This window comes from Psittacula echo (genome assembly GCF_963264785.1).
Source record: "Psittacula echo genome assembly, chromosome: 2".
Lineage (NCBI taxonomy): Eukaryota > Metazoa > Chordata > Aves > Psittaciformes > Psittacidae > Psittacula > Psittacula echo.
Genome location: NC_137737.1, coordinates 43,613,520 through 43,757,698, shown reverse-complemented (window position 1 = coordinate 43,757,698; position 144,179 = coordinate 43,613,520). Strand labels below are relative to the sequence as shown.

General features: G+C 41.6%; 3 protein-coding genes across 9 annotated transcripts; 1 reads left to right on the top strand and 2 right to left on the bottom strand.

Moving 5' to 3' along the window:
• Nucleotides 1-27,459: 27,459 nt before the first annotated feature.
• On the bottom strand, nt 27,460-32,356 carry BAMBI (BMP and activin membrane bound inhibitor). Its single transcript, XM_080610676.1, has 3 exons — nt 32,032-32,356; nt 28,665-28,955; nt 27,460-28,204 (listed from the first exon to the last, which is right to left on the bottom strand). The coding sequence occupies exons 1-3, from the start codon at nt 32,105-32,107 to the stop codon at nt 27,786-27,788; spliced, it is 786 nt and encodes a 261-aa protein (XP_080466802.1). The 5' UTR covers nt 32,108-32,356; the 3' UTR covers nt 27,460-27,785.
• A 17,709-nt stretch (nt 32,357-50,065) lies between these two features.
• On the bottom strand, nt 50,066-117,090 carry WAC (WW domain containing adaptor with coiled-coil). Of its 4 annotated transcripts, none has more exons than XM_080611951.1 (14): nt 116,956-117,090; nt 116,780-116,816; nt 115,147-115,342; nt 91,780-91,886; nt 91,150-91,265; nt 90,544-90,656; nt 88,762-89,070; nt 78,305-78,550; nt 76,213-76,335; nt 75,064-75,212; nt 69,957-70,075; nt 64,385-64,571; nt 61,049-61,176; nt 50,066-58,943 (listed from the first exon to the last, which is right to left on the bottom strand). In XM_080611951.1, exons 1-14 carry the CDS (start codon nt 116,994-116,996, stop codon nt 58,874-58,876), a joined length of 1,941 nt encoding a protein of 646 aa, XP_080468077.1. In that variant the 5' UTR covers nt 116,997-117,090; the 3' UTR covers nt 50,066-58,873. The 4 variants fall into 4 exon arrangements, with proteins under 4 accessions (XP_080468077.1, XP_080468078.1, XP_080468079.1 ...); XM_080611952.1 differs by having other exon boundaries at nt 64,385-64,568; XM_080611953.1 differs by lacking the exons at nt 116,780-116,816; nt 116,956-117,090 and adding an exon at nt 116,426-116,712.
• A 558-nt stretch (nt 117,091-117,648) lies between these two features.
• LOC308218202 (microtubule nucleation factor SSNA1-like) lies at nt 117,649-130,926 on the top strand. Of its 4 annotated transcripts, XR_013956322.1 has the most exons (4): nt 117,649-117,898; nt 118,864-119,323; nt 124,811-124,887; nt 127,613-130,926. XR_013956322.1 is itself a non-coding variant. In XM_080611959.1 (3 exons), exons 1-2 carry the CDS (start codon nt 117,653-117,655, stop codon nt 119,278-119,280), a joined length of 663 nt encoding a protein of 220 aa, XP_080468085.1. In that variant the 5' UTR covers nt 117,649-117,652; the 3' UTR covers nt 119,281-119,323; nt 127,613-130,926. The 4 variants fall into 4 exon arrangements, 3 of the variants coding, with proteins under 3 accessions (XP_080468085.1, XP_080468084.1, XP_080468086.1); XM_080611959.1 differs by lacking the exon at nt 124,811-124,887; XM_080611958.1 differs by lacking the exon at nt 127,613-130,926 and having other exon boundaries at nt 124,811-127,606.
• The last annotated feature ends 13,253 nt before the right edge of the window (nt 130,927-144,179 follow it).

The following is a 144,179-nucleotide window of genomic DNA, read 5'->3' as shown; positions in this document are numbered from 1 at the left end:
CCACTTTCTGAAAACAAGCCACAAACGAGGCTAAAGAAACTCCCCTGACATGCGACTCTAAGAGCCTTGGCTTTTTTGGTAAACCCTTAACCCTGACCCGTCTCAGCTGGTGAGCACAGGCTGTTTGGAACTGCCTGAGCTGGCATGAGGTGAGACACAGGATGAAGGGCAATTGCTCAGCTACGCTGGCTCAAGACAATGAAGGACTTTATGCATCATTCGGTTACACAAAGCCAGGATCCTGGAGTCTTTTTAAAGACCTGGCATTTAGCCCATCTGTCACACAGTTTCAGGACCTATTGGAAAGCCTAGCACTATGATGAGAGATTCTTCAGATAAAATAAGACATTTAGAAAAATGGAACTGAAAATTCAATAGAACAGAAAATGTTGCAGAGGTTTGGAAAAGTTCCATCTGCTTCATGGTCTTTCCTAAATTTTCATGCAGCTCTACCTTATTTGCCAGATTCAGAAGCAGAACCTCCCTAAAAAGGCTGGTTAATTACCAGGAATATTACAAAGAAATCTGTTCTTTCCCAGCCAGTTTCCAGGTAGTAAAAGTAAATTTCTAAATTTAGTTAGAAATTTATTTAAATTTATTTGATAAATTCATTATGCCTAATTTTGCTTCTCTTTTGAACTAAATCATTTCCTTCCTTAGAGTAGCACTTGCCTGCACCCAGATCTAGCCAGATACAACAGTTTCAGCTGAGTCTTAAAATTAATTTAAAGCTGATGTCCAATACCAGAAATGTAGATAAACAGGGATTGAAAGAATTAAAGAGCTAATGCTCTTTTCAAGGTAGCAGCTTCATGTTGCATCCAAAGACTGAGGTTCCCCAGTCTCTACTAGTTACACAATCTGGTTTGAAGAAACAGACAGAGGCTTGGAGGAAGGGGGTATAAATAAAGCAGCTCTCCACTTACAGTTGTTAGTTCTTCCTGTTCATGTTTAGCATTCTTATTTCTCAGAGGAAAAGATGGATTTCCCTGCTGGTGAAACAAAAAGCCCAGGCAGTGCCAAATCCAGTCCCAGCAGGATCTGGAGCAGGTGGCCCCAGGTTAATGCAAGGTTCCTGGGTAGAGGCAACCAGGGTAAAACAGTAGGAGACTCCACTGCCAGGAGATAGCAAGTTGCTCTCTTCACCTCCTGTACACAGCTCCTCATATTCCTTATTCACTTTCACCCTGACTGTCCAGAACCAAACATTTCCACTCTGGATAGTCTGGAAAACCTAATCCTCCCTTGTACCCCGCTAGCTCAGCATCTCAGCAATTGCCTAGAGCACTGAGCTACATGAGGCTATCCTTTCTGTGCTAAAGTTTTTCCTGTGTTCATTTTATGGCGGTTGCCCTTCAATTTGAGTGACATTGGTCTAGTGCTAAGAAGCAAATGTGAGGGAAGTAAGGAAGGCTCTCAGATGGTCTAGTCTGCAAATTCAGTCTAGTCAACTTTTTTTCTTGTCCTCATTCTTCCATTTCATTTACAAGCAGAACAAGCAGAAAATGTGAAAGCCCATCTGTTCTTTCATCCTCTAGTCACATTTAGAAACAGCACTCTTCGTAATGCTTTGTGAAGTGATCATATCCCTCTTTTTTAACTTTCCCCCCACCCCACAATTGCTTTCTCAGAGGTGCATTATACATTCAGGTAATTCGATTACCTTTTTCCTGACTGCCTGTTACAGCAGCTGTAAACCTAAGCTGTAAAGAGGCACTCTCCAGATACAGAGATTCAGCCTACTTTGGAGGTGCCATGGACTGAGATCTCCGCTCCAGGCAGTAGGGAGCCAAGCTGAAGTGAGTGTGGGGCCAGGGCTGGACAGGCCCATCTGCACCAGCTTCTCAGCTGAGGGCAGCTGGCTGAGATTAATAAGCACTGTACATTCAAAAAATGTTGTAAGGGGAACGTTTCATCTCAGATGCCTGTTTACTGATGGTTTACTTCAATCTTTTGCTGACATTACCTCTCTTTTATTTAGCAAATCAATTAATGAATGAATCTTTCCCCTGTGTAGCCCCATCAGCTCATTACACAGCATATACCCCAGTTATGTTTATCCAGCTTTCTCTTCCTGTCCCGTTTGTACTGATACTTTCGTTCTTGGAATAACAATTATTAAACCACTTGGTGCCTTTCATGGTTAATTATTTCCTTTCTTTAACACAGTCTGCCTTCAGACTGTAGGCTAGGTCTTGAACACTTCAGCACCCCCATTTTCATTTCCTGAGAGAAATAATGTTGAAAAGTCCGTATTATTAATTATGAAACTCTGTTATATGCATTTCTTCTGCGAAGTTTCATCATCTAGCAATTTTTAAAGACCACTATAAGAACAGTTTCTGTCTTTTTGACCTGCCTTTCATGCAGTTGATTTCCTCAGTTTTGCTGTGCTTCTCACACAGAAGTTAGCATGTTACTGGACTGAGTTCCCTATCTGAAACTGAAGCAGGTAGGATAATAGTATTAAAGAAAAAACAGCTAAGAAAGGTTAAAAAATTGAATATGTTCTTCGGCCTATATTTCATTACTTTTGCATAAGAATAGCATTGAAAACTAGCTTATATTTACCACCACCACCCCCTTAAAAGAAAAAGATTACTCTTTCAGAAATTCTTTACTGTATACATTTTTGTCTACTTCAGCTCCAAATATTACAAAGAAAAAAACCCAAATCCTATCTTAAGTTATCTCTGTGTGATACAGTGCAACAGCAGATTCCTTAATTTCATAGAATAACATTGGTAAGTATGGAGATGGTGTACCTATTTTGCAGTTACGCCTAAGGATTTGTTCCATTTTAGTTAGATAAAGTGTGTTATTACACTAATGTGCTTAAACCAACAAAGCCTGTTTACACTTCCAAGCTTTAGGGAAAGAATTTCAGTAGTGCAGAGCACGTTTTTATAACTGCAGTCATATTAGCCCCAGACACACACACAGCACACTTGAACTGGTGTAAAAACTTGAGTAGATGTGACCCAAGTGATTGCTACTACAAAATTTTGACACCAGCATCGCTCTGTGTCATAGGAATAACAGGACACACACAGTGCTGACACACAGCCTCTGACCCACTGGCCAAGGTATAGTCCACAATGGGAAAAGAAGACACACTTGTAAACCCACCTGACCAAAATCAAACAGGAAAGGAAAAATAGGGATGAGTTTTTCAGCATTTGGAAATAACTCTAAATTCTACTCTAAGTTAGCAAGGATGATGTGCGTATGTTTACTTGACATTCTTCACCTGTTACATGTTCCCCTACTGTGTGCTAATATTAGGCTTTCTTCTGTAGGAGTTTCATTTATCACGTAAGCCAAGAGATAATAAGAGAGGAGAAAAAAAAGTGTCCCAATAGTCTATAGCCTCTTCAGCAAGACTTCAAGAGACACCATTTCTCGTTACCTTTACAAAGAGGAACATAATGTTATGCTACATCCTTCCCACGGGATAATCCCATGCCAAGGGCAAAGCTGAAGGCTGAAGAACGTCACACCCACCTCTACTTCTCTGAACAGCAGCTCTGTGTACCAGCACTTTTCAAAAGCGGATTGCCTCACATTTGCACTTCTCACCACCACATTTCTCCAGCTTCTCCATATCAGAATTTCCAAATAGGACTTTCAACTAAAGACTCTCTCAATAGCTACTTCACTTGTCTCCAGGCATTCACTTAGAAGGTGCTTAGCACCTTTGGGTTACAGGATCCTTCTTACAATGGATTCTTTTTACTTTTATTTCATAGACCATCTCACCAAAAACAGAAAGGGGGGAGGGGGAGGGCGCTGGTGAGAACCGAATAAAATAAAATAAATAGATAAATAAATAAGCACACAAACAAACAAATAAATTACTGCACAAAGGACAATGGGTCAGGTCAACACACCAGCAGAAAATTCAGCTTTCTTTTCTGAGAGCGGTCAGCTCAAAGAGGTGCCATGTACCGGAGAGGTCATTGCAAAGGAAGGATAAATCTGGCGGCCGGTGTTTGCAGTCTCCACAGGCAAGAGGATGTCTGTCCTTCAAAGAGGGAGTTGTTTGTAAGGAATCCTGCTAATGACACCTAGGATAATCAGTGCAAACAGGTCTTTCTACTTCTAGGCTCCATGCCATGCACTCATTCAGAGGTCGGGTAGCTGAAGGCAGGGCACTTGAGGGCTTTGCTGCTTTGGGAGGCTCAGTGGGAATATACCTCAGGGATGGGTGGGTTTATGCTTAGGGAGAATGATCCAACCTCTCATTTGAGAAGTGTGAATTTAGCAAATCTGGACTCTTTGCAGTAATGTGTGTTAAGTAATGACAGGCTCTAATCCTGAATTTCTTAGGAAGTTTTCCCTCAGACCTCTCTCAATGAGAGTGTTCCTGTGTGATAAAGAGGTGAAAACTGAATGATGGTCCATTTCCGCTGCTGAGCTTGTAAAGGACCAGTGCAATGGAGTCATGAGCTGCTTGATCAGTGTTTCCACAATATATGTTCCTGAAAACAGCCTCCCTTGTCCACGTCCAGTGAGCAGGGTACTGTACACGTTAGTCAAGCTGCTCTCAGTGATACGGCGTGCTCGCGTGTCTCCAGGGACAGTATTGCCTACTGGTGTTCAGAGCCATGGACTGCTCTCCCGTATCACTCCATTATCACTTACCTGGCACCATTTTCTGCTAAATGGTGTATCTGTACTGCAGAGTTCGAGTGCTGCTAGTGGCCTCACATCAAAGAACTGTATTTGGGCACCCAAATAAAGGCTCAGAAGACTGACTGGGGATGCTGGTTGTGAGACTCTTGAGTCTTTGATGTCAGGCTATTAAGGCTGAAGCTGAATAACTTTGTTTTCAGAATCAGTAAAGCATTTTGGAGCAAAAAGTGCATGGAGCAAATCCCCAATAATGGAGTATAAAGCATCCAAGATATTGTGATATCTAGAAAGACAAAAGAATATCTTCACTAAGATCACAGTTTTAGGCCCAAATACCAAAATCCTTTGGGAAAGAACTAAAAAAAAAAAACCAAAACAAACAAAAAAAAAAACCCGAAACAAAACAAACAAAAAACAAACCAAGCACCATAGCTGCTCTTTGGAACTTCTGGAAGTGTTTTACTAGTGAGAGCAATTCCAGACTCCGGGCTACATCAGAAAATCCTGGCCCTTCAACTAAGCTAATTGACTTAGTATTTTTGGCAATGTGTTTACTCCCCCCTTCCCCTTTTTTACTACCTTTTCTATTTCTATGCCGTAAAACTCAACTAACTTCTAAAAAACAAATTCAGGGTTTTTTTTTTTCCAGTGTTTGTTAAACCTTCTCCACCTAGTTAATGACTGGCTGGAACAGCAGCAAAGCCAGGAATGCTTCATGCTCTGGGCACTCACTAATTGGGTTGTTAGCAAACTAGAGAGATGGGAGGAGATGGGGAAAAGCACTGCTATTATAAGCCAGTGAGTGTAAAGAAAAGAAAGTGAAATAAATACGGAATTGTTATGTTAGGGAAATTACTGTTCTTAACGCCCTATTTTTCTAAAAACAAAAAAAACCCAAAAAAACCCCAAAAAATAACCCCAAAATAGCTCCCTCAGGACATTTTGCAAGCACTAAGAACAAAATAGACCAGAAATATAACTGGCTGTATTTTTATAGCAAACTGAAAAAAAAAAAAAGAAAGACATTTCTTTTTATAAAGCAAATTGTCAGCCCCAGCCCTCCCACCACTTGGCAATGTCTAAGGTGGAGGTCGTGAAGAACCTCCTTACAGCATTCAGGCTTGGTTTGGGTTGACTGGGAACGCTGACCTGCAGATACCTTATAGATGCAAGGCAGCCATCAGGTGGTCTGTACACTCTTGCTTGTAGTTCTTGCAGGCTAAGTGACCCAAAGCATGGTCCAGCTTCTAGGATTTAGCAGCTTGTTGCAGACCAAGGAGCCATGCTCCTGCATGCCAGCCAGGGCTGCAGCAGCATCTTTGTGTGCCATTGACGGAGAAGAAGTTTAAACTTTTTGGTGAAGGGACCGCAAGAACCAGCAAAATAGCAAGAGCTGGTGGTGCAGGGAATGAATGGATGATACAGGTGCAGATCTGCCCTATTTGCAAGCTGCCTGCACAGTCGCTGTGAAAGCACATCAGCTCCAAACAGAAGCCATGGGGTCTCCCCTGGCACTGCTGGGGAGACACCAGACAGGACACATAAAATTTTGGGAGTAAGATGTAGTGACAGATGCCACAAGAAGAGCACAGCATCACAGCACTGCTGGGCCAACGGCTGGAGGCGTCAAACCCCTTTCACCACTGTGCCCTGCGAACTGTGTCCTACAACCCAAGGGAGCCAGTCTTGGGCAAGCCATGCATGGCTGCCAAAGCAAAGGCTTTGTCTTTTTCTCTCCTCCTTGCCACCCAGCATGGGGAGGGCAGCAGGGATCAGGACTTGTCCCATCTGGTCCCATCGGTTTGCCCCAGCCTTCCTAGAGGAGCTGCACAACAGGCTTTGTGTGCATGTGTCTGTAGGCTAGTGTGTCTATAGGCATGTGTGTGTATAGGCTCATGCCTGTATAGGTGCACGTGTTTATTGCCAGCCCTCCCCAGCCCCTCTACGAGGTGTGAATTTCACCTCAGGTGAATTATTTCTCCGGGGATTACATAACAAAGTGATTGTGAAAATACCATCGTCTGTGTTATAGAAACTTAACAGAGCCCCTGGAGTCTTTAAATTAAAACATTGCACTCAAGTGCTTTTTGCCATGTATCTCCTCCTACACACGGCTCATTCTAGTCTGAAAAATAAAGAGGCAGGACAGCTTCCTACAGGCTTTCAAAGAGAAGATCCTACCCTAATTAACTATAATCTTGTTCAGACGGCATTTTCCTTCAAGATTCAAAGGCTAGCAGGGGGCTGGGGCTAGGCAGAAAAGGAGATTATTAAAACTTTAATAACATGAGCCTTTGAACCTTCCCAAATTCTTTACAATTTTCTCACATCTCTAACCCAGATGTCTGCATTTAAAAACTGTGCCAACAAACATGAACTTTTTGTTTATGCTTTTATATCTTTCAATGAACAGTCTCTTTTAAAATGATAGCAAACATCATGCTTGCAGCTTGCAAAGCAGGATGACAAGGCTAAAGATTAAAAAAAGGGGGGGGAAAGACAAAGAGAGTTTCACAGGCAATGTTTCCAGAGGATGAAGCCGTTCCGGAAGGCACAAGCAATGCCTCCTCAGAGCTCCAGGCGAAATTGGAATCAGGTAAGAAATGGTTTTCCTGCTCAGCACACAATTTTAAGAGCTAAAAAATGTTCTCATGCAGCATCAGAGAATAGCTGAGGCCTTGGGAAATCTTTCTGAGAGAAAAAGGGAAAAAAAAAACCAAACCAAACTAACAAACCTCAAACCTCTACACAAGCCTGTAAAAAAGTGCTTGTAGAAGTCAGGGCAGTGCACCTTTAAATGAGGTGTTTCACCGGAGTCACGGAAAGCCCTGAGATGTGATATGGGCAAGTTTCCTTCTCTGTGAGACTTTTATTGCTTATCGAGGGAGGAATAGCTTTAACAGCAGAGCCATAGAGAGGAACCTCCAGTGGCACAAGGAGCAGGGTCGCAGCCCCATCCCACCAGGCAGCCATCAGACCCACCCTATCAGTGGCATTTCAGCCGGGTTACTTTAGCCCAGGCTGGATCTGAGATATTTCCCCAAGCAGAATCTGGCCAAAACTGGGACGTTGCCATCTAAAAACTTCTATACAAGGAATAAAAGAGCCCTTCCGTCCAAATACTCCGCACCAGATCTGATTGAGGTTCAAGGGAAGGACCAGACTCTCACTCCAGTTTTAAGATCCCAAACCTGACCTAATGCTGCAAGATTTCATCAAACCTTATAGCAGAAGAATAAAAATGGCAGCTATTCTGGCAGGCATTGCACTCCCAGCTTGTCCAAAAACTAGGAGGGAAAAAAAACCTTTCCCTTCCAAAAGGATTGCCCTGACATCCACTAGCCAACAGATTCAAGTCATAATTGCTCCAGCTTTTGAAACTGAATGGTTGTTAAACACACATATTTGTTATGACTTGCTTCCTGATCCGGCAGTAAGAGCAAGGGAATGAACTATTCAATAGCCGAAAACTCCGGGAAGCCTCTTAACACCATTAGAGCCCTACCTGATGGTCTGGTTCCAGGTGGCCAGGGTCTGCAGGGCTTTTCCAAGAACATAGCCAACACCTTCAAACATGGAAAACATCTTTTTTGGGGGGCAGGGATGGGAAGTATAGGTGAGGACTCTCAAACAAGCTCTAAGGACACATCATGCTGTAAATCCTTCATGCTTCCCCATGGCCACAGTGGGATGAGCATGGACACGCACCCCCTCCAAACTCCCGACTGGTCACCACACTGCCTCTGTCAGAAACATTTATTGCTTTACCTTTGGCTTCTGTTTCTTGTTGCTTGAGGGACAATGTTTTTAAAAACCAAAAGGACCTGAATGAAAGGACTCCTTGGCAGAGCACATGCCCTGCAGTCACAGCCTAATGCCTTTTTTTGGCCCAGAGAAAGCTGGAAATGGCAGAACTCACCAATATTGTCAAGCAATAAGCTTCAAATGGGCTTTGAAAAGACAACGACCACATCCAGACAAACTGTGTATTCATATATCTCCAAACTGATAATCGGTCTTCCCTCACAATCATTTCCCAATTGTCTCTCTAAATCTGAAGAAAGAGGGGAAATAGATTCTTTTAACTGTTTGCTTCAGAATATGGTTGGTAAAATACATCTGCCTGTAAAAATACCTCTTTTTGGTTTCTATGCCAGATAAACCAATCACACTCAAGGCTAATCAATGAGCAAGACTGAGGTGGGGGAAGAAAGGCCACAGGTGCCAAGTATGTCCTTTCTGATTTCTGTGAGCAGGTTTTATTGAATTGCACATGCACCAGCACCCAGCACTGCAGCAAGGTCTGAAAAAAAAGTGTTGTGACTCACATGTCTGCAGACCATTCGGAGTTCAAATCCCAACATGAATGCAATAACTCTGCCAGCTGGGTGCCAGCTCTAATGTGGAAACACATTTACTAAATGCATTTCCAGCTACAGCCAGGGTCCCCAAACCCTGCAGCTCAGCTTCTGGCTTCTCTGTGCTGTCCCTAAATTCCTCCTCCTCAAACGAGGGATAATAGCACTTCTGTCCTTACGACAGGTCTACAAGGGTAAAGAAGTTCAAGATCCTGGTGAAGTGTTTGGTTGCCACAGTGATGGGGCTGTATATATCCCCAAGAGATCATTCTTTCTTTCATGTGCAAGACAAAATATGTTGAGAACTGCCGAACCACCCAGGAGGTCACGGCTGATGAAACAGTGCTTTATTTATCCAATTACTGCAGAGCCAGGTAGCTGGAGCACGTGAGGCACAGGATCCTCACCACTCACAGCACTGGCTGCTGAGGTCAGTGGCAGAAGCAGTGTTAAGGTGACCTGAATGATGGGTTGGAGCCAGCTTGTGAATCAGAGTTGGCCCTTGAGCACAGCAGGGATGTCAGCATTTACTCCTGCCATAGCTTCCCACTTTCCTTTTCACACCCTGCAGCTCCTCTGAATTAAAAGGAGGGAGAAAACACCTCTGTGCCCATGACAGGGATGCCAGGCCCTGCTGTCAGCAAGGGAGGTGAAGGGCTGGGAAAGCCACAGTACAAGAATCCAACTGAGAGCAGGAGCAGAGCATTGAAGCAGCCCCTTGTATGGAGCACCCACTCAGGCAGCAGGAGCACTCACAGGCCTTAAACCATAGGGATTTTAATCTGGGTTTGCTGAAGATAAGCAACTGCCCAAGAAGCCTTGCTAGAAAGAAGTCACTTGGCTCCTGTGGCTCTGAGGACATTGTATGTGTTTTAATGAATTCATGGCTGGTGGAGAAAGAAACATTTTTCCTCCTTCTTTTTCCTTTTTTTTTTGTATGTTGCTGCTGGATATTACACAACTTGGTCCTGAATTCCTTATCTCTGGCTCTCACTGTAAGTGACTCTTCCAGTCAACCTCCCAGAAAAAGGAAAGCTCATTTCTCAGATGAAATGCATGACCTGCTTACACCAGCCTACCCCATTTCATACCGTATCCCCCTTCGTGTGAGACATTAAGGCAAGGACAAGCAATCCAGTCCAAGATTTATTCTCCTCTAATCAGCCCAGGCTTTGAGAATCTCCTTGTGGATTTGAGCCTGTGTTCAGTAGCACATTGACTGCTGTTTTAATACCAAAACCTTTCCAACCCAGCTGCAGTAATTACCCCCATGGAGCATGAGGAATCTCAGTTATAAACTAGCTGGCAGTCTTGCAAGAATATGTCTCCTAGAGGACTTCAGGATATTTCTTTCTGAAGTTAACCCTGTTAAATCGTTCTTAAGCTGTCTTCAAATAAAGAATGAACCTTCAGTGTAACCCTTGGTTTGGTTGTAAATACTCTCTTTTTCCTGTAAAAGTCAGCTGATTTTTGGAGCCTTCAAATCTCTCAATGCTATTTCAGTTAAATAATCTCTAATGTTCTCCTAAAATGATTCAAACATTCAACAGGAATGCTTAGGAGAGACATTAAGAGCTGTTAGACTCTAACGCAAAGCTTAACACAGCTTGTGCAGAGAACATGTCCTGTTATACTCAGCCAAGCATGATACTTTCACTTGGTTTATATCAGAGAAGCTTTATTGCACAGTAAACATTACATCAAAGCCTTGGCCAGCAGATCCAAATTCAGCTATTGGCATTCATGTTAGGCCAAAGCTGGTGAAGGTCTGCCCCTGGGTAGAAATGGGACTGAGCTGTGGAGCCTCTCTGCTTTAGCTGTGTAAGTCCAGCCTGGCTCAGAAGTGACTGTGCCCCATTTGATGACAACCTAGAAGTAGCTGTGGAAAGGTGTGATGCCTGGAGGGCAAGCAGCCAAGCAACAAAAGCCATGATATAGCTGATACACTTGTTCTCACTCAAAGGAGAGAAGGGATGGGTGGGGATAAAACCTGTGTGATAGTGTGAGTCCTGCAGTCCTGGAGGCAGCTCCCTCCAGGTGAACACTGAAGCCCCAACAGCAAGCTACCCAAACCTGCGTTGTTCTTTCTCTGCAGAAACAGAGCTGTTGGAGGCAAACGCTACTTGGAAATGTGCAGCAAAGGGCAGCCTGCTGCAGAGATGCAGCACGTAAAATAAAAGCACAGGACTTCCTTCAGCGGCAATTCATATTAATAGAAAAACATTCTGAAAGGTGATAAAACTCTTATTTTGTGGGGTGTCCAACAGCTGCCACCAAAACTGTGTAGTAGGCAGTGCTGCTGAGTCTGAACTGGGGAGACAAGTCACCAAATCAGCCCAGTTAATTACCTTGGCCCCGCGGTTGCTTTTCATCAAAATCAAGTCTGTTTAATATAATATGCCAAAACCCCCTTTTTATGTCAAATAACATCTATCCTGACCTGGATGGATGGTAGGGAGGTGAAAGATATTTTTCAATTAAAAAACCCTATATTTAAGAAACAAACAAACAAAAAAAAAACAACCCACAACATCTACACAAATCAAAATACCTTCTCTGTGAATTGAGTAGCTCCTAATAGACATCTTGAAGCAGCAAGAGAGCTGGGCAACCTTTAATAAGGGAATTCTTCAGAGACTGGATCTTTGCTTTGGTTGCTGGTTGCCTCCTGGGGAGAGAAAACACTACAGAAATGAAATATGACCTTGCACCATTGTGGCAGAGTATTTCTAGTCCTTCCCCTTGCCTGTGTGAGTGACCCTTCCTTGTGTAAGGAAACCCGTTTAACAGTTACCTGCATGGCAGTGCTTCACCACACATGATATTGATGCATTCTTTCACCTAATACACAAACAGCTGGATGCTCTAAACAAACTATTTATTTCCTCCAAGATATGAAGGATGTAACCAACATACAGCTTTCACTCAGGGCACCAAAAGTTCTTGCAACCCTGGGTTTTGAGGCAAGGCTCTGCTCCCTCTCCCTGCTCAACCATGCCCTTACCAACCGCTCCTGCACAGCATGTCCTCCCAGAGCAAGCACACACGTGGAGAAGGGGGTCATCGCAGCCAGCACATGCCTGTGCCGCAGAGCTGAGCCCAGCACTGCAGTGTGCCCCTGCCCATCTCCCACCACGGCATGGGAACCACAGCACCCAGCCCCTAGAAACAGCTTGGTGTGGACAGAAACCCCCACCAGCACACCTCCGCATCCTTCCCCCCAGTGCAGTCATTTCCAGCAATCCGGTTTTCTTTTTCTGTATTTTTTTTTAATCATGTTTTCTAAAATAATTAAAGAGGAAAACCGTTCCCCAAATAAAAATATCAACACCAGCTGAGTGAGCTTCCACACTTTAGTCTGCACCTCTCTGCCAGCGGAGACCCTCCTATTAGCACTGTGTCGGTGTGTGATTTCATTAAATGAATAGCTAATCATAGAGTAATTACAACCTTCCCTGCGCTGCTGCTTATTTTTTTTTCCCCTGATTGTTTTAATTTCAATTTCCACAAATGGTGGGAAGCCCCTTCTTTGTTCTGCCTTGCTCCACCATGGTCTGTTAATTCCCAGTCACAGACTTTTCTGCCAGTGAAGGGAGGGCTGGATAACACTTGGCTGTAATTCCTGCCCCAGTCATATGTAATTTGGTACAGAATGAGTAAATGTGCCTGTAATTTCGTCTTCATTGCCGTGCAGCTGTCTACCGTCTGGATGGCGGCACCGTGATACCGTTACCTGTTTATCTCCTGGAGGTACACGTACTGCTGGCAAGCCCCTGCCCATCGCTGTTTATGTGTAAGGAGTTAATATCATAGCATTACAGTGCCCCTTGGTGAAACTATAATTAGGAAACGGTTTTATTTTACTGCTTGTGAGCACTCCCAACAGCACAGCCACTGGGTGCTTTCCAAACTGCTACAGTTTCAGGCCCCAACCTGAAATTCTCATTTAGAGGAGGACTTACACTGATGCTAATCCCCCAAGTACCTCTTCGAGGCCCCCAGCTTGCACAGGGGTGCTGGGACATGGGGCTGGACTGATCAGGGTTGCTAAGTGCCAGGGTGAGCTTCTCTGCTCCACTGGCTGTGTGACGGCAGGGCAAGGCACCAGTGGCATACAGCAATGCTGATGGGGTGAATAGGTGCCCCAGCAGCAGAGGTTCAAGCAGCCTGCTAGCCCCAGGACCCATGGGTGCAGAAGCTTGGAGTCTGGCAGCACCAGTGCTCACAGGTAAGGGTTGTAGGAAAGGAGGAACAGCAGAACAGCAATGCTTTTTTTGTCAGGGGAGCTATTTTAAACCATCTTCTTTGTGGGTAGCCCTTTTGGCTCCCAAGTCTGTCTGAGGCAGAGCTGTAGAAAGTGTTGGAGGGCAGAACATCAGAGCAGCACTCCAGGAGGACAAAGACAGTCTGTCTGTGCCCAAGAGCAGCCTTTCACAGGACTAAGAGGCAAGGGAATAAACATCCAAGGCTTGTGTAGCTACCTCAGAGCTCCTGTTATTAAGGCATTTATTTGGGAATTTTCTTCTCCCTCCAACACCAGACACCCCTCTTCTTGTACAATATCCATGCAAGTCATTGAAAGCTGCATGGCCCTGGAGGATGCCAGCTCACAGGACCCTAATAAAACTGGACTGACTACTCCAAAGCACTGCTTTTAGGACTAGTCAGATGACAGACATGAGCAGAACATAAGCATCTAGGGAGAACAGTTACTGGCAAGAAGAAAGTCACTAAGTCTGTTCTCTACAGTGATAGGGAGGAGGAAAGCCAAGAGCAAGGCAAGAAGCGACTGCAACCCCTGGGATATGGACAACCCTTTAGTCACAGGGGTTGCCTAGTCTTGTTGAAGCACCTTCACCACCTTACTGAGGCTCATGTCACCAGCTGGGCACCTAGCAGCTGGTGGCCAGGGCCTGGAGGTCTCTCCTGGGTGGGAACAAGGACTGGAAGCTGGAGGGGAAGGGAAGACCTGAGCCCTTGAAGGGTGGGAGGGCTGCAACCCCACAGCACAGCCCAGGGAGCCCAGTCCCCCTCTCCCAGGGTATGCACACACCAGTGGAACATCTGCTTCCCTGTGGCCACACTGGCCTGGGACCTGGCCACACTGACACAGGGCATAGGACCTTCATACATGTTGTAGTCCAGCTGCAGCCTCAGCTGACCTCATGGCAAGCTAATTCCTAGCTTTCAAAAGCCTGCCAGATTGTGTTTCCTTTGAGCATTCACTCGTAACAGTGACTTACATTTCTGGCATATGGGCAACATGCCTGGCTGTCCCGATAAAATATGTCTATGCCTTCCCATCTTCAGCAGAGACGGAAGGCATTTCCAGTGCAAGGCAAAGCTGCAGTAACTTCTGGCTAAACTAACATTTCATTTCCTTGCTACAGCTCACTTCTATTGTCATCACTTTCATGCCTCTAATTAACTTGCATCTGTTTTGTGTTTGAAGTTTATAACACTTGCCCACTTTGGCTACAGTAGTTTATAACCCAACACTAAACATATGTTTATGTTTACTGCACACTAGCTCTGAATCCTTTGACTTAGCATTGTATCAGTTCATTATGCCATTAATGGAGAGCCTCTGAGACAGAGCTAAAGGCTTTAGTGGCAATAAACTCAGGAATCATTTGGAGATGGTTGAAGAGAGATGGCCAGTGAGGACATGCCTGGCCTGACATCCAGAGGTGTTGAGCACTTGCCACCCACCCTGTAACCACTGGGATTTTTAGCACCTCCAGACATGAAACCACAACAGCATTCAGCAAAGCTGTCATGTGGATCTCTAAGAGGAGACTTAAATCCTGTGCCATCTTGGCTCTGGAGGCCCCCAGCATGTCCTACCTGCATTTAAACTAAGTGCCTGTTGACTTTGCATTAGGGCTAATGAGATATTCGAAAGGATTACAGATGGCCAGGAGGGAGAGAAGTTGCATAAAGTACCATATTGCATATATAATGTATAGCGTATTGCCAAGTAATACTTAACACCTGCCATAGCTGTAAGGCAACAGGCTGGTGTCCTGGCAAGAGCTGAGGTGAATATTAAGGTCCAGTTGGCCATTCAGACCTCGTTTATATTCATTAGCATCATGGAGCTTCTTCTATTTTCCACCAGACGTGATAAATCATGCCAACATCTGGATGAAGTAAGCACATCACCTCTTCATAGCTTGGGCCATTAAGGTGATGCCTAGATAAATGTGTTTATTTTTCATACAGATAACAGGATGCTGCTTAGAGCTAATAAGTATTTACTCCCTCTTGCATTGCTATTATCTCCCTCTTTTGAGAACTGTAATTAGCTTCATTGATCATTCGTGTAGTTTGCCTTCCAATTTTTTTTTTTGTGCTATGGTTGACTGAAACTCCAATGTGCATTATGTCAATGCAGGAAAAGTTATGTTTGATCCCACTGTTTGACTGATATACCTGGGAGATGTGCATAAGCTGTTCCTATCAAATGCCACAATACTTTACATTGCACATCCAGTTCAAAAGGGACAACTATACATTTTCTATGCAACAAAAACACCCACCCTGCTAATGTTATCACCAAACACTTGAATTAGCTTCTCCCACTTCTTTCGTGGTTTCTTGATGGACATAAACAGCCAAATCCTAAGATTCTTGCTGGGGCAAGTTTCTATCACTAAACCAAAGGGTAGGTGGCACGCAGCTCCTGCCTGGGGACCCAGAGGACCTTCCTCCCACTCTCCTTCTGCACAGGCACTGCTTTCAAGACATGATTTCACACAGGACATTTTCTGCAAGCATATGATCTCTTGCTGCCAATTAGAAATGTCACAAGAGTTTTCCTGTTATTGACTATGTACAGCAAGGATTAAATAAAACCACAACCACGACGCATAAGGAAATGCCCACTCCTAGAGCCTGAGATGCCGAGATCAGTGTTGTCTTGCTGAAGTCGATGCCACAAAGCCGGTCTGCAGCAACAGGTATCTGAAAAAGCATCATCAGGACTACTGTTCTTCCTGTTCAGGAGAAAACATCACTTTACATCCATCTCAGTCATCCACTTTCTTTCAGATAGCAAGAACTACACAGATAATCGATTTACAATAATAAATCTGCACAGCCAATTGGCCTGCTGTGCACACAGGAAAACAAAATCCTTTGCACAGCTTGGTTTTTTTTTCGCTGCTGTCCATACACCCATACAGGGGTGAGCACACCCTTACAGAGGCACTTGTGAAGAGCCTCTGCTTTCCAAACAACCTCTGGGGGGAAAAACCATCTGCAGCACCAAAGCCATTACAGAAGGAACTCAGCGCCCTCGGACTGTGGCTGTAAGGGACATCAGCTCCTTCAGCATTCCCCTGCAAAAATGGCCATCACTAACAGCAGATCAGGCCTGCCATGGCATCCCCTAGCCAGTGATGATCCAACCGAAAGCAGTTAAGCTTTGCTTCCTTTCTCTACCTGGTGTGCCTTACACCTGGACTGCTTCGCAGTAAGAAGCAAGCTGGAAGACAGTCACCCTGTTTTTTGCCACATTCACTTGCAACACCTCGTAACCTATTAGAAATCTGGAATACGAAAAGACTCCTTAATTCTTTTGTTTTGCTTTTCTCTCATTTTGTTGGATAGGAAATGCCCAGACTCTTCCCTAATCTGGCAGAAATTCAATTCACCTAGTCTCAAACCTCCAGAGCAGAGAAGAATCCATTAAGCTTATTTCCATTTGTCCTAGCAATGAATCGGTGTATGGAGACATGAAGAAAATAATTTTGAATTACTTTTTCCATTATCTACTTCTCACTTGCTGCCATTTCCCATTTGCTTAGCCTGGCTTCTTTATTCTTCTTGTGTCCAGCCCACAGCAATTATCTCAATATCTAGGAAAAAGCATTAGGTTTTAAGATCTCAGGCTCCATTTTGACAAAGGCTTTGCAATCCAGAGACACTAAGGGGAGAGGATTAAACTTCCATCTGTTTGCCTTGAGGGGGCACAGCCGAGAAATCAGACAGAAGTTTCAAAAGATGCTCGTATGGTAACATTGCACACTCACTAGGCAGGAAAATCTCAGGTAATAGATATCTGCTTGGGAGTCATCCCAGTCACCAACTGGAACAGGTTCTAAAAACACACCTTATAGACAGCAGGCTGGAAAGATTCCTTCAGATCCCTTCCTCTGGAGTGCCTGGCTGCCTATCTAGGCCTGCACCATCTGCAGCTATAATTTTTTGGACAGGAATAAGGAAGTGGCCTGATCCTCCATGCAGATGAAGCATGAACTGGAACACCAGCACAACATTGCCCAGGCAGAGTAGAAAGATCCTGTGGACAAGCAATCCCATCCTTTCATACGGGTGAGTATTTCATAGTCCAGCCAGGCAGCAAGGGTGGTAGGACCATCACTTGGTTCCCTTCAGCACCCCAACCCTGGGGCCGCTGTCCCCAGGGAGAGGGGGTGCAGGAGCCACTCTGGTCTGGACCCTGCACCAGGCACTGGTACTGACCTCTCTGGGGACAAAGCTGAGTGCGGCCATGACTCATCAGCCTTCACTCCCCCACCAGGGGCTGGTGACTAATTGTACTTACTCTCATTCTTCGTGTTTTGGGGAGAACAAACATAAACAGGCTTAGCAGTAATGTTGCTATGTCTCTACTGTTTCCTCCCTTGGCCAAGTAGGGGCTTTCCCCTGCACACAAGGTTTTAGAGCAGCGTTCTAAGCATTTTTATTATATTTAAGAAACAGTGTGAACGCTTCTTGGCTGGTGGGAAAAGAAGGAAGGAAACTCCAAGGAGTCATTTCTAATTTGGTGTGAATTCTGGGGAAGTTTCTGTAACCTGTTTCCAGAAGGTTACAGAACCTTCTGGGCAGCAAGCCCTTTTGGGCAGCAAGCATTGCCACGACACAAAGTAGATTGCTTCCCAGTGTCCTAGAGAAGTCCCCATCAGCTCTGGAAAGATCATCTGTAAGGATGACATCTCTAAGTACACGGTCCAGAAACACAGCACCCTTGGAAACAGGTCTCTGGGCAGGAACATCAAGCATCTCAAAGGCTGGTCTGGAGAGTCAGCTGCTGTTACACCTCCTTGCCTGGGAAAGCACTTATGTTTGTACATAACCACACACCCCTAGTCCCTTGCACACACTTGTACATATGCAGCTATCATTGCACATAGATATATTTAGTGGGGACCTGCAGCTGATTTCTGGAATGAAACTGAAAAATCCTGGAGAAGTGAAGTCTTCTTCCTACCTGGAGAACATAAACATTGGCCAGAGGAAGCAAGGAGAAGAGCAAAGTATGAGTGTGCAGTCAACTGGGCAGGACACTCAAATACCTCAGGTTCTCTTGAATATGTTATGAATTACATAAAACCATTACACTATGATAAAACAAATCATACGGTACTGATACATAAATTAATTACCCAATTCCAGCCTCAGCCAGAAGACTCAGATTATTTTATTTTTAAGTTTTATAAACACATATTTTTATGTATTTTAGTATATGTGTAACCCAAAGGTCAGCAAATAGGACGCTTTCCTGAGAGACAGGAGACCTTTGGTCAAGCTGCCACTTACACAAAACCCAGGGGACTGTTTAGTGACAGTGATGGTGACAGTGCCCCAGCAAGCCAACCTGATCCAGGCTGGCCGTGAGCACAGGCTGCCAGCCTCTGCAGCCTTAAGTTAGGCATTTCATTCCAGGTTTAAGCTCATCTCTGTGCTCTGACTACAAGCTGGCCTGTTTTAGAAGCTGAAATCCTGCTGGGAGAAACCTGCCCTTGCTGGGCACCCAGCAGCTCCCATCACCATGAAGCCAGCTCTGGTCTTCGTTTTCCCTTCTCCAGAAGCTGTGAGTTTCAGAGGGGTGGTGCCTGCTGCAGCATCATGAAGCACTAAGCACCCTGTGTCCCAAACTCACCCGATCCACAGACATTATGGACATAGAATACAGCATCACAGAAGAGCTGCAGGTAATTGAGTTGAACCCCATACACTTCCTAACACTGGTTGCAGCCATCTCGTTGGACCCTTATCCAGTGCAGCCACCCAAAGGCTGTGACCAAAGCTGGAAACTATACCTGTATATTGTGCTTCTAATTAATTTTCACTGGCTCATATAGGTAGCAGATCCCTGTAATCTTACTGTTGGGTATATCTATCAAATGGTGCTAAGGCAAAAATCCACTGAAAGCATGCCCTGCTGGGATCAAGCAGACACCAGGCCGTCTGTCCTGATGCAGCTCTCTCCTCAAGAGTAGACGACTCAGGAATCCCAATACTGGCAACTACTTACTTATGAATTTGTCACATATAATAAAATACTCTGGAAACTATTAGCAAGCAAACAGTTCCCAGGGTATTTCATCACTCATTACAAATTCGCAAATTGTTCATGAATTACCAAATACTAACATGTAGATAGGGATGCAGTATCGGAACAGATCCACTGTTGGGATAAGAGGTTAGCTGCATCCAACAGGCACCTGCTCAGTGCTGTCCTCAGCACTGTTACGTCAGGCTCATCAATTGCCATTTAGAAACAGGAAATGTCATTGAATATTTGGCCATGCACTGACGATTACTGGGCCATTATAATTTGCTTGCTAAGGCACTGATAGGAGAAAGTCAAATGCCTCCCTCATGTGAGGAAACTGCTTTGGAGTACAAAGAGCTCCTGAAGCCCTCGGGGCGGTGGGTGCGCTGGCTCCAGCACGCGTGCAGCCCCAAGGTGGAGCAGACTGTTCCTCTGATACCATGTACATAACACTCCACCCAAGCCTCCCTGTGTAAATAGAAAATAAAGTCAAATTATGCCAGTAAAGAGTGGATTACACTGGTCACTGGGAGTGCTTGTGTATGCTCAGCCATAATCTACGATAAGGTGCTTGCCATAAAATGCCTCCTGGAGGCAGCTCTCCTGGAAGCTGCAAGATGCCAGCAGAACCACCAGCATTTTGCTTCACCCAGTGGGGACAACAAGGGAAGGGACTTAGGAAGAGGCTGGAGCTTCATGGGACTGCAAAAGTCCCTGCGGCTGAGGGGACTCCCTTTCTCTTGCAGAAGACAGAGAGGAGCATTGATTGCCACCAGCAGATATACAGGGACAAAGTTCATTTCAATGAGGTAAAGGGTGACAACCTTTCTACAGACAAAAATGTCCCTCAGTCAGTAAAGCACAGCAGTAATCGGGCTGCAGATAACAGAGCATATAATGAAGGCAGAGATTAAAGAACCCCACAATCAATCCATCCTGCAGCAAAAAGCTGCTGTAAAGCAGTCTTACCACTAGCCTATAAACACATTTAGAAATGCAATGCTTTGGTATAGGATGTTTTTAAAAACAAAAGGCTATGTCAAATTTCATTGGCATTATGATAGATAAAATAATGCCTGAGCAGGTCCCAGATTTGGTGCATTTCTTGCAAACAAAAATAAGATGGATTTATTTCTGTCAACTGTTCATGGAAAAAAAAAATGAAAAAACTATGTTGTCAGCTTCTAATATAAAAGCTACACAAAAAAAAAAAACAACAAACCACTTCCAAGAGAGCTGGGTTTATACTTTTAATTTATGAAAAAGACCTCTGCATTTGGACCTGTCCCATCCTGAGGTGAGGCTGCTCATCAATGGAGGCTGGCAGAGGTTAGGTCTTCTCACCCACCCCAAAGCCCGTTTTGGAGGGACCATGCTCCCATCTGTCCTCCCACCAGTGAGCAGGCAGGTGGAATTGGGTTGGAGAAACATAGTTGTGGCTGTCCCTTACGGTCCCCCTAGGGGAAAAAAATCAAATAAGGGAAAGGTTATTGCAGACTGATAACAGCTAGGGAGGCTGGGAACGGTACCTGTTGCCAGGGAGAGTTTGCTCCAGCGCAGGCAGGGCCCCCTGTGCCTCCGGCCCCTCTGGGAGAGGTCGGGGAAAGGCATCCAGGGGAGGGAGGGAGCTGGAGAGGAGCACCAGTGCTAGATGAGGAGCTGAGGAGAGATTGCAGCCAGCCAGACCAGGGGCCCAGGTGGTCAGGGAGTGAGGTCTGAGGAGGGGGATTTGTGGGAAAACCATTGCACGTGTTCATGGAATTATAACCTTCGGTATCATGCATGTGTGAGAATGAGGTTGATTACAACTAAAGACACAGTTTTGGACACTTGGTAGCCTTTGAGAACTCGTCTTTTATGGGCTTAGCAATCACATTGTGATTTCTTGTGTGCAGAATGAAAAAAGGACATAGGTGATGGAAACTTTTTGCAGAGGGAAATGAAAAAGAGCAAATCTGCCAGCAGTGAGACTGCCGCAGAACCATCCATGCTTCTGCATTTGCTGCTTTATGCTGCTCTTGCTTGCACCAGGAGCACACTCAGGAGAGAGCACAGGGCTCTTGCCTGGAGGGGTGGGAGGATGGAAACACATTACCCCATGGCTGGAAATCACTCACATAAAGATGCAGCTTGACCTGAGCATCACATGCCAGTGATGTGCCATAAGGGCAGAGCAGGGATGGTGTGGATTTGCCGGGCGACATTGCTTTGGCTTTGGGAAGCTAAACCAGGTTTGATTTCAAAACCTTTAAAACATGCACCCTCCTGAGCACAGTCTCACCATGCAGAGGGGCCAGACCAGAACCCCATGAGCACAGCCCTCCTTTCCTTTGCACTGTTGGGGTGCTCCTCCCCAAACCACCTGTGGGTAGAACCAGCTGCAGCCCAGGACAAGGCTCCTGAGCGGGCGAAAGGCTGCCCCTGATAAACATGCATCCATATTAATTATTACCCCAAATCATGTCCAGTGGGCCTTCGCTCCCCATCACCACCTCCAGTCATGGCAGCCAGGCCACAACTGTGGGGAAAACACCAATCCAGTGGCCACCAGTAGCATGATTGAACGCCAGTTTTGCAGCATTAACTCTCAAATCCACACACGAGGCTCTAACAAAGCAAAAGGCACGGCAGGAGGGAATCCTCCCTAGCCTACTGCAGCCTCAACAACGGGCCTTCTACCACTGCAGGTGCCCAGAATGGAGCTCAGCAAAACCCTGCCAGCCACCGTGACAAAACAACCCCCCTGGGACCAGCATGAATTATGCACATCCTTAAGTATTTGCAGGATAGAGGCCCTAGTTCACTGGGTTAAAATACAAGAACAATTTAACCACCTCTGCCTCTGGAACCCCCTGTACTTCATAAAAATGCTGGAGACCCTGCTGAAGCTAAGGCATTGTTGATAGCCATAAAAAATCGGTTAATAAATCTTCTTCCACCAATGCAATAGCTACTTCACAGCCAGAACTAAACAAATTGAGCATTTCAAAGCAACCTGCTTGACACAAGCCCTGATTTGCACACAAATCCAGGCATGTCCACCACCCAGCCTGGGCAGGATCCTGAGCCTGCACTGCTTGTCCCTCCCCGTTGTCACAGCCAAGTGCCAGGAGGAGATTTACTGCACCAATATTTTCCTCCCGGGTGACAGGAAGGAGATTTAGCTCTGCAACCCACAGACCATTAGGATGAAACCAGTCTGGTGCTCAGTGGCCATGCTGGCTACTTCGGCACTTTCTGGCCAGTGTTTCCCCACCAGCCAAGTTTCAGTCACAGACAGACACTGAAAGTACATCATAATGCCACTTTTACCTCTTTTTTTTTTTTTTGGTTGCCCTCCTTTTAAAAATGGAAATGTACTTAAAAGAAAGGCAAGCACTCATCTCCCTGCTGTTCCACTATCCTAGAAGTTTAATAGGTAAAAAAGCAATTAAAGATGGGGTTCCCTTCTTAAGCTGTCTCAAGTCACTATATTTTAAATGCAGCTGATAGCTAAGGGGAGGGAAAGAATATACTTCACTAGTTTTTCCCAACTGCACGGCCATAGATGTGTTAGAATAGTTTGATAACTAGCAAGAGAAAAATACTTTACCATTCCAGTTTTTATTAAAACTTCTTACAAAAGGTCTCACCCTAAATTAATGCCTTTTTTACTGTCTTTTTTATGACATCAGGGCTGACTTGCTCTCTTTCCTCCTGCATACAGGGAAGAGAGCAGGATCTGTTTCTAGGCAGAAATACTCCATGAAAAGTTGAATCTAAATATTGATGTTTCAACAGAACTCACTATTTGCTTAACTGGATGTTATATATTTGTATCAAGAATCACACTGGGAAAGCAAGAGCACATTTTCATGCCCTTTTAGCAGCAAGGGATGACTCGAGAACAGTGATGAGCAAATCCTAGATTTTTCAAAGCCGTTTGATTTGGGGCTCAGCTGTCCTGATAACTTGTTAGGATTTGGGTTTGCGAGACAGGTGTTTGGCATTTCTAACTCCCTGTAGGAGACATCAAACCGAGCTCTAAACTCCCAGCCTTGAAAGTTCAAGTCGAGGTGGTTTTTGTTTTGCTTTTCCCCCTGAAGGTCAGTTCAGGATTGAATCCTTTTGTCAAGGTTGGCTGGAGAGCAGGAGGCTCTGTTAATCTGCAGGCACAGCGGCTCCCTCCTGGCTTCCTTCCCTTGCAGTTTGTTTTACTTCAGGATTCACCCCCTGGGATTGTAAAGGCTGCAGACAAGGGTTAGAGGTGAAACAAAGAAAAGGAGGTTGGTTGTTTATTTAGAGGGAGCCAGAATTCATAATGTTGGAGACACTGGGGCCCTCCCAAGAGATAACTGCAATTTTACAGCACCTCTCCACAACTTCTTTCCAGAAATACAATACAGTGACAGATCCAAAATATCATTTCCCCAAGTAACTCCTAGAGCCAAAACAAGGAAGAGTTTTTTCCTGCAAAGTGACCAGCCACTGGAACAAAACAAACATGCCTCCATTGATCTCCACCTGGGAAAGCAGCTGAAAAAAAGAAACAGACAACTTTGCCTCCCTCAGATACCACCTTCTTTTATTCACTCAACTTGTGCCTTATTATGGAGGTCTTTTCTTGACCATAGATCTTCTTTTGCTTGGGAAATAATCTTCTTATCTCCCTCTTTTTTAAAGGGAAGGCCAAATTCTGCTTTCATTTATTCACTGTGGAACCCCACTGACCTGCAGCTAACAGATACATCCCATACCACACAAGCAGCCTGGCAATGTACTTTCCCTGTTCATACCTTGAAATGGCCACGCTAGCAGCAAGAGAAGGTGCCAATACTCCCATTACACCTAAGGAAAAACCTTTCTCTCTCTCCCCAGGCTTTTCTGGGTATTTGCTCTTCAGGGCAGCATCCTGCAGTGAGATTGCTGGATTTACAACACAGCAAGTAGCTGTACAACACAAACTGGATGCCAGGGAGCTGATAAGAGAAGGTAAACCATCCGTCTGTCCAGCAACTGCTAATCCAGGGTGAATCTGCTGACGTCAGTGGCTTTATGCTAGACACACACTGGGGTGAAAAATGAGAGTTGCAGCTCAGCACAGGCAGCCCAGCTCCAGCACTCTGCTACCAGAAGTGGCTGCTTACTTTCAAGCTCTCTACACAGCCTGTAATCACCCAATATTGAAACCAGATTTACAAGCTCTTTAGAGGAGGAGAAGTTTGTGATTTCCAAAGCAGACGCATTTGGTATTTCAGAAAAAGGTCAAGCCCCCTATGGAGTAAGGGGGTTTTAATAGAATCAGTTCAGCAGGAGTTAAGAGGAGACATACCAAGCCAGCGGTTCTCAAAGCAGGGAAAAGCAGAGACATATGAAAACCACAACCATTACTGTTTTGAGGAAAGAATCAAGGAAAGAGAGGCAAGGGAAACACTAAATTACATCTTGGACATTTGATTTTATTTATTCCAATCCAAGAGACTGTTTCAGTCAGAAATAGAGAGGGCTGTCCTTCTTACGTTCCAGGGCTTGCAGGGGTTTCAAAGAAAGGAGTGTTTGCTATTGTCTGCAGGGGAAATCTGAGAGTGCATAGCACAATGACAAATCCTAAATCAAATGCATTTTAACAGGATAGCCATCACTTACTGTCTCACCTCTTTGGCCTCCAGCCTCTGCCCAGGCCCTTCAGCTTTTAGTATTTGCTCCCTCCTTCACTGAGTTGCATGCAGTGGGTGTCTAGGACTGCCTTGTTTTGCCCAGGTTCAGCACCTAGCAGCTGGGAGACCCATAGACCATCACTAAGGTCCCCCCCCTTGTCACGGGAACACAAACTTCCTAAAAAGTGTAAGGGAAAGCTGGTATTGCTGAGCTCGGCAGGCAATATAAGCAGCCACAACAGAAAACTAGCTATGCAGATGGCTACTGCTCTCTCTGACACTCCTTGGATTCTACAATTGGTAATTTTAGTGAAAAGATTTGGGGCTCATTCCATAACTCGCATGGCTGCTGCCAGACAGACACCAGAACTCAACACCATACTTTCCTGAATATGGGTTTCAAAATAAATTGGAAATCCAGATTTCATCCTTAGAAAACTGGCAGCCCAGAAACTTCCAGGCCGTATCAGCTGCCACACCTAAACCACACATCGCAGAGCAACCCCAGCAACCACTAACTTGGGTGCTGTCCCCAGCAACTCGGGTGGCCCTGCTCCCAGGACTGCAGGGGAAGGCAAACAATCTCTTTTCTTCTTTAAAACATCTCCACAGCAAGGGACCAATTAGAGCATCCCGGTCTTACTGGCCTTTTAATGGCAAGCATAAATAGGGCCTTATACATTCAAATCAGCAGCAAATGAGTGGTGAAGGTCACAGGATGCTTAAATGACTACACAACCCGCTCCCTCAGATTTCTGGAGACAGCACTTGAAAGTTTTAGCAATCAGATCTTCTAACTTGTCTAGTCATCATAACTATGATGAGCTACATCTGACAGACAGTATTTCAGGTTTGTCTCTTTCAGCACAAACTCCCCAGCCAGTCATTCCCAAATATAATACACTTGGCAGAGCAAAAAACTACCCTAGACTTTCAGATCAGTGCAAAGGAAGGGCAGAGCGCGTATAGAAAAGCAGCGCTTCAAAAGGTCAGCCAGAAGAGCACAGGCCAGTTTCCAACAGCAGTTACAACCACATAATTTCTTAAAACTTCAGCAGCAGAAAAAAGGTAGGAACCAGAGAGCACAGTTCCCTGCATTAAAAGCAACTCTCCAGGCACTTCGACGAGATAAAAGGAGTCAGCAGCTTGAGGAACACAGATGAAACTAATCCTTCTAAACCACATTTTTACAGTGCACCATAGGCATGTGGGACCTTGGCTTTCCCAAGGCTCTCATCACACTCAACCAGTATCAGTGTTTAACTGTAGGGGTAAGTTTGCAGTATCCATGCCTCTGTTTGCAAAGCCAAGTGACCAACTTCTCTCCAACAAGCCTACCAGACAGTTTATGCGTGCGTTCAGGAACACCAGCTTGTGACTCAAGAGAGGCTGGTTCCCCTTGCTCACATCCCAGCAAATCGTAAAGCGGCACAAGAGACCAAAGCATTGCTGCAATGATGTTGTAACCCCATTTGTGCCACTCCCTTTTTACTGATGGCAGCAGTAGAGGCTCAGCTTTACAACCAAGAGACAAAACAGTTTCTAAAGCTATTTAAAACACAGATGAATACTAGACTTTTGCCAGGTTTTATCTTCTGCAGCAGCAGTTTGAACTCTTCTTTCACCACGATGTGGAATCTGCCTTTTAAGCAAGTCTACTTCAATTACTTCAGCAAAGTCTAATAAAACAAGAAAAATAAATGCAATAAGCTCCTTGGATAATCCGGAGGTTTTGTTTGTTTTTAGCAACCAGGCACCGAATAAATGAAATTATCAACTGAAGCCAGCTAGCTGAAGGAGTAAAACAACTAAGTGCGCAAATACTGGCAGGGAAAAAAAGCCTATGCAAGAATAGCATACAGGATGAGCCAGAGATTAAATATTCTTCAGTCCCACACAAAAGTAGCAGAATGCAATATGAGTTACACTATAGAAGAACAAGGTAGATGTTTTCCACTGGGCCCACAGGGGTTATCAGTAGAAAAAAAAAAAACCACCAAACATATCTATATACACATACACACAGCAGAATAGGTGTTAATTTTGCAAGTAAAAGATGAAAAAGAAAAAAATATCTCAGAAAACAGAATTAAAATGAAGGGAGGAAAAACATTTATGAAGAATTAAGAGCCACTTTGATACACTTTGCACAGAGAATAGAAGCGCTTCTTCTTTAACAGAGAGGATGAAACAGTTATCACAACACTACAGGAGAGTTTACCGAGGTTATGAGTAAAATGCAATAGCCAAGATTTGAGGATGTGGGTTCACTGCTACTTGAAGTATAAAACAATAAAGCTGCCACCTTCGCCCTGGAATAACCACTTAATTTCCCCTCACAAGAGTAAGAAAACTCTGCTTTCAGAATCTAATTGTTATGCAGAGCATTACCATGCATACCACCTTGATTTGTTTCCCACCACCATCCCAAAAGGAACTGTTTTCCAAAACAAAAGTCAGAAGCAAGTTTCAGACAAAATATATATATTTAAAAAATCTTTACAATAAGTCAGGAAACATAGGAGCTTTGCATACAGTTTATTATAATAACTCAGTTCTCAGCTCCCTACAGTTCAGATAACCCTGGTGACAGTGTTTACAACTTCTAATTTTTGCTTTCATAACTTTAAAGCAAACAATACATTTGAGTGTATTTTACTCTGTGCAAATAAGACAACTTTTGGAATCCTTCAGAAGAAATATCCAAGATTCTGTTTGCAGAGGTCCTTTGTTTCTCAAAGATGATTTATGCTAGTTTTTGTTTTAAGATAAAGTGCTCCTGTCCAGCAGAACCCAAAGGCCTTCAAGAGTTCAGAGAGTAAGTTTAGCTCAGATCAAAAAACAAATAATTGGTCATACAAATTCCAGCTTCCCATGTCCGCTGTACATTCCCCAGTGGACTAGCGAAAGAATTTTATCATTGCTGAGGTCTGAATGTCTCATTTTATCACAGGTCATGCAGCAGTTCTCATGACCAGTCACAGGCACCATGCATTCCAAGTCCAGTTTTGCCACCTGCCCTTTTTTTGAATGATGTCCATGAAAACTATAGTGCAAACGGGAGAGCATTTGCTGTCGTTGATCTTGTAGTCTCTTATTTTCACTCCTGAGCATTCGCAAGGCCAGCATGATAAGGAGCACCAAGATTAGCCCACCAGCTATAGGAACAGCAATTACTGCTGCCCTGAACCATAACTCTTTCGAAGAGGTCAATTCCTGCACCTTGGTGATGAGATTCCTGCTGCTGTCATGTTGATATCTGCTCCCTTGTCCTGCAAAGGGAAAAAAGTTGAAGCTTATTTCAGTATCAACAACTGGTTTATATATAAGCAACTCCATTAAATGCCACAGTGATAAGTTCAAGGAGCAACAGCTACACACTCTGCAGTATCTACTGAAAATACTCTTATAAAATAAAAAGATGAGTTTAAGGCTATTTATAACATGGAATTTCTTATCCTGATAGCCAATTTAGCTAGGAATATCATTGCCATTGCTTCTTAAAAGCAAACAATAACAAGTTGTCAAGACAGATCTTTACCATTAATGCAGGCAAAAAAAAAAATAAAAGCTATTCAGCTGAAATGTTGCTCCCCAGCATCCAACCACCCGCTCCCCCCTCTGGTGTCTCTACTTACAGCAACAACTAAACCAACAGCAGACATACAAGGTTTTCACTGTCACCAGCCTAACAGCCAGAAGAGAGATTTCACTGAAGCTTCCTTGCCCTACCTGAAGTATCACCCCTGGAAGGAGACAAAACATCATGTAGTCCTCTGTAATTGCACATATCTTCATGACAGCATTCCAATGTGGACATGGCAGTGGTGCCAGAGTGGTTTTGTGCTTGTTTGGCTTGGCAGATATCAGCTGTGCTTGCAATAGAGTCCAAGCAGCCATGAGTTAGTGGGGAATGTGTATTCTGAGGATCAAGCAGTCTGGAGAAGCAGGCACTAAGCTCAGATTTGCACATATAGCCAGTTGCAACACAATGTGCAGCATCACAGTAGCATCTGATTTCACCTAAAAAATAAAAATTGTGCAATAAAGGTCAGAATTTAGCTCATTAACGACACCTCACCAGGCACTCTTACTAGCCACAAGCATCACAAAATTCAAACTCAGTGCCAGTTTTGGGGTACTCCTCTAGACTGTAAATCCATGAGAGCAGGGTTTTCCTTCTCATCGCTGTACAGTGCTTACCTGCTGTAACCTTAACCCCTGCAAATGCCTTAGGGCACTTGTTTTAATTACTAGTACCATAGTCCTTTGAATTAAAGCAAGACCATTTCACTAAAAGAGGGACTGGGGGAGGAAGGTCATAGTGGCTTTTTTTCCCCCCAAGATAAATAACTAACAAGACCATTTTATAGCTACTTCCACTCGCTGTCAGCAGTTGCATTAAACTGCATTTAAAGTGAAACCCCAATTTTAAAAGCAGTACACACCTTCAGCCCTATAGGAAGTCACATCTATGTTTTAAACCATTACTACAGGAACAGCAGTGTATTTTTATAAAGGTAATGCATTTTCAACTGGGCGTAAGTACACAACAAAAATACTGGGTTTAAATATTTGTGTGGCAAATGAAAAAAAAGAAAAAAAAAGTCGGAAATGCTGAATTGTTTATTACCTCTCAGTACTGTGCCAAAATTTAAAAGGTTTAACTAACACCTTATAAAGCTATTAGCTAGAACCATTACCATCCAAGTCTCCCAGTCATGAAGGTTTTTACTGCGTGAAACTAGGCAAGTATTTGTAATTTCTCCAGAAAAAATAAATTCTTTAAGTAGCCATTCATGCAAAAAGGCCTTTTTTATCAGTATTCTAAAACAGAAACAGTGCAGGTTCATAATTAACATGTTCACCACAGTCAATGTCTTTCAAGCCAAATGTAAATTTACTAAATGGGGAGAAATTACAAGGCTCAAAGCTCCCCCTCACTCCTCCCCAGTCTTGCATGCCATCCAACATGCAGTCAAAAGGGGAAACACTTAAGACTGAAAATCCTCTACCAGCTCTACAAAAAAATCTCTCAGGAAACCTCAAAAATTCCTGAAGGAAGCGATAAAAAAAGTTCCCTTCATAAAACTCTTCATTTTGTGCTCTCTAAACTGCTCTGGTACGAATTGTACATGTCCTGCACTGTAGGGAAAACTTACTCTTTCTAGGCAAGTTGCAACTCAAACATAATTCAATGTGCCATTGATCCAAGGTTTAGGAGAAGGCCAGATTTTAGAGCCATCCTTAGAAGAGTGGATTTAAAACTACTTCCAAGGTGCTTGCTTGGTGTACTTGTAATCACAGCAGCACCAAGGCTTTCGGAGTCAACTGAATTGTTGGATGTCTTACTTTACAGTCTGCACTTAAAAATCAGTCTACAGGCTTCCCTGCTGCCACCCCTTCTCAGGATGCTTTCTAGCACCCCATACCTAAAAAGTATTCCAAAAGACGTTTAAAATCATCCCAATCAGGTTAGCTTCCCCTCTCCAGCCTACTTCAACACTTTCCCAAAATGCTACTGCAGGCTCCAGGCCTTGAAGTTCCCACTGCTCTTTAATAATTCTGCTTAATAGAAGCCAAATGATGGAGTGTCTCAGTGTCTCCAGTTCAATTCCCTTGGGCTTTTAGACCAAGTAACCTAATTTTTTGTGCATTCACACACGCTGTCATCCAGCATGCTATGGAAAAAAAAGACTCAACCATTTTCTAAGCATTCTATGTGAGGTCTTCCCCTAACCTCTCTGGAAAAAAAAAACAAAAACAAAAACAAAACACCAAAAACCAAACAAAACCAAACAACCAAACAAAAAACAAAAACAAAAGCTCCAACTTTTCATCATTTTGTAATTTTAAGAGTTAAAAAAAAGATGCAAACAAGGAACAGCACCAGGGCTGACAGTCCTTTCATTGAGTCTCAGTACAGCACGAGAAGAAAATGAAACAACACACATACTTCCATTTTAAGTGTTTATATAATCACGCTTAAAATTCTACATTTTATTGACTTAAGACAATCTTATAAACAACATCTGACAGGCTAGTCATCAGGTTAATTCAACTGCTTTTTAATTAAAGCCACGTTCTCGGTGAAACAGAATGGACTTTGTATTACTGTATTAAAACTGTATTGCTGTCAATTCATAAAGTTTCTTCCTGTGCTATGCAAAAAGCCAGAAAGGGTATTTAGTATTTTGAAACAGTGAACAATGCCCTTCTGTTCCCTCCTCTTTCTTGTTACTGTATGTAGCTATTAAAGAAAAATGTCTGCTTTTAGTCAAGATGGCTACAGGAGAGACTGCAGGCTTCTCTTAAAGCTTTTGAAGTCAGCAGCAGCCAGAAGTCTGTGATCCCCTAATTATATCATTATCAGGCACATAGTTTCAGTATCTGCGACTTCACATCACTCAGTCACTCCCTGTTCTGCCCGCTTTGATGGGGCCAGCCGGCTCCCCCCTGCACGCTGCAAGGGCTGTTATTTAGGGTTAATTACACCCTGCCTTCCAAAATAAATAAATACCGTCGCACATCATCACCGCGCTAACCTATCCCTTAACCTCCTCCCCGCAGCAAGGCGATTACAAGCAGCCAGAGGGTCGCCTCTTCCCAGAGGCGCTCCCCGGGCGGCCAGACCCCGGCTCCGGCTCCAGCCCCGCGGCTGGCGGTGACAGGGCAGGGCTCGCCCGCGGCCGGGCGCCGCTCCCGCTTCGACAACCACGGGCCCCCGCTCTCCGACTGACCGGCACCGGCGGCCAGGTTGGACGGGACGGGACAGGAGGGCGCAGACCTAGCGGCTCCCCGCCACCGCCCGTCAACAACGGCTTAGCAAGGGGCTCCCGACACAGCGCAGGCCCCGCCGCGACCAGCGCCCTCCCCTCGCCGTGGGGTGGCCGCGGCATCGGCCCCTCCGCACTGACACCCTCGCCGTCTGATAGACTCCCCCGGCCCGGTCGCCGCTCCTCGCCCCGCTCCCCTTCTGGCACCAGGCCTCCTCAGACGTCCCGTTTCCCCCGGAGCGCCTCCCCGCAGGCGCCGGGTTCCCGCAACCCCCGGGTCCTCTCCGGCTCCTCCGGGGCCAGACACCTCATCGCGGCCTCACCTCTGGTGAGCAGGACGGCCATGGCGCACAGCTCCAGTTGCAGCCAGATGAAGATGTAGCTGGAATGGCGATCCATTTACCCGACCGCCCGCCTCGCGGAGCGGCGCCGCTCGCCACAGCCCGCAGCGCAGGCACGGCCGAGCCGCCGCCGCCCGCCCCTACCCCGCCGGAGCACGGAGGAGGAGCCGCTCGCCCGCGGGCAGAGCCGTTGCGCGGCCACCGCTGCGGTATGCAGGGGCGACGGCCGCGGCTCCCTGCCTTCCCTTCCTTTCTCTGTCGCGGCGGAGCCCCCGTCCCCAGGAGCGGCAGCAGCAGCGATGGCGCACGCTCCCCGGCCGGGCGGGCTCTGCCTCACTGACACGGCGGCGCCGCTTCCCGCCCCGTAAATACCGCCGGCGTCGGGCGCGGGCCGGGCCGCTTCGCCCCGCCCCCTGCCCCGCCCCGCCCCATTGGCTGTGCCGCGGGCAGGGCCGCCACGCCTCCCCCCCCCTCCCCACCGGCGGCGGGCGCGGCCTCGACGTGCGCTCCCGCCCGCGGCGCCCCCGGGCGGCGGCGGCGGCGGCTCCGGCTCCGGGCGGGCCGGCTGGGCGGGCCATTAACCCCGCTTAATTCAATGACGGGCACTAAGTGCAGGTCCCCGGGCTCCCCGGGGCTCTGGCGAGATAGAGATCGCTGACGGCAAGGAGCGCCCTAGCCCGCTGCGTTAGTTTCGGGGTTCTCCCAAGCGAGCTCCGCCGGGATCACTCGGAATAACCCCCTTCCGGAGGCAGCAAGGTTGAGCTTCACAAGCAAATGTAGTGGCTCTGGCTGCAGGTTTGGCGGAGACGTGTTTAATCAATAAACAGCGCTGACAACCCCGTGCTCGCTGGGAACGGCGAAAGGGAACGAGGCTGAACCTGTCCCGGCTGTGCCCGACGGCCCGCGCTGCCACCGGGGCTTCGGCGGGTCCCCGCTGCCAGTCCGGCCCCGCCGCCTCTCTCCAGACATTGCGGCCAGGCCGGGATGCACAAGTGTTGCGACACCGGGGGTGCCGCAAGTTTCGCTGCAGCCGGGTTTAAGTTTTGAACTGCCCCGTCGGTTTTTGAACCGCCGCCTGGGCTGCCGCGGAGCTGACAGCGGCTCGGCTGACGGCGGGCGGCGGCGGCGGTCTCTGTCCCGGGTACCGGGGCGCACCATGCGGCGCAGGGGTTTCCGCGGCTCCCGTTCATCCGCGGGGTTTTCCACGCTGGTGTCACGTCCACGCAACAAGGGCAGGCCCGTGGGTCGGTGTCACCCCCGGTAACTATTCTCCTGCCAACATTTGCTACGGAAGAACAGTCGTTGAGGAGGGAAGCAGGAGGCGATGCCCCACCACCCGGCATCCTGTGGGTCGTGTTTACCTTGGACAGTTTTCCTTTACGTCTGAGTCCTGAAAAGAGTGTGCCCCATAGTTAAAATTTCTTTGCTAACCTAGTTTTCTCTTTTCTGTTCCCATTACAGTTTACAAGCCTTGATTTCTACTCACACACTGACTGTTTCCCATTTATGGGCAAAATGCTTTAAATATTTGGGTCCACAGCTAGTATTAAAGCTGTTGGATGATGTGTAGATAGTAAGGTAATAGCAAAAATTACGTTAGAATTTTAATTTGAGATGTTTTGTGAGTCTTTAAAGACATTTTCTATTCAGGACATAATACCTTGTGACAGAGACATTCCTCCCCTGAAAGAGAAAGGAGGAAATATGAAATCTGAGATTGAGATAACTCCGGTTTACTTTGGCAGAGAGGAGCAGACTGGATCTCCAGCTAATTAGTGCTGATGCCATCACACCTTATAATGGTTTTACTGTGAGTCTTGCGATTTGCATATGTATAAGATAGATACACGTGTGCTGCACCGCAGTCTTTACACTTATGTTATACATATTTGCACTCCACCACAAAGTAATTTTCTAATTCTTGTTTCTGTTTAGAAGTTACAAAAGCAGCGAGATCAGCCAAGCCCTATCTCCCACTCTGGCACCGGCGATCAGACACTCATTTGCAAACACATGAAAATATCATTCATTACAAGTTAGAATCATTACAGCGACGTGTGCGATTCTGGTTCCTCTGTTCTTACCACTGGTGACAAGCACATTTTGCAGATCTCATTTGTTACATGAGATACCGACAGACTGGAAATGGCTTTTATTCGTGGAGCCACATTACTGCACTAAGTAACATGAGAGACTCCCTGAGTATTATAAACATCCTGGCTGAGGGAGCATGGACAGGCAATGTGCTCCAGATCAGTTTTGAGCAGTAAATTTCATCGACAGTTGTCAAGTTTGAATTATGTGGTACAGTTTACTGTAAAAAATTGCTAATTCTGCATGCTACAGGCATTCTTGAAGTACCACAAGTGATGAAGGGGCAGCAGGGATCACCTTCAGCCTTAGTTTCCCTCAAAGTAACTACTTTAAAGAACCTTTTGGGGAACCTGTGCATGAAGCTAGGTTCAGGAGTTTCTGACTGACTGATTGACAGTGTCTCCTCACTCACTGGTACTCTGCTCAGTGAGCTGCCTGCACAAGGATCGTGTTGGGTCTTCGGAGAGGACATAACATAAACAAAGTAATTCAGCTTCTGCAGTGCTGATTTGCTTTTGTTTCAGAGGCAGGAGCAAGCAGGGCCAGACTGGCCTGTAAAAAAGGGACAGGAGACAGATCCAGCACAAAGCAGTAATAACAACATGTTCTGCAACCAGAAGGAATGTGGGATAATGACTACAAGGAACCATCAAGGAAAGCGTCAGGAGCCTGAGGGCACATGATGTGTCTCCAGCAGCCATGGGAGAGCAGCCTGGAGACTCCACTCAAGGGACTAGGCAGCCCCACAGAGCACAGGGCTGCTCCCTCACACCAGATATGGCAAAGCCCTTTGAAACTAACACCAATGAAGGACTTCTTAGTTGCAAAATTAGCCTCCAGGCACCTCAGGGAAAGGAACTGCATTGGGAAGCATCTCACAGAAGCACATTCCCCTCTGCATCAGCTCTGAACTGTCATGAAATTTTGATGCAAAACTTTTGTCTCTAAGAAGATGAAGTTAAATATCTTTTCCAACCTAAACAATTATATGACTCTATGAAATTGCCAACCAAAAGAAAAGATCAATCCAAAGAGGCTTTGCAGGCCACTCAAATGCCTGTTTGGCTCTCTTACTTCATATCAGAAGCCGATAGTTGAAGTGCCAAGTTTCTGTCAAAAGGACTTAGGAACTGATGAGTCAATCTTAAAGACCAATTCAAATGAGCATCCAAGGTCCTGAACTCCTCCAGACCAGGACTTCTCCTACAAGGCAAGCAGCTGCTCAGCACAGAGCCTGCTTTCTCTTACAATCACATTCATGCTCCTATTTTCCACAAGGAGCATGTGAGCAGTGCAGCCATGCAAGAGCCTCCTTCCCAGTGTCAGCTGGTGAAATACACCCCATGAAATCCCAAACCACATCCACCACCTCCTCCAGAAGTTTCTTGTGCTTGAAAGCCCCAGCACAGGCATGAGAAGATGACTGCCACAAGAGTTTTAAGTCTTTCCTCGATCCAGGAGGAAATTAAGACAAGCCAAGACAGAGGTCAGCCTGGCAGCACTTTCTGAGTATGTAACTTTGAACAAGAGAAAAGCTCCTTTCTGGGAACCCAGCTTAAAAAAATTCAGCCGTCTCCTTTTGTATTGCTTCTTTCATATGTTCCCTTCCTCTTTTTTTACATTAACTGGCATTAATGTCTCTCCACACTGCTCCTGCCTAATGTATATGTGCCACCAGCAGCAGCATGCCTGCAAAACTAAGTTAAAACTTGATTTAAGCAACTAGCCCTAGAAAAGCGGTTTGCTGTGAGAAGTAATTCCTCCATCTGGCAGGTTTGAACATTATCATGAATTCTTCACCCTGCTGTAAACTTGCCTGGCATGCTGGCAGCTCACCATCACTTCCCTCAAACATTTGGATGCAACCCTTCTGTCTACCTCTGCCAAACAACAACCGTGTTAATGCAGTGTTCTCTGCTTGTTTGAACCTTAGATTTGGAAATTCATTCTACATTCACATCTCTAGACAAGCCATCGCAGCAGCCCTGTCCTGGGGAAACCCACATTCCTCAGGGAGCTGAGGATTTACATGCTGCTGTGCACACTGGCATTTGCCAGCACAGCCAGTATGAAAGATGTTGATTTCACTAGCAAGGAAGGGTTGGTACTGCTGCACTGCAGTCATTTCAAATTGGTGTCGAAAGCAATGTTCATGCACCATATCCACTCTTTTTTGCACCTTGTAATTATGATTCAGCTGGGAAATTCTCATTTGGAAATTATATGAAGTTAAAAGGATTGGGATTGTTTTAAAGCATCTTTGGAGCACTATTAATCAGAGTAGGGTTTGGGCTTTTTTCTTTACTGCTCGACACTACCCAACAAACAACTTTCTCTTTCCAGTTATGGTGCTAGCATTTTGGGTATGGTACACATAAGTTAATTCTACTGAATTACCTTTATTTATGTTGATTATTGCCTTTAAAAATAATTAAGGCTTAAGCTAGCATAGCTATGCTGAACATAAAGCCCAGAGGGCAGGGAACGTAATATGTCTCCATGCAATTTCTTTGGCTCCCCACTTCTGTGGCTGGCCATGGGTTTACTGAACCAAGTAGCCATTTCATGAGCTAAGAGTATGCAGAGCCCAAAGCCTGGCTCCTTCCCCAGCTGCTCCCCTATGACAGACAAGCTGCCAAGCAGGTTCCCGCAGGTGGGTAAATCCCAGGGAACTTTATCCCGGTAACTGGGGCAGTTCAAAGAGGTGATGGAGGCCTGCACGCTATACGCCTGCTCACTTTCAGCAGCAATTAGCATGTCCCCAGTGAAACTCGGTTACCTGCAAACTGGAGGAGGAGAGTTCCAGAGATGATCAGTGATACCTGTTCACACAAAATAAATAGGAAACAAGGGTAGTGTCTGCTTCAGAGGATCCACCTCTCCATGCGCATGTGATACATCATCCCAGTGACACTAATCTGCATTCCCCACAGATAGAGGACATGATAAAGAGAAACTTCTCAAGGGGCCCAGAAAGTGATGCATTTCCTGCCATGCTCATCACTTTACTTTTTTTCATTTAAAACTAAACCTCCCTCCCCCAAAGGAGCTGCACTCCTGCTCCTCCCAATCAATAGAACGATTTGCATTTATCCTCCTGGAGGCATCGCTCCTAGGACCGGGGCCAGAGCGATCCAATCGATAGGGGGAAGCTGGAGCAGGCTGGAAAAGAAGAGCAGAGAGATTCCCCCAGGGAAAAATGCAAAACACTGGAGAGAGGCAACAATTATTGTAATTGAAGGTAATGAGGCCGAGGCGCCAGCTCCAGCCCTGCTTAACATCATTCAATACAGAGTGAGACGCGGATGCAGGAGGGAGCCCGGCCCTGGCCCGCCCGCTGCAGCACGGATGCTGCCGGGGCAGGTCTGTCCGTTGTGCCGACAGCTCAGCAGAGCTGCAGGGGATACACCGGGGAAAGTCACTAGAGATGTGACTGCTCTTGGCGTCACAGTCCTCGTTTTCCTTTCGAAAGAGGACTCCGTGTCTGGTAGCATCTTCGGTGTATTTATCCTCATTCTGCACTAAAAGCACACACTGAGCACCAAACCCCTCAGCCAAGGACAAATGTCCTGTTCCGTGGCGAGGCAACAAATTCAGCTCCAGCCCTCCCCTGTGCACCCTGCTTTCTGCCCCCCAGCACCGCTTCTCCACGGGTCCCCGATGTGCAAGGTGGGGAGCAGGCTTCCTTGGATCGGGGAGAGGGATGCTGGAGAGAAGCTTCGGCTGCCCTGCGGCTATCCCTGCTGACCGTGCCTGCGAGCGAGGTGGGTGTTTATGCATCTCTAACGCTGTATCTGGCCTGCACCTTTGCTGATGCTGGAGCAGATCTCACGCCAGCGTTTGGCAGGGTCTTTAAAGGAGACACAACCGCGCTTTCGTTCTTGATTCCTCAAGTCCCGCAGCTGCTCCAGTAGGCGTGGGGTGAGTTGAGTGTGTTCAGTACCGTGAGGGGATTGTCGGACCCTCCTTTAGCTCGGTGCAGCCGGGCCGAAGCGGGTCGGGGAACCGGTAATACTGCAGCAGCCCAGCTCCTGGCGGCAGCTCCCTTCCGCGCACCCCCGGCCGGCGGCTCCGGCCTCACCGCGGGCACGGCTTGCCCTCTACTGGCGAAGCCACCCCTAGCAGGGAGGTGCCGGAGCCCCCTCCGACAGCCAGCCCGGTGACTTATCCCATGCTAATGCAGGGCTACAAGGCGCTAGGTAAAGGTACAGCTGCTTTTTTGAACTGGAGGATGCGGCTGCCTGCAGGCGTAGCGGTATCTCCACGGCCAGAATAGCTAGAACGGTGCGGGACCTGGCAGGACACCAGGGCTCACGTCAGCTGCGAGCCCTGGCCACACAGGAGTACCGTCCAGGATTCAGCCATCACCTTGTGAAACATCCACATAAAGGTGTTACATGCCAGAATTCATAAGCTGGACCTAAAAAGCCAAGCACCACCTATCAGATCTGAGTTATCAGGTGTCTAGAGATAAGGTATGGCAAATATTAGGAATTCACATTAGATCCCAAGCATGAGAAACTGTTAGTTATATTCTAACACAGCACAGCATGCACACTGGACAGAAGAGCTAGCACCAAAGCCTCCCAGAAATCGAGCATCACTGTAACAAGACAGAACACACAGTTCAAGTTACATTTAATACAGAAAGCTATAGTTTGGGTATAGCACATTGAATGCTGGCCAGTCAAACGAGAGCCTCTTTTGAATAAAAGACCCTATTGCCTTTCTGAGGAAGAGTCTCAGGCTCTTATTTGCATATGCAAGACTGACTGTTCACAAGACCTGATCACAGATGTCAGTTCCTTGGAGGACTTACACCCAGCAGCCAAAACCCAGGACACTCTGCAGGGGATGCTCTGACACGGCTGGACACTGCCTGAGGCTGGTTCTCTGCTTTTGTAAAGAACTATTGTCAGCAGCCCCTCCATAATGGCAGCTCTAAAAGCTTTTGAAGCAGATAGAGAAACTCTCCAGTGATATATTACTCAGTATTAGTCAATACTTACTGCTCAACCTCTATTTTCTGAGGCACATATTTCAGAGCCAAATGCCAGAGACAAGGCAGTCAATGCAAGTCGGGAAAGCCTATACACATTATAGTAGACCAGAGTCTCAGCTACTTAAGTAGGCAGCACTCTGCCAGTTAACACTAAGCTCCGGTTCTGATAGGTATTTGCAAATGCAGTAGAAAAGACCAAAGGCAGAGATACAACTCACAGCAAGGACCAGCAGCTTCAAGAAGATGTATATGTATCTTAATAAGACCTTAATAATTCAGCCCCTGAAAGCTGCTGTTTGAAATAGAAGTCAGCAGGAAATCTAAGCACAGACGTGCAACAAGAATAAAACCTTAATTCTCACTTTACCATGAAAAGCAGAAGGGGCAAGAGTATTTGTGAGACAGGGGATGTGAGGAGCTGTGAACTAATAAAGGCTGTGGACTGCTTAAATTCTAGCAGAATCTGGTGGTGTGGTTAGGCTGGCCAGGGAGGCCACAGAGGGAGAATGTGGAGGTTCCCTGCTCTGGTTCTAGGACAGGATCAATAACTGTATCAGAGGGAGACAGCTTGTAATTCTGGTAACTGGGAGTCAGAAAAAGTGTTAAAAGAGCAAATAACAGGGCAAAAGGAGCTGCAGTGAGTTTTGGTAAATATGCAACAGGCTGGAGGCATTGAATGCCCTGCATGCTGAGCAGGACAGCATCTGAAGGCCCAAACACGCCATCTCTGGGTGGGAGGGTGAAGGGGGTCACATTCTCAGCTTTCTGCCAGCCCTCCCTGAAGAACTCCCACCCTACAGAATGGATCACTCATCCCTGACTTCCTCAACCTGGCACTGAAGCACCCAAGGAACAACAGGTCTGAGCACTGCCCTGCCACCCTGCGACGGAGAGGATAATCTTAGGCAGAGGTGAGATATACACAGCTCTTGCCAGTAATATCTCAAGATGGCACAGGGGTTTGTTTATCTGTAGGAGCACTGTGAGATAAGAGGCAGATCAGGCAGAGGAAAGGATGGGTGGAGAGAAACAGAGTGTTGGCAGAAAGTGATACCAAGTGGAACAGAAACTCAAATTCCTCAGTCCAGGGCTGAGGGGCAGTGAGGAGCAGAGGAGATGAGCTGAGAGAGCTGATAATCTTGGAAGGGGAAAGAAGTGTGGCGCCTGTGTTTTCATGACCACTGAAGGGAAGAGTGCAAGACATTACTGCCTTGGACTTCAAGAGAGCAGACTTTGGCCTCTTCAGGAACCTGCTTAGTAAGGTTCCATGGGATACAGCCCTAGAGGGCAGGGGGGCTAAGACTGTTGGTTGATATTCAAGGATCACCTACTACGAGCTCAGGAGTGTTGCATCCCAACTAGAAGGAAGTGCAGCAGGAGGGCCAGGAGACCTCCTTGGATGGATAAGGAGCTGCTGGGGAAACTTCGAGGGAAAAAAGAGGCTTATAGAAGGTGGAAGCAGGGACAGGCGGCCTGGGAAGAATACAGGGATGTTGTCCGGGAAGCTAGGGACCAGGTGAGGAAAGCTAAGGCAAGTTAGAATTAAACTTGGTTAGGGATGTGAAAGATAAGAGGAAGCGATTCTACAGTTACATTGCAAATAGAAGACAGACTAGGGACAATGTGGGCCCTCTCCAGAAGGTATCAGAACTGGCTACCCTGGATGTGGAGAAGGCTGAGGTTCTTAATGACTTCTTTGCCTTGGTCTTCACTGGCAAAGGCTCTGACTGCACCACCCAAGTCTTGGAAGGCAGACGCAGGGACTGTGAGAATGAAGACCCTGGGCCCACTGTAGGAGAGGATCTGGTTCGAGACCATCTTAAAAACCTGAATGTGCACAAGTCCATGGGACCTGACGGAATCCATCCGCGGGTCCTGAAGGAGCTGGCAAATGAAGTTGCTAAGCCACTGGCCATCATATTTGAAAAATCATGGCAGTCAGGTGAAGTTCCCGACAACTGAAAAAAGGGAAATATAACCCCCATTTTCAAGAAGGGGAAAATGGATGACCTGGGGAATTACAGACCAGTCAGTCTCACCTCTGTGCCATCCAGAGGGACCTTGACAGGCTTGTGAGGTGGGCTGATGCCAACCTGATGAAGTTTAACCATGCCAAGTGCAAGGTCCTATACCTGGGTTGGAGCAACCCCAGGCACAGCTACAGGTTGGGCAGAGAAAAGATCCTGAGCAGCCCTGCAGAGAAGGACTTGGGGGTGTTGGTCGATGAGAAAATGAACATGAGCCAGCTTCAGTGTGCGCTCGCAGCCCAGAAAGCCAACTGTATCCTGGGCTGCATCAAGAGGAGCGTGACCAGCAGGTTGAAGGAGGTGATCCTGCCCCTCTACTCTGCTCTTGTGAGACCTCACTTGGAGTATTGTGTGCAGTTCTGGTGTCCTCAACATAAAAAGGACATGGAACTGTTGGAACAAGTCCAGAGGAGGGGCACGAGGATGATCAGGGGGCTGGAGCACCTCCCGTATGAAGACAGGCTGAGAAAGTTGGGGCTGTTCAGCCTGGAGAAGAGAAGGCTGCGTGGAGACCTCATAGCAGCCTTCCAGTATCTGAAGGGGGCCTACAAGGATGCTGGGGAGGGACTATTCATCAGGGACTGTAGTGACAGGACAAGGGGTAACGGGTTCAAACTTAAACAGGGGAAGTTTAGATTGGATATAAGGAAGAAATTCTTTACTGTGAGGGTGCTGAGGCACTGGAATGGGTTGCCCAGGGAAGTTGTGAGTGCTCCATCCCTGGCAGTGTTCAATGCCAGGTTGGATGAGGCCTTGGGTGACATGGTTTAGTGTGAGGTGTCCCTGCCCATGGCAGGGGGGTTGGAACTAGATGATCTTAAGGTCCTTTCCAACCCTAACTACCCTATGATTCTATGATTAGAGTTACACAGGACTGAAAACAAAATTAAGAAGCCTCAGAGTAAGAAAGCAGTCATGACTATTCTCTGAACATCCTTTATAATACGGAGTATTATTTAGCAGAGCAGGACATTAAAGTGAGGTCCTCCCACAGTAAAGTCTTGCAAGGCAGTACTGAAACATGAGAGTTAAACATGCTGGAGGTGGGGAGCAGAATAGTGCTGCCCAGAGTCCCCAGCAATGTTGTCAGGAAGCCACCCCAACCCTTGCCTGCAGCCTCCAGCTTCACCTCTCAGTGCTGCGGAACATGACTGGTGCTTGTCTTCTCCCAGCTGCCATCACCTTCCTCTGTCCACAGTGCTGCTTTTCCGCTTTTCTGTGTTCTCTGCTGTCACACATTTAGGGAGGAAAGTTTCCCTTCACTTACTATTCCTCCTTTTTGTTTATGGACACAAAGAAGTTATAAAAAGGAACAGTTCTGTTGCAGTCTGAGAGCCAAAGTGAGCTGCACTGTGAGGATGAAGCTCCAATGTACCAAAAGCAACAAAGAGGCTGAATTATGGCCTTCAACAAATATACCAGTCTGCCATAGACTGTGAACATGCTGGCCAGCTTATCTTCTTTGCTTTTGCTATTGATGGCAGCACCTTGCTGCCTGTGCCTGCAGCAGCCCTATCTGCCACACGCTCCTGTCCTGGCAGGCAGGACCATGTGCTCCAAGTGGCACACCTCCAACTGCCTCCTGTTTCAGTCAATCCAATCACAACCTGGTTCTCACTTTTATCTTCACTATCAGAGTTCTAATGAAACAAAACTATATCAACTTCTTTAAAGACATATTCAGCCTGATATTAAGTCTGCCTCTTTAGCTCCACTTGGAGAGCCTGGAAGGAAGACTGGCAATGCACAGAAGAATGTCCTTCCCCCCTCAAGTGCAGATTTTAAACTCATCTTGTCCTAACCATGGGAGTAACAGAAGGGTGGGCATTAGAAACCCAATTAACAGAAACTGCTGCTGAACACTTAGCAACTGGCTATTAGCGTGACAAAAATCAGACACAACAATCTGCACTAATTAGTATCCCTGTTGTTATAATTTCTTGCATTGCTAAATAAATACAGGTTATATTCATCTGAACTGCTCCCAAAAATAAAGCTGGAGTCAAGCTCTGTGCCACAGTAAGGAGGACTATGTAAGCTGCTGTTTTCCCTGCTGTGCCATGTCCAGCCAGCACCATTTCATTTGATGCCCTCTCTTTGCCCTTCCTGAAGCCCTCAGATTAAAACAACATTGGCTAAATCATTACACAAATGTCAACTGAAACAGTTCTATTTCTAGTAGAAGCAGGTGCCATTTAATTCAGCCCCAGGAGCCTGGTGCAGGATTTCTCTGCCCATCTGCCCAGCAGCTCTGTCTGTCCCCCTCACTGCGGCAGAGATGGCACTCAGACACCCAAAGTTGCCTTGTATTCAGTAGACAACATTTCTGTACCGTTAAAGCAAAAGGGGAGCTCAGTAGGTGGGTGAAAGAGAGACAGAAATAGGGCAGAAGGAGAAGGGAAGGTCACTTACAAAGATCAGAACAATGCCAGCACTGGCCCAGGTGAGGCTTCCTCTGGAGCATTGCATGCCTCCTTCTCCTCCTGACACTCCTGGGGAGTCAGCAGACCACTTCAGCATCAAAGGATCTCAAGATCATCCCTACTGACATGCTTTTCAGTTCTCTCCCCAAAAACCTGAACTCACCTTTGCCTCTCCCGCTCGCGCTATTTTCCCCTGTATTTACAAATAAAACTAGAAAGTAGCAACAGCAAGATGTACTAAGCTGTTGAACAAGGCAAAGTGGAGTAAAAAGAGGCCAAAATGGAGAGAAGCCCACAAAGCTGGCAGGGAGAAAGGATGAGAAATGAGCAACTGGACTGAAAAGCAGTAAGTGGATCCGAGCATGAACCCCGCAGTGAGAAAAGCTGTCCCCAGCATCATGTTGAAGGAGCAAGGTGTGACATGCTAGGAAAAAAGGATGCAGTAATGAAGGCTGCGGGCACGCTGATGGACAGGCACTGGCACTGCCAAACACCCACATGTGAAAAACTGTCCTCACTGTCCTCTCTACTGGTTTGTTACTTGACAAGCCAAGGAGCCCAGCTGAAGAGGTGCTGGGAAGAACTGGAGTGCAGAGGGAGCACAGAGGCTGAGGTGCACCCTAAGTCTGAGGAGTCGATGGTTGGCAGGAGAGCAGGAGCCTTTGGAGACACCCCCTGTACAAGACAGTGCTGTCACAGGATCGTTCCCTCTGCTGAAAGGGCCCCTCTCCATCCTTCTTGGCATTTATGCAACAGTGCTCATACTTTCATTCCTAAAACCTGGTACCTTGCTCCAGAAACACATCACTATTTCCAACATGGCCAGCTCATGGTTTTTCACTGTGCACAGAAAACAAATCTCCCCATGGCCTACTCCATCCCTGACCATCCTGCAGGAACACTTGGATGAGGAATATCTCACCGTGGCTGACTGAGATTTTTCCTTTCTAATTTCAATGATGTAATTAGGAAAGCACAAATGACGTGGCTTTCTTAGCTCCTTCCCTCTTTGCTGGCACATTTGGAGCAGTCCTGCACACTACATTTGTGTCAGAGATTTACTTCATTTGTGTTGAAAGGAGTTGTCAGAAATCTGGACATGGAAATTGTGCCAAGGTCCTACCTTAATCCTTAAAGCTACACAGCTGCCTCAGACTCCCTCAGCACAGAGAGCTTAAAAACGTGGTGGTATGCAATGACGGCCCACCACCAACCAGCGAGGATTGGCAGATAATATGTCAGGGGATACTTTCAGCTTATAAAGCGTATTTCTTCCAGAAGACCCCCAATGCCCAGTACAAAAAACAGCCAAAATTATTAATTCTCATGCTATTTGATTAAAAGACCTGTGCCTTCTCAGCTATGATGTTGGTGACAATCCTGAATAGAAATGCACACACCAACTCTGAAGGAAGTGAAGTAAATGGCAGATAATTCACTACAAATTGTGAAACATGTAATTCTGTCACCAGCCCCTGTGGCTCTTATCACAATATTAAACTTCACTGGACCACTACCAAGAGCAATTCAATGGCTGATTTAGGAAGTACAATAACTCCTTCACCAGCTTCTCATTTCTTCCAACCTTAACAATGAAGACTAGGATTCTTCAGGGAAATTCAATGGTGCTAAGCTCCCGTTTGCCACAGAAATTCCCTTTTGTATTACAAAAAGTGATGGTTACAAACCAGCTCTGAACGAGGCAGACGTGGGAAGCAGAGCAAGTTGTTGGTAAGACCTGTGCGGCACCTACTACAGCCAGAATGAGCCGGTGAATTTGCATGCCCAGCTGTAACACTCATGGAAGCATCCCCATTGGAAAAATCACACTTACTTCAACAGATTGTTTTTCCTCAGCAGAAGGCAGTATTGTGGGCAGTGTTATATTGCAGGAGCTCAGTAGATCTCTTGAACAGTGCCCTTAACACAAAAGTGTTAGGAAATACCAGACATATCTCTGTGCAAATCATCAGAGAGTATCCTGTTTGACCCCTTAAGAATAGAGGAAAGGAATAGAAATGAAACATATTTCCCAATACAGCTTCAGAAAGCATTCAATTATACAAAGTGCTGCCCTATCCCACACTGGAATCCTGCTCCAGTACATAAAATAACGTGCAAGACTTGTTCAGCATCCAAAACTGAAGCCATCATGTTCTACAGATGTTGGAAGTTCATTTATAAGCATCCAGAAATGATGGAAATGAAGGAAGAAGCTGCAGCCAGCAATAAAGTATCCCGGCACACATTCTATCTTCAGAACCAAGGAAAAAAAAATGAAAATTATTAAAACAACCCCAAACACAGAGAAATAGGGCCAGGAAGGACCTTAAAAGGTCATCAAGGCCATTCTCCTTGTCCTGCTCTGGATCATGTCTCCCTACAGCAGATACTTGTCCCGCATATTCTTCACTGGCACACAATGCAGGGACCCCACAGCTTTCTAGGGCAGCTTTTCCCAGCAATTTACACACTGTATCTTATTATAAACAGTAACCCAAGTCTCCTTTAGTGCAGCCTAAACCACTTATTCCTTGTACTACCTGCCAAGAACAGAGAATACATTTTTCTTACAACAGCTTTCTATACATTCGAAGATTTGCTTATGCCAAGTTCCTTTCTTTCCCACCCTTAGGCATCCCCAGGTTAAGCTACCCCTGTTTTTTTCAGGTGATGTTCTGGAGATCATCATCCTTGTTCTCCTCCAGACTCTTTCCAAACTGCAGCCCACAAATACAGACATCACAGTACACCTCAGGCCCCACCTGCCTGATTTTGTGCATCCTGTAGACCAGAAGGTCTGAATTGGCTGCTTTTCTGCAACAGCAACACACTGGGACATACCTGGAAAAGCTCTCCATAACGAAGAACTTTATGCCCCTGTTGCAAGATAGAGGATACTCCAGATGATGTTCCTGAATAGCTCCCTAGCTAAGGCACTCCAAATTCTTTTGTGGGAAGAGACTGCGTTGGCTCGAGGAGTTTGGGAGAACCAGCCTCACTAGGCAAGCCATGTTTGACAGGTACACTGCCAGTGACCACATTTGGCTTGTAGCACACAGGATGGACTCTCAGACAGCCTGCAACGTGCTTTGTCCAGGCTGTACTCCCATCAGCTGCTCCCCAGCCATGTTCCTGAGATGGGCTTTCCAAACTTGATATGCACAGTTGTTCTTTTCAGCAATGAGTTTCATCCCATGTTCTTCCAGAAAGCTATTTTTCACTTTCTGTACACTCCTACCCTGGGACATAAGAGACCAGATTTCAGCCAGTATTGACTTACTGATTTTTCTTTTGTTTCTCCATTCTGAAGCCACTTCTTTTGGTATTCTTAGCACTTAAAAATAACCCTTAAATTTAAAGGAATTACCAGTTCTGCTTAACTCTTTTCCTTTAGGCTCTCTCCCTAAATTTACAGACTGGACCATGCAGAGTGAAGGCCATTTCCTAGTTTCTGAAATGCCCCAAATCCTTCTGGGGACTCAGAAGCAACTATTTCCATATTCTCAGCTACAATCATGAGAACTATTCTCATAATTCCTCCCAAGTAGAGGTGAGTTTTTACTCAGCCTGAGCACTGAGCAAATGTTGGCTCAACCCATAGAAGACCTTTGTGACCCTGTCAGCTGCTGCTGCATTTGACCCATGAACAAACAAGTACTGGGCAGGATCTCCACCCAGGTCATACTTAGGAAAATGTTATCTTAATGCTAGACATGCGTTTGTGGTACAAAGGAGGCATTTTGGCAGAGACCAGCCTGTGTCCAAGCAGATTTGGGAAGTCAAACATACAGGAGCCAAGACTCAGTTCTCACATTAAAATCAATCAATTAGACTTCTTAATCATCTCATTGCAACATTCTGTTTGTGCTGCCAAGCTAGGCTGGTCAACAGATTTTGGTTTGCCTCCAATATATACTGGGACTAGCACAACAGGCTACAATATCCCACCTCTTCTGGGAGCTGCCAGGGCCTCTTCCTTCATGAAGACAGATGGATGCAAAATCAGGGCAGAGAGCAGAGCAAAGAGAATGAGCAATCAGCATTCCCATCCTCTTGTCCAAACTTTCTGCCTCCCAGATTGCAAAGGCCTGAACTAAACTGAACTTACACAGACCTCTAAGAAGCGAGGGATGCTCAGGCCGAAATGGAGAGCCAGTGCCATGGAGCAACAAGCTGTGCTAAATGAGAAGAAACATGCAAGAAAACAAAGCTAACTGCAAGGACCAAGATGACAGTCTCAGTTTATGCCCTGTCTGCTGGGTGCTTTCAGGAAACAAGGAATCTCCACGTACCTGCTTCTCCTCTGTGAATCCAAGCCCCTTGTGAAAATGTCTTTCTGGGAGTCATTCAGCCTGCAGCCCCCTCTCTCACCAGATTTACACTGTAAAAGCACCTCCAGCAAGGGCCAGGACCCCAGCAGAGGCTGAGCACTGCCACTGAGACTTCCAATTTGTACTCCACAGAATGCCTTTGGCATGGGCCTCTTGCTGCTGTGTAATGCATTATTGTGTGAATTATCACTGCAAGCACCAATTCAAAAACATGAAATAAACCAGATTGTAAAATGGTGCCTATGGAAGACAAAGGGAGGAGGAATTTTCTTCATTAAGTGGTGTTGCTCTGAGTAGAGTTCTTATTCAAAAAACATTTGGAATAAAGTGTTTTTGGAGCCTGATTCTGCAAGGTCTCAAGTAGTATCACCTCTCCTTAAAGCTGAGCAATAAGCCATGGCATTAGTACATGGCAATCGGATTAAAAAGTGTCCCTAGACACCTCCAATCCCATGGTATCTCCTCCCATGGTCAGACACTATTAGCTTCATATCAGTGTTTTTCAGCATGGCACCTCTGTAATGAAACAGGTTGCAGCTGTGCCCAAGAGTTTGGCTCAGCTTAACACAGCAGGAGATGCTGGAAGCAAGGGGTTAACATGTCAGAGTAACCACAGCCCTTCAACTTCCCCTTGCAGCCAAACGCAGAACTTGCCAAGTGCTGTGTTCCAATAAAACACAACTCACACAATCTGTAAGTGTAATAAAATAGCTGTTAACAATTCTGTAACTCTCTCTCTTTAAGCTTGTAAAAGCCTGAAGGTCAGCTGGAAGTCAAGCTGCATTTCTTTGAGAGGAGGGCAGGCCAGTCCTGGGTGACCAGTTCCTGTCCTTTACTTTGTCCTCTGGGGTTTTGGAAGGGCAAGGTGGGGGTTCTGCCTTATCCCCACTACTGGAAAGCAAACAGACCCAAAGGGTGCATGACCAGCAGTGAGCAGGAACCAAAGGACCTTGCTGTTCCAAAGCTGCTCAGATCTGCTCTTTCATCAACAGCAGCACTGGGTGAACATCTCAGTTTGGTGGTTTCGATAAAACAAGCTGACTGTTTCCCTTCTCTGGGCTTGATGCTGGAGACTCTCAAGACCATGCAGTGAAAACAGAAGCAAGTTCAAATCCTGACCCTCCAAGTAGAGTCAAGTCTTAAAATGACACGGTGACCTCCAGGCTTGCCAGGGTTTAGAGCTGGGTACACAGACCCAGGCACTGTGCTCCTGCAGTCTTGTACATTGAAATGTAAGGCTCCCCATTAAAAGGCAAAAGCAGTTCTGTCACATATAGAACTGGGAGATCAGGATGGATACAGAGAGGGAGAACAAGGGTAGGGAAGGCTGAAAAAATCCATCAGTATTCTTCTCATCACAAGACACTCCATTGCTAGTTTGGCAAACCAAGTGAATTTATTTGTCATCTCCAGGGTCAAGACCCCCCTCATTTAATCACCCAGATTTGGAGGGACAGAATGTGTCAACACTTAGAGTAAAAAATAACCAACATGAAAACAATGTTTTCCCCAGTAATTTCCCAATTGCATATCAAATTGTTGAAAGAAAAAGCATCCAGAAAGACCGAACAGAGGGCTGAGCAACACCGCAGGAGCAGCCCTGCTGAAATCAGCAGTTCATGCAAAATGGTGCAATTCACTCCAGTCAATAGTAGCAAGAATGAAGACCATGTGGCTGGATCCTTTTATTGTTTTAGCAAATGCTATGATATTTCTATTCTATTTTACATAAACCCTCTGTGTATCTCGGCTAAGAAAGGAGGGAGTCAAACAGGGGAAAAAGAGAAGTGCACAAGCCTGCATGATATAGGATGGTTCAGGAGTACCCAAAACCCTGCTCCTTCCTAACAGGCTTTTGCTTGTCATTATTTCACAGTATAGCTGGGGCCAGGGTCTCCAGGGACAGGTTTGGATGAGCACTGTGAGGAGGAAAGGTGAGGCTGAACACCAACAGCTGCAGAGCATCACCCTTCCCTCCAGGTGCTGCAAGCCCTGTGCATAGAGGAAATCCTACAGAACAGACACACCTGAAACACACACACCAAATATTAACTTTTAAAAGTTTGTTTATTTTAATTCTTAAGAAATCCTATCTACCAAGACATCTTTGGCAGACAGGGTACAACAGAAGCTCAGGCAACAGTAAGAAGCACAAGTAGTACAAAACATACAAAAAACCACATTCAGTTTTCCACCCAGCCTTATGTCTTCAGTTCAGCTTTAATCAGGAAAAAGCTTAGGTTCCCTGGGGCTTTGGTTGCAAGAAACCAGCTGTAGCACTGGAAGAAGATGGAGCCTTTCCAGAGGGAGCTGGTCAGGCTTGTTCCTAGTGAAGAACTACAGAAGTTCAAGCGATTGACCTCAAAACGACCCTCTGTTGCTCTCTTCCAGGAAATGCTATGGAAATACAACTAAGGTGAGGGTGGTGACAAGAAGGGGAAGCTGCACATTAGCCCGCAGAACAACCCCCATGATGCCCCAGAAAAGTGCTGGTATCCTTTTGCCTTCATACGCTAGGTGTCCAGGAGATACCCACCACAGAGAGGATGATGTTCTCAGCTTTGAGACAGCATAACCCCTTCTGCTGCCTTGGAGAAGAATGCTAGAAGAGATGAAACTTATCCCTAGCTCACTCCATCTGGTGCAAGCCTGGAGGAACCCCAGTTCTGGTGCTGCCCAGGATGTTTCAAGGGCAGAGCACCAAGGGCAGGTTTGTGACTGCAAGCACTAGTGGTGCAAGGGCTGACAGTCACTGTAGGGTGAAGGAACATGCTGTCACTGGGCTCTCAGCTAGAGATTTAACAGGAGCAGGAAATAAGAGAATTGCCCTTCAACGACAGGAAGTTTCATGAAACACTGAGCAAAAGAGGCAAAGAGCAGCAGGGAAAACAAATTAAGCAGAGGAAGATGAGACCATCACAGTCAAAACTTCAGCAACAAGATCATAAGACTGAATGGATGATAAATTCTACCTGAAAGAAGAGAAATACACAACCGAAGCATCTCAGCAAGGCGCTTCTGGTGCAGGCTGTTGCATGGCACAATCTGTGACCAGAGATGAAGATTCGCTATGGCAAGACATAGTAAGAATCTTAAGAGATATAAAAGTGGGGGTGAGAAATAAAACAAGCCTCAAATATTGAAAAGGAAGAGTAATATTTCAAAATGGCCTGGATGGTTCAAAATGGACAAAATGAGCAGACTGGTCTCTTACAGCCACTGCAGCCTACTTCTACATCAGTTCAAATGCATTAATAATCTCTGAGCTTTACATCAATATTGAAAACCAGATTCAGTTAAAACTATATCCTGTAATTCACAAGTGCCCTGTCACTCATTCCAGAAAATTCCACAAAATGGAAAAGCACACAGAAAAATGGTGTTTAATGGCACTGAATTTAACTTCACTGAGGACTTCAAGCCTGTGCGGAATTCAGGCGTGTGACAAAATAAACAGGCAAATTTGATTTATTTTTTAAATTTTCTTCCCCTTAGGGAAGTTGTAGCATCTCACAGCTTTCTCTGAATTTAGCGGGTTTAGGATACACCTTTTATTAAGACATTTCTCATTTATGCATGCGTTGCTCGATGCATTAAAAAAAGAAAATCAAGTCATTGCAAAAGTACACCAGAACTATGCTAGATTCCCAGGTAGAAATACTCTCTTGAGTAACTCTGTATAAGTGAATTAATCCCTCCTGCTTTAAAGAGAAAGTCTCATAACCTCTGCTATGAAGAGGCATGAAATATGAAGTTATATTAATATTTCTACTTGTCAACCAGGGAAGCCATTGCTGTAAAAAATGTGTTTAACAGAATTTCCCTTGTGAAAACTCTTGTAATAATGCAAATCCCACCATAGCTGAACAAGGCAGTATGAAAGAATAGAACATCATAAAAAATGTATTTTTAAACAACTATTTAAGAAGTTAACAGCAGGTTTCCTTTAGGTGGCCCTCATTTAAACTATGTATAACTGCACAAGCCTGAAGCAGGTTTAAGCCTCTCTACATCTCAATGCTTTCATTTTAGGTTCTACAAAATCACAGAGACACTGGATGTCACCAGAACTTATTCTGGTGATATGAACAGCTTCACTAAAAGTAGTAGCAGCTATTTGTGTCAATGCATGACAACAGCAACTTGTTTTCAAAAATACAAAATGCTAAATAATCAATCCGTAGCATGCCAGAAGCAAAGTCTCTTACTAAGCACTAGTCAGGGATGGTGTTCATCGTCCCATTCTCCACTGCATGAGACAGGTTTTTGTGAAACTCAGGTCACTGTTCTGAGTTTCACAATGCCACGAAGATTTGTCATGTGAAATTGCAAAAGCATGTAGCGAACTCCCACAAACCAGCTACCAAAATGTTGCCTTTTGTTCAACAAACTATTCCAAATTACACCTCTAACCCCAGGTAGATTGGAACTGCTGCTGCCATTTCAGATACACACATATATAAAAAATCAGTCAGAAATCTACACCTAACACATAAACTCCACTTAATCTTACATTGGTCAAGGATTATCAGTACTGAAACTAGGCAATAGGGAGTGAAACAAGTTCAAACATGTTTATTAACAATTAAAACCCCAGAGGCTTGAAAAGTCTCCCTCAGAGAGATTCCTGCTCCTTGGACCTTCTTTAACTATTACAGCACTAAAAACTTAGTAAAGAAGCATCAGCTGAAGCAGAGGCTTTTTACCAGGCCATGCACTAGTCTGTCTCTGCTGAGCCAAAGGCAGCACTGCACCAGCTCAGATGCTGTGTTCTCCCCTGGGCAGGCACCAAACACAGCTTCAGCTGCCGCAGAAGCAAGGCAGGTTGTCCAGAGAGAGAGAAAGCACACACAAAGAGCCTGTGTCCCTCAGTGTAGCAGCACCAGGCAGAGGGCTGCCAAGCACCGGAGCTGTCCCCTCAACTGTGTGAGATCCCAGGCTGGCAGGCTGCTGGGGACCCGCAGAGAGGACACGTGCTTGTTTACATGGCTCCCACAGGGAAGCCTGCAAAATCCTCACGGAACAACTATGTAGTTCAGGAAATGCTCCAAACTCATCAGATGGCGGACGAGGACAGCTGAGCTGATCTTACTTCATTCTTGAGAGAGGTTTGGAATCTAAAGAAACCACCCAGGGCAACAACAGCAGCTCAGTGTTAGTTTAGCAGGGAGCAGTAGGTGAAGAGGAAAAGCATCTCCGTGGAGACAGTCTTCAATTTGTATTCGAAACATATTAAAGACAACTGTTTGCTTTGGGATGGGTGCTTTGTTTTAAATCTATTGTGGAGATTATGGTTGACAATTAGGTCTTTACTCATGCCTACTTTAAAATTCAGGTAGCAGTTAATAACAGCAGTTTGGTGGTTAGGATTTTGTTCAGCTGCACAGAAGGTAAACACTCATAGAGATTAAATTCAAGATGAAAGTATACACGCATTCAAACCTCAGAAAATACATGCCCACCTTGGAGTAGTCCCCATGTCCTGAGCCCTTCTTTCTGCACATGTACTTTGGAGTTTTAAAGGCAGGTAGTCTTTACCATTTGAGTTTACTGCTGCCCCAAGTTACTCTGACCTGCCCTTGCCTGGCCTCCCTTGGTATGAGTCTCTTCAGCCTGGCAAGTCAGCAGACACATTTACTGGGGGATGGTTCTGCTGGGCTTTGGTTCCTGAACTGCTACAAGGCTGGCAAGGACTTCACAGGAGCACATCAGCCAGAGCAGGAAAGCAGTAGGGGTTATTTCTTTTGCAGGGAGCCAAATGTCAGATAAGCTCTCCCACTGTGTGGAGCCTCACACTCACCAAGTAATTCTTTCAGTGAAACCACCTATGAAGCAAATAAGTCCTTAAGCATCTCGTCCTAGCACTACTGTGTTACACGGATATGCACTCTGTACACATGCACACATCCCCACCCCCTGTCTCTAATTGGTCAGGTGAAGAGTTGCCAGGGGACTTACATTAAGCGAAATTCAGATACCATCCTAGGTCAACAGGAACTCTCAGAATTTTTATCCTAAAAAGAGAATGGTATCAAGAGGTTCAGTTGTTCATGCTTCTACTGGTATGTTAGTGCAAGCAGCAATGCAGTTTTATTTAGCAAAGCAAGACAGGGACATGCTGTCAGTGGTGTAATAGCTTTCCCATTTAAAAAAAAAAAGATGGAAGACTTACTGTGGAACTGAATCCCCAACAAGAAGATGAAGTTCAATTAAACCTTTCAAAATGTGGAAGAAATAGCCTTTACTCCGAGGATGCAGTGCAGCAGCTACAGGAACTGGGATGGAGCTCACAGACATCAGAGCTCCTTGGCACCATCAAGTGGTTCATCTCGATGACAACACATTCACCTTCTGTAGCACCATCTGTCACAGGCTTCGTTCACTTTGCCAAACAGCTCTTCCCAGCACACCAGTTTCTGCTGCTAATGAGGATGCCTCTAGCAAAAGAACCGGAATCCCAGTGGAACTCCAACAGCACCCCGATTACACTGAGAAAAGATCCAGTCACAGATTTGTCCCTGCCCAAGGCAGGGGGGTTGGAACTAGATGATCGTAAGGTCCTTTCCAATCCTAACTACTCTACGATTCTATGATTTTTTCTGGACAGAGAAGCATGCAAGATCTTGGCAGCAGATCTGCCTAGCCAGGCAGAAAGAAGCTGTTCAGGCTATTTAGAGCTCTGAAAGGCAACACTCTAACAGACATGCCAACTTCAGAAATATGGGAAGAGGGACAGAATGTAAGTAAGAATGTAAGACAGAATGTAAGTAAGTGACTTGCACTGCTCTAACTACTGATGCAGATGACTGTGAAAGTATTACCCATAACTGACTGAACTTCTTGTAACATCCAGTAAAATGGAAGATGAGCATCACCAACCATTCTGAGCTTCTCTACATTAACGCACATTTTCACTTAGCCCAAATTCTGAGGTTTAAAACCGGAGTAAAGGGATTCATCTTTGAGCATGGCACTGCACTCAGAAGTAGATGGCATCTCTTTGCAAATGCTCTCTGGCATGTGTGACTAACAGAAGGTGAAAAAATACTGTCACACATGTTGAGTAACTGCTGGGAAGATGAGGTTGTTCAAGCTGTGTTTGCAAATCTGGTGTGCAATCAGGTATACAGAGCCATGTAACACAGCTGCATACCACCCAGCAGCTCCAGGCAGAACCTGTCCGTGACGCAACAAGACTTGTCAGGTTGTTATTAGCTCCCACAGCAGATAAAACATGGCAGTTCATTCTCTACAAACTCCTAGATCAGATGGATTAGTGTCTTTATTGGGAAGGAAAAAGCTCTTCATGACTTCTAAACCCTTGGTTAGCTGCAGCCCTAATTGGTAGGAGGTTTCCATCACTCCTTTCCCTCAGATTAGGCCTCTAAACAAATAGCAGCACCTGGGAAATACAGACATCTGTAACAAAGAGCATCTTCTAAACAATTCCACCTGAATCAGTACAGCAGCAATGACACAGATATCTAGGAAGGTTAGAAGAATAGAGCGGGCACTTACAGCTATGAAAGACTGATCTGTCCAAAAGCCTCTTGTAGGAGACCAGAGAGAGAGAGAACACAGAGGAGCAGACATCTGAAAAGAGCAATGTGTAACTGGAATCCAGAACTGTATCACAACTGAAAACAATTTTCTTTGCAAAAGAAATCAACATATATATGGATTTCAGTTGCAAATACAAGCTTTTGGTTGACTAACTGCAGAAGAAAACAACTGCCAAAGAAGTCAGGCTAGGCAAAGAACCAAGACCACTTGTGTAAAGTAATTAATACAGAAAACATCCCACAACTACAATAAACAGTTTCTGAACCCCTGCCTAGGAAGAAAACAAGATTTGCCCCCAGGAAAATTCCCTTGATTTGACTTGCAGGCGTGGAATGGTCCAATGAAGCCCCTTTCATTAAACCATTGCAGCTCCATTTGAAAGGATAGCATCAGTTTCAGGATGGATAATAAGATGGTAATCTACGAACAGGTCTCAGTGTACTTGCCCATTTCTTTGTTGTCCATCTTCAGACAGATTTGATAGGAAGGAGAAAAATCTGGGTTCCCCCCCAAGCAATATCCAGAGTATCTTTTGTGTCATTGAAGGTTTCCAGGTCACACAATAAGGCCAAAATTGCATTTGTATGCTCGTGAAGCCATTTTGAAGGATGCTAACCCATACTCTCCCATTTGGTTAGGGTCTGCTTCAAAGCAGTGCCTGCAATCATGTTTCCCAATTTGTTTAATGCTAGTGAAAGTCTCACAAGCTGTTCCTTCTCAGCTAGCAGCAGCTCCAGTCTTTGGAAGGATGGAGGAGGAGCGAGCAGATACAGAAGCCAACAAGCCTTCAGCTGATGCTGACAAAGTAGGCACCTTTATTGCATTAGTTAGGGAAGAAGTCACCTGAAGAGAAATTGTGTTTCTGTATTAAGTATGTATATGTATGCATATATTTTTATGGGGTTAAAGCAGCATGTTAATCCTTATTACTCCCAAATTATCTATGACCATTCAGAGATTATGATACTTCTTATATGATAAAACAGATTAGTACTCTTTAGGCTGCAATAATGACTCTTCTGTGAAACAACGAGTAAGAAGGTAACAGGCAGCAGATAAGCACATAAGGAAATTAATTCAAATCAGAGGTTTAAAAAAATAACCCAAAGTAAGTTTTTACAGAACAAAATTAACTTGTGAAGCTCACTGATAACAGGATGTTACAGAGGACAATAGATCAATCAAAACGAAACACAATAAGCCTGTGGAAAATAGACCAATCCTATCTATTAAGACAGAAGAAGCAACCTTTGTCTCTGCAAGTACCTAAACATCAAAATACCAGAACTAAGGACAACCACTGGTGACAGATCAGCTGTCCATCCATCCATTTCACATACCATTTCCCTATGCTTGAGCAACCTCAAGACAATAAGCATTACAAGAAATAGGACATTAGGCAAATATGAGTCTCAGAAAGCCTTCTGTCAGTTGGCCTTGGGTCTAAAAATGCAGAAACAATGGCTGTTTAAATTAATTAATTCCAGATTATTCTATTCACATTTCCTGAACAAAACCAAACATTTGAATTATATGAATCACAACAGCCCATCCTGGGTTAAAAACTGAGGAACAATGACAAGTTAATCTATCCTGATTGTTCATTTGTTGTTTTTAGTTAAGGTATTTCAACTTGCTTCATTTGCAATGTCTGGTTAGGACAGAGCATTCAGCTTCTACTGATCAGTCTGAGCCCACTCAACATGAGACAAGGCAAAATAAAAAATAAAGTAACATTTCTGGTGCTGAAAGGCAGTATGGTGTAGTAAAATAACATGTAGCATCACATGTCAACACCTTTATCATTCTTTTTTTTTAAGCCATCACCTACAATCTTTCTTACTTAAGAGACTACTGTAACATATACACCTCTGCAAGTGTTGAACTAGTACTGTCATCGCTCTGTTATTTTTAAGCAAAGAAAAAAGTCACATTTACTTTGTAGTAGCAATAGTTTCTTTTTTATTTTTAATATACTTTAGGAAACAATATACAAAGCTGAGCTTTGCCACCATTTTCAAACGATGGGTTGCTCCAATTACACAAATTCAGCGTTTTGTGATGGTTAAGAACAGCAGTCAGCACCAGACTTAAACAGTTAGCTACAACACAAACATCCTTCGAAATGAAATGTCATAATATCAAGACAGGTAAACCAGGAGTCAACATATGACAACTGTTTGGGAGGTGTCTTAAATCATTCTTGTTGAATTTTATATTTCATTAAATATTTTATACACATTTTCCTGTTTACAAGTTTTAAACAAAACCTTCCTTGAGGAATTATTTAAGTACAAAAATGTTCAACAAGAACAGTTCTAATAAAGAATCCCCAAACAGACCAAATTTTAATGGGTGTTGACCAAAGGAAATGAAAACCAGTGTTTCTTTGTTTTAACATGTTTATTACAACAGATACAATTCACATCTGACTAGCTTTTTTTTTTTCCTCTTTCCCCTCCCACAACCATGTTAACATGTTCATTGGGCTATTTCCTTATATTTGAGCAAGTAATGTACTTTCAGCACACATGCCCAGCAGTACTATAAGTCCATTCTTACAGGGTGCAAATGGAAATATGTTTCAATAATTTATACAAACAAGTGGGTTATGCTCAATCACTGCAATTTTAAGCTACTGTACACAGGAATGAAAAGATTATAGAAAAAGTGCCATAGCAACAGTGCCTTAAGAAAAGAGAAAATCAGAAGCATTAAAAAACTGATAAAATCAGATTTAGGATTTCACGGGGAAATGGAACACAGAAAATGAAAAACATTTCTCTGTAAAACAGAAATGGAGAAGCACTGCTCTCAGTTCGGTGCAAGTGTGGAAACAGTTGTTTCATGATATTTTGTACATTACCCAAGTTGTTGCAGCCTTAGACACAGATCGCCTGGCGCTTGCATTGAATTTTAGGAAATGCAAAATTTCTGAATGATAAATTAACTAAAAAAACAAAACAAAACAACCCAAAAAAAAAAAAAAAAAAAAAAGAACCAGGGAAAAAAAAAAAAAAAAGGAAAGCTAATTTTGCAGACAGGTTTACATGTAAAAGGCTAGGTATTTAGCCACCTCAGCATTGATTAGTTTTGGATGTCTAAGCTCTGATACACATGGCTTCCCATGGCTTCACTCTACAAAACATATTTACAACGTGAAGAATACATCTACAAGAAATCTACATTTCAAGGGTTTTACAAATCATCCTTGTATCTTTCCCCTGAATTTGACCCCCTCCTGTCCCCTTCCCCATGTCAACTTTTTTCTGCCCAGCTCAACGGTCCAAAGTCTACACAAATGCAGCTCAAAAGTGTTAAGACTGGACAACAGTTTAATAGTTCCTGTACTCAAAACCATGTGCAATTGTTTACAACTTTTCACACCATGAAGGAATTCTGATTCTTTAGCTTTTCAAGTTCTTTAATTTGTTGCCTCAAAAATAGTATCCTGTAAGAAAACAGAAATAAATCAGTATAAACATTTGCATTTCATTATACAGAGATACTAAGTATCTACATACATAGTTCTATAATTTCAGGAACGATACCATGCTCCTTAGTTCTATTAATAAAATTCAGATATTTTTAAATTCCCACATCTGTTCAATCACCTACAAGCACTGTATGCAGATGCAGAGACCTGCTGTGTTTGGTATCTTAGTTCAGAAAATTAAGTTGCTATATTTCATCATGACTGATACGCAGTTATATTTAAGCCTGCTTTTCATTTGAATTTAACTCCCCAAAAAAGCAGGACACTGCAAGAATATACTGAGCAACTGAATATTCTAAACTATGGTATTGTGCCTGTGTCACGCAGTTTTCCAGACTGTACAAGAACCCAAGGCGCTCATAAATCTTTTCTAAAGAAGCAAGTTTTCTTTTAGGTCCAACACTTTATTTTTCCTAGTATTTGTCTCTGTGGGTAGTAGCAGTCTCTAGTTATGGTAAGCTCCAATCTCAAAATACCTGATCATTAAAAGGCATCTAAGAAAAGAAGCTGTAACTACACCTGGCTTAGAAATTCCCTTATGCATTTTTCCTCCTTCTACTGACATAAACAATTATTGTGATTAATGAATGTTTGGTTTACGTAACTGTTTCCCATAATTTTTAATGAGTATTTTCAAACACCTTTTCATGATGCTGAAGCGTAATGCAGGCATGTGGAATTAAGAAAATATTCAAGGAAAGTTGAAGTTTCATATAAATAATCTATGACATTTGAAGCAATTTCAACTGATGCAGAAAAAGCATCTACTATCAGCTTTGATAATCTCATCCTTTGCAAAAGCCTCCCCCCACCAACTTGTTACTTATGCCATGTATTCCACATATTTGGGATTGCAGTAAAAATAAAAGAAACATGTTATCATAGTCTCAAAGTCATAATATCCATTGATATCCATTATCCATTGACAGCTTAAGAATACGCAGCATAGAAGAAGCAAGGTGCTATTTAGTGACCTGAACAATGATATTTGACGAGTTATTTCAGCTCAAATGTGCACCCAGAGACAGAAATGAAACCTTAGGAAATAAAACCTGTAGGAAACCAAGCAGTTCATTAAATACACTACAGAAATTTTAATTTATATAATGAAGATATGAATAAGCTTTCAGAAATAATGGATCTTTTTTGTTATTAGAAAAGATTTACAAATGTATTGTAACTTGCTTCTGACTAAAGGACTGTTTTACTAACTGCCAAAAAGCAAGAACTTCTAGGATAAAGATAGCTATTTAAACAGCACTAAAGCAGCTTAAAACAGGAAATCAGATTCACTGTATTCAAACTGTAGTGTGACTTAATAGGTGGAATAATGGAATAACATCATTCAAAAGTGAAACTGAATATGAAAGTAGATTTAGGATCATGACTACTAGTGAAAAGTTTCAGCACATATTGTAAGTCTAAATGTTTCAACCTTGCACAACAGTCTTCAACAACATGTCTGTGTATTGCTTCACTGTTACAGAGAAGACCTGTTATTAATGACTTAAGAAGCAGAAGTCTACTTCGCTTAACTGTCTCACTAAAGAACCCCAAGATCTTCTCAGATGCCTCCTAAGTAAAAACATTAACTCTCCCTTAGTCTGTAATACCCACCACACCTGTTCATACTTGATTTGGCTTTAGGCCTACCAAATGCCTTGTACAAACTGTAGTCTTTAAGACCAGTATAAATCATGCAGGTGTGCACCCATGTGATCTCTGTATCATGCACAGATAGGTATTTTACAAGTAAGCTGAACTAGGAGGAGTTATTTAGTTTTTCATAATGCAGTAATGTAACTGGAAAGGTACTACTTTACTATGTGAAAATACATACAGAAGATGTGTATGTGGTTCTATTCACTGAAAACTAAGAGGTATCTGTGTCAGAAACAGGTAAAATGTACCAAGAGAAGACAGCTTGCAAACCTGGCAAGTATTAGCATACTTACAAAGTCATCAGCAAATACAGCTCATGCAAAACAATGCCAGAATGGGAACCTAATACCACCCTGAAAGTTACCATTTTTTAAAATAAACACAGAGCACACACTTACCTTTGCTCACGCAAAGTTGCTTGAATTTCACATACTCGAACTAAAGACCTTAAATTCTTTAATTCAGTACAAATTTCTGACATATGGACACTTCCCATGTTATGGGCTTCCTCACGTAATCTTGATGCCTGCAATGGTTACAAATAAACATTAGGATTTTGAATCATGCATTGGAAACAAGTGGCTGTAGCCAGAGAACTGCTGGATAAGTGTCTTGAAACAGCAAAGCACTCTAACTTCAAAAGAGAGTATTAAATCGGAAGTACATTAAATTCTCTACAAAAGCCCATTTAGAACCAGAAATGAACAAAACTGGCTGCCAAGAGAATGTCTAACCCAGGCCCATGCTACAGCAGGGATGGTTTAGATTTTCTTGATCCTAGCAAACATTTACCCAACCATCTTGAAAGATAGTACATGACAGGGCTCCAAGTTTCCAGAGTAACTTGTTCAAGTATTTAAGTCTCCATCCACTATTTCAATGGCAGACTTAAATTTCCCATCTAAATTAAGCCTTAGTGATAAAACCCCTAATTTAATGCCATCTTGTTTCCAGCTACCTTATACAGGAAAAAGCCCACAACTTTGCAACCCTCTTCAGGTGTTCTCTTCCATTATTTTAACATCCCCACTTAGTCAGGTGGAGACAAGCAGAAATATAAGTTTGGAAGGTATGACCTATCCAAAACTTGTGCAGTTCTTAAAAGTCTTGTCACTGAACTGAGTAAATGATTCCAGAGAGCTTCTCAACAGCACCAAGGAGACTAGTATAATTACTCTGAGGTCCTGTGTATCACACTGCAATAAGGAAAGTGTATTTCTTGCAAGCGGCACACCGAAAGAAAACAAAACAAAACAAAAACATACAATCATAGGATCAAATTGTTCCAAATAAAGCTTTCCCTGTAGTCTTACTGTTTAGCAATGTTATTCTCTGCTGTACTGGGTCTGGCTGGAATGGAGTTAATTTTCTCCATAGCAGTCCATATGGTGATATGTTTTGGATTTGTGACCAAAACAGCGTTGATAACACACCAATATTTTAGCTATTTCTGAGCAGTGCTTACACAACATCAGCGTTTCTCCCTTTCTCTCTGCCTCTCCCCCAGGAAACAGGTTGTGGTCGACAAAAGGCAGGGAAGGAACAAGGCTGGGACAGCTGACCTCAACTGACCAAAGCAATATTCCATGCCATAAAATGACATTCTCAGCAGTAAAACTGGAGGGCAGTTTTCCAGGGGTTGCCACTGTTCAGGGACTGGCTGGAGGTAAGCAGACTACTTTTGTACCACTCCCCATCTCGCCCTTTACTTATTAAGCTGCCTTTTACTCTACCCATGAGTTTTTTCACTTTTGCCTCTCCCCCATCCTACTAGGGGGACAGTGAGCAAACAGCTACTTAGCAGCCTGCTGGGGTTAATCCACAACATCTGCTGAAGTACATGTACATTTGATCTTTCCTCCCCCAAACTAACAGTATTTAGTCCAGGTTTTCATCAACTCTGGCATTCGTCCAGCTCAAAGAAGCATATTGTGTTCTAATTCCCTACATTAAAAGTTACCTTTCCTGGAGTGTGCTGACATCCAGGAATACCTTGGTCTCCAGTAGGCCATCATTCTGCGTTTCCTCCCTACACACCTCTACCTACAACTCTGTTTCTCACATTCCTTAAAGATAGTTGTTGATTATTTTTTAATTAACCACATTAGTGGATTATTTTCCAGTTTTCCATATTAAATGCTAAGATTGAGAGATAACTGCTATTGGCTCAAGAATTGTTTTAGCTACTGAGTACTGCACAGCACATTCCAAGTCTGACTGCTTTAACACATACCTGTCCCAAACCACCTTGCTTACTTATTTTTCAGTTTACTCTGGCATGTGCTTTTATGCTCTAATTCCAATTTAAGCTCTGCATCTGGTTAGAAATCTGGAGAAACCGCAGCACTGCACAGTTCAGTCTCTTTGCTTTCATCTAGCTTACCTTTTTCACTATGTATTGCTCTTACAGTTTCATTCACTTTTTCTTTTATAGCAAGTATCTGACTTAAGTCCCTCAACTGTTAGTATTCAAGACTATAAACAACACTGTCACGTGAAATCATGTGAAAGAGCAGATACGACAATACATGTAACACTTGGCACAAAGGTAAAAGTATCCAACTGAGTACACAACCACCCAGCGTTAGCTGGTTTTTAAAAAAAACTCTTCATTACTGATGGCAGGACAAAAATATAAGCTATCAACTGTAAAAATCTGTATTTTTTGCACTAAAATATATGCCAATTCAGTACACAGTGAAAATAACACTATCAAAACTATAGGTCAAAGCCATTGACAGAAGTGGCTGTGCTGCACCATTTCCTTAAATGCACATTCCACAGCAATAGCTCAGTCATGTCTCAGTACAGGTGGTAATGTCTTAAAATTAGATTTAAAAATCATTGAAAAGAAACAAAACAAGTACCCCAGAGTCCAAATAGGGTATCAGTCTAGACTACACTTCTAAGAGTCATCTTGCACTTACTACCCAAAAGCCTTCAGTGTAGGCTTGAGCCAGCATGCAACCACTCTTCAAAAGACCAAAGTAAACTGGGCTAGGTAAGATTAATATCCCACACTGACTGTGTCAGACAGGGCTGCCTCTGAAAGGACTTGAACTAGACTCAATAACCAATATGGTTCCTTTGAGTAGTACATTCCAAGCAGCTGACATGCATCCAGTTTCCCTGTATTACCACAACAGGTAAGTTTCATGCAGTGAAGTCATAAAATATGCATGGCACCTCTACTGGATTTCCCATTATGTAAAAATAGCCCAAATTCAGTCTGAGTCCTCTACATCATCTTAAAAATTTGGTACAACAAACAAGGCAGAGCTCCTTTTTCACTGTGTAGAACTAACAACTCGGTGACTCAAACTGTGGGGTAGTCTGAAAGAGTTTAACTCTGTCATCTAATCATAACGTTTTCCACATAACAGAAATATCATTATTATAAAAAAATCTGTTGAAATTTATGTTCTTTGTAAATTTAAAGAGAACTTTGGCAGTAAGAAAATAGTTACGAGGACTGCTATTCATCTGAGAGAATTTCAAAAGCTCTGGTATTTTAAGCGAGACTAAAAATAGTCAACTGCTAAATGGCAATCACATATAATACCCGCAGGTCTGGCCTAATCTCTCTTCCCCTCTCCTCTTTTCTGGCTAAGGCCAAGCATCAGGGGGGTTTCGAATACCTGTAATTCCTAGAAAAAGCAACCTCCCTGAGAAAATCGGATTTTTAAGCTACACATTTAGTACTGTCACAGGGAACAAAGCACAGGTGTACTCACCTGCTTTTCTGCATGGTCTGCAGGCCAGCCTTGAACATGCTTTATAAGGTTTTCATTGAAGTGTGCTGCTAGCGTAGGTGTTAATGAACAAGTGGGTCGTACAGATGTATTCTGCGGTGCAGGTGTTGAATTTGATGCACTGGTGCTAGAGGTATGATTTGGAGCTGGTGATGGGCTTCTTTGACTACTAGAAGAATTAAAAAAAAAAAAAAGTGAGCATTAAAAATACATATGTAAACCTATGAACACTTAAAATTCATTGCTCCCAGCCACAAAAACACATACAGCATTTAAACCACAAGTAAGTATTTCTGGTAGCCCAAACCTGTGCTAGTCTTCCACAAACAACCTACCTGCATGGGAAGTGTTTGAGTGCTACAATACAACAGGGGTTGTTTGCTTGTAGGGGGGTTGCCTTCTTAAGAATCCCATCTCTTTGTATGACTCACTAGTCCACAAGAACTCTTGTACTCCCAATTTGCAAATACTCATCCTCCAACTTACACTTGGATGGTAAACTCTCTCAGCGAAGTATGGTTTTTTTGCCTCACTTTATCACTTCTCTCAATAAAGCTATGATGTACAACCTGAACAGCTATCATTAAGCCAAATAAGCTACAGAAGTTCCCCCAAAATATGCAAAAATCATTCATACTTAATTTTACTTTCCCTGTGTCCAGAAACCCATGTAGGCACCACACTTTCACATCGTATGCACCTGACCACATCCGACACAACTGTCAGAGCTGTATCTGCATAATTCTGCTACATGTAAAGAGTTCATAGCTGCTCTCAAACTTCTATACTATCAGCAACAGAAAACTCCACAGTAACGTCCCCAGCATCAAAAGAGCTAATTTGATGTATCACTGTTTTCAAAGGATAAGAATGTGGGGGTTTCTCTCCTCCTTGTAAGCACTGCCATCTAGATGATACGATCTTCTAGGAAACTGGAATTTGCACTGGGAGGAATATATAACCCATAGTGGAGAAGCTTAGAAGCTGATGTTTCAGCACATGACCTTTGATACTCTTCTATCCCTTGCAAATCAGGGCCTCTACACTCTTACTTCCTTTTCCAGCACCTGTCCAATCACACCCTCCTCCGCCCCACAGAAAGAAGCTCCATTTTTCTAATTCGCTAAGGGGTGGAAGCAGCACCAGTTATCCATGTGAACAAGGACAGGTCAGGATGAAAAGTATGCCCTGTCCTCTCCACCCATGTAACGGAAGACAAAGGAAGCAATTATCTTGAGCAGGAGAGAAGAACATCACTAGCATCCTAACTGTGATGGTACCTCACAGTTAAGATGTTCTTTGACACTACATATATTGAGAAATAGTAATACTACCTAAGTACGTAGCATTTACTTGTAAGATTATGTTTACAATCACTCTTCCACTGGAAGCAGCTTTTTAACACAGGCCATAATTTCAGCCTATTTCTTAAAACTTTCTTACTACTTACCTACAAGTGATACAAAGTAATATGAACCAAAAACAAATTTAAGAGGAATCTTAATTCATCACCTAACCCACCCCCTTAAGGACTGAAAACATCCTAGCATAATGCAACTATCTTTACAGTCCAATGCCTAGCCATTTATCCTAATCACTCACAGTTGCAAAGTATTACAGCAGGTTTCCCAACAGCCAACAAATTAGGTACAGCACACTGCTCTGCAGCAAAGACTTTAATCCCATTCCTTTCAGTATCCCCAAACTTGTTTAAAGCCTTGTAATATTTAAAAAAAAAATGCAGAAATTTTTTAGCAGGCAGCTTTATTAGAGCTGTATACATAATTTTCCCTTGATTTCAGGCAGAACTTTCAAAAGGAATATATGATACAATGAGAGATAGGGGGTAGGGAAGGAAAGTATTCTTTGGGTTTTGGTTTTGTGCTCCGAGTTCTCTTTGGTAATTGGCTCAACTACTTCAAAACCACTTACAAGTGCAAACACTTAACTGTAAAAATGTTCCACTGATTAGGAAAAAAAGACATTTAGATTTTGTCAATATGCTAGAGGGTAGGCTGCTTTCATAAGGACCTGAATGGGCACACAGAAGCCAAGTTCAAAAAAGGCAAATGCAAAGTCCTGCACCTGGAGAGGAGTGACTCCACAGAACAGCATAGGCTGAGCAGATAGAAAGCAGCCTTGCAGAAAAGGACCTGAGGATCCTGGCAGACAAGTTAATGCAAGTCAGCAATGTATCCCTATGGCAAAGCAGGCCAAGCATATGCTGGGCTGTATTAGCAAGAGTATGACTGAAGCAAGCACTTTCTCTTTTCCCTTCAGAGCTTGAGTTCCACAGTACCTTAAGCACTGTGCAGTGGGGAGCCCAAAACCATACTAGAATTAAACTGCTACACCAAGGGAATCCAGCAGAGGACCACACAGATAACTACTGGGCTGAGGCATAAGCTGTATCAGGAGAAGCTGAAAGTTTATTCAGCCTGGAAAACAGAAGGCTGAGGGAAGGGCACTGAAGGATCTTCTTAGTTTTTTTAACAACCTATGGGGTGAGCAGACGGCCAGGCTATTTTCAGAGAAGCACAGTGACAGCACAACAGGTAGAGACACCAGCTGCAACACAGGAAACTCTTACTTACACAGAAGGAAAAAACCATTTCACGGTAAGGGTAGTCAAACAGGAGCAGCTGCTCACAGATATTAAAAAGAAAAAGTCACCTGAACAATGTCTTTAGCGATTCAAACTCTGAGTCCTACTTTGAGTTGGGACTTTGACTAGATCATAACTAGGAGTCTCTTTCAACCTAATTCCCTATGTATTCATACAGGATCAGCATACTGATGGTGCAGAGATAGCCTAAATTAATATTAACTAAGCAGAACTGAGGCATCACCTCCAATGTTTATTTACCCCTTAGTTCTAATAGGATCAAAGTTCCCCTATGACTTGCCTCCACTCTCTTTATCAACCTGGCTTCTCTGACTCCTACTTCATCAGTAAAAATCACTCTGAACACATCAGAAACATTTCAGGAAAATAAAATCTGTGGGTTTCATAAAAAAAAAAAAAAAAAAAAAGCTGTATCTTAATTATGAATAAAATGCACTGTCACAAAATATCCTAACACCTCTGTGTCAGCAGCAGGGGGAGCTACGAATGCAGCAATGATAGGAACTATTCCTATGTTTTTTTTTAATGGTTCAATAAAGTTGAACTGCTGGATTAAGTAAAAAATTGACTATGCCACAGGCCTCAAAATACTTCCAGAGGCACACACCATCTGTACAAGAGTATGAGACTGTCGTGGTTTAAGCCCAGGCCGTAAATCAGAACCACGCAGTCTACTTCCCCCCCCCCCCCTCCCCAGAGGGATGGGGAGGAGAATCGAAAGAATGTAACTCCCACGGGTTGAGATAAGAACAGTCCAGTAACTCAGGTATAACACAAATCACTACTGCTGCCACCAATAATAATAATGATAAGAGAAATAACAAGGGAAGAAAATATGATACCGCTCGCCGGAAAAGAGCCCGACCGAAAAGAGGACGTGCCCTTCCGGGTAGCTCCCAGTTACATCCCCGGGCATGACGTGCTGTGGTATGGAATACCTCTTTGGCTAGTTTGGGTCAGGCGTCCTGTCCCTGCTTCCTCCCGGCCCCTCCTCCTCCCTGGCAGAGCATGAGACTCACAAAGTCCTTGGTCAGTCTAAACATCAGTGTTATCAGCTTTGTTCCGAGGCTGAAAGTCAAAAACACAGTGCTGCAACAGCTACTAAGAAGGAGAAAAACTGACTGCTACTGCTGAACCCAGGACAGAGACCAGGATGGCTCTTAAATACACTACTACAAACTACAAAATCTTACAGCCTACAAAAAACATCAACACACTTCCTCCTCCAGCGGTTTAGCATTTTCTAAGGTAAAGGAAAAATATCCCCAGTCTTTTCTGGAAATAAAGAGAACTATCAACCTGATGAAAGTATTAATTATGGAAGCACTCATTTAATTCCATTTTAAAGCAGCCATAATTCATTGCATGTCTTTGCAATCATCTCTTACAAAAAGACTCACTGTATGCCTACATTGCATTAATTTCCTAATTTATATGACCAAAATGTTTAAAACTTTGAAGTTTATCAATAGCTATTGACATATTTCTTAGACAACGCTTCCTCCCAAACAAATTTATTTTAGCTCCATTCACTTAAAGTTTTTAATAACAGTAAAAGCAAAGGAAATCTAGTTGTGATTAACTCTGTACATAAGCTGTAAAAAAATGCAACCTTAATTCATAAAGCCTCTATTTGGACCCCCTGTCCATAGTTCAGGTTGCTAAGCTGTTGTTCACTTCAACAAAAAAGTGAAGCGACTTAGCCCCAAGAGCAGTTCCTCATCCGACTGACTGCTTTCACCTACAAAGGAGTAATCTGTTTTCTATCAATTCAGAAATACTGTCCAGACTCAGGAAATCTTTTGCAGATAAGTAAATCTACATCTGATCTGGCCCATTTTCATTCAACTCCACTACACTGAACAGACTAAAATACCAGTTGCACAGGTTATTCCAAACCACCTGTTTCTTCGTCTTCTATTTTTTTGCAAATAAGACACTTCCAAAAGAGAGAGAGTAATGCATGAACTGGTGATGCACAACATGCCACAGCTACAAACATGTAACTGTTTGAAAGATACAGGATACTAAACAATATGGTCACAGTATCATTGATACTGGCCTTCACACTCTTTATTTGTGCACTACCTCTTCCTCAAATATAGGGCAGTGGTACCTGCATGACCCCTCTACTTCAGCAGTACAGATGCTAGGACAAACTCAGCTTCCCTTCTCCAGCAAAATGCTGATGCCATGTGGAGCAATGGCTTGCAGAGGGCCAGTGGATCCCTAATGGAACTCAACGTGGGTAATGGTTACGCCAGAGTAGGAAGCCCTACAACCCGAAGTGAGGGTAGGGTATGGATCAGCAGGTCAAATGTCCACCAGCATCGCTCCACACAGGTTTCAGATTTCAGGCTCTATAGAACATTTCCAAGAATTAGACTACCTTCCTTAGCAAGATTTCCTATGGGGAAAGGGTGATCAGTAAAGAACAAAAAGGTCTGTGACTGAGAGCTGTTCCCCAAAACCTCACTGTTCCTTACAAAAAAAGTCTAATGCCCTTATTAGAAATGTTTACACGCTTCTGTTCACATCCTTAAGCCGAACATCACAGTGTCTCCATGAACCCAGGACATGGAGCAAATCAGAGTTAAAGCATTTAATGCTTTATAATGCTTTTCGTAACTGCATAGAAAGAAACAAAACCTCTAAACTCAGAAATCACAATATATTGAATCACTTGCAAAATTGACTCCAGAGGGGCTGGCAGAAATATGAATTCTGTTTTGCTTCTGTGAATGGAACTCTAATGGTGGTCCTCCAACAGTAGATTAGCTCTGACAGATACCACATTAGCTCTGTTAACAAAGGTATTTAGCTGCATCCTCTAAATCGTATGTTTAATAGGCCAAAGAATCCACAAATTGCAATGAATATAACACACACTGGATCCAGAGGAAAAAAGAGAGAAGTATTTCAATATACCTTGAGCGCTGAAGACTTCGTGGAGAAGCAGGCTCATGACCTGCCTGCTTGTCAGCTATTACCGGCTGCTGAGGTGCTGCCTGTGAAGCTGGTCCTTGTTTAACACCTGGAGTAGCAACCTGGAAAGTTCAGAAATTCATTAGATTTCCTCCACAATAAACACCAAGTGTAAGAACCAAAGGAAAACACAGAAATCACAAGTTACAAGTCCAGTGGGGCTTTTGCTATGAGGTCTTCTGTTGACAGGATTTTTATACTTCTCACACAGTGGGTTTGGTTTTTGGGGTTTTTTTTTGTTTGCTTTTTTTTGTTTTTTTTTTAATAAATCCCCTCTAGTTCACAGCTGTGTTAGCTTTTCTTACAAAAACAGAAAGAGTCCTTAACAGACATAACAGAAGCAAATTTAGATCCATCTGACTTGTCAAAATATTGCAAGCTTATCAGGTAAAATAGTTTAACTCAAATTCATTTTTAACCGTATCTTCCATGTAAGCACTAAGCTCATTTTCAACCTCAGAAGAACTGTCATTTTTTTCATTTTATGTCATATTTTCATTTTATCCAAAGAAAAATTTTCACTTAAAAAGTTTAAAGTTCCCCACTTGAAAACGTATCACATAATGCCAAGAGCAGAATCATAGAACCATAGAATAGTCAGGGTTGGAAAGGACCTTCAGATCATGTACTGCCAACTCCTAGGGAGTTGGCTCCCAACTACAGGGACACCTCACACTAAACCATGTTGGGTCATAACTGTATTATAACATCTCCATCAGGAAAGGAAAAAAACCTAAAGCATATTTATCAGTTTGCTATTCTCTTCAACTGTTCTGCCAGTTCTGAGCTAATGAATGACTAATAAAAGGTAGCCTTTTTACCAAGGGAAAAAGCACTAGTAGCTTTTTTCTTTTTTCTTTTTTTTAATTCTTCTTAAATACACACAAAAGAGGAAGCAGCTCCAATATTTATCTCTCACTGTGGAAAAATCAAGTGATTAATTTTAAGAAAGAGGTAGAGAAACAAAATGGGCTCCAGAGATCCATAAAGAGAACAACAATTACTAGGCACCCTGCCTGGCATTTGTTGACATAAAGCTGGTGTAGATTACTAACTAGTGGTAATCTGAACCTCCAGAAATTCTTTCATTTTCAGAAAAAGACTCCTGTGAAACAAACCCCAGAGGGCAAGCCAGACAGCATCTGCTAAAGCAAACTCAAGACATAACTTTGCTTATTTAAATATACAGAAAATCTTAATGCAATCCTGAACCTAAGAGGAAAAGTCACCTTTTAAAATCATCACCAACAGCAAAAAAAAAAAAAGGGGGAAAAAATCTGAATAGCACATGAAAAGTCACAGTTCTAAAAAGAGAAAGCAAGATCATTATAAGACCACTTACTGTATTGAAATCAACAGGATTATACAGTTGGGGGGCAGGGCAAAAGAGTAGTTCATAAATTGATTTATGGAAAAAAAACCCCACAAAGTAAAAAAACCCACCCAAAGTATCTTTATGAAATGTATGACACAAAGAACTTTTCTATTAAATGCCCCAATTTTGCTCACCCTGTGAACAGACGTAACTATGGAGGCTGTACAAATAGAAGAAACAATTTCAAAAGCAAAGTCCATCAGAGATAATACAATCACCTGGCAGACCCAAACTGTAAAACTAACTAGCTCCCTGGCTGGTAAAAATAAACACAGATTGTAAAGAAAAACGGATTTGCGAGATAAATGATCCACAAAACCTCTGAGCTATTCCCTGTTTTCCAAGTGTTTCAAAAACCGTAAAGCAAGTGTACAAGCAACAGAAAAATATGAAGGGCTAAATAAAAATAATTCCATAAGCTACATTTACTGTGAGAGTGACAAAGCACTGGAACAGGTTGCCCAGGGGGGTTGTGGAGTCTCCTACGTTGGAGATATTCAAGGCCCAGCTGGACAAGTTCCTGTGTGATGTACTCTAGGTTACCCTGCTCTTGCAGGGGGGTTGGACTAGATGATCTTTTGAGGTCCCTTCCAACCCTTGGGATTCTGTGATTCTGCGATTCTCACTGAGTTTGACAGGTGTGTTGTCGTGAATTGTACACAGTTACAGTGCAGAAATTCAGAACAGTTTCTAACCACACAACACAGGCACAGCTGAACAGCAAAATGTGAAGCCTAGGATCCTGGAGCCTGTGATACCTGAGCTGCCATATGCACACAGCACACCTCCACACAGACATACCAGCTTCAGTTCAGAAACATTAGACGCATGTTCATGCAATCCTAAGTAAGAGGTCCTGCTGTGCAAATGGTGCTACACTGTTCCCAGAGTCAGCCCAAGTATCCGCGTATCCAGCACTGGGCTCTGCTCGCATGATGGCAGTTCAGCTTTGTCTACACCTGCTGCATAGAAGCACCTTAAGTCAATGACCTTGTGCTCCGACACCAACTGTGTCCTGGCACAGCACCACATCTTGATTATGCATAATTTACCTCAGACTCTTAGAACTGGATAATATAGCCTGACTGACATATCCAAAGCAGCACTAAACCAGGCATGCTCACACTGGGGCTAGCATCACCTAAATTCTCATCTCAATCCCATTTTACAGAATTGGATTATGTGAATACTGGATGCACCTAGAAAATAGAAAGCTTTTATGGTTATTATATCCTAGCGTATTAAGAGTTAACTTCCTGACAGAGCGATGAGAATAAAAACTTGCCAATACATATAACAACGCACAATAGTCCCTCAGGATTAATGGTATTCTGAAGCAAAGGCGTTATAGTTTAGAATGAGTAACTCACGAATTTACTACACTTAACACTTTGATTGCAGCCACACTGTAAGTGTTTCAAAAATGAACCAGATGTGCAATCTTACCTCACTGTGTACAATCTTAATGAAAGATGGATTAAAATACAGTAACTTCAGAAGGTGTCACAGTATGCTCATCAAAATACAGATGACACCACTTTCAGAAGAACTTCTATATAGGTATCAATAAAACATACAAAACCCTACTTTGAAAAGGCTAGAGGTGAAATCCTGCGTGCCAAGTCATTAACTACAGGCAATCACAGAAGCCTGCATGTAAGTGGAGATTCTCTTATCAGCCAAAGCAAAAAATAACCAATGCACTTTTTTGTTCGTTTTTGAGGAATGTCAGCATTGCATAATACATGACCTGCATTAAATTCAGATCAACTCTTTTCTAAGCCATATTTAGCCCTCAAGTTTTTTGCTTCGACTGAAAACCCGAAGGAAGATACATGCAATGACAGTCAGCCTACCAAGACAGACTGGCCCCACTTTAATAGACTTGGCTTGCCATCACGTTCTCTTATGGCATAGTTTACTACCATGACACCTACTTCATAGTGCCTTTATACTGGGTGAAAGGTAGTGGGTTCAAGTTTGTCTGCACACTTGCAGGAAAACATCTGTAGCAAGCTGATAAATACTAAAGCAACTAAGTTTATAAAACAAGGGTAAATGCTTTTGCCATGATTGTAATGTAGCTGACAATCAGAACTTTATTTACAAAGTGGAAATAGATCTCTGGGTTGTAGCAACCAGAACAAACTGACTTCCAGTTACTTACAGTAAACAACTTAGTAAGATTTCTCCCATCTTTGTTTCAAGTCTATTGATTTTACTGATCAAGCTATTTGATAATTTCATTCCTTGTCACCTAGCTATGGGATGTGATTCAGGATGCACTCTAAGGTCAGAAACAAAAGACAACTAGCAGGATTAGTACACACGAGGCTTTCACAGTTCATTGTACTATTGTCAGTCACAACAAACTGGTACCAGAGGTTCTCTTCCAAGCAGAAAATTTATAGAAAGATGTTTGAGCTAAGCAGAGAGGGGTGCCAGCATGTGTGTGCAGAGTGCAGAACAGGGACTTGAATGAAGAGACAGGCAGGCTCTCATTGCATGCAAGCAGCAAACCTCTAGGAGAGGTCCAAACGGACCTCCCCAATGGACTTCTATTTTTCACAGCCAGAACAACACTGTAACTGCTAAATTTTTGTTTCTTACCTAAAAGGCACAGGAGTTTTATGCACTGCAGCTCTACTCATTCACTACAAAACTATCTTGAACATGAAAGGTTACCTTCCACCAGAGGGTGCAAACCCATAGCTCTGCCTTCAGCCCTCTTTAGTAAGAAGCTCCTTCCTAACAGATCCTTGAACCCAGAATCTCTTACCATCCTTACTCTATAATATGAATCACAAGCCTTCAACTAAAAAGAAAACCCGTAAGTGGAAGTCCATCTTGAGTGCCTTTAATTACATCTATTTTCCCCATCTGTACACAGCAAAACAGAGTCTCTGATCTGCTGGACAGACAAAATAATCAGTCTCAGCTTCAACTCTATTTATTATTCAATTTCACCATTCATAGGATATGAAATACTGAGCTCAGATTCTACAGAAGACAGTCTACCTCTGAAGAGTGACCTGCTAGAGGGATCACCCCAAACACACACACACAAAAGAGTTAAAAAAGACAATGTTTTCTACTTTATGTTTTCTATTTCATCCTTAGGAAGAACCTTATGATCTTATTTGTTAGTTTCAATTAATGTTTCCTTGTCACTGATCCCATTAAGTAATTCTGAATGAATGTAGGTGAGGGGGCAGGAAGGGAAAGGGGCATAGTATTACTGACCTTGTAAACACCTAGAACATTTCCAAAACAAATTTGAGACTGCATCAAGTCAACTTCTCTAAGAATTTCTCTCCCATTCTAAAAATCTTTTATTGGCTAAAGTCTAGAGTACTGCATCAGCTGTTGCCTCTGGAGTAAGTTTTTGTTTTTATTTAAATACGTTAAAATATTGATCTTTCGGTAGTATTTCCAGACAGCATCTGAAGCAAACACAATATTTTTAAGAACAGATGAGTATACTAGAATTGCATACTAGAACTGTATGGCAAAAATACAGCCTAGTAGTTGCTTCCAGTTGTTTCTGGTTATACTGGGAAAGATATCATGCATATTATATCATCCTATATATAACTGCCAGCACATGGATATATAGCAGCAATACTTATTACTTATAATGGTTTCTTACTACAATATGACGTAAAAGGAGCTTACCTTCTGCTGCGATGATACTGGTGGCGTAGTCATTAAAGGTTTAAGCGGAACAGTGTTAGTCTGAGGGGTGCTTATTCTTGGAGATACATATGATCTTGGTGATGAGGCATCAGACGTTAAAGACATTGGAGACTGATTTGATGGCTGAGCTGCAAGGAAAAAAGAAAGATTCTTTTTAATAAAGCTATATCCTATCTTAAATGTGAATTAGATTTGCTTTTGGTACTTTGGAGTATGCTGCGTTAGATAAGACACAAACATATTCACCTCGAGACTGCTGGGGGTGAACAACTGGAACAACCAAACGTTCATCAGCAATCCTAACTTAAGAATTGCATTTTCCCCAAATGCTCCATTTATAAAACTTGAGGGGAGGGAGAAAGAGAAGCAGCTATTATAAGATACTTTTTACACAGGAAAAGCCTAAATTAGTTTAATTTGTGATTCCTATTTTAGAGTGCTTAACCCAATTTAACAAAAAAAATGCATGAATAGTTTATCTAGAAACCTACTCCCCTATTCTAGGCACTACCAACAATCCCCTGCCCATGTTTTAATTACTGGTTAAAATGGGCATAATACTGCTTACCTACCCAATAACATGACTGCATTTATTGTTTTGGTTTGTTTCTAGATTTATTATGTTACAAACCAGAATTTACTGAAGACACCTGAAGGAATAATCTTGAGTGGAAGCTGAAAAATACTGTTTACAGATGATTGCACAAAACTCCCCACCAGGTAGAATAAATTTTCTTTTACAAATTCATGGCCCTCCACAAGAGTCACAGTTGCACAGGATTACAAGAAGGGTGTTGAACCAAGCAAAAGTCGTGGTTCGTACTGGACATTAAGGTCAAAACAAGTTGAGAGGGTCTCGCCCACGTTTCACATTACTCACATAGTTAGGTAGCATATAAAGAAAATCCCAAAAGGCGAGACAGAAAAGCATGTTTACTTAGTGGCACGTCAGATTCCTGCCCCCCAAGTAACAATTTTTTATCCTATCTTTGGAAAAAGAAGTCATTTGACATCTCCCACATCAGGTGGCCACAGATAACAAGGGACAGCTTCTCCAAGTTTCAGCTGTACTGGCCTTTAAAAAATGCAATGTAACAATTATATGTAAGTGAAAAGAAGACTGAATACCTTGCGTAGACAGTTGTGCAGCTTGAGAAATTAGGGAAGTGATATTGAAAGCGGATGGTCCAGCAGTAAGAATTTTATGGAGTATAGACTGCAGAGAGGCTTGTGTCACAGCTGCTGTTAGAACTAAAAACAAACATTCTGTTTTACTGAGAATTCTAGAACATCACTTTAAACTGTTCAAACTGGCTAAATACACATTATGCCTCATTTTCTTCCTGGTTTTGTTCCAGTATCCACAAGAGACCAAAAAGCCACCTGAACTATTTTTCAATTACTTGAATTCAACCCACAAATGCTTGGCATGTCTAACCAAGTCCTTTATTTAGTAGTTTTATCTTTGAGACATACACTAAAAAAATTATTTTAGAGAAGTACTTTAACTGTTCAGCTTGACCTTATGGATCAATAATAATTTTTATAAACATGAAAAGAACATTTGTGTAATTTGTCATTGCAGTAAGTAGAATGTGTGGCATTTTTTATTTTAAACTACAACTATAAATAAATTTTAAAAAGGCAAAAAAGCAGTATCACATTAACTCACTAAAAGGGATGGGGGGAACGACTGGGGAGAAGACTTCCTGTTCAAGGAAAAAGAAAAGATCTTTCAAGTTCAAAATCCAGACACTAAGTGTTTCTTCTTAAAAAAGAAATGAACACAAAAAACCCTATCCAAACTCAAACTTATTTGTTCTGGGTTTAGCTGTCCCATCATTGTCTGTCCATCTCGTTCTACCACTACCCTCCTTCCCCTTTTCCCCCAGTAAAAAATTAGTAATTTTCAACCAGTTTTTTTAAAACTGCACTACATAGGAGGAGCATCTTCCAGTATGAGCTGATGAGACCCCGCTTCTGAACTAATCTTTTCAAAAAGAAGATAAAGGCTCTGTGAGATACTTCCTGAACACACACTACCTAAGCACAAGTCTGAAAAAAACTGACCCACCAGGCACAAACACAGGATAACTCTCTATCACACGCACAGCAAGGGCAGTCCTGCTGTGCAAGGTAAAGTCACTCAGCTCATGTGGACCTGCCAGCCAGGCCCTCAAGCCATGAGAACAATACCAAACGCTCTTAACTCAGAAACAGATGCTGCTGCTGTTCAGATGTGCCAATGATACTCCTACTTTTTTAGACCAACCTTGTGCACTACAGTTTTAAAAGGTCTGCCCTGCACAGGAAGAAACAATAACCTACTCCCCTACTAGTACTGAATAGAGCCATAATATTTGCTGATTAAAAGGAAGACAAATAGCAGATTATCCTTGTAAGTAATCGTAACATACATAATAGATTTCACTACTTTGACTTTCATGGTTTATACTTTTAAGAAGTTAATTAACTCTGGGCACTCCATGTAAATGTTTTGCTTCCTATTTAAATCTGTGATCGGAGAGTACAATAGTTCCAAGAAGCAAACGTAAAAATACCACACCAGTTTCTTCATTAGTAACCGGCCACATCCAGACACTGCATTAGATAAAACTACATCCCAAATGCATCAGCTCTGCCTGTTCTTGCACTGAAAGGCACTATGGCTAGTTATAAACTTTCTTGTTAAAACTAGGCCAACGTGACAAAAATCTAAGGGATACACCAATTACATGCACAAAATTTAACTTGCTAGCAGACTTACTGATGTGCTACCTTTATTCAGAAAGGATAAAATGTACTAAAGAAAAAAGTTGATAGGCAACAAGATTTAAGAACCCCTAGAAATTTCATTCGCAAACAAGTATTATTAGAACAGCAGCATAAACTACAGGAGACAAAGAACACTGCATGGAACAAAAGAACAAAAAGCTCCAGCTAAATTTTGTGCAACAGATGAATGCTGATACAGCAATTAAGTCACCAGTCTCAATCAGACTGCTCCCATACATCAGCATGTACGGCTTAACACCCTTAAATGTTACATGGCTCATTTAAAAAGTTTTAACAGAACAAAAACCAGTGACAATTCTCAATTTATCTAGGGATTAATTTTTCACTTTTCATTTAAAGTAAGGCTTGCATTTACTACAGTTTAGTATCAAGTAATACACTCGCATATAAGTAAGGGCCAACATCAACTTTAAAGATTCCTTACCTTCATTGATTTTGGATATATCTACGCTAGAATTATTAAGCTGCAATGTGGCTTGCAGAGCAGGCAGCAGCTGTCGAAGGAGATTTGGGTCCTGGAGTAACGGAGGAATTGGAGATTGCGGGACAGGTGAGACAGGAACTGTAGGAGCAGATGAAGCAGGCGCAGAAGTTGGATTCAGTCCAGAAGCAGTAGATGTAGAAGGAGTTGTGCAAGAATGGGATACAGACTTGTCCACAGATGCAGACTCTGAACAGAAGACAGACAGTAATTTTCATTTTCCCCAATATAAGCTGGCAACTTCACACTAGTATAATATTCATATTAAATTCAGAAGATCAAATGCTTAACTATTGTTACAAGGAAAAAAACCCAAGCCCAACATTAATATAACAAAAATTGAAGATATTCTGTATCTAGTGTAATTTACGCTATTGCACCTAACATTTATTAGGAACACACACACAATTTTCCACTTTAAGATACAGGCCTGAAAACTGCCAGTGTAAGAAATGGGATTCCCCCCCGTCCCCCAAATTCAGAACAAACGTGGGACAAAAATTCTATAAACGTAAACCAAGAGCTGTTAACATCCCCACAGAAGAGTGGAAAAACATCTAAAAATGTATCTGCCCATAATTAATTTCAAACCTGTCAGTTTCTCCTGAAGCAGCAAGACTTATATCCTTTACTCATTAATTTCATTTTAGCAAGTATCAAGACTTATTATCTAAAGAAATACTAAGTACTTAAATTCAATTATACTGTATGGCAATTTGTTCTAATTAATGAATTATTTAATTAAATTTTACTTTCAGTTAACATAAAAGTTGCTCCTCCATTCCAGTACTGTAAGAAATTCCTGCACTGAAAAGTATTTCCACTTACTACAGGAGTACCAATTAGTCACTTCAAACATCCTTCCTTCAAGAAGCCTGGACCACTGTATTTCAATTTTAGCTTCTCCTTGTCTCCCCAACAAACCCATCAGAGGCCTCTGCCCTGAATTCAGTGAACACTAACGGCTCCTACAGCACCAAACAGGCTGGATGAAGAGTGGAAAGATGGATATGGATCCAAGATCTTACCCTGGATGCAAAAATCCAAATGAAAGCTAAAATAACTGGCTGGGAAAGTCTTTTTACTTTAAAGGCATATTTCACGCCTTTTGAGTGGTGATAAGGCAAAAAGAAGATAACTTAGTAAAGAAAAAAAATAACAAAAAGTTCTTGTTCTGTTTTACTATGTAAGAATAAAATGTTATAAAATTTCTAAAAGCTTGTTTTCTGACAGTCTCAACTGCAATTTTTGAGACTAATTTAGAGAAGAACCCTAAAAAAATAAAATAAATTACTCAGGAAGTATCAATATGTAAACCAAAAGAGACTGGAAATCTCAGTGAAAAAAAGGGGACTTCAGCTTTCATGCAGTTACAGTAGTAATAGCTCATAACAGGTGACAAATACTGAGTAAAAAAGCCTTTTCTAGTCACGTAGCTGAGAAATCTAAACCAAAGAAAAACACTGAAGAATTCAAATTTGACAACTTGCAAGGATGCATCAGCCAGAACACAGAAATATATTTTGATGTAGCAGGTAAATTTCTAAAAGGCAGCTTTATCTAGTTACAAGCTCCTTGGGACAATCTATAAGGTAACCTGGTTGTTTGGCCAGAAGCCTTCAAAAGAACTTACGAAGGGACAAGAAATGTTTTACAGTAACATGTGACTACAACAGATGATTAGGTACTAGCCCCCCCTTAAAAAAGTCATTAGTAGCGGTCTTTGTTATAGAAGTATTACATACTACGGTGTTTAAAGTAAACTTAAGACAACTGCAACTCAAGACACATGAAGCTAAGAAGAATCTCAGTATACCAAACACGGTAAGTTTAAACTTGGTCCAAATAAAGACAAGGCGTACAAAAGCAAAGGAACTGGGCACAATGGAGCATGTTAGTACTTACAAGTCTCCTAGCCTACAGTTTTGAGAATCTTAAAACAAACAAAACAAAACAAAAAAAAAAAAAAAAAAAAAAAAAAAACCAAAACAACAACAACAACAAAAAAAAACACAACCACACACACACACAAAAATTCCAAACAGAACCAAAGCCCCCTAATTTCAAAACAAAAAACCAAACCAAAACAAGAAAAAAACCCCAAACAAAACCAAAGCCCAAGCAACTGCCAGCTTAAAAATAGTCAAAACCGTATTTCATGTAGTTAGGATTGTCTTTACAGTTAGACTGACTTATTTTAAGTAAAGAAGCAACTTACTACTGTATTATTAATTCATATAAGCAATATCTGAGCATCAAACCACACCACCATATCAAACAGCTGTAAGTATTTTTCACCCATGCTGCAGTTTTGAACAGAAAATGAACTTAATCAAAGACAAACTCAAACTAACAATGCAGTGAAGAGAAACCTTAAGACCAGTTCAGTTCTGGGTTTTTACTTATTTCTTGAATAAAAGGACTCAAAATATGTCATATAAAACCAGTGAATTCCAAGAGGTTTGTGAAACTACTTTAGCTTGGGTAAGTTTCCCTGCTATAAACATACAAACTGAATTATATAACAAAACACAGTCCAGTTTTCTTTCAGACAATATGGAAACACTATTCTGCAGCTGCATTACTGCAGACAGAATCACAGAATCATAGAACAGTTAGGGTTGAAAAGGACCTTAAGATCATCTAGCTCCAACCCCCCTGCCATGGGCAGGGACACCTCACACTAAACCATGTCACCCAAGACCTCATCCAACCTGGCCTTGAACATCATCAGTGATGGAGCATTCACAACTTCCCTGGGCAACCCATTCCAGTGCCTCACCACCCTCACAGAAAAGAATTTCTTCCTTATATCCAATCTAAATTTCCCCTAAGTTTTAACCCTTTACCCCTTTGTCCTGTCACTACAGTCCCTAATGAAAGAGTGCCTCCCCAGCATCCTTCTAGGCCCCCTTCAGATACTGGAAGGCTGCTAGGAGGTCTCCACGCAGCCTTCTCTTCTCCAGGCTGAACAGCCCCAACTTTCTCAGCCTGTCTTCATACAGGAGGTGCTCCAGTCCCCTGATCATCCTCGTGGCCCTCCTCTGGACTTGTTCCAATAGCTCCATGTCCTTTTTATGTTGAGGACACCAGAACTGCACACAATACCCCAAGTGAGGTCTCACGAGAGCAGAGTAGAGGGGCAGGATCACCTCCTTCGACCTGCTGGTCACGCTCCTTTTGATGCAGCCCAGGATACAGTTGGCTTTCTGGGCTGAAAGCACACACTGCCAGCTCATGTTCATTTTCTCATCAACCAACACTCCCCACAAGTCCTTCTCTCCACAGGGTTGCTCTGAATCTCTTCTCTGCCCAACCTGTAGCTCTGCCTGGGATTGCTCCGACCCAGGTCTAGGACCTTGCACTTGGCATGGTTAAACTTCATAAGGTTGGCATCAGCCCACCTCACAAGCGTGTCAAAGTCCCTCTGGATGGCATCCCTTCCCTCCGGCGTATCAACCGAACCACACAGCTTGGTGTCACTGGCATACTCGCTGAGGGCGCACTCAATCCCACTGTCCATGTCACCGACAAAGATGTTGAACAAGACCAATCCCAACACCGATCCCTGAGGGACACCACTCATTAGTGGTATCCAGCTGGACATTGAGCCATTGACCACAACTCTTTGCATGCAGCCATCCAGCCAGTTCTTCATCCACTGAGTGGTCCACCCATCAAAATGATGTCTCTCCAATTCAGAGACAAGGATGTCGTGTGGGACAGTGTCGAACGCTTTACACAAATCCAGGTAGATGACATCAACTGCTCTACCCCTGTCCCTTAGTTCTATATAATTACAACTTTCATTACACCTTCATTTAAAGCACCCTATCTTACTCCATGGCTCCCAGACTGTACATTTGATTTCACAGAAATAAATCCAAGAAATACTGCCTATAAAACAAAGCTTCTAAATATTCACACATCCATTCTTTTTGTATAATACAATTACAAATGTTTAAAACTGGTTTAATTTATGACCCCAGACAGAATGTGCAAGTTTCATCTTTAAAGTTAACACTAGTCAAAACTCCTCAAGATGAAATGTCTCTCAAAAATCCTCAGTTATCACTCACCAGGATGTAAGCATTTCCCCTGCTTTTTCAACAAACAGAAATAGAAACTTCTAATTTCCTTCTCTTTCCTAACTCCCCTTTTCTGATCTGCTTTGAGACTATTTCATTGTATGTTTTGCCACACAAATTTATTTTTCAAAATTTAAATACTATTTCCTGGTTTCTAAAACATTTACTAGGATATTAAAAAGCTGAGAATTATGCAGTCCTGTAATTCTTAAATGCCTTTGAAGCCTCAGCCGCCATGTAACAGTCAAAATGAACACAGCATACTGAGAAAAGTTACATATCTACAAATCTAAGTCCTTTAGCTTTATAACTCCGACAAACTGGTCTGCATGCCTTTGCCAACACAAATTCATGTTCCTTAACAAGTTAGCTACAGTATTATTGCAAAATAAGGCTTTGGATTACACAGCAGTCATTCATAAACCTAATCTGAACCATTAATACATCAGGCAGAGTGATTTTTGAACCTACAACTGGAATCTTACAAAAAGAAAATGAAAATTACAGGGCAACTCTGCAGCCTCCTCACTGCCAACACCAGTCTCCATACAAATGCTATGCAAGTGACTCTTAAACCTCACATAATATTTCAGTTATTATCATGAAAGTCCCATGGAAAGCTTTTGTAATAATTTTTAAAAATAATATTAAAACCAAAAGCGTAACAGCCCACTGCGATATTTTGAACTGCTGAAAACTTTGTTAATTAAAATTTATGTTTAAGTGCTTCCTCAAACAAAAAACCAAAAAAACAAACAAACAAACAAATTAAAAATTTATTGGTTTTTAAACTCTTTTTTGTGATTTTTGAAAATTACTTTGCACCATAAGCTAAGCACACTACAGTTTCAACTTCTGGAGCTTTTAAGAAAACTTCTAAAAAAAAAAAAAATCTGTTAACTTTGTTGCAACTATAAGCAAATACTGTATGCTTTCTGACAAGCATGTAAACAAGCTACATATAAAGCTACAAGGTAGAACTAAGCAAGTTGCTGGACTGCCAAGTTTAATCATATAGGGAAAAAAAAATGAGCAAGAAAAAGCCATCCGAAAAGTAATCAGATGGCAAACAAAACAACTAGATGTGGAGATTAACTTAATGTGGGGTTTGGAACTGGATGATCTTAAGGTCCTTTCCAACCCTAACCCATTCTCTGATTCTGTGATTCTATAACTATTAATTGGTTTTACTTTAAAACGGAGCAGGAAAAAAACTTTTTATAATGAAAACAATTTTTGAAGACCACAATGATTAGGAAAGGGCTGTCTATTCATTACCTGCTCTGCTGCAGTATGAGCTGCAATCACATCTTTCAGACAAAAGAGAAGTCTGAGTTACCAGTCAGTATTCTATGATCAGAACCTTTCTGACAAAGATGTGTCTTCACTGCAGGTTTTGCAAAGAGATATCAGAACTGAAACAAACTGGAGGCTAGTGGTTGCTCCAGAAACATCATGTTAAGTCACAACGGAAATGTTACATTCCATATTTCCTAGCAGTGTGGAACTTTTAATTATAAGGCCAAGCAATCCTTTCAGAAAAAATACCACAGATCATTTTCTGCAGTCATGCCACAATGTTCTTCAATTACAACCTAGACAGAAGGCAGCAAACAGTTTCTCAGAGTTTGAGGCAGTCTATTAAAGTGCTCCTGAATCTTGCCATCACCAATCTCTGCCCCTTATGACAAGAACCTTTGCTTCTAAGCTGGCCTACTAATTCTGAAAGGCAATTCTCAGCCTAGAATGTAACAGTGAAAATGAAGTTATTCAGACTAGGTTTAATGCAGGGGGGTGAAAAACCAAGTCTTTTGACTGTTCAGCTTCTCTGTTTCAACAAAGAGCTCTTGACACCAACACTCCTGCATCTCTTGTGCCTCAGTCACCCTGTTCTACCTGCTGGAGCCCTTTCAGTACCTGTTCCTACTACTCCCTTCTCACCCATGGTGTGCTGAATTATTCGGATATGCCAGCGTGACAAAGAAGGCGGGGAAAGGGGAAGAACAAAAAGAGGAAATGCATTTTTGTGCACTAACTTCCTTCACAGTCCTTCTGACAACTAAAATACTAGTACTCCCTATGCAACGAGTAGCTTCAAAATGCTGCTACATACAGCCTGCTCTTATTTTTTGACATATATGAACAGCTGAGTTAGAAAAGAAAAATCTTTGTTGAAATAATGACATGGAAATTACCCATTACTGTTGACTGGATTATTCTAAATTATCAGTGTGACCCTTTGAGTATTCCAACAGCTATTACTACTGATGGATTTTTTTTATGCCATCTAAAACAAAACCAACGCATTCAAAGTCCTTCAGAATCAACAATATATTACTCAATCACTTCGATTGTGAGCTTGAGCTGAATCTTTGCTCTGCTAACAAGTCATGCATGTGTACTCTCACTGGGTGCTCTCTGGGGGAGGAAAACTGCATTACAAAATTTTCAGAAATTCAATGCCTTATTGCCCCACAACCTTCACCTCTGCTAGCTATGCTAATTAAACAACCACTACCTACAACAGCTAACTGAACTGCCTGATTTACTGTTGATGATTAAGAATCTCAACACAATCTGTGCCTAAGTACCTTAAGTGTACAGTCACCAACTAAATTCTCTGAGCAGTGACAATCAGATTTACCTTTTTTACATAGTTCAGTTCTGACCTACTATGAACCTTAAGCCAAACTAAAACAGATATTTAAAAGCAGTGCATTTTGCAAACATATCTGGCCAAATGAAACTATGGCAACAACAGTAACTGGGTTCTCAAATATGCTCAATTTATCTATAATAAAGAAAAAAAACTCCGTATTTTTCTCATTTGGATTACTCCAGTCTTAAACTAAATTTTCATATTTTCTCTGCTGCCAAAATAAATGTAACCGCAATGCTGAGCAAGTAAGTATGAAGTACTGGAAGAAACCTCTAACAGCATCACTAGCAGTGGTTTTTCTAACCACTGTATGAATTGAGTAATATACTTCAAACTGCAAAACTCTGCCAAAGAAGATGCAACTATACAAGGAACAATGTTAATAACTAACTGCAAAAGACCAGCAAGTGTTACAAGAAAACCACAGGGGTGAGAAACAGATGAGGAAGAAGCTCAGCTGTCACTGACCAACTGTGTCAGCATCTGGGTCACAACCTACCCAGAACTGCTCTGGCCAGCTTGATTTAGAGTACTGCTGTACCAGAAAAAGAACTGCTGCCTGATGGGACTTGGAAGGAAATATGTGAGAAGTATCCTACAGACAGACACACTGTTAGATAGGACAATACAACATTTCTTTCAGTAACTGAATTAGAAATAGGAAAATGTGATGTGCCCTACAGATAAAGCAGCCGAAAAGTATAAAAAGCAACCCCACACTTTACCTGCATAAAGCACTCACAGTGAGCACAAACAGAAGCAGCAGATTCTGACTGGAACATTCAAACCAAAGAGTAGAGGTCAAATAGTTCCCCAGGAACTCTCCACTACTGACAGTCATTGAGGGCAGAGGACTACTGCTAACAGCTGAGCTATAGTTCAGCCAGGGATTTTATTCAATCTCCTTGTGGGACTACAACATACTCCTGCAGCAAAAGAGACTGAGCTGAAAAAAACATTGGTTTTTTTTGTGCCTTTTTTTTGTTGGTTTGTTGTTCACAACTATTACTGCATTAAAAAATACACACTAAGAACAGAACTATTAAAACAGTGGTACATACATGCTGGCATAAGGCTGTCAGCAATACATTGACAAAAAGCAAGAACTCATTTAGGCAAGGACTACTGCATGTATCAGTCATTTGCACCAAACTATTTTTATAAGCAAAAAGCACAGCTTTATCTCTTTTCATAAAGAGAGAGGGATGGCACAGCTAGTGAACAGAAAAAAAAAAAAAAAGCTGTTTGCTTTACTACCGCAAAAAAAACCCCAACCTCTCAAACTATTTTCCAATTCTATAAAGGTTCCTTTAGAAAACTGTTTGAACCAAATGTCTCAAGACATTTTTTTTATCTTTTTCATTCTGTATTACAGCTGCAAACAAATACTTTAACATCTGTGCGCCTAGGGTACTACAGGTTCACAGTCACCTCTGGAAAATGAGTAACAGAAGCAAACTAAACCAGCCCAGCACATAGCACTGCTTCTTTCCCTCTTTTAAATTTAGACATGTAAAATGCTACAGAAATTTTACTGGTAGAATTTCTTTACGAATTAAAAAAAAGTCCAGCATTCACAAAAAAATGAAGGCAACCCGACTGAATATACTCTTTGAACGATCTCTTATAAGCTGCACTGGATTTTTCTGGTTCTGTGAGAGTTCAATTCAAGTGAAAACTCACATTTTCTGGAGTATTTCAAGCCTAACATTAACCTATTCTGAGTCTTCAATTACTTACTAGCTTTCTGTAATCCACCCCGTCTGAAGCTCAGTATCGCATTTGCTCACAATGAAGTGGCATGAAACACATCGATGAGGTGTATTACAGAGAATCTATCCATTTAACCCATTCCTACATAGGAATACAGAAATTAAGTGATTATTTAATACAGAACCATCCATAGTAACATGGATTCCCAAAGTAAGATTTAGAGTGTCAAGACCACCCTGTGTGATCGGTTTCACACAGGGTGTAAAAATATGTGTTCATAACCCAACCATATGTTCTCAAATGAATGTCGTATGTAAGAAATACTACAACTCCCCACCAACATTTGCAGCAGTTGTCACAATGAAAAATTCCTTCACTTGCAGTAAGATTCAGTTTGCTCAATTTAAGTGGAAGTAACTAGCAAACATATGTTGTAAAACAAGGAAAGAATATCCAGTTTGAAGTCTAATCACACACCAAACAGGAATCAAGTACATAACAGAGTTGAGTAATAATACCAGTTTTCTTTGAGTATATTTTGAAGATAGTAATGAAAATAGAGGATAAACAAAGAGAGAACATCTGATGAGCATGTTTTGCACTGTCGTGTTCAAAAACTCATCAAACTGCAATCAAAATGTAGAAGCTAAACAGAAGCAAGTGACTATGGTATTCAATACAAGAACCATGCATCAACTAATACTTCTTGCCTTACTGTATTGAATAGAAAAAGGCTTGCTGAAAATCTTCTGTTTCTCTGTAGGTTATAATCAACATTCATGTACAAAGCGATGTAAAATATGCACAAAATCTCAAGAAAAACATACAAGATTTCTTTACATGCACAATTTTCTTACATTGTAGTATTTGTCAATGTATAATATTGTCTATTTTGGATGGCCATGTACACTTATCTCTGGGTAAAAGCTGAACTTCCTTAATAAAGAAAACTGGAAAGCAGAGAAACAAACAGAGTACAACACCAGTGTCAGACCAGAGTATTTTCTTGGTTTTAGCACTGTACTACTGTTCTGTAACTAGACAGACTTGCAAATCTCAACAGGTCAAGAATCCCACTTTCAAAAAAAAAAACAAAAACAAACCCCCCAAAAAACCAAAACAGACAAGTTTATCAAGAATTACTTTCCCCCATTCCAAAGCCTCCAAATCAGAATTCTCTTACACTCCAAGAACTCAGCTGTACTAAGGTATCATACTATCACTAGTAACAGATATCTCCATTCTGACAATTGTCTTTAGCTCTTCTCCCCTAAAAACGAAGTAAATCCAAATAAAATATGGGCTTTTGAAGGGTCACAAACAATGCACATATAGTCCTGGTCTTCACTTGATGACTAAGTGTTTCTGGTATGTATTACGCAAAAACACAAACTTCCAGCAGCTTTAGAACTGAAGATCCAGTATGTTACAAGACACAGATCAAGACAGAAGAATAGCTGTTACAAACATGTGGAAAACTGTGTTGCTTTCTGGAAGAACTGCACTTGCGTTTATTGAAAAGTTTGATGACCCTGACATTCTAAACAGTTCATAAAACATAATGGTCATGTGAAATGACTTTCACATGGTGCAACTACATCTATGTTAAGAACTCAGATAACGTCAAGGTTCAAAACAACTTGAGGGAGGACAAAAATGAAAATGTCCTACTAAAATGTCTTACAATTATAATTTGAAATTATAATTTGCTGAATAAGCCAGTAAAAAGCAAAGACTGCAGTGTTAATTTGAACACATGTAAGATACAGCAAATGTGGCTTAAGGGGAAATTAACACATCAAAACAATAATTAGTTCTAAGCACAGAAAAATCAACAGGGAAAAAAATCTTTGAATTTTAGAACTAACACACTTCGAATAAGCAATGCAAATGCAATGCATCATCTTAAATAACAGAATTATAATTATAATTATACATACCTTTTCTCTCTGTTTTCTGTGCAGGGATGGAAGATGTGGATGTAGGCAGTTTTGATAAAGTAGATGCTCCATTAGCATCAAAGGATTTCTTTGGCTGGTGATCAGATTGTAGAGAAAATGGACTAGGAGGAACAGTGCTTGGGGTAGCAGTTGGATGAACCACGGGTTTGAGGGGATGCTGTACTGGAGTAGAACTACTGTGAGTCTCTGCTCTTGGCAGTCTGTAGTCTCTGTCATTGTGCCTGCTTGTTTGAGATAAAATATTCTGTGGGAGCATACTACTGGCGTCGCTGGAATGCTTGTCTTCCACTTTTGTCAGGATTCCCCAAGTAATGTTGCAAAAAGAAAAACAGATTAAATTAGAAACTTGTCTAAGACTGCAGTGACTTTTATTAATACTGCTGCACATCAACAACTAGAGCTGATTAAACTGCTTATGATTAAAGAATGTCCCAAGTAGATCAGCATCAAAAAAGGCAAAACTGGATTCTACTCACTGACAAAATGCATTTCCTGTGACCTTTGCTTGATTTAGAGTTCCAGTTAAACACTATGTTTTGATGGAAGGCTTTGTAACCACCGTTCCAGTCAAGTTAACTTTTGAAGTCTCCTAAAAAACCTAAATCAAAATCTATTATTTCCCTCTTACATTTAGCATGAAGAGATAATTTGTGCCATTTTTCTTTTGTTCATTGAAAATCTTAAACATTGAGTATAATTTAAGTTTCAAATTCTAGCCTTCAAAAAATTCTACTTCAAGTCACTCGAGTACTACTACAAAGAATTCCCTTTCAGCTGAATTAATTCAAGAAGACTATATATTAAATAAGTGACTCATCTGCATTTGTCACACGATTACAGACTTTAAAATATGCTACACAGGGAACATACCGAGCAAACACAGACTGATTCTTTTTATTGATCCTAGATTTTCACCTGTTACAAAACAAGCAGTTACTGCAACATGCATTTCTGCTTTCTGTAGCATAAAGTATGTTTAGCATATGCAGCATGTTTCAGCATACAGAAAGACAGCCCTTTATAAGTCTCTGTCTTGTCAAGTTCCAAGCAAACGTGAGAGATGGAGGGAGGGAATACTTTGGCTTCTTTGCCAACATCCTGATAACTATACTACAAATTCACCCAAACTACAGCAGCATACAGAAACAATCTCAGTACAAGTATTTCCCTGGAAAAGAAACTGACAAAAATTAAAGGTGGGTATGAGAAAAAAAAATAAAATAAATCCAATAACAGAAATTCATAGTCTAGGCAAGGTTTTGTTAAGAGTATTGGCATGGTAAATAGATGTTTTTAATAATGTACAAAAGCCTCTGAAAACCTCGGTATCATGGTCCATTATATTAGTTTATTATTTTCAGATGTGAAATCAAGGTTTTGGAAAAGACTTCTGCATCTCCATTTTTAAGTTCAGAATATGACATTGACAGGTCTCAGTGATCATGACAGTCCAACTATACCATAAATTGTGCAAGTTGTTTCACTACCTACCTACAAAGATAACTAAATTAGACAGTAAAAGCTGCAAAAAAGAGGGCCACCACTAAAAGCATTAAATGTACTAGTAAAAGCTCGAAGTTACAGTAAGAAATAACATTTGCAAGAGCTGTCTGTGCTACCCGCTTCGGCCTTTTTAGATAAAAGAAGTAAGAAAAACAGCTAAGGAAAGTAAGGAAAGGCCTTTTTTTTTTTTTTTTTGAAGTTTGGAAAACAGTAATGAAAACAAGGCAAGAATATATTACTGTAAAAAAAGACACATACTTCCACTGGCAAACCCACTGGCAGCTGTCGCCTGCATCACCTCTCTTCTGTAATCCCTATCTTTTGGAAAACTGTTAACTGACATTTTGCTTGCTTCTTTTTGTCTCTGCTCTCTGGAGAAAAGAAAGCACATGTTAAGAAAGAACTTACAACATTTCACACAGGTGAAATTACATGAGATGAATTAAACTATCCTAAGAGCCTGCTGCTACAGATGGGTGTAGGCAAACTCCAGCTGCTGCTTCCTTCACCAGTGCCTGCTGAAGCCCCAATATAACACTTCAGCTCAGTAACATTGAGAAAAACAAAAAAAACCCCAAATCCAAATGCAGTAACAACAAAAAAGTACAAAAAGACACTCCCCCCCCCCCCCAAACAACAAGCAACCACCCAACCCACCAAAAACCTAAACCAACCATACTACCCCCTCCCACTCTAGATCATCAAGGGATAAAATCGGTGCCAGAGGTTCAGATAAGGGTAGGAACACAGTAGACTTGGACCAAAATCTTTTATAGCATTAATCTATTAGATAAGCTCAACTGCTCTTAAATGATCTTAAGAGTATTTGTTATTTATGCAACAAAAACAGACACACACATATACCTTTCCAGCCACTCTTTTGGTTTTTCCCATTGTGAAACTTCTGTTCGGCAGTTGTAGTAGTATTTTTTGCCTGAAGAGCTGATGTGTTCAGACCAATCATCCGCAGAATCATAAGCCTTTAAAATACAAAAGGTGTTGGATAAAAGTCTACAGGAAAGTTTTAATATACAAATTTAAAAGCTTTCACTATTTTAAAAACTATATGGCATGCTCACATACACCCATATCACTAATTTCTATTTATAGCATCTCTAAATGCCTACTTCATTTTGATAGGTAAAGATGTGACCACAACCACTCCTGCTTCATTCTGCAAAATCATACTGTCTTCTCTAGATTTACCAACAAAGTTCATGGAAACTATTTCTCTCTGTATCTACTTCACTTAAATAAATTCGTGTTTTAAAATTAAAGACAGGTACCTCAAAGCTCTAATGATTCTAAATTAGAATAGTTTTTACACAACATAGAAAATCTGCAGCTTGGGTTTACAGAGTGTTTAAGATACAGACTGATCCTGGAAAACTCAAAGCTGGAAATGTACATGCTGCCTGTTTCAGACAAAATAATGGAAATATAGCATATATGAATGGTGCGACACAGGGATGAATATCAATCACAAATACTCACTGCATCAGAAGTTTTGCTTGGATTATTGCTGGGATTAGAAGAATGTGAATTTGAACTATGAAGAGCACTGTGGTTATGTGAATTTTCTTGTGGAGAGTAACTGGTCCCTGAAGGAAAAAAGAAACACTGTTCACCATGTATGTTTTCAAAGAAATCAACCACTGCATTCTAAGGAGATAGAAGGGGAAAGGAGAGGGGAGTAGAAAAGGCAAGTTGCCTACAACATGGACCACAGCATAGATCAGACGCAGAAGTATTTCAGGAGACCATATGCATATTTCCTTTTTCACAAAGCACAAAGCTCACTTTGCCTTTCTAGTTACAATAATGCAGTATGTCCCTCCACTAGTCTTACTCTCAAACCTCATCCCACTATGAATCAACAGGTAGCCTTTTTATTTGTTGATGGTTGGAGAAGTCCTACAGTATCAATTCAGAAATTAAGATTTTCTCCTCAAGTCAGAAAGTTTAAATAGGCTTATCAACAGTTAGATACACAAAAATCAGGTTTTACATTCACTGGAGCAATGCTGTTTTCCTAACCCTTTTGACACTACCTGTAACTGGTTTTAAGTACCCATTTCGGTTTGCGCATGTAGATTAATTTTCCTGCACCTCAGCCTCTGCAACACAAGTATCAACACCTGAATACCAAAAGCAGCATTTCCCAGGCCACCACTGCTTCTGGCCTCCCTTAAAACTGCTTCTCAAGGTAATCTGGTTTTGCTCCTACATCATGACAATCCTTGAACAGAAAAGAACAGCTGGGAAATGAGAAGGGAGAATTCTCAACACCTATCACATCTACATTTGTGCCTAAGCTCATAACCATGTACGCCTTAACAGCTCAAATTACAATTAAGCAAGGTCATCCATTAAACCCTTCACAATCTCATTTTAAATTTCCTGCTTTTAAGACCTTTCATTCCTCAAAAATTTCTAAGCAAGTAAAAACTCTTCCATTATTCTGCATATGATTTCCTCTTTCTAAGTTTTGAATGTTCACATAAATCACACCAAACTAAGAAAAATCATTTTCTTGCACATCATGGAAAAACCTAGATATTCCAAACCAACACTCTCTCTGCCTACTGAGAAGTTTCTAAATACCATGGGATAGTACATTAGATACCATTAGCTTCACATACCATATAGTGATCTAAACATGAAGTCAAAGTGCTCTGCAGATGGCACTTTATCTTATGGGCAACTACAACAACAGGATCTTTGATAATGGACTGATAGGCAAGAATGAATGGAGCCATTTAAAAAAAAAATACTTATTTTTATGTCGAGAGCCACATATGCAGAAGATGATTACTAAATGATATAGCATGGTGCAGAATGGGAGAGAGAACACAAAGAGCCTTCTGACTAGACAAGAGTTGGCAAAACTACTAGCTCAAGCTTCTTTGTCCACACCTCTAATGCTGCAAGTTAGAAAAACAGTCCATCACACAAGCAGAGATATACCATGACTGATCTGTTTAGTACCCTACAAAGGTTGAAGGCTGATTTGCACACACGAGTTAGTGCAACCTGAACTATCAGTAGCCGTGAACCTCTTCCTACACTACTGTGGGTAAAACCATGTCATCCTCTAAAGATCTGGGGAGGATGGGAGAAAAAAAGGTCTTGTCCTCAAAATACAGCCTGCAAGACAATTAGTCCTACACCAAAAGTACCCTGCATGCTCAGAGCCAGATGAAATGACTTATCCATGGGGGTAACTTAAGCTTGTCAAAAGCAATACTCACATCACATGCTTGTGATGCAAATACGTAATGACAAGATGACATGACTTTACATGTTATGTTAGTAAATTCCAGAATTTAGACTATGATATACATTTAAAAAACCCACACATTTAGTTTCCCGTAATGTATGCAAGAAGTATATCATAATTACAAGCCTGTAGTCCTCAATTAGACACACGAGTCTTGGTTGTTTGTCTTTATTTACTATACCCTCCCAAACTCTACTGAGATCATAACATTTTTTTTCATGTATTTCTGCTTAATGCACACATATTAGCTCATTTCTCATTCTGTAAGGTAAAATCATCTCTCTTTTTAAAGGAAAAAACAAGATGAAAATCTACCAGATGGCCTGTTTGAACAGTTTTGTTATTAGTCACTTCAAAACTTCACAACACCGATGTAGTTAATTTACTGCAAACACATACCATGGATGCAGTAAAATTACACTTTGTTCAGAGTACTCAAGACACAGTCAGGTTTTTTTAAATACCATAGTGGTCTAAATACATTGCCACAGTAAATCTGCCACGCATTTTACAAACATGAATAACAGCCAACAACACATGCATTAAGTCAACAAAATCCTTTAAAGCAAATTCTATCCATACCATAAACAAACCCCTCACTAAGCAGACTTTAGACCCCCCGCAGTCTAACAGCTCAGCAGCATCCCCCAACCACTTCACACTTCCTTGCCGTGCTGGTTCCCAGCCCCAGTGCTGAGTCACAAAGCACCTCAGAGGAGTGAGTACAGAGTGGCTGCAGCAGTCACACCCACCTACAGCTGGTCCCAGTAGTAGAAACGCCTACTTATGCAGCAGCTTGTTCGTAAGGAGCACTGGGCCTCTCCACAAGGAGCTGCAGTCCTCCTTAGCAGAACTCCCAGGCTGCACGTTCATGGGCTTGACCTCAGTCAGGGATCCTGCCCTACCCGAGCTCGCCTCAGCTGCATAAAAACTGCTCACGGCTGCTCCAGCAGTACCAATTGCCTTGGGTTGCCAGGATAAGCCATGTGGGCTTTCACAAGGGCCAACCAGAAATACATACCCAGCGGTGTCTAGGACAATTACACAGAGTAATTACAGGTGCAGGTTCACCCCCACACCTCCATTTTACGCATAATACCACTTTATGTAAATATCCGAACTACAAGGGAACGAGCATGCAAAAGGGCTGCCAAGCTCATGTTTGCAGTTGGGAAACTTCCAAGACTGAAGCAGATGATCCTCTGGAGAACAAGATTTTTAGCCACTTCATACAAGTTAAGTGCTTAAAGATCACATGCAAACATCAAAACCATATCACCAAATTAACCACATACTAAAACCTTCAGTACAAGGTGGGACATACTTGCACAGCAGTTACCTAGGAATTCTGACAACCCAGCCAAGCAAGCACTGCCAGCTCAGGCTGTCAGGGGAAGTTGCTAGAGATCTTTAAAAGGCCACCAAGTTAAAATGGTACGCAGAGAGCAATCCACAAGTGGAGGTCTATTCTAAAAGGTGAGAGTTCTTCTTATTTGTAGGCTAGCTTTCACCATTAGCAATACCTAACCCTGAGCCATTTTAAGGTGGCCTTAAATGTGGCCTTAAATGAGACAGCTCTGTGTCTCCCAGCTGCATGTCTGGCAAAACAGATCATAAGAACAGGATCGCTAAGATTAGTTCGTATCCCAGAAAAAGGCCTGATAAGGTAGACAGTACACTATTGTCCCTTGAGGCACTTCTCACGGTTTCCTCTCACAGTTAGACATTCCTTACTAGTCTCACTTTATTCAAGAAAGAGGGACAAAAAGACTTGTTTTAAAAATTCTTACTAGCATACCTTAAGACTTAGCAATTGCAAATACACATCTTTGGTGCACCACACGGAAATTCATAGTGTTATAAATCCTCTAACTCAGTTACAGAACTCCCCATGGAAATGTTTACTCCACCATCACTGTGCATGACTTTCCTCAGCTTAATTATTATTTTGGAAGCAGCTGTATCTGTATAGAGCTACCCCTAACTGGAAGATGGCTAAGAAGGGCATTGACACTATAAAAATATAGCAGTACAATCACATAAGCAAGCCTTCACTAACACTATCTCTAGTGAGGAACAGGTCATAGGACAAGGTTAAATTATGACTATCTTCAAGTCTTTCAAATGAAAATGATATCTTCCTCACTAAAGAATGAAAACCAGCAGAAAGCACAAGAAGCATGAATCTGGGAACCAATTCAAAAAGAGGCTGTGACTTTATGCCTACCACAGATTTGAGATTCTGCCACACCAAGACTCACTTCAATGTTTTTGTAAGTAGTTTCCAGATTCAAAGTGCTGAATCCAAGACAGTTTGAACTGCAACAAGGGTTCAATGCTATGCTGGACTTTGAAAACAAGATATAACACCGGGTGAAAGAAGAATATTCCTTTTTCAACATAGTCAACTTTCTCCAGTAATCATCACATTTAATTAATCTCTCCATTAACACTTCAACTCTGTAAAATTAATAAACACTGAAATTCTGTTTTAGCTAAGGATCAGATTGTCCTAATAAAGCAACTGATTCTCTCCCTTCTCCCCTGCTGTCTTTCAAGAACAAGCTGAAACTCTTTCCTTTCCAAAACCTATACACCTACGCAAGCAACTACAGCATCCATGTGAACCCAGCTAAACTAGATCTCTTTGCTACTTGATTAGAAGGGTCAAATACATTCCACACCATCCTCTGGCATCCAAGTCTTAACCTAAAAAAACCTTTTTGGTGCATAACATCATACAGTACTATAAAAAAATTTCAAACTCAAATCTTCAAAAGGTAACTCTAAATCCAGATAAATCTACAAAAGCTGATCTACAATCCAGATTAGCAAACAGTAAACAACAAGAAAAAGCTATTTTTCATCCTCTTCAAATATACGCTTGAGAAATTACACAGCAAATTCATACACTCTCACACTCAAGATTCAAGCTAGACACAAACAGTAAAATTACAGTATTTGCCATAGTAGTGTTACACCATACAATAGTTAACTTCAGACAGTCCAACACAGAACATTTATGTTTCCTTTTCAGTCATATACCTTATTAATAGCCTCACTCTCCCTTAGTCCATAATAAACAGTGTTCAGTGCAGATAATACAAACAGAAGTCCACAAACACTTACCAGCTGGACCAGAAGCATGAAAAATGCTCCCTAGGAGTAACGAGTATTGTAGCTGGTACTTGAAGGCAGTCCCCCCATTTAATCCCTCCAGAAAGATCAGGAATTTGGGAAGAGCTCTAGGAGAGTCGTTGTTTTCTGTGCCCAGAAACCATATACACAAAAAGCAAGGAAGTTCATTCCACCTGTTTCAATTCCATACACACTGTTCTACGACTCCACATTCCACTTCTTAGCTAATACACAATTAATTCAGTAAGCCAGACAGTGCTAGAACCTGAACTTCCTCAAAAGAACAAATACTGACCAACTGAGAGACACTAATTATTTGTTAACAGAGTGTCCTGGGTTCAGCTGTAGCACTTATTTTTCTCCTTCTTTGTAGCTGCTGCAGTGCTGTGTTTTTGACTTTAGTCTGAGAACAGTGCTGATAACACCAATGTTTCTTAGTTGTTCCTAAGTAATGCTTACCCTAATCAAGGACTTTTCAGTCTCATGCTCTGCCAGTGAGGAGAGGCACAGGAAGCCGGGAGGAAGCAGAGACAGGACATCTGACCCAAACTAGCCAGAAGGGTATTCCATACCACAGCACGTCATGCCCAGTATATAAACTGGGAGGAGTTACCCGGAAGGCCCAGATCGCTACTCAGGTTGGGCTGGGTATCAGTCAGCAGCTGGTGAGCAGTTGTATTCTTTCCCCTTGTTATTTCCCTTATCATTATTATTATTGGTGGTGGTAGTAGTAATATTTTTTGTATTGTACCTTAGTTACTGCACTGTTCATATCTCAACCCATGGGAGTTACATTCCTTTGATTCTCCTCCCATACCCCCTGGAGGTGGGGTGGGGGTGGAGAAGAAAGGGAGGACTGAGCAAGCAGCTGCAGGGTTCTGAGTTACCAGCTGGCCTTAAAACATGACACAGAGGAAACAGCAAGAGAGTTTTTGATATTGAAATGTCATGGTGATAACTATTTAAGAGTTGTTTAAACAGAAAATTATAGAAACTTAATCTAAGATAAGCCTAAATTGAAACCTCTAAAGTGTCTTCCAACTAGCATCTTTGTTATTTCAGTGAAAATCTTTCGACAGAACAATTTCAAAAGTTCTACATATGGGAGGAAAAAGAGTAACATAATAGGAACACAATACCCAATGTCTCAGCAGTAAATAAGCAGCCTATCACGGCCATTTTTATCTGCCGCATGTAAAAAGTAATACGACAAAACAGTTTTTCTTCAGTGCATGTTTATGTGGCCCGCTGTATTGAAATAAAAACTTGCAATTTTTCTAGCAGAGCAATAGCCTCAGAGAACACACCAACTGAGCAGTAACATTTTCCAGAAATTTGTAACGAAGTTGAATACACAGTGTTCTGCCAAAAGAAAGAAAATCTAACCTCATCGCTGTACTGCCCAACCACCCAATTATATATTCATTATGCCACCCCAAATAAATGTTTTATACCTGTTAACAAGTAGCTCTATTGAGCAAAAAAGCCTCATTTCCTCCCCTGCTCTCCTATCATACTGTGCATCCAGGACAGCAAAGTCTGTGCTGTTTTGTAATGTTTGATTCACAGCATAATCGTCTCAACATAAAGAAGTTTTCATCTTTATCTCCAAGTTATCATTCACACAAAATTTCATGGAAATTAGTCCAAAATGTTAGTATAAATAGACCAAGAGTTGTACATACAAGGAGTGGGACAAACAACCATGTAGAATTTTTCTTCTAAAGTCGCAGTAAGAAAATGACACCTCAAGAAGGAAAAGACAGGAGCAGTAAACCAGTGAAAGTCAAGGACTCTTACCATTTTACTAATTCAATACTCAAAGAACGCCAAGGTACTATTAAAATGAAAAAGATTAGCTTCAAATATAATCTTACAAATTGCATAATGCAACAGTATTTTGCTATTTTGCTGTCTTCTGCTTACATTTTTATTTTTGAGATTTGCTCAATTTATTTAAAAAACTAAAATTTAATTTTATGGCAAAAAGTACAAACTGCTGTAGAAAGAAAACCAGTTATCTGCCCATCAAAAAGGAAAGCAAGAGGCAGTAATAAAATGGCTCAAATTAAATTCAAACTTCTGAGCTCTCAATCACCCAGCAGCTAACAGACAGTTTTCCTACAGCATCAACGTGAATGGACATAACAGCTTGAGTTGTCCTCACTGGAAAAACAGATACAAACTTTTATTTGCCCAACCATCCCCTTCTTTTTTTCTCCTTTCCCTGTTGCAGCTGCAGCAAAATAGTTCCCATAATTCTAGGGTTGTCTTCAGCCCACATCCCAGTAGCACTGAGAAATCACTTTTCAACTTACAAAACTAAAAGATTCACTGAACAAGGCCTACTGAATCAGAGTTTCTGTAAGATCCAATGCTCAAATTTCCCAAGTCATATCCTACAAAAAAGCCTAAAGGGATGAAATATGCACACTCCAGACAAATCCCTACCAACTTTCTTCTTCAAACAAAATCAGTATATTGGCAAATTTCTTGATATCTCAATCATTAAAACAAAAATAAGCAAAAGACTGGACAAACAATTTTACCATTACCTATAGAAATGTTTATTTCCGAATATTAGTAAACAATACCATTTGAAAGAATTGGCCTGTTTCTCCTGAATTAAGGCAAGTTCCAACCAGCTTGTAAATATTTCTGGTAAGTCTCAAAGATTACTGAAGTAGATACTTGTAAGCAAATTGAAATCTGTAAGTTAAATTACGGTGAAATTCAGAACTATAAGTAGAGAACAAATCCTTCAGATTTACATTTGCTATTAACTCCCTTTGGGTTCAGGTCACCTAAATAAAAATAAATGCTACCAACCTCTCCAACATTGCTTCACATCTCTATTGCACCTGTATTATTTGAGATCAATTGATTTGAAAGAGCAGCTTAAGCAATTTAACCCATGAAAAATAAGAAGTACCACCACGAACTTCAGCAAGAGTCATATTCCTACCTCTCTAGCTCATGGCCCAAGAAGATCTCAATGTGTTAACTAAAAAACTCCCTGCTAAAGCATTTTCTTTTTAATCTTGCAAAGCTTAATGCATTGTCACATTTGTACTGAATGGGACACTCTAAAAAGAAACTACAGGTAGCTGAGAAACAAGCCAAACTATGCTTTCATTCTTGACTCTAGCTCAGAAAACATTAACATATTTAACACTACATAACCTTTTAATTATGACAGACAAGAAGTGTTAAACTGACAGCCAGAATCCTTATCACAAACTAATAACCTTTATCACAAACTAGTGATGTTTTAATTCCAGCATGGATCAGCACAGCATATGGGCAATAGACTAAATTTCCTCCCTTCCAAACCCTCCCCAGCAATACACCATGAAACCAAATGAACAGCTCTCCCATGAACATACAGTAATACAGTACTAAAAGATTCAAGTTTGGCAAAGGAAGTCTAACAGCATCACAGCTATGCACTATCCTACCTCAGGCAACAATACTCTACAATCCAGATAGACTAAGCAGAAGACTGTCTGCCACTGTTTCATGCCTCAGATTGGTCTAATATCACCTCAAAAGATAACTTCACTACATAAATACAGCAAGAAAGGTGTGAATAGGATTTCAGGTTATGTCAGATAAAGAGAGAGAAACTGTTTGCTTTAATAGAAAACTGTGTGTGTAAAACTATATTCAGTGCGTGTCACAAAAAAAAGAACAAACAAAAAACCAAATCATTTCATTTGTCAGATCCCCTGAATCACTATTTCTACAATCATACTAGTATATATACAAATAATATATAGTAATAACTAGTATATATATATAGTATATATACAAATAATACAGTATAGTATATAGTACAGTATATAATAATACAGTAATATAATATTATAACATTATATAATTCATATTTATTAAAAATTATTAAATAATATATTTAAATTAAATTAAAATTATATATTAAAATTATTAAAAATATAAAATTTATAACATTATATAAAAATAATATCATAATAATACAGTACAGTATATAGTATATATACAAATAATACAAAAGTAATATACAAAGTATACTATCTACTGATACATATTAAACGTCAGTAGATGGTTCCAATTTTACAATGTTTTTTCCTCTCAAAATCCAAGAAAAACTAGAGAACTCAAGACACTTCTAAACAATGTTATTTTTAAATTATTACCATTAGGCACATGCTCAAACACTTTCTGAAAGTGAGGCTTACGGGTTACTAAAACTGAATAAACAAATCCCTTTACCTTAGGGGGGGAAGGCGTGACAATTTTACTTTTCATTCAAGGAGCTTCCTAAAGAACATAAACCAAATACATTGGAAGACACACTGATGTTTAACAACATACACATCGGTGAGATAAGACAGAAATTGCTTGAGTGCAGACATTTTCCAAAAACTGGGTATTCCAATGTTTTAAGATTACAAGCAGCACAGTAATACTATAAAAGAGTGATAGACCATAAACTGGTCATCACTGACAGAAGTCTGTATAAAGTCAGAGGTCATGCAAAACAATTTCTGCTTACAAAGGAGAAAACAAAATAACAGTGGCCAGAACACAGCTCAGACTACTACTTCTTTTTCTATGTACAAACAGCACCAAATTAGTACTCCCACTCAGCAGCTCCAACCAATTAAGCAAGGTATGACAATCTCCCTGACAAAATCCTCTGACCAAAAAATAAGATTAAATAAGCAACTCTCAATTTTCTTTTCACGTTTTGCAGGTAGTTTCTTGGGGACAAAGAACTTTCAGCTGAGGATTCTGTGAATACAATATTACTTACAAATTAACTTCCAGTTTAAAATAAGGCAGATGAAGATGCAGATTTTTCTGAACATAGGTAAGGCTATGCAGTGACAAACGCTTGCAACCTTAATCCAACCCTAGAAGTTTCCTTCATTTCAATTATCATTCAGAATCAATAACTCTACAGGTACATTGTGTTGTAAACGGATTCAAAAAGGAGTCTCTATTACCACACACTACAGTAAAGCTGCAAAAAGGTTAGTCAGAGACATGATTATTACACTTACATCCTTAATAAAAAGGCTGTAGCAGAATCAATACCTAACTATATTAAAAAACAGGCAAGAACAAAAAACCCACTGTATCTTTTCTTAAATGTATCTTAAAAATATTAACTGAAAATTAGTATCTCTCAAATTTGTATCTCAAGATACATCAAATTTGACTACTAAGCATGTTCACTTCTAGTTTTGTTTTGTAAACTAGCACAAGAAGCTCTTATTCATTCTCCAGTTACTCAATAACCATATCTAACAAGAACCAAACTACACTTCAATACAAGATCACTGCTTAAATGCTACTAATATTTGCAAGTTGAAGAGAACTTTGCTTCTCTTCTAAGACTGTAACAATGACCATGAAATTTTTAGGAACTCATCACAAATGAGCAAGCTAACTTGAAAATATTTAGTATTAGAAGCCGCAATTGCTCAATAAACTATTACATGATAACTTGTGAAATGATTAGGCTTAGACAAACTACTCTTTCAGTTCACGACATACTATGACACATATATATTTATTACAGTATAGAGATGCAACAAACATATGGATTTTAATTTTATGCTTATTTACGCAACTGGGAATCATTTTTGAAACGATGAGATGCTAATAGCATTCTGAAAAAAAGCAGTGAAATCCATTGATGTGACATAGTTCTTCATTAAAAAAAAAATCAAACACTGGCCCAGGGGTTAGAGCAAGAAGGGGTGCAGCAAGTAAAGACTGAGATATGAATTAATATATATATATAGTGTTGTGGTTTTAATATGACAGATTCACAGCCTTAAGTTTCAGGCTGGATGCTTAGCCTGGCTTAATAAAGATACTGTGCAACAAAATTTTCAAGTATGTACAGCACAGTAGGTGACAATTCTTCCCTCTACCCGTTAAGTAATTTTTTAAAATATTCTTAAAATTCAAATGGTCTTTCCTGGAGTTTCCTTACTAGAGTAAACTATGGCTCTCCACAAAATCTAAAGTTATGTTTACAAACTGAAAATCTATTGCAGAATTGTCCAGTTGCCCAAGCGTCTCATTTTATTTCACTAGTTAAGTAAACATTCTCAAAAGAACTATACAGAGACTGCAATCATTAGTGTAGGCAATGTTTTGCCAGTAAGAGGTGAACTTTACTTGAATTTCAGGAAGATCATGTTATTTCTTCTACTAAATCAAGTAGAAATAGTGTTCTTTCAAAAGAAATGACTGGTTTTGAAAATTAAGTCTTTGTTCACCTGTCAGTGGCAGCTGTCTAAATGAGTAAACTGCTCAAACTAGAAGAGATCTGAACTCCCACTGATGTTAGTCAGGGGGACACCTGGCCTGAATACACCATCATCCAGAACTTAATTACGTGAAATAAACATAACAGAAAAAAAAAAAAAGGTAAAGCACACTATCTAATTTGTACAGAAGAGTTTATGCACAAACATCCATTATTTATATATGCCTTAATAAAGAAGTATTCTTTGTTTTTTTCCCCCACACTTGGGAGTGAACAGGTATGTTTGAAACATAATAAATGAGATGAGCATAATTTCCTTTCCCCATTTTTGCTACTGATAGTTACAAATAATTTATAACTCTGTTACTCTAACAAGCTCAGAAACAAATCTACCTAGTAAAACACTTAGGAAGACTATGGCTTGGGAGGATGCAAACCAGCATGACCTTTAAGAAACATAGGAAACCAAGGGAGAGGAAATAATCTGTGTAACTGGGGTGGAGCTGTCAATATTCGTTCTTAAAAACATTTTTCAGAAAGCCTGACATGCCTAAATATAGCAGATTTCTATGATAATATGGTGAAATATAGAATGTTTCTCTTAAAAAAAAAAAAAAGCTTAAGAAAAAATAATCTTAGAGGGATACTGAAATTCTTACAGCAATAGATGTAACAGGTTTGAACAGGTGACAGGAGGGGTTTTTGAAAAGTTTAACTACATTGAGATCTTTTTTCATGAGCAAGTGTCAATACTAGCAATTTAATACAACGACCTAGTTTGAATCTAATGAAGTCTAATAGTAACATGGTCATTACTATGGATATTTTTTCAAATTACGTTTTCTTATAACAAAAAGGCTGTTCTTCAGATTTCTTAGAATAAGCAGATTGATTAAAGAGCACTGCTCTCAAAACCAAAATCACTGAAATCTTCTCAAATCCTTACGAAAAGTTAGAGTAAGCCTGAAGCTCCCACTCCACTAGAACAGGTCAGAAATTATTCAAGTTTTTACTTAAAAAGTGTATTTTACCAAATATTTAAGTATTAGCTGACTGCATTTTTTTTTCAGAAATTAATGTGCATTTTCACAGTTTATCTTTTCACAAGCTTTTCTCTGGTAGGCAGCTTCTCAAACAAAACTGTACAGAGTAATGACTGTGCCAGTTTTGAAATACACTCTTCAATGCAAAAAAGCAAGCAGTAGCAAATTCAACATGCATGGTATTTGGGATTAAATAACATATACAAGCAGGACACATTTATTTTCTCCTTCTTAATTTATCAAAGCAATTCAATATCATTCCCCTTTCAGGACTCAACAGGAGGGAACTTCCATTCTATTAGCTGAGCTCTATAAACATCTGAAAGGAGGCATTCCTCCAAGCTCTACTCCTTCCCACAGAAACACAGCTGCATGTGGACTTTTAATCACCTGCCCATGAGGAGGCACAGATGAGCCATTTTCATTTACACTTTGAGTAGCTATGTCAACTCTCTAGAAGTAAGAAAATGGTAAGAAGGAATTTCATGTTAGCAAATAAACTGTACCCACAAAACAGAAAACACTAGCACAACTGCCAACCTGCACTAACTTGATAGTAGGAATTTCCTGAGCCACAAAATCATATGCCTTCAACCACTGCCTCCTAAAAACAGGGAAGGTATGAACTAATCAAACACTTGCAGCTAACATTTTCTAACCAAATATACAAATACATGGAATGACACGTCTTCGTAACATACAGCTTTTTCTGCATTTTTAAAAGGATACCTCAAATATTTAAAAGATAGCAAAATGCAATTTTACAGATTTATTTTAAATTCCTTTATATTTTCTCCCTACTAAGAAACTGTACTAGATCAACCACAATCAGCCTTTACTATTATTATTACTGGTTTTGTTATTATTATTAAAAATGTTAGAATTCCTGCAAAAAGGATGTATGACTTATTCCCATTCAATATTGGCTTATTTACAATTTAAATAAAACTGGTTTAATCTTTATATAAGCAGAAGTAACCTAGTTTATCCTGCTTCTATCTCATCCTGTAGCCATCTTGGTCTACAAGCCCAGATCTGTTTCTCACATTCATAGCCAAAGTTAAAGCTAAGGACAAGGAATCAGAAATACGGATAGCAAGAAACTAGATACCACTGTCAAGCCCTATGTCCAATTAGCCTCTCTGCTTCCTCAATGGTCATAACGATTTACAAGAAAAATACCCAGATAGGTCAGCAGACTTCATATGGAGGCAAGAAAAAAAAAAAAAAAGAAGCTGACTACAGTTTCATTTGGTTAATTCATTGTGTAGCTTGACTTTATTGTCTTTTTAAAAGAGGCCCTGTCAAAACCCGCTGACTATTTAAAGGAAAGCTTTATTTTATAAATGTTACGAGTTCTTTATGCCTATGGCATGACTCTTCAACAGGTTCTGCAAGACACAGTTTTTTTTGAGTGAAAACTTTTTTATCAGAATTCAGAAGATTCTAAATGTTTTAAATCTTAGTATGCTTAACCTAAAACCTTAACTGTAGTAAAAAAGAAGAAAAGATGTAGAAACAGAAATAACAGAATTTGACAAACTTAATGCAGCTTTTAAATGTAATCCCATGCTTTAGTGGGAGAAAAACCCCAAGGTCTATAGTTTCATCATTCTTTAAATTCACTTCACATTATCCTGTATAAGCATGATCTACAGACAACAAGTTTGAGGAGTACAGCATTTCTCTATCACAAAAAGAAATACTTATCTACATAAGCTATCAGTTACTCTCCAACTTTCATATTCACAAATTTAACTTTGAAATCAAATATACGCTAGGATGAGGGGAAAGGGGAGCAGGGAAGAGAAAGGCTTTATTAATCAGTCTAAAACAAGCATGTGAAACAAGCTTGTCAACCTTTTTGTAACAAGTTCTTCTGGCAAAGAAACCAAGAAATTTAAGACATTCACATTCTGTCATATGCAAGTTCTGGAAATCTAAAGCAGCAAAGCAATTCCAGGATACTCAAGATAGATACTGTTTACCTAGATGAAGCTGTGGTCAACAAACTACAACCCAATCTGGTAAACCTACACACCAACGGAAAACATCAAAAGCCTGCATTAAAGTGGAAGTGTGCAATTATCTTTGAATACACTCTACATTCTAAGTCTGGTATAAGTTGCACTGAACTTCAGAAAAATTTTGAACAATTTAGATGGTGAGAAATGTCAGAGATCAGATCACCTACATTAGATTCAATCCTAAAAAGAGTTTAAGATAGCTACTCCTACAAATAAAAGTAAGCGCTGACAAAGCAAACAAGACTTAGAATTGTACCAGTGCAGCAGGCACCTGCGAATACTGAATTCTACTGCAAATAAATCATAGTGCCCCCCAATCCTACAACAGCAGTCAAACCAACATGTTCTCAGTGACTGAAAATCCTACAATGCAATATGAAATACACTCACAGGGGTTTATCACAGGAGTACTACTAACAAAGTTAATTTTAACACCTTTCAGTCTGAAGTCCACTAATCTACAATATTTAAACTAGAAATATTAATATTACTGTTTTATCTATCAGTGGACCTCTGATCAGCAAGTTCAACTTTCTGCATGAAACAAACCTTAGAAAGTTGTCTTTAGTCATCCAGTTTCAAAACTTCCACCCCTTCAAAAATCATCACAGTAAGTCACTCTGATTCTTACCAACAACCTAAAACCATGCCAAATTTCTATTATCTGAATATTTAGATTAAGATAACTGGATTTTGCACCTTTGCTACATTCAAGAACTTGTAAGTATGCCACTTGTTTTTCCTGTAATTATTAATCAAATAAACCCTTGCTGTTTTCTCTGTAACTATACCAAGAGCTCTTCAAATCTTTCTTAATGCACAAATTTCAGTTGAAGTAATTTTCTTGCATATTCTCTGAACTTTGAGAAGTTGAGCACTTGCAACTTTATGAACTGTGAGAATCAAGACAGAAACTCTACTACAGCAGCTGACACATTAGCACCAGGAGGTAATCATTCCAGTCCTACTTGATATTCCCCTGATCATATATCCTGTCTGGCTAACAGTGCTCTCAATATTTATGCTTTTAATTGTGTATGAATTTCATGCTTGTTTTAAGAGCCATTGCTTTGCACAGTATCTACTTTCAGTAAAAATAAAATCTTGCACTCTTTCCTGTAACTTTTTTACACAGTGGACTACTTTCACATGCCCCTGTAGATGAATTAGCATTTTCACTTCTGCATAACTTGGCTAGCTCTCTACTAGTGAACAGTTGTTATTATTTGCCATTCAGTCTCACGTTACTCATTGTGTATGAATGATCCTACAATTTCTTCCTTGTAGACAAAAAAATATTATTACTTAGGTCCAAGAGCAAACCTACACACATTCAGCTCATTTGATGATCACAAGAGTTATACTTTGGGGATCTATCCGTTACCAGTTTTTGATCATACCATGTAAGCAATGTTGTCTCAGTTAAAGATCTCAAAATATTTTATTCAGTGGCTAAGAATCACCTATTTCATGTCTATCCAAAACAGCAGGTCATAGAAGTTAGTCAACATGTATCAGAAAATTAATGGCAAAAGTTTAGACAGAAAAAAGATCTCCTGAATATTTCTGCTGCCCCTCAGACACTGGTAATTTAGCTCTAGAAACTAACTGTTCATATTTCTGACATCCTTGCCGACGTCATGAAGCCCTATAATAGTGCATTACATCTCCTTGGTTTTTCTGGGGTTTTCGAGTGATGACAAAAGCAGGATATTAACATTTTCACCATACCTCTGCTGCAGAAACAAAGTAAGCTGTATTTTAAAACTAGGGTAGAAAAAAATTACTTGACATTGACACACTGCTCCTTTGCAACTCTTCTCATTACAGTAGTCACACTAAGGAACAGAATTATTATCCTAAAGTACCATGCTGCCTAACCAAAGGTCTTTAGGCTTCTTGTTTTCCATTCATTTCAAACAACTGCATGCTGCAGGCACAGAAACATAAGTCAAGGCCACAAAAGCTTACCAGACCTCTTACCCCATCTGATAAAAACAGCGAATAATGGAGTCTCTTGTCAGCCAAAAATTTGCTCAAAAATGTACCTCCCCTTCCTCCAAGTAACTTGGAGGGCAGACTTTCCAAGAGGACATTATTCTTGAGTACTGCTTCAGGATTCTACTTCTGATCAGCAGGCAAGTACGATCTGTGGCTTACAACACACATCCCGCTTCGCAAGCTTGAAAGATGGGAGAAAAATTAGATACTGCCAAGAGGTAAAAGGAAGGATTCGAAAGTGTGTGTTGGAGAATTCCAGCCTATTTTACCATCTGTTTTTGTTTTGGGTTTCTTTTGGTTTTTGCTGTTGAAGGTCTGAGAAAAACCTTCTGCTGCAGGAAAACAGGTGAATATGAGATTCAAGAGATGTCTGAATAATTTAGAAAGTGTTTTAAAATTTACAGGATCAGCAATCTAATTTAGAAGCTTTCTCCAGAAAATGATGCAATTTTGTACCCTATATATTCATTACCATAGACTTTTCACTTATTACAGAGGAATGAATTTCAAAATACTGCTTCACAAAGCAACACTTCCAACAAAAATTTCAATAAATAAAAGTTTCAGCATATGATATATTTCTAAGATTACTCCCTGTGCATACAACTGCAGGCAGAAAGCTGTCATTTCAGAAGAGGGATAAAATCTGGTAAGCCATAATTGCTCCAGTTAGTATTTCTTTAATAGGCAAAGGTACTGAAGGGATACAGGTTCATGTCAAAATCTAGACATCAACACACTGTATAATTAGGCTAGTGCTTTCCCATGGAAAACCACACTATTTTAATAAAAAAAAAACCCCACCACAAGACACCCAAAACTGCACAAAATGTGTAAAGCAAGCAAAAGAACAGCATTCTTTTACCATTAGCAAAATATTAGTGAAATGAAGGAACAGCGAACAAACTTATATGCGTTTTCCAGAGTAGTTTTACTGTAAAAAGCTGGGAAGTCTGTTAAAGGCCTTCAAGAAAGGAAAATCTTCTAACACTGAAGTTACAGCAGGGAACACCTGAAGTCAAGTACAACAAAGTTTGGTGATCCTTTCAAAATTCAAGAGAAAACATTAAGAGGACAACAATCTTACTCAGTGTAAAAAAACGCTGCTCTCTTTTCAAGCACTATATTTAAGTCCAGAAAGGATTCATTTTACACTACAACAAACTACTGACAAAGGATAAGCCTAGAAGCATCAGTGTTGACAACAGCCTTTCATTGCCAGTACAATTTTTTCTCTGTAATTGAGAGGTTTTTGCCTGGAAGTGTCTATGCACTTGCATAAAAACCTGACTTCATAAACAAATGTAGTTAACACTGGAAGTTGGGTGCCATTAAATTACTATTTTCAACAGCAAAGTTATCACAGTGTCACCTCTCAGCCAAAACAGACACAAGAGCTTTCTTTTACAAGTTCTGCATAGTTTTAACGGTATTTGGCTTACACAATACTTTATATAGAATAGGTAGATACAGCAAGGAAACCAAATGTAAACTGTTAATAAACTGCATTTCTCTTCTTAGAAAGCAGCTATGTCCCAAACAGTATTAAGGAAGTACCTTTAATTAGGGAACATTAGAGAATAATCACAGTAAAAAAAGCTATGTAATTTACAAATTGCCATCTTTACCATGGCCTAGCAGCAGGCAGCTCTTCAGAAGAAAACAGATTTCATTGCTGCTTTTTGCTTCAGAAAAACAACCCAAAAGTACAAATTTAATAGGCTGTATATTCCATTTCAGAGGCTAGAAGCATACGTTAAGAAAGCATGACACTACGTAAAAATCATTCCCTTATGACTTGCTTAAGTGCCAAAGACAAGTAAATTTAACAAATCTTTTATATATCGGCATTTTCCCACTTAAAAATCACAAAATAAGCTTACATAAAAATGTTTACCAGGTCTAGCTATTAGACTGACTTGAACATCCTATACTTACAATCCAAAAGCTAACCTTTTGAGTTTTTAAAATACTTAAAGAGATCAGCCTTACAGTGAAACCTCCAGAGGACCTATTTACAGATCTGTATTTTATATACTAAACCCCAAAACTACTAGGGGTTTAAACCCAGAAAAAAGCTTTAAGACATGAATACTAATGGAAGCAATTGTATTTATCTTGAACAAAACAAAAAACCAAAAAAACAAAACCAAATCACAACTAAATCCCACCTTCTTTAGAACAATCCACAGCCAACATTCAAGAACAGTCAATCACCTCTTTTACACTTCAGTGTTGGGGGGATAGTGTTCCAAGCATGTTTCATGGACAGCCTACTATCACCTGTGATCACAGACTTCTCTCATCCCAGCTTTGACCATACAGTTACAGTGAGGAAACTGTTTTCACAGAATGAATAATTACTTTTACATCAACAGCAGTTAATATTAACTAAATACATAAAATCTATTTCAGTGTCATCCTCAACCTTTCTTCCTCAACGCTTTGCCATGCTTCATTACTCTCAGACTTCCCTCTTTCCACCTACCCTGCAATTCTCTTTCCAATGCCTGGTGCCCAGGCAGCTTCCACTCTCTCCCACTTGCCCTAACACCCCATTTATTTCTGACCACTGGTCAATAATGATGCTAATTTAACCATCAGTTAGCCTCTTGTCCTCTACTGCCAGGGTCACTGAGACAGGTAAGAAAAGCTTAGCATTCTGTTTCAAGCTGTTTGTTGTCCCTTTGCTAGGAGGACTCTGAACTCCCTCAAAAACCACTGGAAACAAAGCAAGCCAACACTTCATGACACATGACAGAAGCTCCCACCACTACTCCAATAAAACTACAAATTCATGATTTAAAATATTCCACTCAGTCTCTAACAGCAGCAGGATTTTTAACCTTAGAACTGCAACACAGTCCATAACAGCGGCCATTGACAGTATTTTTAATTGCCAATTTAAAAAAAAAAAGGCAAAAGAAACACTTGCAAAAGTTAGTTATATGTTGAAATTTAAGTATCACAAGTTATAATCAAATTTCATTGAAGTAGCCTACATAGCACACAACTCAGCAAAAGATTTAATGGTACATAAATTTATGTTCTCCATTTGTTATTTTTAACAATTCAGTGAGATTACAGCATGAAGCAAACATCTTTCCAAAGTGTCTTAAGCATAAATGTAGCAAAACATTCCTGTATTTTCTTCACAGTAAGAAAAACTGAGCGCACCTGGCTTAACTGATTAGTTTCGCAAAAAGTTCTACTATCTTCGCTATTCTGCTTCATACATTCAAACAGAAATAGCCTTTTCCCTTTTTTACCAAGAGTTGCATCTTGCAATTTTTACTCCTAAATAATATACGTATCTCACTTACAGCATTCCCAAGGTACTCTACTTATCTGGCCTCTTTGGTTTTGTTCCTGTATGCCAGTATCTCCTCTTTTATGCAGCATGTAAAGAGACCTACAAGGATCATCTATGTGCTCAGTCAGCCCATCCTCTAGGATGAGAGCCCTCAAACCTTTGTACTTCCTTTTTTTCTTTAATGGAAACAGTTTTCCACATCTACCAAGGCCCTTCATAGTTCTATTCCCTATAAACAATGCTAACGTTAAGTCCCTATTTGTTACTGTTAAGGAACTTCACACTTGAGTTGGTCCCATAAGACCCCCTAATCTCTTCAAGCTCCACGCTTGCCTACAGCAGCTGACCTAAAAATACAAGTTGCACTGAGGGGGTTAGCTGTTCATTATGTTTTAAACACTTGAATACAGAGCCAACGTCCTCATGCGCAAGGACCTGAAAGCAAGAACAAAGTTACTGCAGTTTTTTGATATGGTACTCTTTGGAAACCAGGGATGTGACAAAAACTTGCAAGTACTCTTCTGTGTTTAGTCCAAGGTAAACTTGGAAGTCTCTCTCCAGAGAAACAATTGTCTCTGTATGTAGTCTCTTTCCACAGAAACCATGCAGTAAGCAACTTTGAAAAATGCTTTGTTTGCACTGCATCAGTATGGAGGGCTTAGCCATAACACATGTTTTAAAACCTTAATTGAATTTCTTACCATGGACTACAGTTCTACAAACACAAAAGACTCTCCAATGAGTATTACAAAAAAATAAGCTGCAACAACAAATACCTTTATACAGACACCAAGGGTATTCAGAGGAGAAGGTTCTACAATACTTTGGAGTTATTAATTTTCAATCAATGTAATTATAGCTCTTATATAGATGTACACTTATATCTTTAAATTACATTTAGCCAGTCATCTTTACCACAAAAAAGTGAGCCAGTCATGACTAACGGAGTTCCAAGTATCAGCATGCTACACCAGTAATCTTCCCGTTTCACTTCAGAGCAAAAAAAAAAAAATCACTAAGCGATATACAGAGGAGACTTTTTAAACATTGACTTGAAAGGAGAGATTAGGTTAATTCAGCTTTGCGTTCAGTAGTAATACTCCAGATTTTTGTTCAGTTTTGTTTTCTAAGGGATGAGAGAAAAAGAGATTGCTCATTCGGGACTTTAGTGCAGTTTAGTGAAATAAATACCGGAGATTTTTCAATGACATTTGCTTTGTTAAGTCTAGCTAGATCACAGGACAGCACTAGCACCTTTGCAGTAGTTCCAAATCAAGCACCACTGATTTTAAACTAATGAAATGCACAACAACTACAAAAAAACCCCAAACAATCAAACCCAAATGCTAGCTCTTTTTTAACTCTCTCAGAAGAGTGTAAAAAGAAAACAAACCAGAAAACTACAGTAGTATCAAAGCCAATTAATAACTCTTCAGTCATATTAGGACTACACTAAAAAACAATGGCAATTTTTTTTTCTTTTTTTCCACTGCATGTCTGTAGTTGCAAAACCAAGAGAACACTGTATCAATAACAGTACTTTGGTGTAAGTCAGTAGACAGAGAACATGGTATATTATTATGTCTTCTGCATATTAGCAATAAGCAAATGTCTACAAAACTCCGCATTTCCCCCATAATCTAACACCTACCTTCAATTGCCAGAAAGATTCAGTAAATCAAAGACAAAACAGATATCCTTTTGCTCATGGCTGCTTAGCTTTGGTTTACTCCATAAAATACACAGCACTTAATGCAGCTTTGGTTGTTTTGAATATATGTTTTAAAAGCTGAAACTGCGGCCCAAACTAACCTTACCAACACCACACACACAAAATCACTTATTTCCATTAAAAATTGCAAATGTTCATCTTTCAAAAATCACTAATCTTTGCCAGGTTGAAGACTGTTTCCTTCTACCAGTCTATTAACATATCATATGCAAAGGACCACTCTTAAATCAGAATAAATGAAATTTTCCATTGTGTTAACAGTCTGAGGAAGAAAGTACAGTGTTCCTTCCACTTACAAACCACATAATTCATGTTCCTTTATTGTAATTGTATATATCCATGCTTCAGGTCATTCCCCAACTATTACATCCAGCTGGGCTCAGTGAGAACTTCAGAATGTCTTTCCTATCTTAAAAACAATTCCAGTACACAAATAAGCAAATACTCTCCCCATATAGAGCCTCATTCTCCAGATGTTTTCATATATGCATAACTCCACTAAATGTAGCTCCACTGAAGCAGAAAAAAAATACTGACTGTAGCAAAACTAAGCAGAACTGCGAGAGTATATAGGACAAGTATCCTTGGACTTATGAACAGGAAATGAGAGGACACCTCTGTGTCCTGAAAAGTAGCACAGAATAGCAGCCTACTAGCCTTGCACACCCATTTAATTCTAAGATTACTATACTTTAAAGTATGATCAGGTATCATAGCATGGTTTGGATTGAAAGGAAACTTTAATATCATCTAGTTCCAACCCCCTTGCCATGGGCAGGGACATTGTCCACTAGACCACATCCAACCTGGCCCTGAACACTTCCAGGGATGGTGCACCCACAGCTTCCTTGGGCAACCTGTTCCAGTGTCACAGCCCCTTAGAGTAAAAAACTTCTTTCTTCTATCTAATCTCAATTTACCCTCTGTCAGTTTAAAGCCATTATCCCTTGTCCTATCACTACATATAATGAAAATCAGTGTATCAATAAAAGATGCATGTTTTCATAGTCCACCTACACAATTATATGACATTATCAGTGGTCTATAGAGCCTCTGTATTAATCCAAAGAAGGAAAAACAAATAGGAATTGTAAGAACACTTCAATCCCATAAACACATTTGCAGTTTGGAACTCGTATTTCCTAAAAGATACTTACAGATATTTTAGCTATTATAACAAGCAAAAAACTGTGCAGTCATAAATGTATCTGTAGATTAAAGTTGTTAACTTTACATAGAACAAAGCAGCACTGATTTAAAGCTTTAAGTTCTCCCCTTGCACACTTAAATTTAAAATTCAATATGAAAACCAAATACAGTACTTATAAAATAGCAAACATGCTTCCAAATTCAGTCAGCAACTGGAATTTTCTAAACTGCAACTGTTACCACTTTTTATTAAATGTAAAACCCCACTCTTTCTCTAGGAAGTGGAGATACAAAATAACATCAATTAAAAAACACTGGGGATATTACTATTGTCTAAAATATCCTATAAAAACACAAGAGGCTGCCTTGACTGCAAACACTCTTGTCAAGAAAGGCTCTAGTAAGTGCTACCTTTGATTACCATCTTCTGATTGCTGAGTTCTAACAAAACAGCTAAATATGAAGAAACTATTTTTCATTTCTCATGAGGGTTAGTCTATAAAGCATGTAACTACACAGTATAGTACCACAATACAGCTATTAAAAAAGGCTCTAAACCAGCCAATATTTATTGTTAGTGAAAAATACAGAATACTAATTCAGGTTATTAAATGTTGCAGTATGCCTAAATTCAGACATATAATTAAAAAAAAAAAAATAAAAGAGAGAAAAGTTTATTTAGTCTCTGTGGTTAAAAGTGAAACTACTATATCTGTAAAAATAAAAAAAATAGGTATTACAATGCCTAAATATTTCCAATAAAACTTGAACTTTGGTTGCACTGCAGTCTTCCTAGCATGTTACAAGGCACATACAGCATAACACTCTCATCCCCTAAGTGATAATGGCTAAATTTTATTATTTATCAGAAATCAGCAATTGCTTAAATAAAGGTTTATTAAAGGTAACTCACCACCATCCCTCTCTCTAACTCTGTGAGTATGCACACTTTTTGCTTTACTGTGCCCTGTGTTGTCACCATATTTGTTTTCAGGGCTATCAGAGCGCCGCAACATTTTATTTGGTGGTGAAGGGTCTGTGGTGTCTCGCATCTTGTCATGACGGTGATCACCACCACTGGGGTGACTCTTGGATGAGTACTTAAGAGCCTGTAACAGATCACAAGAGAAGAGGCATTTACATTAGATAAGAAGTTACAAAGCTGATGTTAAAATGTCATTTCTAAATTTTAGATCTTTCCAAAACCCTGTTTAAAGTTACTTAACTTTTATTTTCTATTTTAAAAAATCAGCATTAGTCTTTTAGTAATTTTAATTACCTCCATTAAAGCAACAAGTTCTGTAATTAGAACTCAAACCATTTTTTCCCACTATTACATCCTACATAAACACTTGCCATTAAGAAAAAAATTACTTCTCATCTTTTCACTGTTGGATTACAGACTTTCAGAGTACATGGGCCACAGCACTTCTGCACTTTGGGGAAAAGCACAAGTCTCTACTTGGTATCAAGAATACAAATAGAAAGCTGCACTGCATCAGTGAAAATTTTGAACATGTTCCCCATACTGTAGTCAAGGCCACTTGGTTTAAGTACTACCATGAACTTCAGTGACATTTTCTTCAGTCCTAGCAACCCTGTAGCAAATGTAACAGAAAAAAAATGGAATTCTGGGGGCACACAACATGTAAAGTGACAATTCATTTTTAAGTATTTGCCAAAATTACATGTTCTGCCTCACCTTAACTAGCTTGATTTTTGCAGTGTGAGTTTCTGAGAGGCAAGTGTTTACATTTGCACAAACCATCACTGACAGCTGCCTTGGACTGTCAGATTACACTTCACAGTAGTAGAAATAAAGCAAAATGTAATAAAGCAGTTCAATTCTGTGCCCTGAAGAAAGCAGTATCACAGTATATGGCATTCCTCACATTCACATCCTGAGACCTGCTGGATTTTTTTTCAGTAGACACAGCAGAGAAATACAGTAGTCATCTCACAGAAACTGAGGTTATTATCAGTAACTTAAGGATTTGGTGGATTATGAACATACCTAGCAGCTGGCAACTTCAGAAATTAAGCCTTACTAGCAACCCCAGTTATTCAGAATCTAAAACCATGCCCTGCTCAGGTTACAACCCACAGCAGCAGTTTTGGGGAGAAAAAAGGCCTTCGGGAGGGGGGTGGTGGAAGAACAAGATGCCTTTTGTTTTTGAAAGGAAAACACTCACCTCCCCCTGGATCTCCACTCCACTGCAAGTGACCCCGGCTTGCTCTCCCGCCCCTCGTACCGTATCCTCCCCTACTACTAGGCCCAAGCTCTACACCGGTCGCACTAGGCCTCTCCTCCTCGCCCCGGCGCCGCAGGCTTCAGAAGAGCGACGGAGCCCCGTTCCCTCCACGCGCTGTTGCCGCCGCCCCCCGCCTTTGCTCCCCCCGGGCTCGAAACGGCGTCGGGGGACGGGACTGAGGAGTCTGTGGCACTGCGGCCTGCAGCGGCGGCCTAAGCCTCCGCTGGAGTAGCTCCCCCCCCCTTCTCCTCCCCTGCTCCTCCTCCTGGGCCTAGCGGCCGGCGCTTGAGGTACCTGGTAGGGCTGCGAGTCCCCCCTGCGGTCGTGACAGCTAAAGAGAAAGCGAGAGAAAGAGAGACGTTAGCGAACAACCGTTACCGGCCGCCGGGAAAGGGGGCCCAAACATGGCGGAGGGGAGGGGGGAGACCCCGCGGGGCCAGGGGCCAGAAAAGGAAAAGGAAGGGATTTACCCATCACTGAGTCTCTGCTGTTTCCTCGCATACATTACCATCAATGCCCGGCCTGTGTGTGTGAGTGTGAGGGGACCAGGAGGGGACGGCCGCGGCCGGGCCACAGGCACCGAGGGGGGAGAAGGGGGACGCAGCGCTCCGCCTCGCCGCCGACCGGGGGCAGGGAAGGGGGAAGGGAGGGAGGGGGCGGCTCAGGCAGCTCGGCTGGGAGCAGCGCTCACGGGCCCATCTCCTCCGCGCACAGCGAGAGGGGAGACACCAGCAACTCGGCCCCGCGCGCGCTGAGACACTCCGGGAGCACGGACTCCGCCGCCGTCGTCGTCTCCACCACCGGTGCTGCTGCCGCCGCGGCCGCCTCCTCCCCCCGCTGCGCCCGCCGCCACCGCCGCCGCTGCTCCTCCAACTACATCCGGGAAACTCGGGCGACGCCGCGCTCGGTTAACGTCGGCTCTTTTCGGCTCTTTCCGACACGCTCCGTCCCCTCTGTCCCCTTTGCTCTCGGGCGACTCTGCCTTCGGGAAACATCGGCTGCCTCCGCCGAGCCCAACGCCCTTCAATCTCTCCGTTCGGCAAACATCGGCTCGTTCCGTAACTCTCCTCCCTCCCTCCTCCTCTCCCCGGGTTGCCCGCCTCGTCGTCCTCTCCCGAACACTACCTGTCTTCGGAAAACATCGGTTATTTCCGTAGAGATGTTTTCATGCTCCCGTCAGGGTGGCGCTCTGTTCGGAAACCCTCGGGTATTTCCGTGACCCCTCACCCAGCGCCTCCGAGGCACTATCGATTGGAGCAGCCGTTGGCTGGGCGCGCCCGGCTGATTGGCCGAAGGAGCCCGGGGCCGCGCCTGTCTACTCGTCTCTTTCCCGCACGGGCGGGCCAAGAGGGAGGAGGGCTACCCTGGGGCAGCCAGCCTTGTCGGTGGGAGCCAGCAGGGCTGGGACGCCAGGCAGGTGGGGCAATAGGGGGAACTGCGAGAGAAGCAGCGAGGCGGGGGGAGCGGCACCCGGGTGTGAGATAAGAACGGGAACGTCTCTTACCTACTCCCTCCTCCCCTTCCGCCCAGGCACTTGATGTATAGGCAGGAACCATTTTGTGTACTGCTCGTCTTCTGCGAGGAAGCGCTCAGCGGTGAGGGGGTTGTTAAAATGTCCCTGGGGCGGTAGCCGGGAGGGTCAGGCCCAGCCGCTAGGCCCCTGTGGCGCTGGCGCCGTCTTCTTCAGATCTGCGGCGGCGGGGCCCTATTCCCGGCCCTTGCGGAAACGTCGTTGGGCTGCCGCAGCCCTCTGAGGGAGGGAGACGCTGGCGGTAGAACGGTTCGGGCCCAGGCGCGGAAGGGAGCGGGTGAATGGTGGGTGAAGGGCGCTAACGGCCGCCTTCGGTGAGCAGGCAGCTCGTGCGCGCCTCGGGGCGCGGGAAACTGCCGTTTCGGCCCCCGTAGGGAGGCACCAGCAGCAGGTCGGTGTGGTCCGTGTGGCTCCGGGCTCTCTTGAGGGAAGCGGTGGCTGACGCTCGGTGTGCGAGGAAGATCCCCTTCATCAGCGGCCGAGGGGATGGTGGTGGTGACTGCTGAGGCGTCTTTGGGGAAAGGGTCGTTTACTTCTCTCTGACCAAATCCTTGAAGTCTGAGGTATCATTCTGTTCAGAATGGTATTAAGGTATGACAAAATATAATAGAAGTATTTTGGTATTGCCATTAAGGTGTCGTAGGAGAGACCAGCTTTTAGTAAAGGTGTAGATGCCCCATTTCTCCTGTCCCCTTCCTGGAAAAGGAAGAGATATGTGGCATGTTAACCTCCATCTGTGGTAGCATAGCATTGTTCATGGTAACTCTCTTACATAATTTTTCTTCTTCTTTTTTTTTTTTTTTTTCTTTTTGTTGTTTTTTGTTGTTTTTTGTTGTGTGGTTTTTAGTTTGGTTTTTTAGAGTGCAGAAGGCTGTTGCAGAGCGGGGACTTCAGGGAGCAGTGGAAGAGTTCTGGGAGGATGACTCAGCAGGGAGCTGTTCTTCAGGGTTACAATAATGAGCTAGTGAAATGCATTGAAGACTTGTGTATGCAAAAAGAAGAACTGAACAAGCAAATCCAGCAAGCGGAAGAGGAAAAAAGTAAACTCCAGCATGAAATCCAAATCCTGAATGAACAACTGGAGTGTGTATGTGAAAACCTGGCCCAAAAGGTAGCTTCACGAAATGAGCTTGATGCAATTCTTGCTGAAACTGAAGCTGCTTACATGAAGATTTTGGACAGTTCTAGGACTTTACTCAATGTCCTGAAGAAAGAGGTGGGAAGCTTAAAGCATACACCAGAACTGAAAACCAATGTAACATGAAACAGTCAAAAGTTTGGACTCCACAGTGCTAAAATTCTACTAGGTGAGAAATGTGGTTAGCCACAGAACTTTACATCAACAGTATAAGCAGAGAGGGATTTTTCTTCCAACCTTTCTGTATGTTTTGTTATTGTTTTTAAATGCACTAGAAAATAGATGAAATAAAGTTGCCTTTTTGCTGTTAAAAAAGACCAATTATTTAAACACTACACAGCTTTATTGCAAATGGGTAGTTGAGGCAGATGTGATACTGTCAGTTTTGATATGTCAGTTTTGAGGCTGTTCTGAAGAAAGGGAAAAAATACCATTTTTTTAATTGGTCATTTTTTGGATGGCTACCAGTGAATTCCTATTTGATTGAAAACTGGTAGATGCAAGTAGATCAGGTACCTTCCTCTAGGGATTTAGGAGTTTGGTCTGATGCATGCATAAAGATAAGTTCTATTTACAGTCATCTCTTAATTACCTTGCTTAATGGAAGGGAAAGGTGAGAAAACATGATTAATGCAAGGTATGAAGGCTGAACGTGTTAAGACTGTATATGGTTCCTGCATCTTCTGAAGCTATGCTCAAAAGCCTTTAGAAAGGAGGCACACTGTTGTGAAAGGCAGGGTTTGCTGCAAGTGCATGCCTCCATCATGCAGGGGACAGCAATGCAGGCAGCCACACCATGTAAACTCAAATTAACTAATTCAGTTATGGATAAGGAAAAGGTGACTGTCTTTAAATAGTGCCTAAAAGTCCTGAAGAAAATGCTGGGGTTCAATCAAAATACTTAGAGACAAAACAATGCCCAAGAAGATAATCTTAGCTAAAAACAAATGGTATAACTTACAGAAACCTGATTTTTAGTGGCCTTTAGCTGTATACTGATCTGTCAAATGTACTAAGATTGTGGAGAATAGTGAATAACCTGGAATGGTGAGAAATAAATAAAAATGAAATTATATTAGAAATAGTTTGCAGCTGTCAGACACTCTTACAGATGAGGTTAAAATAGAACCTAGTTTAGAGATCAGGGAGGAGCAACAGGATGGCAGAAATCTCAGTATAATCCTGTTTTCTATTTCTAGTAGTTAGTAAACCTCTCTGTGTTTGTGTGTGTGTGTATACATGTGTATTTTGTCCTGCTCATTCATGTGTTATAGCAGTAACTTTAAACTGTGTCTTGCAGTCAAATCTTCATTCTATACCAAGGAACTAAATTGAAAGAAGTGCAGTTAACCTCCTTCCTTCATAACTGTGACTCTCAGGTGCAAGTACAAAGGTTATGTAGATATGAATAGTTTCAGTAATAGCTTTTCACCAATAGTATGGAGCAAATTTTATGTTCTTCCAGTTGGGGAGCAAATTTTATGTTCTTCCATCAGGGATTAGTGTGAATGAGCTAATCAGCAATTTACTTGTATGGCGTTTCCGCTGGCTTTACTTGAGTAATACTGAGGTGATAAATAATCCCAGGGGTTCTGCTGTTGTAGCATTACAGTATTCAGGACTACCTTGTCCATATTGAAATGAAACACAAAAATGTTGATATTTTTTAGTAGCAAAGAAGTGATTTGTTGGACTGGATGTTTCTTGACATACTCTCTTCCCTTAGCCTGGTAGTAGTAACTAATTTACATCCAAAAAAGAAGACTCAGGAAAAGGCATTAACTGAAGAGCAAGGACACTTTTCTTTTTTTTTTTTTTTTTTTCTGTTAAAGAATTACATATATATAAACTGCTGCTTCTTATTATCTGGAAGGGAACTTGAAATTGTCTATGTGGAAAAAAGATGTAGGAAGCTCATTTAGAAGACTCATTTATACAGAACAGCACAGTTAATGTCTTATTAATCTCAGACAATAATTACAGGTTTGTTTGCCTTGGAATATTTGTAGATTATGAATAATGCCTCTTTTTGTTGACTTAGGCTGTTAAAAGTAGAGTTTTAAGAGAAGCCTTGTGAGTTTTTAAGGAAATCTACTTTGTGGCCATTATTACATCTAAGTGTAGCTAGTACAGTGTTAAAACAAATACTGGAGATGGGTTGTTTTGGGGTTTTTTTTACGTTACAAAACTAATGGAAAAAATGTAACTGTTGGCTTTACACACACCAGAGCCTCCCAACTTTCAAATAAAAAGTTGGAATGCTGTTAGAATTCCATTTAGTGATGCCAATTTGTAAAATTTCTGTTTAAATTGAGATTCACAAGTGGAGAGCAATAATATCATATGTCTGGGGTTTGCCTATTTGTAGAACTCCCAAGTGTGGCAGCTGTTGTGCAGTAAGTGCACCTGCAGAGTTGTTACTCAAAAATAGCTCTTATCATTATATTTTGTATTAACCTGAATGAACTTACTGTGTCCTTATTGAAGTGGTAAACCATTTTCAGGTAGTATAAGTCTTGTCATAAGTAGCTTTTCTTAAACAGCTTCAGTTTGTTTAGAACACATGCAAACTAAATTAATACACAATATTGTTAGAACAGAAATGATAATTTGCAGATTACAGCAGCTCCATAGGGCTAGCCTGCAAGGGAAAGTTTGCCTGAAATAAGTCGTATGGTAAATTTAAAGCATCATACTTATTTCTGATTTATTTTTTTATATTGATTTTATATGGCACTCTATGTTAGATCAAGAAATTTATTTGGGTGCTTGAATTTTAGGAGCCTTAATGACAGAAGTTCAGGTTACCTACCTGTAGTGCCTGATCTAAAGTGCTGTGTTGGGTGTCTTGTAGCTTGTCTGGTATGTGAGGAGACAGTTCTTGAAACTCTGGCCTGTGTTTGATTCAAAGCTCTAGTGGAATGTATCTAGAGCACTGGATTAAAATTCCTGAATTAGTATAGTGATGCCTCCACCTTGTTTCCAGATAACAGCACATAACTGGAGGAGAGATGGTTATTACTAGCTTCTATAGCAATTCTTGTTAATGTGTACGTACCTAGCATGTACAACTCTGGTGATCGACAGGTTTTTCAAAACATCCGAGTGTTGACTCCTGCAAAATAAACGAAGTTTGTTATGTATGATAGAGTTTGGTGGTTACCAAAGAAACTGCTTATGGGTGGTATGTTGGAGTAATTTTCTGTATAGAGGTGATTATACAAACCACGAGGTGAAATCCCATGTACAAGCAGTTGCTCACAACCTGTAAATGTCTCTGCAGGGGCAGTTACCCTTCAGTTCAGTTCAGGTACCTCCCGAAGGCAGTTTCTGCTAATCCCCTTAACAGGAATGGAGGTGAGTGGACTAGGGTGGGATCTAATTTCTGGAGTGGAGACTAAAGAGAAGTATGGATGTGGAGTCCTGGTTTGGGAAGACAAGCATTAGGGGATGTGAGCTATGGTTCCTGCTACGAAATAAATGAAATTTTAGAAATAACCTGAGGTTTGCCTAAAGTCTGGACTTTTCCTCCTCATTTACATCCATTGACAAGTAAGCTACGGAGGCAACCTACATTTTGCTTCCTCTGTCTGCCTTTCACTTCTTCCTGGCCACCCAAGCTGGCATGCTCAGATGTTCTGTGGCTGATTCCAGCCGGAGGGTGTGGAATCTGACCCTCCTGTTTGCTGGGTAAGTGTAATGCCAGGTTCACACAGAATGCATTACTAGTGTTTCTTATCCTGGTAGATCTGTGAAAAGTAATTGGTGAATGACCTAGGTCTTATAAAGAATCTTAAGTCCTGTCAGTGTGTTAGATGCAGTCCATGTGAGATTTTAGGAAAAGCCTTGGAGATTTTAGGCAGAAAGGTAGCAATGTGTTGGTGAATGCAAAGATGTGTTTCTTTGGACTAGGAAGCCTTCAGACTAGGAAGACCAGACATCTTCAAACAGCCAAAGAACTGTCCATTCAAACAATGAAGCAAGCTGTAATCTAAATCCAGATGATTTGGTCTTGGATTGCAATTTCAGAACTGAGTATCAATTCCATCTAGCTCTTGTGGTATCACTGTGTCTCACTCCAAATGGATTAAGTGGATTAAGCTAAATTGGAACAAGGTACTCTTTAATTTTGCAACAAGAACATTTAGAGGATTGTTAGCAGAAGGATCCAATGTCTACAGTTAATTCATTGTGTAGAGTCCTGCACGGAAGACCAGTATCTATTACTCCTTAGATGATTTTGCTTAAGGGAAATTGGAGTTAGTAGGTGTAGTTCGTGGCAGTTGGTGAAATTATCCTTGACTTGCGTGTGGCAATTGCTAAAAGTACCTTTGAGTAGATCCTGGGCTTTTGGGGTTTTATGCAAGAAGTAAATAAAAGAGTTCGTCGACGGATTTTCCTTCTCCCCCTGCCCTTTTCAATAGTGAACAGAGAAGTATCAATAGATGCTTTAATACTGATTTGTTTGTGTATGTTGATGGATAGACAAGTTTTCCTAAAATCATAGTGTTCATTTAGCTTTGTTTTTGATGGATGTGTGTGTTTTTAATATAGATGCTTGTACCTTTTTTTTTTTTTTTTTTTTTCCTCTGGAGGGAGGACAGATTAGCTTTGGGTTAGTTTGATTGTTTTGTCAGTGTCTGTTGTGTAACAGGGGAGATAAGGGGCGCATCCGGCACAGTATCTGCTTCGCCAGTGACTGTTCAAAGACTTTTTTGAACTGGGAATATTTTGAGGGGTTTTTGGGTTTTGCCCCTTAACTACTTTATAAATATCTTTGATTTCAGTTGCCCCGGAGTGGTCCTTGATTGTTGTCTTCCTCAGTTGGTTTTCAGATAAAGTTTTGTTCAATATGTAGCTGTGAAAGCTAGATGTGTGCAGGTCACAATTTACTTGCATATTAGCTGTTAATAAAACATGATGGAGAAGTTCAGACATGCAGAAAACAGAGCTATATATTATTTGGTCACTCATAGCTTTATCTTACAAGATCTGTGTGAAAGTAGTTCAGTGTTGTAGTCTAATTTTACAGTAATATGATGTTAGAAGAAGTGGAGTTACTAAAACACTCATAGTCTTTTCAAAAGTAGATTTGCAAGATCTGGTGGGATAGAACAGTCTGAATTTTATTATTTTGTTTGTGCATGACCTGACTATCAATATGCTGCAGTAACTACTACGATGTTAGTAAGTTTTAGTACAAACCTGGATATCTTGCTTAGCAGTGCCATTAAAAATAATGTTGTCAAATCTTTGCATTTTGATTGTAGCAAGCCTGTTGCTTGTTACATCGTTGAAAGCTGGTAATATTTTTAAGCATGCTTAATTTAAACATCATAAATGGGAAAATGTTACTCTTGGAATAGGGTTCATATGCATTGCAGGAAAATAGGCACGTATAGGCAGAGATCATGTTCAGGGAAATGCTTTTGAGAGAAGTCATACTGCACATACAATCCTACATACTGTAGGATTGATCGTGATTCCACTTCCTGTGATGGGAGCTTCAGTTTTGCTTGCACCTTACTTCAAGGCATATGAAGTTATGTAGGATGACTTCTCTCTTTTCTTACCACCACTTGTGTTTTATAGAATGTGTACTTGGCTCTGAGGGATTTATAACAGTGCTGAGTTTTCTCATTTATTATCTCTTTAGAGGCAGACACACAGCTTCCTGCAGTGGCCAGCCTAATTCAAGGTGACAGAAGCATTAGGAAGAGACTATAAAACAAAGTAAGAGCCTGAACAATTTTTAACAATTAAAAACATTTTTAAAAGTATGATATTGAATATACTGCTCATGGAGCATTTCAAAATTAAATCTTTCAGGTGTTATTTTTTGAGCTTCATATGCATAGGTTCTCATGCTCCAGTGAGAGCTCTTGAGGTTTTTCCATTTATATGTGGTTTATTGAGAACACTTTAAAAAAAAAAGTTATTTCCATCATAGACCATGACAGATCTGTAACTTACCTTTTTGTTTTTTAAGCCACTTTATATAGTTGATTTAGTTGAGCATAGTAAAAAACAAAGTAAATGTTTTCAAATCTCCCTGTTTGTATTCAGAATCATATGAGATTATTATTTGTAGTATTATTTTTGTTATAGGGTTATTAACAAGTCAGTTCAGCTTAGAGAGCCATTCTGGTTGGGCTTGTCTTTATTTGAGACAAAATTCTTTTTATATTCTCAAGCTTAAATTTTTTTAAAGCCTCTTTTTTCTTGTGCAGTAAGAACATTTTGAGTTGAAAATCAGCATGACAGACTCCTGTGATGAGTTTTTTCAATATAGTTAGTATTCAGGGCTGAGTCATATTGTGTCAGGTGTTTGGAAACAAAAACTAGCAGCAATTCTTCATATGCTTATGCAGTTGTTCATTCAGTAACAGAAATCCTGCTAGAGATATGTGCTGCTTGCTGTCCAACAATAAGTGTATTTCCTTGCTTTATTTGCTTCATGAACCCAAGATCTTTCCTCAACAACTGCTGCTAGCAAAAAGATAATGGGTACTTCGTCCCTTGGGAGTGTAGAGCAAAAGAAGAGCTGATGTTCTAGTAGAGACCACCCATCTGTGGTGAGAGAGGAGCATCTTTGTTAGCTTGGCTTATGGTAGTGTTGTGAGATTCAAACTAAGGGTTATAATGGTCGTAGTTTACTGTTGCACTAAAGCAAGCTGCAAAAAAAGAAAACCCAGTCCATGATGTCAGTCACAAGGAATGTGATAACCTGACTGGAACCAGGATATTTTAAAGTACAGGCGCTCAGGTACATCCAGAAGCAGTGTAGCTGCTGCAGTGCTGCACTCAGCAAGGGTTAATTTGCCTGTCCAAAAAGCAGTCAACCATGTGGACACACTTGTGAAATTTTGTGTGCTCAGGAGTCACTAGACTTGCTAGAAAAGTGTAACCTGTTTCTATTCTTGAAACTCAAGGTTCTGTCTTTTAGTGGCATGCAGCGTTAGATATGATTCCATGAGAAGGGTATTTATCCTGTTCCTTTTTTGGGCTTTTCTCTGAAGCCTAACGTGGTTTTGCTTTAGGTTCATGTTGTTCAACTTCAGAAACCTGTGGCCAAGGGGAAAAATAGAGATGCCCAATTTCCACTGAAGCCCTTAAGCCCCTAAGTGGTTTGTATTCACTGTGTAGTACACAAAGTTCCTGCTTAGATGCTGTCTAATCCTTCAGTCAAGTTGCAAGTCTTGTGGTGCCCCTTAGTAATTTAAATGGTTTGCAACAAGTGCTGCTTGTTCAATTTGGAATGTACTTTCAGTTTTTTGTTTGTTTTTTTAATGAAGTATTTCATTGAGGCCTCCTGTGGCACTCTGCCATACACAGTCATGTTGTACATGTGAATATATGTGTTTTCTTTGGGAATGTCAGAAAGAAACTTGTACAGCAACAATTTAACTAAAACAAGATTTGGGCTTACGCCATTTCTGGTTTTATTTTTTAAAGTGTTTTAAAATGCTGAGTATATACATATATATATATATATGGGATATATAAACTAGTGTTTTCAATCAACAAATCACCATGTATCTTACAGAGAATGTTAATATCTTCATCTCCCTTGATAAACAGTGATGCTTGGTAGTTAACTGCCTCAAATCAGGGACAGATCTAAGAATGGAGGCTTTGCTCTTTCAGTCTCAACCGAATGCTGTGACTTGGACTGCTTCCCAGGGATTCGTGTCCTGTTTGGTGTTTGACATAAACCAACTGGATTATGCTTCCTTGACCTGTGTGTTGGGGGAAGCAATAGATATAAATGACTAGTTATGTACTTCACATCATATGCAGCATCATGATAATGTTTAAAAGTGTTATTCAGTTCTCCATGCATACACCTCTCATGACAATGTATTCCAGTTCCAGAGCAGCTACTCTTCACTTCCCAGACCTGCTCTCTCCAAGCCTCTACTCACAGGTGTCTGGGAACTGACTGTAGGAGATGGGTCTGAGTAACAGAAAGAATTTTCAATGATAGCTGCTAATTACCTTCACAAGCCTAAACTTGTTCAGATAGCTTGTCTTTACAGACCTGCTGTTTGGTCTGTCAAGCATATCAACATTTCAACAGACTTTTTATTGGTTTTATGCTAGTCTATGTAAGACCAACAGGTATTTATACCAACACCTTTTAAGGGTTTTCTAGACATCAAGGCTTCTTGGTGTTTTAATACAGTAGAGGATCTGAAATCTATCTATAATGGCATATAGAATCATAGAATAGTTAGGTTTGGAAAGGACCTTAAGATCATCAAGCTCCAACCCCCTGCTACGGGCAGGGACACCACACACCATGGGCAATTTAAGTAGGCTGGTCATTAATAACTTCCGTTAGGTTGTGCAACCTCTGCTTTTAGTAGCCCCCACAGGCTTGCTACAGTGTAAAACCTCACTTGTACCCGTATCCTACTCTTCCTGCTACCCAGCTTTTGTTTCCCCTGTTTCCTAGGCCATTGCTCACAGTGTTAGTTACCCCAAGCTGCTGCTCTTCCATGTGGTGGGTGAGAGATCCTTTCAGTATCTTCATATTGTCCAAACGTGTTCTGGCACACTTAGAAAAAATGTTTGCAAAGGTAAGCATTTCATTCAGTTTGATAGTGCCAGAGAAGTTATGGTTGAATGGGGTAAGAATATTACATGGTAGAGAAACAACAGACACCTGATCTGAGAGAGGAGTTTCATCCTATGAAAACTCCACCCTAAAAAGTCTTGTAGCTTGAAGTGATGGACGGAATGTGATATTCCTGATACACTGCAGAGATTAAAGAACAAAAGTGTATTATGTTTGTCAATGTGAATGTCCTTGTCTTAGCAAATGCTGACTTTGTTACAGTCTTGTGCGAATAAAGAAGATCTATATGGGATGTTCTAATTTAATTAGTATTAAGGCTGTGTGCAGACTGACATGAGTTTCTTCCAGAAATGATTGCACTCTGATAAAAGACTATAACTCAAGAAAAAAAAAAAAGGAATATAATGCTGGAGCTTGCAGATCAGTGATTTCATTGGTGAAGCTGTTAGACATCAGCTGTGTAGTTCTTGAAAGCTCTGAATGCAACCTATATTGCAAATAAACATGCCGTAAGATGGAGTGGAGTATGCTCACAGTAAGGCTACTTGTAAAAAGTTTTGTCAAGACATTGTGTATATTCAGCAATTTTGTTTGTAATCCTGCTCTATTTTAAAATCCAATATATTCCACAGTAAGGTGTGCTAGAGAGAAACATTCCAGATGCCTTCATCTGCAGAGGGAAAGGAGAGGCAATTAAAAGTCTGCATGCTGTGAAATCTCTGTGTACCAACAGTGTCTGCACAGACTTCTATAATGTTTTTAGCAGCAATTGGTTTTCCTGTTGTCTGGGGTGATTGAATGCAAACGTAGTTTTTGAAAGAGGACAGTAGCTCAGTTATTTTCACCCTGGCTAAAATCCTGCTGGTTTGCATAAAGGTTTCTGGTTTTATTTGCTGATAGCAAAGTCTTGGTGACCAACTGGCTCCTCCAGACCAGACAAACTGTTTTCTTTTATTAGCACACATGGTTTCATCTCTGACAAAGATGACAAAGAAAGGGCAGACTTCTGATAATGTAGTGAAAGAACCTGGGGCAGAGCAGTGTGTGGTACTGACCTCCTTCAAAGAGGAGGAAAAGCACTAAGGGACAGAATTGCTGCCCTCGATCTGAATTGAGCAGAGTTGCCAGTGAGAGGGCTTTTTTTTTTTTTTTTTTTTAATAATTCACTCCCTCCTACATCATTACTGGGCAGAGTAGGGGAAGAATTTTCTTTCTCTTTGAAGGTATGAATAATAATAAGTGGGATAATTTGCTCCAAGGAAAGCCAATTCTGTTGAAGGGAAAGGTGAAACAATGAAATACTGAGTTTTCTTGTCATTGTGAAGCAATTATTTTTCCAGTAGCTACACTCCTGTGTGCAGTTTCTTGGTTGCAAGTCCTGCTTAAAAGATTATTATTTTTTTTTCTTTTATATGACCTTAATAAGGTAGTGCATATTGAAATTTGTCTGTAACTGTTTGTTAAAAGCCCTTTTCACTGCCTTACTATGCCATGTATTATTACACTGATGTAGCTAGAGCAAAGGATCGCGCAAGCTCTGCCTCATCTAAAAAATCCACTGCGCAGGCTCAAAGGGTTTACTCACTTGCAAAGCCCTGTAGCGACAGGTGAGGGATGAAACAGCAGGTTATAAGGTGCACTGGAAGCCGCAGACCCAACTCTGCATGCAGGCGGTTCAGGAGATTGGTCACTTGATATTGACCCAGGAGATGACAGTCTTGTTTGGAAACATCCTGAATGACCAAGCACCCTTTTTTCCAACCGGACTTGCCTATCCCACATTGCCTGTTTAGTCATCATCGCGCTTGTAGTAAGCGTGGGTAAAACCCTTCCCAAATCTTCGTTCGCAAAGCCAAGCCATCAGTGAGAATGAAGCTTGGTTCTCAGACATTAGATGAGCCTTTTGACTTAGATTACATTGATACATATTTTATAGCTTTAGGTGTTGGTGAAGTCGGCAGTGACCATATGCAACAAGGTGTAATTTGACTTCTGTGAACTTAAATTAAAACTTTCCATGTCACCTTGTGTGAACATTTTTGTTATGAGTAACTTCTGCATTCGGATGTTTGGTGGGAAAGCATAGACAAATGTTCTAAAGAGGCATCAAAAATAATCTGTTTGGCTGCCAGTACATTTCCTGGATAATCTCATCCAGGAGAGATTTTAAGTGCCGTACCTGTTCAGAGCCTGGATGTTCAGGGCACAGCACAGCCTCCATTTCCAAAGCCAGTCATTCCCACCACATGAGTGAGCCAGTTGGTTTCGCAAGGACCATGGGACAAGGGGCCATGTGGGTGCTGGGAAAGCGCAGGTGATTAAATAAATACAGGCGACGCATGCCTTACAGAAACACCCCAGGCAGGCTAGCGGTGTTCCAGTCAGAAGAACTTAGGAGTCTCTTCTCTGTTCTGCAATATATGGGGGGATGCATATGCTGCCCAACCTACTTGATGCTACCTCTGCTACATTGAGATTCTATTAAATTGTGAAATTATGATTCAATTTGTGGCTAAAATAATCTCATTAGCATGAACAAAGCTCCTAAAACCAACCCAAGTAGCTGTGCAGTGTAACTGGAATTTGAAGTGTTGAATTTCTACATCTGTAAGTTCTCATGCTAGTGCTATGTCCTGTATGGTAGCAAAGAAGGTAATAAAACTGATCTTAAAATTTTGCAATGAGTTTTGAGATAATTCTAGGAATTTAATAAGTGCTCAAGAGGATTTTACACCACAAGGCTTACTGAAAGTTAGAGGGTCTTGTTCTCCGCTTGCTAATGCTCTGGACTTTAAGATTCAAGATTCTTGGTGTGTTTTTCAGAGGCCTGGCTCCTGAAATCAAGGCATTTTCTTTGTTCGTCTCCCCCTTTTCATTTATATTTCTGTTTCTTGTAAAGAAAAGGTTGAAATACAAAAGCTCATAAACATGAAAGGCCCAAAAATGCAAATATGAGCAATTCTAGATCTTTTCCATGACTTAACAACAGTCAGAATTTGTGCTTGGCCTGATACATCTTTTTGAATGTTAAGATGCTGGTTATGTTTGAAGTCCTATAGAAAATTTCACCCCATGTTATACTTCAATCAAATGAGAGGCAGTTATGATGGCTTTAAAAAAGGCATTCTTATAATCCATGGTTGTAGGTGCTGTAGCACACAACTTGTTTTCTTTACACAAATATTTAAATTCATCTTTTCCTATACTCAGCAACTTCACCCAGCTTTCTTCAGTCACCATGTTTCACTCACATGTGTCAGGAAGCTCCTTCCAGACCAGCCCAAACATGCTCTGCCAGTGTCATGGAGCAAAGTATGGTTTAGAAACTGAGCTCTGAAGCTTTCAGGCCAGCAGAAGCTGGAAGCCCTGCAGGATGGCAGGAGGAAGGGAAGGCTGCCGATTCCTGGGAGAGAGCACATCTGCTACATGGCCTCTCTTCTGCCATAAGAAATATCAGCCTGGCATGATGCTTCCCAGAATTGGGAATGTTAGAGGAACAAGCAATTTCAGGGCTGCAAGAGGGTCTAAGGGACCTTCTAACATCACAATATATTTAACTCATGGAAATGAGTATGGGAAAGGTAAATGGGAAGATGATGGAACAGAAGGTTTTTCTAACACTTAACAGGGCTTTCTTTGGAGTCTGAAAGGCCAAAAATATCACATCATCTAGCTGGAGACTGAAGATGGGATTTAGGAATGAAATAATTTATCAAACTGGTGCTAATGATAGAAGTAAGTACACTGTATAAAGGGCAGGAGGGAGATGATTTCAGTAAAACTGACACTGAAAAAGAGAGGGTAAGCTGCTGAGAACATCCCAGAGGAATTTTCCTGAGCATGTCACAAGAACTGACAAATTGTCCAGGTTTTCAAATGTTTTTTATTAAAAAACTAAATTTAGTATCTACCAGGAATAATAATTTATTGCAATAGAAATAATTAAATCCTCAGCAAATGAAGATGAATTTTAATGCTGTTGCACAGTTATTCTCAACAAATGCTTTTAGTTTGGCCCAAACAACATAAAGGAGGCTTTGTGTGTATCATAATATGCAATCTAGACCTGAATGATTTGTTTCAGTCATCACAGAGGGGACAATAAGAGAGAACATGACAAAAATAAAACAGTAGGGCTGCACCTAATTTTGACTTTCATACTTTTTATAATAAATCTCATGGTAGTTTGTGGTTTCCTTCAGCCACCCCCAATTCATGTAGTGAATAAGAATCTAAGATTTCATAACAGAAAAACAAGCTTCTAGTTTTCATGCTTACAAGAAGACTTTAATACAGAGCAAGAAAAGGAACTGAAATATGTTTTTTTAGAGACAAATTTGTAAAGTTTTAACTTAAAAACTAAAATCTGCCTTTTTACTCTAAAAAAAATGCAAAGGCATAAATAATAAAGCTTGATCCTGCTATTAGAGCTCAGGTCAGTGTTTATAGTGTATTTGTTACTCAGAGATTGCAAAGCCTTGTATCCCATCGTTTTCTTTCCTTAGCAACACTCTCTTAGAGCCTTGAAAACAACATGTCTCTGTGCTCTATTTTACTTGCTTTTTCCTTCAGCAGATGCTGATGAGCCCAGCGTCTGATTTTAGTTTTGATCTGGATTAACTCCAGGGGCGTGCACAAAGCCATCCTGCTTCTTCTCTCCTAACAGGGTGGTGGCAAGGAGGAGAGTCAGGACTATTGTTCTCCCTCCTTGTGTCCCTCCTGCAGCAGCAGCCAGCATTGTTCCTTTTTATTTACTTCCCCTTTCTGTAAAGCAGCAAGGCATGCAGCAGAGGGACGCAGCTCTCCCTGTTGTAATAATGAGGTGGATTTATGAGAGAAGGACACAGTGAAGGAGAGCTCTCCTTGTGCAGTGTTTGCCACTCAAGGTTGGGCACCCACCCACTCCTGGCAGTCCAGTGCTGGGCCTCCCCACTGGCTCATGCTCTCACCCTCAGCTACCCAGGCAGGCTGGAAGGCCCCCAGCTAACTCTTCAACCTTTGCACCTCAGTGAAAATGTACAGACATATGCAATAAACACCTTTTCCCTTCATGTGGTGTACTTCACAAGTTGTACATTCCATGTTAATACTCGAAGTTATGATTCAAGTAATAAAGGGGAAAATCTCACCTTGGACCCTTCCTTACCAGTAGCTAAGTGGAAATTTTGGCTTATAAAACGCTCCTCGAGCAAGTTTGCTGTGTCACTGGAATAGTGAATTCCAGTACAGCTTTATTCCACTCCTGCTCTGTGGAAGTTTTGCATTACTTTTAGGAAAGGCTTATGTATGAGAAGTGAGGAAACTTTTCTTCTGGGGAAAATGTTATGGGTATCCTTCATTCACCTTGTGTCCTTGGTATCTTCATGGCGAAACATAGTGTGTACCTGGGGAGTTTCTGTTAAGGCCAATTTAAAATGCATGTAGACATATTTAAAAATACATTTAAGCTTTTAAAATGTCTTATACAAGCAAACAAAACAAAAGAAAGATCACTGTCAATTCTGCTAGTTGTGTTTCTGCCAGGCACCAGAATCAAACACCAAACTTCCACAAGTTGCAGCTGCCTGCACTTTCCAGTGCAACGTTTGTGGTTGCCTTTATGAAACACACTGTACCCATCGCTGGTCTTTGCTAACGGGATGGCATTTGTAGTGCCTTGAATGCAATTAAATCTTTCTGTACATCACTCCCCAAATCTATAAGTATTTGTTGTTTGGGAGCAGATTAGTTTCAAGAATTCATATTTAGTAGCCTTCCACATTGCAAACTTCATCAAGAGCCTCAATGAACCCAAGGAGCTCATGGTGTAACAAAGCCAGTGAAGTGAAAGCAATACAAGAATGAAGTTACATATTACAAACCGACATGAAAATGGCCTGTAACAAAATGCCTCATGCCACCCACAGGAAAAAGCAAATCATCATCCAACGTTTTCTGCCACCTTCACATTGTCTCAAATGCTTTCAACATGCTCTCAGCTGGAACATTTGCCTCCGTCTTTTGCATACACAGAAAAGCAGTGCAGGACCTAGTTTCACCCACCCCATTCCCTCATGCAAAGCCTCAGTGTATTTTTGATTTAGCAGATTAGCAATTCTGACTGGCACAAAGTTGATCGATGTGGAAATCTACCCTCCTTTTACAAAGTTGCATTCCAGAAACTGAGCAAGAACATTCCCCTTCATTTTGTAAGGCGGGAGAGAGGTGGGGAGGGCAACCCCTGGGCCCTGGCTGCTGTGCTTTGCAGCCAGAAGAAAAACTTTGGTGCTTATTGGTACCTGATTTCTCCATGTTCACCTGGAAACAGAAAGCATCTAAAAAACTATCCAAACCACAGATTTATCCTTCATAACTCAGTGTTTCGATATGCAAATATACAACCTGGTTTTTTCTGCCTCCAGAGTGATCTCACTGATGGTCATGGGACATTCCCATAGGAATTGCTCAGTGTTACTGCTGCTGTGTGCAAGGATGATTCATGGGGAAGAGATTCAGCTGTAAAATGGAAAAATGGTTAAAACACTGTGCAGTGTGCCTCTCTCCTAAACAATCATACTATACTTGCTTTTCCTCTCTTCTCAAAATTGCTGCCTTGGGGAGGTAAAGAATTACCATTGCCATAAACCATAATCAAGATCAGATGTGCAAAGAGAAAGGCCTTGCTGAAATATCAAAGGGCACTTAAACTGCCAAAACAGAGCAAGAGAGAGAAATCCTGAGGGAATCAGAGATGTAATTTATGACTGACCTTCATTTAACTGGGAAATGCGTGCTCTTGAATGGCAACACTCCCGTGAATCCATGTTTGGTTTTGTTTCAGCTCATTGGGAATCTTTGCTGCAGTGGTATTGATCTAAGGTCCCAAACAATGAGCCAGGGATGAGGAATCCCATATGCATTCCAGAAACATTTTTCTATACTAAACTCGTCTCAGCAGTGACAGTGCCCAGCTTTGTCATCCCTTCTGCCACAGCACTGCCTGCCGGGGCTTGCTGCTTTGTGTTTGCATCATCGCTTGCCTAAACAACTCCACATTTTCTGCATTCCCATAACCCAGTTGTCTGGATCTGGAAGAAAAATGAGGTAACAACTTCAAGGGGATTTTTGCTGCCCCAGGAGCAGTTGATATCTGGGTCACCTCTCCGTTGTCCAAAGACCAAGCGTTACGAGAAAAAACATACTAAATCTTTGCAGTCAAACACAAACCCACGGCGTCGCGGTGTCTTAGCCTCCCATGTGCTGCCTCCCTTTTTACGTTTCACAGGGTAAACATTTGACTTGGGACCCTCTACACTTCAAAATAGTTTTAATTAAAATCTAGTTCCAAACTTACCTTTGTCATGGACCCAAAGTGCACACTGAACTTTGAGGAAATTCGGATCCAGGTTTTCATTTGTATTTCATGGCTCCATTCCAGCTATAGTTTAAAACAAAGATGCTTAGCTGCTGTCAGTGGAAGTAAAGTACTGTGTTGCCCTGGGTTCCTATCAGATATGCTGTATTAAAGCAGATTCTCATTATCTCAGAGTTATGTTCTGAAATCTTTTTAAATTCCTATTGAACACTGATGAAAAAGTTTATTTTCTAAATTCTATTTTGCCTTTAACATGAACTGGAAGGAATGGCAAGGTACAGTGACAAGGGCAGATTGTCAGGGAAGCCTGTAGAGTTGCCCATTCTGAAGAAACCTCTCATCAAGGCGGTAGCTATTAATAAAATACACTTCTTGTCTCATAACCAGAAAAAGATAATCTGTCATAGAAGTCACAACTTCTTCACAGTTTCCCCTCTCAGCTTCCTCTGTGAACAGCTGTCAAGATGTGTATGCATGTAACTTAAAAAAACCCCAACAAACACATAGGTTTGATGTGTGATGCAAACCAAACTGATCTTTTAAATGGAGCTTTTCCAGGTAGAAAACCCTTTGGAGTTAATTAGATGGGAGTGTTCAGGTTATTTTTCATCATTGCAACATGTTGTTTTGCAACACAAAATATGTCCATTTACAGTAAATACAGCAATGTCTGCAACAAATTAACTTCAGAGTTTTGGAAACACAGATGGTATTTCTTGCACTTTCCCAAAGGGCTACATTTGCTGGAGAGAAAGCAGAAACTGTAGTTATTCTGTTATTTTTAGGAGTTTCTTCATCCCCATCGTTTCTACTGCACTAAGAAAAGGTAAAATCTGATTCCCAGTTTATCAGCTATCAAGCAATGAGATTAAACAATATCTTTTGTCACTTCCAGTATGTTACTGCTGCCTCCAGCATTTAATTTTGAAAATCAGTACATTTGTGAAAGAAGTTATGTACACCGAAAGGGAAGTCTCATCATCCAACACATTTTGTAAAGGAAAAAACAAGCATCCATGGTGTGACGTAAGAACTAACATCATCGCTACAGATTGTCCCTAGAGCCCCATCATCGCTCTGGACTCGCTTCTCCGGGGAAGCCGCAGCGGCTTCCCGCCAGGAGGTGGCACGATGCTCCCGATCTCCCGATGCTCCGGATGCTCCCGTCGCCCTTCCCCGCTGCCTGCCGCCGGGGCTCCCGCGGCCGGGGCTCAGCGCCGCCGCCCGCTGCCGCTCACGGTGGTCCCCAGCTTGCTTTCAAACGATGAGGCCCTCAGAGACCGGATTGTCACAAGCTGCAGGTCGTTCCTCTTTTGCACATTTTTCCTTTCCTTTTTTCCTCTTTTTTTTTTCTCCTTTTTTTTTTTTTTTTTTTTTTTTTTTTTTTTTTTTTGAGATTTCCCATTTAAAATAACTGAGACAGCTCTTACCCTCAGAAAGTGCTAAAGAGAGCATGAAAAATAGAGTGGGACCAGTCTTTTTTTTACACATTGAACACACATATGAATAAGCATGTGTAACATTTCACAGCAACCTGTGCTTGAGCTTATGTTCAGGATGTCTTAAACATTTTTGGAGTTTTCACCCCTCCTTATGTTGCAGTGCGTTTGGTTCAGGACACTCCAGTGAGGGCAGAATTGCTGCATTCTCTAAACAGAAAGGGTGATTGAAGCATACACCTTGCAGCAGGGCCTGCATTCGTCCCGCCTTTTTACAGGCATCTAAGTGACAGGGCTAACTTAGAAGCCAGCTTGTCTTTGCTTCCCTCTAGAGTCGATGGATAGATCTGGCACCTCCAAAGAGTGATTCAGCGCACACAGCTATCAAAAAAACCCATGCAGTTAACCTCACACAGAGGGGAAAGAAAGGAAGATCCAGACTTTGGGGGCAATAAAATACAACATATTTTTTTGTAGATCCATGACTGTGTGCTTAACTCATTCAAACTCAGCACTGTAAAGTAAAAATTACTGCTTTTTCATTTATCATGTTAAAACTCACACAAGATGGATTAAGGATGTAACTTGCCAGTGACCACCCGTTTGGAAGTGAGAGAAATATTCTTGTGACAGAAATATCATTGATTGACTGTTAAAACCTGCAAATGAACTCAGGGAGGAATTCTGAAACCTCCCATGCTACGAATTCTGGCTGAAAGCAGATGAAGTTCTGTGCTCCTGAATTACACATTTCACTTAACAATGTTTATAATAAGCAAATGGTGACTTTGAGGCAAATACAAGGGCAGAGTGGCAATCTGTGCAAACTGCTCCTGCCTGGCAGAGCAGCAGCATTTCCTCTGCAGATTCCTTTCTCTGGGATTCCTCTGGCCCTCTGGATTTGACACATTCCTTGCTGTTCAGGGATCAGAGCAAACACATTTTATATGTTCCTCTTTTACAACACAGTTCCTGTAGTACTGCATATGCCTTTAGGATCACTCATGGCAGCTCCACAAAATTGGTCCCCACTTCATGAGAGCTTTTACAAGTCCTGATAGATGCTCACCTGCGTGTGCAGGCACCGAAAGTCTTTCCACAACCTGGTCCTTGCTGTGGCCACTTGCTGCTTCATTCCTCCAGTTCATTGATGACAGTCAGGGAGCAGGATTCAAATCAGCTTTTAAATCTGCAGGCAGCCTGACTTGTGTGTATTGCTCACAGGACTCTCTTTTTCCATGGATCCATCATTTTTCTGCATTTAAGATTATTTCTACCTGTTTATCTTTTCTTATTCTATCCATAAATTAATTTGGTATTTCTCACACTGAACAAATAAAAGGAACAACTTGGCTAACTTAGCATCATACTCAGTGACGCATTCTCTGGCTTCCTCAAGGAACCCACGAATCCTTATCAAGACCAAGTCAAGGGTTGCAATGCAGTGGCCTGGGTGGATAGGAGAGAAAACGACCTGTCAACAGGGCTGGTCCAACAAACCAGCAGCATCTCTCAGTTCCACCCCTGATGTGGGAAGCCACACAGCAGCGACTGTGAGAATGGCTGCAAGAACACAACCTACAGCTTCCCATCAGCAAGGACAGGGGCAGATCATCAGGAAATAAACACAATGCTCATCATGTTCAGAAATACTATTAGCAGAGCCTACACTGCAGGTTTGGCTACAACCACCACTGAAAGGTCACACCAGAGAAGAGGAAATCATGGGCAAATGGCCACTGCACAGACCCTGTCAGTCTGGACTCACATGTGAGTCCCACATGCTCAGAATACACCAGACTTGCTGTGTCTGTCCAGCACAGCCTCTGGCTAATGGGATGGTGAGTTCAGCCACTACACATGCTCTCAAGGCTTGCTGAGGGTCTGTATGTTTGCCTTCTTGCAGGTTCAGGTTTGCCTTTCTTCCCACAGGCAGCACAGCTCTAGGGGGAAGGGGGGCTTCCAAGATGTTCTGGTGCACTGACGATTCCTTAGTGCCACAGCCTGTTTGGAACGTGGTCGTGCAAAACTGAACACTGCTGTCCTTGGTGGAGATGTAAATTGGAAGACACCATTCTCTTGACAGAGACCTGTTCCTTCACATTTCATGTTTTCCACAGTAGCACATACAGACACAAATTTTCTTCCCAAGGTAACTGCCAAGCAGTGCTATGTCCTTGTCCTGCTGTCACAGACCTGTCCAGTTGTATCCCATGCGCATGAAAACCCCCCCTTTACAGACTTCTGCAGCTAAGCCACAAAATTCCACCTCTGCTGTGTCTCTCTTGCAAAACTGCATGGATCTTCTGACGTGTTGATCATCAGCATGTGGTGTGTCAGGTAACAGAGCAAACTGCCCAGTAAGAAGGGACTGTACTCCCCAGGTACTTCACATACTTCCCAGCACAGAACTTTCTTGCCATGGGATCAAATGCATCCCACATTGCCAAGACCTCATCTCTTGTGGTGTTGGATCTCACTATGTCCCACCACAGAATAAGTCTAAAGCACTGTTGGTGTAGGTGTGAACCTTCAGGTGGGAAGTCTCTTGTCTGATATTTCCCTTCTGGTTAAGATAAGCATGTTGTATGCCACCTTAAGCAGTCATGAGAAAAGGAAAGCAGTACTTGGGAAAAATGGCAACAGGACTTCAAAAAGGAAGTGGTCATTATTTGCACATAACGTTTGCAGAGCTTATTTTCTCTTTGCTCCCTATGTCAGGAAAAACTATTACAGTAGCTAGGAAAGGGAAATATTTCTTTCTGTTTCTAAGCATGTGAAGCAGGCTCCCACTGGCAGAAGCTGCCCAACACATTTTGTTCAGTGGTGTGTAGAGCCTGCAACTGCACATTGCACCAGGAGCAAAGTGTCTTGCAGTACAGGACCCTGTGTAAGGGCCACATAGTAGCTAAGTTCCATTTAGCTCCTGTTTTGTGTAAGCCCTTGTTTGTTTTGGGGGTTTTGTTTTGGTTTTTGTGTTTGTGATTTGTTGTTTGTTTGTTTTTTTAAGGATAAATTGCACTGGTATTTCATTTCTGGTTTTACAAATGAGAAGTTTGGTGTTTTGAGGACGTGGCTGACTTCTGATGAAGAACCTTTTTATGTTAAATGTGACCATTAGGGAAATTACAAAGGTGGACAGAGACAGGAGGCTGTGTCTTCCAGTGGCAGGTACGGTGTCATGCCCTGCACCTCACCAGGGGAGCAGGGGGCGAGGGGCTGAACACTTACCAGAAATTAGCTTCAGTGACCTGCCAGGACTGCCTGTCTTTACTGGCTGATTGCAAAGGATCTTGCAGCTCAGTGTGTAGCCATGCTCAACAGCTTTTGATGGAGCTCCAACCTGCTCATGACAAAGGAGCTCATGACAAATGTCAGCTCACAATGAGTCTTTAATTTACTTAACTTTGAAGGTGGTGGAAAAGGCCTTCGAGGGATATTGGCACTTACCAAATTTCTGTGTTTTCTACAGCAGCATCTTGGAAGAAGCAACAATTGAAAAGGGTTTTTTTTTCTCTTTTCATGGTCTCTTCAGTGCAATGGTAATGTTCTTTCCACTCGCATTTTTTCCACCTTATTTTTTCTTTTCTGTTCTTGTGGGATGAATGTGTGACAGTATGTATAGAACATATCTAGGGAAACCTGAGGGCACAGGGAATGCCAAATCAATTTTGTATTTCACACTGAAATTCTCCTTTAGCTTTGGCTTGCAAGTGTTTTATAGCTATATGCCTACAAGTCTCCACACTGTAATAATCTCATCATATACCCTTATGAATACTTTTGCCTACTGACCATAAGATAAAATCTTCCCTATGTGAATCTTGGTATGTTTTGCCACAGCCCTAGAAAGGACAAGAAATGTCACAAATTCTCAACTGAAATTTATTTCCTGCTTGTCTGCAAAGATCAAGGACACAAAGGCATAAGAGCCCCACCTCCAGCATTCAAAGGACCCAGGGAAGCTTCTGATGCCAGGAATCCCACGCAGAGGTGGAGCTAATACATTCATAATTACTTTCCATTCTCATAAGGAACATTCAGGTTTCTCCTTTTAGGGACAAGATGCAGCTCTGGGTCCTTCTTCCTAGAGACTTTCCAGGGGAAAGGAATGTTTCAGTCTGTTTCAGAAAAGTCTCTAAATCTCGTGATGCTACCTGAAGCACTTTAATCAAGTGGTCACGCCTGACCAGGCATCCAGCCTTGAGCTTTTGCGTGCAGTAGAGGACAACATAGGAAAGTTGCAGAGAAAAGCCTTGCTATGGTTGAGGCCAGAACTGCTCAGTTTTGTTTGTGGTGGCAGAGAGGACTCTCAGGCTCACTATCCGGAAGGCAGGACAATCTCAGAGGGAGAGGTCCAAGAAAAAGCTCCATATGCCTGAAGAAAACCCTGGGAGAACTTGAGTTGCCTCAGCCCAAGAGAACAATCACAAAAAGCCCCAGACACACCAGGGAGAACCTTCTACAGCTTGCATAACAGCCTAGAGGTCAGAATTCTCGCTCTGGAAATAAGAGCACTTTAATGCCCTTCTCAGCTGAAAAGAAATAAATCAATGGTTTCAATGCAAGTTAGTAGACTACAGAACTATGTGGAAATGGAACAAAGTCCATCTCTCTTTCTGAAACTAGGTCAGTACAAGTCCAAGAGTGACATGACTAGAAGGAGAGAAAACATAGCGGAGCCGGAGTCTGTAGTCCTCAAGTTATGCACTTAGCTGGGAGTGTAATCTCAAAGCAAAAGAGGCATGGGAACTAGTCCCATAAAAATATATAAGGTCTTTGGTGACCAGAGTTCAGAAACCCCTGATCTAACAGTTCATTTTTCACTGTGTCCCCATCCTGTTCACTGTGGACTCTGCATCTGCAGTGCTGCAGCATGTGACATCATTGCAGCCCATCATAACTTGATGTCAAGAACAGTTAATCAAAATTTTCAGGTTACTAAAGCCAAGGCTGAGGCCAGATGTAAAACAAGCAAATGGAATTTCTAAGTCACGTTGGTCTTCATTTGCAACTCACAAATCTGAAAAATAAAAGAGCTGAGAACTTATGTCCATGAAGACTGCAATTAAGGATGAAAAATGAAAATGGCTTGTTACAGGAAAAATACTTACAACCTCCTTCATGGATCACTGTTGCATATCCAGAGTTTGGATGGTGTATTTCTTGTAAAAAACATACTTACTTCCTCAATGAGAAATTCTCTCCCAACCTGTACCTTTTCAGCAGTAGCATTCTTGAGCTGCTCCACTAGTTCTCGACCATGTGTTACTGATGAATATGGAAAAGAGAAAAGGAGGCCACAATAAGCTTTCATCTTTTTTAGTCCCTCCTTGACTTCATGAAACTATTGCCTTGTCAGACCTTATCCTTCCTGGGAGCCTCAGGGCACTTCTGAAAGATTTTACAGTCCTTTGAACTTCCGCAATCATCTATGCTTTATTTTCTTTAAAAATGGCAAGTGGGAAATCAGCTGTCCTCCTGTTCTGATTTCCTCCTGCCTGTTGTTTCTGAGGGAGGAGGCCCCTTTTCAGAGAGATGCAAAGTGCTAAGAATTCCTATTGCCTATAATGGAATGGAAGGGCTGAGATCCAGGCAACCCTTTGAACATGCAGGATGCCTCTCTGTAATGCAACGTTCAGTACTCATACTGCGCAGAACACCAGGTCTGCTTTTCAAACACAGGCTTCTGAAGTATGAGGTATACAGGTAATGTAGTAGTAACACTGCCTGCCTGTTGTTTGCTCTGAAATTCTCAATTGCAGTTAGCATGTGTCTTGAAAAATTCATTCTAGTTGAGTCTGGAGTGTCAGATAAGGGACATGTTGCTCTGACTCTGTGAGTCAGAGGCTCATTATCTGTGGCACTGAGCACAAAGAAAGTTGTATGTATAACAGCTCCCTTATTGAAGTGCCAGGGTTATTGTACTGCCTGTAAAGTAATAGGAAAGAAACTCTCCAGGTTCCTTTTTCTTGGAGGTTTTTTTTTTAAGTGAAGACATGTTTGAACCAAGACATTCCTGCTTCTTCTAGCTGCCAGTTCCTGTGCACAAGATTCAATGTTTTTCTTGTACTTGCTATAAAATGCCTCATCAAAGACTTCCCTGCTCTGTTATAGCTGTTTCATTATTTATTATGGTTAAAAATATGAATTACTGAACTTCAGCCCTTCAGCCTTGGCAGATAAGTGAAATGGGAATGAACTTTCAGCTCTTTGGTTTCAGAAGGTAAATCTCTGGTGGAGTTTGCACACATGGTTGGAATAGTTCCCCTCGTTTACACTGGCACAGCTCCACCGACTGCCACCGCACTGCCCCGATTCACACTCCAGCAGCAGGGAGTTAGAAACTGAGGGGCCTGAGACAGCTGTAACGTTTTTATACTGCATGTCCAGTTTTAAAACAGCAAATTTAAAACCATATGTGAAGAAAAAAAAGGATTTTTCTCTTTTGGGTTATTAAGGGGGAGTTGACCAGAGAGAGGAAGGAGCTGCAAGTGATGCACCGAGGCTGACCCTGGAAGAAAGAGAGGTTAAATAACAGTATAAATATCCACTGGCTCTTGAACCAAGTCACACACACCACTTCTCATATGGAATTCTTTTACATAATGCCCTGGCAAGAAGGAGCTCCTTTTTAACTTGGTTTCCCCAGGAAATGTAGCGTGTATGTTCACACAATCTGCCTGTCACATCTCCTCCCCAGCCTTCCTCTTGCCAACCGCCATTTGTCCACTTACTGACATGTGACAGAGCAAGTCCACAAGTGAAACCTGGTAGCTGTATACAGGAGAGATGACTACTTGGCCTCCCCAGCAGGCAAAGACAACTCTGTCCGCTGGAGAGGGGGCTCTTGCCACTGGAGCTGCACAAGGGCAGGAGCAGCAGCAGCCTCCACCCTGCCGGAGGAGACCCCAGGCACCTGGGGATGCCACAGGAAGGAGCGATGGCACTGGGATGCAGGAAGGAACTGGGAGGGTAAGCGGGCCGTGGGAGAGAAATTCATCGGAAACCAACCTCCATGAGCTTCACTGCACATAGCAGTTGAGCCTGACATGAGGCAGGCACTGAACTAAAGAAAGTCCTTTAAAGAAGCAGATGTGTTCTTTCCAAAGTATCTGCTAGTAAAATAAATTAAACCAGTTAAATTAAGCTTCCCCATCAGCATCCAGCAGTACAGCTCAGCCTGATTTACCGGTCTGCTTAACAGCAGTAGGCAATGTAAAACTAGCATTTTCTAATTTAGGATGGTTGATTTTAGGGTCAATTGACATAGTGTATGCTGATCTCTGCTTTTAAAAAGCAGGGAATGTGAAGGTGTCTGCTTGCCTTTGGAAAAGGAAATAAATATTAACTTATCCACACAATGTGTAAGCGGATCTAGCCCTGTTGCAGGAAACTCATTAATCTCACATGGAAAATAAATAAACCAGGAGAGAAAAGGATGGGTGGGATTTTAACTTCCTCTATTTCCGCTAATCGTTATTTTATATGAACAAGTGCATGCCAAGGTTTTTAATAGGAAAATTACTGCAAAGGACAAATAAGTTTGTTGAGTCTTTTAAAAGCTTTTTGGTGGAGGGATAATTTAGGGTGGTGTTGGGAAAACTTACCTGTTAAATGCTGCCTGATAATTCCCACTATTAGACCACAT

Bases quoted from the DNA above. Each gene is read 5' to 3' on its own strand.
- BAMBI (XM_080610676.1), bottom strand. From the start codon at position 32,107: ATGGATCGCCATTCCAGCTACATCTTCATCTGGCTGCAACTGGAGCTG. The intron at 28,956-32,031 runs GTGAGGCCGCGA...TTTATTTTTTAG, and splicing joins GGCCGTCCTGCTCACCAGAG to GTGAAATCAGATGCTACTGT. The intron at 28,205-28,664 runs GTAGGGCAAGGA...TTCCCTTTGCAG, and splicing joins TTCCAGGGGTGATACTTCAG to GACAAGGGAGCAGATATCAA.
- LOC308218202 (XM_080611959.1), top strand. From the start codon at position 117,653: ATGCTCCCGTCAGGGTGGCGCTCTGTTCGGAAACCCTCGGGTATTTCC. The intron at 117,899-118,863 runs GCAGGTGGGGCA...TGTGGTTTTTAG, and splicing joins CAGCAGGGCTGGGACGCCAG to TTTGGTTTTTTAGAGTGCAG.
- WAC (XM_080611951.1), bottom strand. From the start codon at position 116,996: ATGGTAATGTATGCGAGGAAACAGCAGAGACTCAGTGATGG. The intron at 64,572-69,956 runs GTATATTGAAAT...TAATTCTTCTAG, and splicing joins CGAAGTCTTCAGCGCTCAAG to TAGTCAAAGAAGCCCATCAC. The intron at 58,944-61,048 runs GTAAGTGTGTGC...GTTTTCTTACAG, and splicing joins GCAACTTTGCGTGAGCAAAG to GATACTATTTTTGAGGCAAC.